Below are 139114 nucleotides of genomic sequence, written 5' to 3'. Positions count from 1 at the left end.
TAATGTTAGAGTCGCAAGTGCAGGAACTCGCCGTCGAGTTTTCGCAGGCGAGTGGCGTGAAGATTGGCGAAGCATTGAGGACACATCCGATTGGCGGTTGCAGTTGCATATGAATGGTGCACCTGCCGGCTCAACGAGGAGACACTTTTTCCGCCGCTCTCTGAGAGGAGCACTCGCCGTTAATTTTTAAAACCGCAAGTACCTTCCCACGGCTTTCCGCTCTTTCAAGTATCCTCCAAAGCGTTTCCCTAACGCAGGCTCATTTAAACATTCTCAGCATCCCTACCAATGTGCACCGATGCACCGTATGCAGTCCTGGGCGTATTTCCAGCCCGTCCAGCTGAGGCGCTTCCAATTCCGACACAATGGCCGTCATTTTTCCCAATCAGGCGGTATAGAGGAGAAACGATGAGAGAAAAAAAAAATTGTCAGGCGGTTTGGACCACGCACGGAATCCGAACATTGGCGCATGACGAGTCATGGCAGAAGCCATCACCAGACGACGATGACGGTGTCGCATTTTGGAGGGACCATGAAGAGTTTACCGCGGAATCACGCGATCCCCTTGGGACTTGGAGACTATAGTTTTTGATCATGGGAGTCCCCCAGATCGACGATGATCGGCTTATCCCGAAGCGGACCCTGAAGTCGCGACTCCCTGAAGAGAGTCCCGTGGGCTCGTGCAGATGTTCCGCTGATGTCTCTAAAAACATTGTGGACTCCGCCTGAGCCGAGAGGACGTAAAAGTGGGCAGGAGAGGTAGGAGGGTGTCGGTGGCCGGGCATCTGTCGGGGAACACGCGAAAACATCAGCTGTGCGGCCCAAGGAGTCTGCGGAGGCCGTCTAAAGACTGGGTAGGACCCAATAAGGCCCAACTCGGAGGAGATCTCCTGGTGATCTTGGAAGAGTGATAAACCCTTCCGAAATGCCCTATGCAACAAATTACCGATCTTCATTTTCCAAGACACATTCTAACGATCTCAAGGAGCCTGGGCCTGATAAGACCCAGTTAAAAGAAAATCCCCGAATAACGTCTGGAAAAAATTACCATGGTCCTCGAGTCCTCAATAATCGAGTCGAAATTTGTCAATCTACCGAGGAAGGATATCTGTCTTGGTCTTGATCTTCCATCCTAGGTCTTTGACTCTTTTCACTTTTTCAAGACCAAGACGAAGACCGATTTTGCTCGTTGGGTTAGAGAGTTCCCAAGGAGAATAGAGCGGAATTAAGTGGAGGAGAAGAGTGGGCCTGAAAACGAGCTCTAAGGCCCTGGACCGGTCGTTCACGGTCTTAGAGGATGCTGGATGTTAATTGTCGACTGGAAACTCGATGCCGTCGTCCCCGTTGCCAGACTTCGGGCCTTATGCCTTCATCGGAGAGCCGATAGTATTCGGGCACGTTTAGATATTGTCGGAAAAGTCCATTGAGCGAACGCGCGAATGCCCCAAAAGTCCGACTTTTGCCTTGAAGAAGAATGCGCGGGACTGGAGGAGCACCTGACACTTTTTTTTCTTTCTCTCTCTTCCCGACCGCGGCCCACCGTGGAAACTCGCGTTTTTGTCCCGATCCGATTTCACGGGCCGATCGTGGGCCCCTTGTTCGCGTCGGGCATTGTTGTTTCCTTATTCTAAGACCGGGCGACGCCTCTCGCCCTGGAAACTGGGCCCGACATTCGAGAGTCGTCGCTTTATGTTCTCCAAAATGGACGCGCTCTTCGCCGCTCGAGTAGTCCGATTTAATGGGACCGACGACGCCTACGCGAGAAAAGGGCGCCTCTCGAAACTCCCCTCTCTCTTTTGAAAAATTCCTCCGACAACTATTTTGCAATCACTTCTTAAGATAAATCTGGATGCAGGTGAAGAAGTTGGATGGTGAGAAGTGCTTAATTCGAGGGGGGGAGAATCATCGCCTTCCTTGGTAGAGGATTCATAGAGAAGGGAAGACCTTGTGAAATTATTTGTAAAATAAGGATTCCATCCGGATAAGTGCGCTTTCAGCAACCGATCCTCTTCCAGGTAGACCGTGCCCATTCAGGATGTGTTTTCCCTGGCCAGCCCCGAGTTTTCCGACATTTTTCCCTGGATATCCCGTAGAACGAATTCGATGGATCTGTTTGTTCAGCACTCCGGAATTATTATCCTTGGGGTAACGAGCGTGGTCAAAGGAAGCAGCTTGTGACAGTTCGATACACGAGTACTTTATGCACCTTTGTGTACTTTATGCACCGTGGCTTGTCTCAGTTTTATTGTCGATACCCGCCATTGTCAGGCTCCATCGTTAGGCCGGAAATTTTGAGCGGAGTTATTCACGAAATCCGGGGGGGCCGCGATTTTCGCATCAGGACCTTCTTTCTCTTTTTTTCAAGCTCAAGAAGCCCTTCGCTTAAGAATAAATCATCCGTGACTCCATTACCTCGATTCGCTTCCCGATTCTCTGACGGTCCAGGTGTCACAATAATGGAAAAGCTACAAGACGGATGATTATTTCCATACGCAGCTTTTCCAGGACGAAGTGGACCGATGCATCGCCCTCCGGTGAAAGAGAGGTCTTAATTTAAGACTTTGCGAGCCGGGCCCGAAGAATGCCGGAAGTTGTTTATTGCGCCCTACAATGGACTAACATGGTGCAACAAGGGACGCCGAGTGACAGTTTTTCACGCCCCGAAGAGGACTCACTCGATGGCCCCGAGTGAAAAATTAATGTCGACCTCGACAGATGTCGATTTCATGCCAGGCCAATGATGCGAGTTGTATTTTTTTTTTACGCCATTTTCTTAACGGTCGACTCGGCCTCTGGACGTTCTAATAGAAATTTCCGTTTATCACAGTGTCCCTTTTATAATATTCTTCCGAGCACCTTCTGAACCATTAAATAAATGGTTTTGGGATGTTCATCGATCTACAGTCGATCCATCTTCTTGTCTCTTTTATTTATCCATCAGTTGTGACATCTTCCAACCGATCTTTTTCCTTGGTTTTCGCCTTCGGTGAATAATCCCATTATTCAGTACCTTTCATCTCCTAGGATGTCCTACGTATTATTTGTTCCCTTTCTTGATAATAAAAAAAGAATCTTATTAACTGTTCATACTAACGAGGACTTGGAAGCGTGAATAAAAATTATTCCTCTAAGATTATCATTCGTTGTACAGTTGAATGGTGGAATTAAAACTTTTTAACGCCTTAAAGAGGGAAGAGGGAGAACCAAGTTCCCAGCTTCTCGCAGCCGAAAACCGCTACAGTTATTTCCTGCCATTTCGGGCATCTCGTAACTCTTCATGCCCGAAAGAGCAGGAAGGAGGGAGGGAAGGTGGAAGGTGGCACGCACGTTTCTTACGCAGATCACGCACCGGGAATACCTACCGTAGGTACGACCTGACGTGCGAAAGAGGTGTACGGCACCTGACGTGCAATTTGGTCAGAACGACGAGGACTGCACGAAAACGGAAACCGTCGTTTCTTTCCCCGCTTCGCTTCTTTCTCCTGGCAAAATGTCTCCTGAAGTTCACGCAGAGCTATTTAAAAGTCACTAGAGGTTTCCTTTCCTATCCAGGCCTCTATCCGTCGAAATTCAGTCTGACCGCTGTTCCACTTTTCGATCTCGCATCCGAATTCCCGATCAGCTGTTCGCTTCTTCCTCCCGTTTTCTTTCTCCTGGGAAAACGTCTCCCGAATTCCCGATCAGCTCTGAAAATTTAACATTTGCCATGGTAAAATCTAGTCCTGGCGTAGTAAAATCCCTGCAATTTAGCTGGACAGGTCCAGGCGACTCCGAGAGCCGATCGAACAGCTGGGAGCTGGGCATCTCGAATCGCCTCCGAGAATTCGATATATATTGTCTCTAGGTACCGTCCCCCGGCCATTCGTTGGGATCTTGGTCTTCGTTATCGAATTGAAAACATTCCTTTATCGGGGAGCGGGCTGCTGCATCGACGAATGCAGCTGCGCTCCGAGCAGCGATGATGCTCTCGCCCGATAAATAAACACGAGTGATCGACAGCTCGTATCGCGATCCAATTTTACGTTAACGACCCTAGCTAGCTTTTACGACCCTAGGAATTCCTAGTACGCTTGCGAAGTGGATCGCTCGAATTCTAGCTTATCGGGTACTCCTGGTAAATATTATATACCGCGCGTAGACTTCTAGGGTTACCGCGCAGTGAGCTGCGCAGCCATATTGCCAAACCAAAGCGGATCCCCACGAGAGTACAATTACATGAAAAATACCTGTAAAACTCGAAATATTTTCCCCATTTTTCTGGCATACAAAGTCGCCGAAAAATTGCCGATTTTATGTCACCATTCGAATTGCAATGCAATGCGCAATGAACGATTTTACGTGTCATCGAATATTATTAAAATCAACCACGTGCGTTAAGTAAGTCCACGAGTGAATAATACATCTGGCTCGTCCGAATAAAACGGTCAATGTCAATGTTTTATAAATCTGGTGAAATTTATTTATAACCGTGGACGCGTTAAAAATGTACAGGTTGGCTTCTCCACCACGGAATTTCGGTATGGTGGAATGTACTTAACCGGGATGGTCATTTTCGACTATTCTCCGGAAATTCAATTAACATTTGAGATACGGGGATAATATTGCAGTGCTCGAGGGAAGAAAGGGGGAATTCCTACGGGCTATCGGAGTATACCAGGATCAGAGACGTGGCAACAGTGCGCCAAGTACACCGGCTACAAGAGAGCCGGGAACAGCAGCCCACTTCCTTTGAAGCGCGAAATCCGAGACGGACCGGTTCATGTGTTTTAAAGAACCCTCGGCCAGGAAACTGTCGAGGTATTCCCGGAATTTATCGAATATCGAGTTCCGCTGGCTCGATCGTTTCGATCCGCACTTCGCGGAGGATCCGCGGCGTCGGGGTCGACGGAAACGGAAGCGCGTCCAAGATGGCGGCCGCGCTCGACTCGGCGACGGACGTATCGGCGGAAATCAAGATGGACGCGATCGCTGTTTTCTGATTGCGGTTCCTGGGCAGATGTGGTGGTCACAGCAGTCGCAGCTGGGCTGCCCTGGGATTTGCGGGGTAGGAATTAACGAGATTCGGACGCACCTGAAATTCCACTGAATGGAAGGAAATCAAGATGGCGGCTGCCGCCCCCTTCGAGTGGAGATGGAAAGCGTGGACGTGGAGCTTGGAAGATAGGAATAAGGACATCGAACAAGAGAAATGCTGTGAAGGTTAGGCACGGTGGTAGATTAAACTATGGCGAATGAGTTTGGTCGAAATACAGGCGGAGGTACGATAAAAACGTCGAAATGTAGCAGGAGTCAAAATGGCGGCGATCGACCCGGCATGGAGGCGTGGGCAAAGGGTGGAAGCTGAACTGCATTGAATAGTACAAAGGTTAGGTACGGTGGTAAGTTAAACTCTGGTGAATGAGCCGAGGCAAAATACAGACGGAGGTCGATAGAAACGCCGAATGGCCGAAAAGCGGAAGTCAAGATGGCGGCATCTGCGGATCGCGCGCTTCCGCGATCGGCAGATGTTTCCTACCCGAAGCTCGCCTCCGGTGCAATTGCAGCTGAGACTGCTCGAGGATTTGCGACCATGGGATTAACGAGGATCGAGCGCACCTGAAATCGGCCTCCGAAGAGGAAGAATGGACGAGTCTGGCACGGTCGGTCGAGGCGGAGAACAAGAATCCAAGCGCGATGGCTTAGCTCGACTAGGAAACGGAAAGAGACGCCGAGAGACTAACAAAAGGAGGGAACTAAGTAGGAAGACGATTTATAAAAATTCGTCAAATCAAAATCTGCAAAATGTGCACCCCGTAACGTCCAACACGGCCTTTGAACACACGCGGAGTCTTAGGAAAAGGTTAAAACGCGCGAAAGGAGGTCTCGGTCCACATCTTGATTGCGGAATCTCCTCTTCCACGGGGCATCTTTCGGTGTCAGCATCTCTCTTTGGACGTCACTCGACATATGAGCAACCCGACATGTGTCAAATCTGACGTTTATCAAATCTAGCAGATGCTGACCAAGAGACTCGTGCCGACGACACCGCAGAAGAGGCCTCTTCATTAGCCGAGGGAAATCTGCATCGAGAAGGTACCCACCCTGTAAATCAGTGTTTTTCTTGCACCTTTCTTGATAAATATATAAAGATCATTTCCACGGAGAGAGGGAGAAGAGAAATCTCCGCAGAACCGAGAGAACCTCCTCAAATCGAGTCTCAAAGTGAATCGATTCAATCACGTGTCACGCTTGGACGCAACCACGTGCCGTTCTCTGGAATTGATAAGGCGCGCGCCTTCTCCTTAGTGCGTCTTAAATATGCTTATCGGTGTTTAATTAATACACGCGCGTCCCGCGGACACTCGCCAGATATTAATATTATTATTCCTCTATCTGTCAGGCAGCATTGCACGATTATGCGCCGATGTGACGCGCAAAGTGGACAAGCTCGAGGTGGACGGGAATTGTCGGGAAAATCTTCGATGATATCCCGATAAACGGAAATCCGTAATCGAGGATATCGTTCGATCGTAAACTCCGAATTTTTATGCGCCCTGTATATGCTTACAAGACCAAGACTTGATCTTGTAAAAAATGCACCGTTCATTTTTACAAGACGAAGACCGCTTTTGCTCGTCACTAATTGTTAGACTATTTTTTTTTAACAACTTCAACGTGATTTAATCTATCGCTAAACGGTGGTTCCTTGCGGGCGCGCTTAATCGGCCGTAAATATCGAGGTTTTATTTCGATCCCGCAATTAAGAAAAGGAGGATTCCTGACATCGATCCCTGGATCGATCAACCTATGACGAAATATTGTTTAAGGCGGCAATTTAAGCGGTACTTCTTGAAATACTGGATACACTCTCAGCAGCAATTTGGCGCATCCGTGGAGGCCTGGCAGGCTAGGCTCTTTCGAGTCTACCGACACGGGGAGATTCCGCCGAATCTCCGTAATATCAGTCACTGGAACCTGTTATTATATAAGATGAAAGGATATTAAACTGATTTTGTGGTATAAGCATATTCGTCTGTCCGCGCGTCTTCCCGGGGCCCTTCTGCTCGTTTCGAAACCGTATCTAGAGGATGCGATCTCCCCAGAAAAAGTTACTCTCAAAACGCGCGTGCCCTCGCGTTAATAAAAGCACAAAAAGGGAGCTGAAATAATCGCCTACGGTGATTTTTTACCCGGCCTAAAAATCGAGCCCAGCTGTGCCAGAAGACCGAAAAATATTCTGTGGCGAACCATCGGAGTCGAAAATGTTTATTTCACCCCGGCCTCGCAAACGCATATAAACATTTGCAGTATAATGCGAGATTCTAGTAGATTTCATAAATCAGAATTTTTAAATACCCAATAGAGCTTTTCTGATCCTAGTGACCCTTTAAGGGTGCGTCTCGACGGGAAGACAGATGAGGACGATGAGTCGAGGGCGTTTAAGCCTAAAATACGAACAATTACGTCAAGGCGAAATGCCCTCTAATTTTCTGCATTTCAAGACTACCCTGGATTATGTTCTCCAAAAGCAAACCGGATCGTCGACCTGGCCAGGACCTTCCCCACGTGGGCTCCTCCATTTTGGGTCCGCACTTAAACCACTCAAGACTTCGAAATAAGCTTTTCCGCAACGAAAGGTAGTGGTAAGTAAATTTGTTCGCCCATGAACCATCCACCTAATGGAATAAGCCTGCGCCCTTCCGCTTCGACCACCTACTACAAGGTGGTCCCGAAAATTATCCCGGTTTCTCTTACTTCAAATTTCACGCCAGATTTTCATATAAAATATATTCTCCTTAATGTCCATATTACTAATGTACCAAATTACTACCTTTCAATCCTGGGAATAGATTGAGAAGATTAGATGAAAATGGATTGGCGAAGAAAAAAATGGTGCATCGTTGCTAAGTCGCGTCACTGGTCGACATTTGAAAGTCGTAGAGGAAATTGTTCATTTCTTACGCGAAAGTTGATCGAATGAAATCCAGAATAGGGTTTCAGGGGATCGTCCCGGGTATTTCGGAGAGCGGATTAAAGGTAGGCAAAAAGGTGGATGTCCACGATCCTTTGGAGCGAGACCAGCGCGAAAGGCCTGTCGGGAGCGTCCATGTCCAGATCGGCTTTTTAAAGGGCCCACAAGGTCATCACCCCTGAGCAAGGGGTCCTGTGAGAACCGTATGAAAGGTGATCCAAGATTGGAGGCTCGGGCCCTGCGCAGGGCCGAGTAATACGCAAGGTACGGTGCGCAGTACCGCATTGTGAGCGCGCGCGCATTCACACGCCCTGTGCGCAGCATTCACTCACGCGCACGCACACAGAGCGCTCAGTATGGCCCCGTACTCGGTCGGAGACGGACGCGCGGAGGAAGGATGTGGTCAAGAAGAAGGCCCGGCGGAGCAGGTGACGCTATCGGCCCGATATTACGTAACCCACGGTGGGAAATTAGTTTAAGTACCCTTGCACCTTTACTTCGTCGCCGGAAGGACCGGCGATATATCGTCCGATATATCGGACGTCCGCAATGCTTCCATCCACGAAGTAGCGTGTCTCAGACTGAGAAAAAAAAATAAAAAATAAAAATTCCTCCTCTCGAAGACAAAGATTTATTTAAGCAAAGCTCAATTCAATTAAATGTCTTCGTACACCGAGAGGAAAATAAACGCGAAGAAAAAGGTCTCCGAATGACGCTTACTTCTACATAACTACAGGGCTTGGCAATTATGCGTTGTGACGTTATTTTACTACATAACTAATGCTAATATTAATTACTAACGAATACCTGGGTCGTTTCGTCTCGATAAATAAATGACGAACGGAAGGGAACGACAAAATGGCGACTGCCCCCCAATTAGAAGAAAGCTCGTCGAGGATCTATGTCATGAGGACTAAGTACCCGCGGAATAATCCCCTCGGAGTCCGGCAGTTGTCGGTATAATTACCGGGGGCGATAACGTTAGGAAATACCGCATGCGGTGAAATATTTACGGGTCACTTTTTCCTAGGGCGATCGCCCCGCAGAGAGGTCTCCTTTAAGCGGACTCGATCGCGGGTGCCGGTGCATTACATACGTAAGCAGGCGCGTATTACATACGTTATCACAGGCGTACTTCGGAATGTAGCTGTGAGCAGATATCGGTCCAGCTGTCCAGCAGCTGTGAGCTTCACCTGCTGGAAGTGGGCTGTGTGCGGACGGACGTATTTGGATGCGGCCAGTCTCGGGCTCGAAAGCCACGACGGAGAGAGGTCGAGGAAGGGTTCCGATGGAGAACGCTACACGCGAATAGCGCCTTTTCGGGAGCGGAATAAATGTTAATATGCAAATGTAAGGCCCGGCATCTGTTGCGAGCGAGCCCGTTTCCGCGGGGACGAGAGTCGATCGCGATATATACGCGGCCGGAATTCCGCCGCGGGGAAAGTCGACGACTTTTCCTCCGCCGATCTCTTTCGCGGGACTATGGAAAACGGGAGACATTCTTATGGGATTAAGAAAAAGAGCGATCTCTCGTACGAGTTGACGGGGAAATTTAATCGCAATGATTTTTAATCTCTCTTGCTGGTGCGAGTAGTTCGACATTGGAAATTTAAAGGGACGAGAGGGAAGGACGCCGCCATGGGAATTGACTTTTCTCTGCCGATCTCTTTTGGGGAACTCCGTGAATGGCCATTGGAAACGGGAAGACGTTCTTCTTACGGGATCAGAATCTCCGGATAATTATTTTCGCGCGGTGAAACGCGATTTTCGACGTGGCGATCTTTCCCGCGAAACGGAAGCGATTCCGGAAACGCGACGAGGCGACGGAAGGGGACATCTGTTGCTCTTTAATCGCGTTTCTTGGCCGAGAAAGTTTCTCGGTTTTGAGGTTACGTCGTCCCGGTGGCGTCGCGCCGGAAAGGGGACAATCGCTCGGCCGTATTTTCGGGGGAAAAAAAAGGAAAAAAATTGCCCGTCTCGAGGCACGCCATTCGTGGATGCACCTCCACCCTATGCAGTCTTGCACCGAGAATGGATCATCCACCTGCTCTCCCCCTCGTCGAAAAACGAGCGGGCGTTTTATTTACGATCCGAGATTTCATAACGGACGCGCCAGTTGTAAATCGCCGTTGCGAAGGAAAATATACAGAGTGGATCAAAGGGGATTAGGTTTTAGGGCAGAGAGCAAAAAGTTGGATCGTTCAGCTCGCGTTACGTCCCCTGGGCATAATAAAACCATTCCCGCACCTTCCTCGCCGAAGGAAAAGGTATATCTGGGGGATGGAGATGATAAGAGGGAGACTGAGAAAATGTATCTGCACCTCGAGGTGACGAGCTCGAAACGGCCACCTCGTTGAATAAAGTGCACATCACGGAGGAGGGACGTCAGTGGGATGCACCGAGACGTGGTGACTTTTAAGAACCAAGAAATTGGAGAAAAAGCCCCCCTTTTTAGGGACCCAAGAAATTAAAGAGGGGGATCGATTCGGGTGTATAATCAGAGCCTCGAAGACACGGTGCAGACCCTGAGACGCGAATTCGATGCAAATTGCATCCCCAGACGGCGTGGAAGTTCTACAATCGACTTAATCCCCGGGACATCGGGCAGAGCGTTCAACGCCTCCGCCGTGGAAATCCAGAAACCGTAGAAGGTACCATTTGACAGAATAACCGGCGTGTTCCTTACCCCATCAGGGGACCGGGGCTTCGTTTCCTCGGATGTTTGCCCACCTTCGGGATAGAATATTACGATTCGGGACGGAGCCTCGCGGATTAAATCGGCCGGCTTGGCGAACGCCGGTCTATTCGTGGATTCGCCTTTAACTCGATTATACGAGCAAGTCGGAGCGAAGCGATCGGATCGCGGCGTGCAGCTATGGAACACGTATAAAGCCCTGTCGGAGGATCGCCGATGCTATTTTCAAACCCGAAATTAGGCTAGCCGGGCCTACTCGAGGGGCAAGGTGGCCGTCGAATTTTTTCGGGGGGAATTATTCCTCCCTGGATTTCCTGCCGGGCCGAAATCATCGGCCGGAATGCCCAATAATAGGCAAGGGCCTCGCTCGAACCTAGATCGGCTCTATTTCGGTTTCTCGTAATGATCGCTCCAGTTAGATTTATTGCGACGCGCCGATTAACCGCCGGAGAGAGAGAGAGAGTGGACGTTTCGGGGGAGGGAACCGGAAGTACGGAAAAATTGAGCCCCTTCCTTGGGCCTCGGGAAAGGAACCGTAATGCCCGGTGACATGTGCTACACGAGGGACCGATGCCTTTCTCTTCGGCTGCGGGAGTTCGATAATTTGTCTTATTATCTTTTTTTTTTGGGGAATTCTTCGACGGTCCAATTTATCGGGAGGTTAAGAAATGTCTCTTGTCCGTTTCCTGTAAACGGCTGAGAGACGTCTATTATCCCCCAAATAGGTACAAATGAGGCCTTCGGTTATTTAGGAAGGAAAGAAAAAATCGAAAAATTTCAATCGCCGAATGGAAAAGCGCGGCAGGAATTGAATTATTCCAGGAAGGGAATAAAACTGGGCAAAGTCGAGGGAGGGAGGTTAACGGCGGTCGAGTTGGTCACGCGAGCTTTCAACTTTCGTACGCGATTCCGAAACAATGAGGATCCTCTGCTCGCAGAAGTGGCGATTTCCGTTCCATTAAAGTCGAACGACTTCCACCTGAGCCGCGCGGCATCGCGTGGAGTCGAGGAAACGAGAGGCAATTAGGCAATTAAATCGGAAATTGCACTTAATCGCGGGCGTCTACCGAAAGTCAGGATGTCCACTGTCACGCCGAAATCGGCCGGCAATTTGCATCCTGCAATTCGGACTGCCGAGACCTCGCCGAATGTCCGGCCGCTTTTCGACTCGTAACGTGCCTCTGGGTACCGAATTGATTTAACGTAACAACAGGTCGCGCATTTTTCCAGGGTACAGCGGATTACCCGGTTAATTAGGAAAGGCCGGGAAGGGCTCGTTAGCGCGATTCGCAACTTTCTAGCCGAAAGTTCGGAGCCCTCGGTGGAATCCCAACGAGGGTCTCCTTTAACAAGTGGCCGTGTTAATTAAGTAAATTAATGATAAAGTAGAGATACACGGGCAGGGATAGTCGCTTTTTTGATTTCCCGGCGAGCGATATAAGTGCCCCCCACCCTCCGAAGCTCTTCAGGATCCTTTTAAGGATTTATTCCTCGCGGCGAAATCTCGGGATAGCCCAATCAAGGATCCCTCTTATTAGCATCTCAAGTCTCTCGCCTCGTGTAACGAGAGAGCCTGTCGGAGGGCTTCGAGGAGGACCCGAATTCCCGGATGCGTCCCGAGGTGCATTCCCGATGCACCTCGAGTGCACGAGTGAGGCTAAGCAGGTCTCTCCAGAGTCCCTCTCCTTCGGCGGGGAAAACGCAAACAAATCTCTTGGCCAGAAACGCAGGCTACGTTCCGCGTCCCGCATTACGCTCTGCCCATTCCGATGCGTTATGGCCCACTTAAACTCACCACTTGATATCCTCGAGGAAAGCTCCGGTTACCCCGGGGCTTTCGAGATTTCAAATTCGTTTCTGGCCCCCCTGGAAATGCGCCTCACGCCCTGGACGCCGTGATTCGAGTTTACCTTTCTGCTTTTTACCTCCTCCGTCGCCGTTTTACTCCCTTCGCCGATTCTCTGCCGGGAAGAAGGCAGAAAGATCCGCGGAAATCCCTCCGGATCCGGAAAATGGAACGACCGGTAGAACTCGAGGTGCTAACGACGTCGTTTGTTTTGTTTTATCCGCTTCACGGTTTTTATTCCGCACCATCGGGCGGAAAGTCTGCATCAGTGCCCTCGACGTCGAAACGGAGAATCCATAAGCATCTACGTACTCGTTCTCGACTGTGAGATAAGCCTTAATTTCAATTTTATAATCTCTCGCCCAATTATGGCAAATATACTTATTTGACCCATTGATCTTATTTCAAGCCGGTGTACCCTGATTTTATATTTTATCCCAGTGCCTCTTTCCTGCTTAAGATGGCGGTAAAGGATTTTTAATGATTCATTGGCTCATTTATTTAGTTACCCACTTATCAGCTTATTTACTGGTTTACCAAGCCTCCGTGACTGGTACGACAATAATCTCCTTCATCGATCCGTTTAAGACGGCGATAACGCGTTTCATTGCTTCTTCATTTCGACTCATCGGTTAATTTATCTAGCGGTTTATATTTAACTTATTAACCGCTAGATACCCAGCAATAATTTCATTCAACGGTCTGTCCTTTACGAAATTTTGGAAATTCACCAAGCGTCGCGATGGACTGAATTTCGTGGAAAAAATCCGAGCGCAACGGAACAAAGGAACCGTTCATTAGAGACAGGGACATTTCATTCATTATGGGATATTAAATGATATGACGAGATAGTAAATTCTTGTAAATTTCACGTTAGTAAGTGGGATGAAAAAATTGGGTTAAGCTGGGTTAACGATACTTTTACGTTTCCTCGGTAGATTACGAGCTTCTACTATTAGTCGCACCCTCGTCCGGAACGCACCCCTCCACCTTTCTGGGAGCCCCTACGCACTCCCACGCACCTCCTTCTGTCGGGCCTCTCGCGTGACGGGCCGCGTTAAGCAATTCCGGAGGGCCGAGCGCTGCCAAACTGCGATATTAGCCGCTTATTACGGCAGGTTTAGATGATAGATAAATTTAGACGATTACGATCGCTGTCCGAGAAGCTGGCCCGCTCGTTAGCCGGCCTTCTGTGCCAGATCGACACGAGACCGTCGAATCGCTCCCGATCGAACTTTTCCATGACGCTGTTTCCTCTCTCCCTTCTTTTCGAAAGAAATGCAACGATAAATAATTTCCTAGCGATTTAGAAATAAAATTCTATCACAACCTTTTGCACTAAAGGTGTATGAATTTTATCCCTTTTTATTTTAACAGTGCACGACCACTCGGACAGCAGGCAAATATTTTTCAGCCCGTAATTTCTAACCTAGAAATCTATCCAATCCCCTTGGAAAGGTTTCATCAAATATCGTTCCTCAATTTGCGAGGTGCGCAAAAGTCTGCGTTAATTTCCGTCGATTTCTTTTGCCAGGGTGAACGGAAATTGAGGACTCCTTTTCATCGATTTTCTCTCCAGTAATTTATGTTGAAAAAAAGGAACGAGGAAAAAAAAATTGGGAAAAGAGAAAACTGGGAGACAGAGTTCCTGCAGGACACGGGAGGGGTGTTTGGCCGAGATTGTTCCCCTTTTTGGACGGGGTTGTCTTTTTCGACTCGGCGCGCCGTATACGACGTTGCGTATAATTAATTTTCTTTTGCAACCTTTTTTGCCCTCCCCCTCCCCCCTGAGCGGGGGAAAAAAGAAACTGATTTCCAATGAAATCGTTGTCGGCGAGATCAGTGCTTGCAATTGGATCGTGTCGTGCATAAGGGAACTCAGCGATATGAAGTCCTGTCACGCTTAGATACGCTTTATGCATAACGCGACCTAATTAGCATACCGGTAGGCCTGCGAGTGACGCCATTATTCCCCTCTGGTTAGATATCTTAACAGGTCCGAAAGCTCATTGAATTCCCGGTGACTCAGTTATAGACACGAACACCGATATCGATGTTAATTTTGTATAAATATTCTCTTTAATTAGTACTCCAGGCGCCGTTTCTCTTCTCGTATTTTATGTTCGGCTCTTTTCCTCGTTTTCCATTTTTTCTTCTTTTTTGTTTCGGAAAATGTGCTTCTTATCTGAAACGCGCTTCAGATCTTCGGGTCACGTGTTTCCTCGATTCCACCGATGACGATATAAAGATGAGTGAAGGTACTGAAAGTTTAAAACGATTTGTTCATCGGGGGTCGTTACAGTGTCGTACAGTGTCCGATGTACTTTCATCAGAAATGTTATCGCTCAAATTTCAATTATTCTTATATATGACAGTTCAATAGTGTTTTTTTATTTTTTTTTTATGTCGTTTAATAATATCTTGATAGTAGAGTATAGGCACCTCAACTCTGGCACGTCATCGGGGTCCCCCGAAATGGCTTATTAACGCATAATTAGCAAGTGATTGAAAATTCGGGGGGCTCTCTAGAGACCCTCGGGGTGGTCCACCCTTTTGTCGAAATTCCCAAACAACTCCTGAGGTTTTAATCTCGACCCTGGGATCGATCCAAGGAGCACCCTCGACATCGGCGAGTCCAGCCCTCGCGTGACCGATTCCAGGAGGAATTCGCATTTGTCCCGATTAGTGTTAGGCACGCCGTGCGTGAGCCTTATTACGCATAAGGGGACGTCCTGATTTATACAGTCGAGGCGTAGGGATGCGCACTGATACGCGCCGGTATTTATGCGTACATACGCCGGTATATGGATGGGAGGTCGCCCTCTTCGTTATCAATTAAAGGTATTAAAGGCCCATCCCTCTCAAGTCCTGGTGATCGAGGAAAAGTTATTAACCGAAGGTTCTGGTTATAAAATAACCATATTAAATGGTTACTGGTGCGATGTCGGTACAATTTTCGTTACGATTCAACTGAATATCTTTCCGCGGGTGTAGCGGTAGGAGGTCGTCCTCTTCGTTATCAATTAAAGATATTAAAGGCCCGTCCCCTCGGAAGTCCTGGACGCTTTTCATGCTCGAAAGGTTCTTCCACGTTAAGCCGTCAGGAACGATCGGAGGGTCCTATTTCACGAATACAATAAACACTTTCAGTCCCTGGGGCCCGGGCTTGGGTTTCTCCCCAGTGACGGGGACGAGAAACTGTCCCAGATAGGAACACGATCTTCCTTCAAACGCGAGATCCGAGCCGTCTCTTTCGGCCTAACAAACGCTCGACTCTATCTTAATTGATCTTCGGACGTTTACGTTTTGCGGGAGAATGTTTCTCGTTACGCGGAGAGCTTTGTGGCCGGTTTACGACACCGGTGATTCCATGAGGCCTTCTGCTTCCAGGAGAGAACAGAGAGAGGGACGATTTAGGTTAGGTTTGCTTAGAGTAGGAGGTGCAGCAGCTGGACTCGTCATTGAGGAAGAAATACGATCGGAATTACCTAAATTATTGAAAACCAACCCAGGTATCCCTGCAACAGTTGCAGGGACGCCTAGGAAATGGTTTATCCTGGTTTATAACATCATTTGTTATTTATTTATTACCCTATTCACGGGTTTATTAAACCTTGACTATCCTGTTAGACAAGAAAATATTGTACCTATACTGCACTTCCGTTGGAAGTCTTATTCGGACATGTACTAATTTTATAACATTTATTAATTTATTTATTATTAATAATAATTATTTGAGTGAAATAAGATGAAGTAAATTGTCATGGGTGCGAAGAGACGTTGCATCCAATTGATTCGAGTTAAACGATTATCCTTGAAATTAATAGAATGTCTCTTGGGTACTGTAAATAATGTTTCTCCGGTTAAATGGCATTACTTTTTCTCGGTGTGTAAGAACTCGATAGACGTATGCGGTTTTGACAAGAGACTCTCGATTCACTTCGGAGCTTCTTTAGGAGGGTGGGTTTTCTGTCATGGGACAGTTTTAGAGGCGCATTATGACATTAATGACGCTATTGAGAACAGTAGCATCAGGCTGCAGTCACGGGGAATAGTAAAACATCAAAAATTAAGGACTGCTGGCCATCGGGCCCGAGGAGCTCCGAGGATACGAAGGAGGAACAGTTGGCCAACGAGGCCGAGAGTGTTAACGACGGATTCTGGACTGCCGGGAGAGGGTTGTGGGGAAGTCATCAATTCCCGGGGAAATTTGACGGAAACATAATTTCCTCGGGTAACGTTATTATTCCGGCGGTCCGTCTTACAGAAATATCCCCGCGGAGCGGATCCGCTTTCAGCGGCTCGTGCCGAGTAAAAAAGCGACGGTAAACGTGAAAAATCCCCCCGACGCATTTCGTACCTACTCGATGCAGCTCGTCGGCATTATTTAGAACCTCGTAACTCGTTTCCACGGCCAGGACATGATTCCTCATACATGAGGGACGTTATTTATTTATCGCCCGGTGAACGATGCTCGCCAGATGCGAGGGGTATTTATTGTATTTAATAACTGGAACGGACTCTTTCCAGGGATTTTTAGACTTCCCCGAGGAAGGGATCATTTCTGGGCTTAGGGTGGGATCAAAGTGCCGGGTCCTCATTTTAATAATTACTGTTTTTGAAGACCTGGGGGACCGAATAGTTTGATTGTTTATCATGGGAATGTGGAGGCCCTAGGGGAAGTCTTGGCAACTATGAAATTTCAACCTTTCTCGAATTTGTTTATGAATAGTTTTTAAGCTTCTTGGGAAGAATGAAATTTTATGGGTATCCATACAGTATCCGTATTCACGTTGTAATGTTTCACTAACTCTTTGTAAAAAAGAAATACGTATATCTTATTTTTTCATCTATTGTAATACATGCCAGAGTAAAAAAGGAATCGGCGAGATGCACCTGAGATACTTTCTTTGTTAAGATAGCTTTGTCTCGTTTATCTTTACGGAGGGTGCATTTTTGGGCCGTGTACTTTTCGGGAAAGTGAATTTTTCGCACGCCAGAGGCCTCGTAACTTCCGGCTGGGATTTATATGCGCGTGCATGACTGAAATAAGGAAATATTTTCACTCCAATCCGATCCCAGCTTGGGAAGAAAAGGGTTAAGGAAAGAGCAAGGAACTCTCTTAGCCTCACGCTAGTTCCGCGTGTCTATTCTGAACGATTCCTGAGGTTAAGCACCGACGACCTCGGTCAGTACTCGGACACTCGATTGGGAAAACGGACATTGTTTTTTTTTTTATCGGTCGATTATTTGAATCCAGGAGTCCCACGTAGTGTCTCGAAATATATGTTAACTGCTTTTAATAAGCGTAATTATCCCTCATTTTCTAATGTCCCTTTTAAATACCCCGCATTATCTTTGAAGGCTTCGCCCATTTCACAGGTGATCTAATTCCTGTGAAATTATAATGGCACTTCGTTATGTCAATCCTCGACCCCCGAAGGACCCCTCTACACTCTCGGATCCTCCATATCCAGGATCCCACATTTCGCCAGGACTCGGCACTCCATTTCTCTCCGCTAAATGCAACTATTAAGCCGACCCGTCGACACATCCATTTCGATAATAGACCCGAAAACGGTTTCCCTGGGCTACATTAATCCTCGACCTCCCTGGGAAATTTCCCGGAGCCATTTTTAGGGCGTTAACATTTCTTTCCCTATTTTTGCCCCGCTTTTCAGCCGAGTAGGAATAAAAAGTACCGTGGCAAAAGTTTCGTTCGATACGCTTCTTCTTCGGCCAATTCACCGGAATTATCAGTTTTCCCCCGATTTTTCGGCCCCTCCAGTTAGGTAGGAATAAAAAGTACCGTGGAAAACGCCAAGCCTCGTTCGCGCCATTCTTTCCTGAATTTTTCAGACTCTCCGGTCAAGTGCGACTGAAATGTACCTACCCAGTCAAATGTAAAGGAAACACCGGTGCCACGTGCACAGGTGTAAAGTGGAAACCCCTTGTTTTCCCACCGACGTTAAATTACGCCCGAAGGAGCCATTAACGACACGAATGAACCATCGTCGGTGGTTCCTGTTGGTTCCTGGCTCATCCGGAGCACATTTTGACCCGATCTCCTCTATGCTTGCATTTCGTGGCCTCCTAGCCCAAATAATTCATTCGAGGGGGCGCGAGAGCCTTTGTTCGGGCCATCGACACTCGTTTCTTAGATACGATCCTATTTACGTGCACGTGCCAAGTTAGATCGTCTAGATTGGAGAGACTTCCAGGATGTGTAACGGTGTACGTGGAAGTGGGCATTATGGAGCGGGATATCACTTATCAGTCATTTACGGGGAAAGCCCTTGTTTCGCCTTTCACGAGGCTGCTTTCGAATGGACTTTACGTTAAGCGGAGGTATAGCACCTCTCATACATTTTGGAACGGTGAATACTTCCTGTGTCATATGACAATGATATATTTTACTATTTTATACATTTATTGATTAATTGTTCCAGTGTTTTTTTTTTTTTTTTTTTTTTTTTTTTTTTTTTTTTTTCTCGTAACTTTACTTAGTTTCTGTGAGCCTTACTCGAAAGTGGAATTCCTTTCATCGGAGTTACAATTCCGCTCATACATTTTGGAACGGTTACCGTTTACTGTATAATGCAACGATGGCCGTGAAAGACGTGGAATTAATTTACGCGAACATCAGTTTGCCGATATACAGGAAATCGGTTGCCATTAAAGATGGAGGAAAAGTTAGGATAAGGAGGAGCGGTAAAATTCTTGCTTTTCTTCTTCGGGCCGACTGTCGATCGGCTGGGCTCGCGAAATTGTGGCATTATAACAGATTACAGGAAATTACGGGCGGAGAGTGGTTACTCCCCCGACGACTTTGGAGATTACAGAGATCGAATCCTCACGAATGCGTATAAATTTATACGGGTGCATAAACATATGCATCCATCCGGTGCATCGAGGAACGAGTCAATCCGTCCGCCCATAAACGAGATGCAGGGTGAAATGCAACTGCAATGAAAGTCCCAAGACTTAGAATGCATCCAGGGCGAATTTCCAAGACCTTCATAAACCAGATATTCTCCTGGCCTGGTGGCCCAGAAATTAATTCGGAAGTTCTATAAAAATTCTCTCTCCTGCCATCTCCTAAAGAATTAACATTTGACCTCTCCTATGCACTGAGGGGAAAAAATCATTTTTGAGGAAGAAATAAATTCCCATTACGAATATGGAATATGGAGTTCAACGCAACGTCATATCCGAAGTGCGATAAGTAACGTAACTATACATTCAACCAGTAATCAGAATTTTCTAGTCATATCAGGTGCATCCAGTAACGTTAAAAATTTTCTTTCTCATTACGGGAATATTTTTAACGACGCTTTGGGGGGAAAAAAAAGGAGAAAAAAAATTGATAAGGATTAGCGATTGCGCCCCGTATGGCGGAAAGTCGAAGTTTTAAGACCCATATTCGTCTTTCCGGGATCCTGGAATCCCGGAACGAGAGACGAGAATCCTTACGTGGTCCATCCGAGAGATGAGTAATCCAATGACAGATCGTCCGAGATGAATCTCGAGAAGGGCTCCGGCATTTCGGCGTGCCGTCCCCTTAAGGCACCTGATAATTACACTTAATCCTCGGCGACGTATATCGAGGAAATTTGTCAAATTCGGACACATAGCCGGGAGTTACCCTCTCGTGCACCCAGCATCCGTTAATCGCGATTAGCGGCCAGTGGCTCGTATGTGCCCGGGTGTACTTACGCGTGTCCGTGTACCAGGGTACGTAGAGTACACGACACGTACACATTCGCGAACGAACGCGTGTACCAAATTATCTGAAACTATGACACGAGACTCCAAGGAAGAAGAGAAATCTCATGAACAGTGCGTTATTCCTTAGTCCTCCCTAATCACGTGTTAAAGTTTCAGATAATTCGGTGCACCTAGTTTGGAGAAAAGTTTTCTAAATACCTTGACTCTTTTTTTTTATACATGTATCGCACTTTCATATCACCTTAGAGGTGTCAGGAATTTTATGAATATTCGTAATAGGGTAAGTCATATGTGTAGGGTATACGTATACGTGCACCTCGCCGTTACCGTACACGTACATAGGGTACGTAGTTGAAGCGCACTTACGGTGACGAGGAGTGACTACGACGCCACGAATCCCGCTATCAATCTCCTACCATAAACAGAGATACCGCCATTTATCATGCGCTGCTCCGTACATCGTATAAACATAGATACGGGGTAAATACCTAGAGTACGTGTCCGGGAGGATATAATGTGTTTGTACAACTGTCCCCTGCAATAACTCGCGGCGATCGAGCCCGGTTTCAATGGTTCTCTCTGTGCGCCAACCTCCGCGACAGATGACACTCTTCGATCCGAGATAAAGTCGATCCAAATCCGATCTACGGGTCCCCATGATCGGCTCAACTATCCGGCAACTCTCCCCGTGATAAGAACTTTTCGTTAGGCGATTCGATCGCCGATTAGAGTCGATTAATATGGACTTTTTGAGGGTTACCTGTTTGTCCCTCGGCACCCTATTCTGGGTCAGGTGTGCGGAGAAAATGGCCATTAGGGGAGCAGCCCTGTCCCAGTGACCTTAAACAGAAATACCGGCGAGCAAATAAATTACACGTATGCCCATATTTCTCGTAACTATTTTTATTGCCCCTAAACCTAATTACCTGATTGCAACTGCAGGGGAGGACTGACAAACCCCGGGCGTTTTTCCGTGTAACTGGTCTAACGACCTGACGCCACGTAATGCACCGACCAATGCAGAAATGCACTCCGGGCAAAGGATTTTTCAATGGTTCTTGCTAAAAAATCATCTGCAGTTAAATCGATTTAGGGAATATCGCCGGTATCGTCAAAGGATGGCGATGGATAATTGTCGAGTACTTGCACGCCGAAGTTCGGCATTTTGTGAAGTCGTTGATAAAAAACGAGAAAAATAGTACTTGAATTTTTAAGTAGTAGTCGCAAGAGGTGTTAAACATTTTATGAATCAGCAGGAGGGATGTTAATTAAATGCGATTTATTGAGGTGTATAGGGTGAACTATGAGGTTGCGTCGATTTATTTGGGGAATACTGTAAATACAATTACTTTGCTTGGGGTACTCTGGTACACCGGGTGAGTAACGATGGCTAATTGAAAGAGGGCTCGAAAAACCGGGGACTAACGGCTGGTTAAGAGCGAAAAGGTGTCCGATCGTCGTAGCTCACCGGTAATCACGGGAATATATTCACATAAGGTGTGTGTAACCGGCGTACATGGAATCGGAGGGGGCCTCTGTACGTCGAGGGCGCGTACATTACCATTACACGCGTACCATTACACGAGTACACGCGGAAGAGTAATGGCGAGCGGGGTGGTTTCATTTCGAGCGGGTCTCGGTTTTCATTACATACGGGAAGGGAATACATATTTACGCCTCTGTAGGTAGGCATATACCTAAGAACCTACAACCTCTTTCTCCTACGTGCGCCCTGCCCTCCTCGGGCGCTGTCGGTAACGGTTTAAATCCCGTGTGTATATAAAATGCAGGGATAATCCTGGCTTTGTGTGCCCAACGGGAGGTAATAAAATCGTGTTTGCTTTCATCCGATGGATCCTGATGCGAGCACGAGTGTCCGAGGATCTATCGAAAAATTAGGCATCCTTCGGGATCCTAAAAGGGACTTGGAGGCACACGCTGCTCCAAAAGGAGAACCGTAACGTATACATCCTCTAAAAGTGTTTTATGAATTTACCGCATTAACTTTCTTACGGAAATTATGTCATACAAGAATATTCCATTTTTCGTCTAATTTAATAATTTGAATCTCGGCCTGTGTATCGTCCAACGCGACACAGAGGGTTCCTTGAAAAAGGTCCGAAAGTGCACTCCGAAGACGGCCTGCAAGAATTCTATGGCCAAAGGAACCGGAGGTCCTTGCTCGGGAAGGTACGGCGAAGAAGTCTTCTCTGGTTCGTAGTAGGTGTTCGTAGGAGGACAGGTCCTGGCTCCCCTGTCCTTCCCTACAAATCCGAAGGACCAAGGACACCTCGACCGACCCAGAGGCTGCCGATTTTTCCAAAATCAAGCCAACCTTTTCCTCCACGTGACGAGGGAAATCACCGTCCTGGACACGACCATTATATCCGGCAGAAAGGCCCACTAAAGACCCGGGGAAAATGGAAATCCTCGACAGACGTGTCTGACTTGGACGCTCGCCTCGAAATTGATTTTCCGTGTCGGGTCTGCCTAATACCTTTTCGTCTTAAAAAAATGGCCCTTTAATGCGAAGCCTGGCTTCGCATTGTTATCCACCAGCTGCTATTTTAATGCCCAGAGAATAGGTTTCAGCTATCGCTGATATTTTCCCCATTGGAGCTTCTCAACTGTCCAAAATTTCGATAACACGTTTCACTAAATTCTCACGAATTTATCAGTAAATTCATTCGGTAATTTATCTACTGGCCGATTTTATAGTTTAACCTTCTGTTCATTTTTCACGTAATTTGTACATTTTTTTTTTGTTCCAAGTGTCCTGAAATATTCGAGCGGTTGTATGGGTAGTATTTCTTCGGGGCTGATTTCTTCTTTTAGTGTGCCATATCGTCCGTTTTGGTAGTCATATTTAATGTCATAATGTGTCTGGAAGGTCTCCGGAGGTCCTGTCTGTAATTTAAAACGAATGGAGGTAACAGGGAATAAGGCAAAAAACTTTTTTTCGGGTATTCTTGACGCGAACAAATGCGGCCCCGCTAACGACACGTATTGAGACGTCATACGAAGGGAAGGCTCGGATTCTCGTGCGATTAATTTTCGCTACGCCCCGGAGGGCGACCGGAAACTCTTTCGATTTTTCATGCGGTCTCCATCGCAAACATCGACCCCATGAGATTTTTTCAAAGCCCTGCCTACCTGTCCTGGAATACCTGCGGAATACGCTTAGGAGAAAGATCGGAACCAGTTCCCGAAAGGGGGACTTATCCTCGTTCGGCCACGCTGCAGCGTGAATGGACGAAAAACTAGGTAAAAGTTTACAGACAACCTGTATAATAATTTTGAGATATACTTTCTATGCTTTCCATCATTTCCTAGAGACAAGAAAAATCCTTGTTCTCTGTGCACGATCGTAATCGTACATGGGCAAGGACGCGAGATAATTTGGAAATATTTCTGGAGATCGTTTCCACTTATCCCGGATCCTATCCCTATCAATAAGTGTCAATCAAAAGTCCGGCTCGTCGTTTCCACGCAGTCCGATATCCGGAAGTTAACGTGAAAGGGCGACACCTCGACAAAGTGACCGACATCTGCTCTTCCGGGCAAATCCCGATGAAGACGGAGCTCTCGAGAATGACGGTAATCAGCCGTGAAGGATGCCCGCGGACAATTTCTCAATCACTTTAATTATAATCCGGATGACGGGCATTGTCGAGAGGGAAAAAAAAAAGAAAGAGAGGAGGGAAGGAAAAAGAGGAAAGAGAAGAAATGTCTCTATAGAGGGCTGGGGAGAGCGGCGAGTTTTCGATTCACCGGATTGATCCCCTTTGTGCTCCCACAGGACACTCGGGGGGAGGAAAATCGCAGAGGGGCTGTTCTCGTAACGGTGTTTAGCGGTAGGTCAGGTAGAGATTTTATTTTTCCGGGCCTCTCCAGTCCCGAATTTTCTCCGCTCCCCGGCATTGAGGGCTGACAGGTACGCCGGGAAAAGCGGGGGGAAAAATCGGGGAGATTTCCCTGGGCGCCTCAATGGCTCCCCGGAGATCCGGATGATAGATACGCCGTCCTGGAATTTTCCAAATCTCGACCGTATAATTCCGGATTAAGGACCTCCGCCTCCTGGAGGAGCAGGGTCCTGGAACGGAGTCGCGAATTTCTCCGAGTCTAGGACCTCCGCGTACCTTGAACTCAGGAAAAAAAATAAATAAAAAAGAATAATTTGCCTCGTTTAACGAAATCCTCTGACTGCAATTCGCGTACTCCGAAAAACGTATTGTATGAAACATAAAAGGAAGATTTAGATTTTTTCGGTCCACCCAGTTTGGAGAAAAGTTTTAGAGATATATTTTCCGACTCGATGTAGGAAAATGGTACGATCTATGATGGATGACATCTGACGTATGTAGAATGACATTTTTGTAACACCTTAACTCGCCGAATATATGCGACCGTGAGTCATTGATTCGAATTGAAATTCGATTTGATAATGAATTCAACTCGTCGTGTCGCCATGTCTCCGCGACTCGGAGAGAAGTCCGCTCTTGCACCCTGGGCCGGGCTCAGGAAACTCCGGTTCCTTTTTTCCCTCTTCTCCTTTTTTTTTTCTTTTTTCTCCTCCAGAGCGACCGTAAGGGAGTGACGGGAAAAAAGGCCCCTCGAGTCGGGGAACGAGTTGAGTCAGAGTCGACTTCTATTTCGAGGATAGTCCTTCACGCTCGGCTTCGTCGTGAAACAGCCTGTAGCGTGCCGTGGGTGCGACGACTCGGTGCACGGGTGCATCCTCGATAACGAGGGCATTGATACAAAATGGGAAAAAAATCGAAAATTCGACTTCGCAGTCGACTCGAAATTGCCGACCTCGGTTAAACCTCCAAATGCTCTACTTTTAAAATCATTCATATTTATAATATATAAGGGAAACATTTTGAAAAACCTGTTGCGTGTATCGTTAATGCGACGACTCGGTGCATGGATGCATCCTCGATAACGAGTGCATTGACAGGAATGATAAAAAAAAAAAAAGAATACATTTTAGATTCTCACTTCGAATGAATTCAATTGAAGTAACTCGGTTAAAATTAGGCCGGCGTAATAAGTAAAAATAATCGGGGAGGAGGAAGGGAAGGAAAAGAGAAATGTAGAAGCAATAAACATCGAGCGTCTTAAAAGGATTATTAATTTGCCCGTCGCCCGTGAAGTGTGAACCTATCGGAGAGGGCCCGTTTGTGAGTGATTTGCTTTCGCGTTCTCAATGTCGACGGTGCAGTTCGCCTCTTAAAGGGAGAAAGAGAGGGAAAGAGAGAGAGAGAGAGAGGGACCCTCGAGAGGCGCGTTAACGAAGACAGGCCAGCAATTACGAGATACACAAATCGATCGCCATAGGTTTGCGCCCTCTATTCTTCATCGCGGAACGTTTTCCATGGTGATTAAAATCCCAGCTTTTAATGCCCCGTCCACGCCTCCGCCATAAAAAACTCCGAACTTTCATTATCTCAGTCTGCGATTCCGGAGCGGATTTTCTCTCGAATAAGGAAGACCTTAAACCCGACTCGTAAAGTCTCCATTTAATTCGTACGATCGGAGCTTCTCTGAATTACGAATGACGTGGGTATTTATTAACTTATCCTCGTATTTATGTGCACATTCTCGAAAAGTAGGTGCATTTCCCTTCCCTTGGCAGGACCGCTCCGAAAGGACTCCCGAGAAAGTGCACTCCAGGACATTTCTCCGGGATAGACATTCAACAGGAAGCTTCCTGATAATTCCAAAGCTAAATAATAATTCCGGATTATGAAAATTTTCCCCCGCCATCGTCGAATCTAGGACGATTTCGGGCGTCCTTTGGCAGGACCGCTTCGAAAGGACTCCCTGGGAAAGTGCACTCGGTGAAAATTTTCCCGGTGGATCGGGTCCCGAAGGATCGTTAGGATCGACCTAAAGGTAGAAACGGGACCCCCGATGTGCCCGATTTTTTGCTCAGGGCGGGTCTCGCCGGATGTGGAGTGCGTTATTTGGGACGGGCCATTATTTCCCAACAATGGCGGCCGCGGTTATCTCGCATCGACTGCGATCCGGCCGATGGCAGATAATCGAATCTACATGTCAAAGATTTAATTCCGTCGGATGCTGCGAGTAGGTGGGCCCGACTGAATGAGCCGAAAAGATTAAGATGCGCCTGCAGTGGGGCCACACATCAAATGCATAAGTATAAGTCTACGACGACCTAACGTGACTACGCATAGGACTAGTTAAATAAGTAAAAGGGGTCATACGCGATATGTATCCAAAGATAGCGCCTCGAATGTCTCGAACAGAAATGGGATGACAGCTCGAAAAAAAAAAAAATTCTCGTCATAGCAGATACATGCCATTTCCGTGGAAGTTCCGTAACAAAAAGCCCCCGCGCGCGACTGCTTTTGCTTTTAATCGGACTGGATTTATCCCCCTTTGCTTGGACAGGATTTTTATTCCTTTCTTTTCGTTGCTGCGAAACCGGCTTCGCTGCACTCTCGCTCGGACGGGCCTGGATTTATGCATTTCCGATCGAGACGTTACCGATGCACTTCGAGATGACCGCTGAAATGGAAAGGGTTCCCCCAGAGATGTTTCTAAACTTCTGTATACAAAGTTAATGTAGCAAAATTCCCAATATCGCAATAGAATGAGTACTACACTGCCAAATTTAACCCGACCATTCTAATTAATATCCAACCCGTGTGATTAACGTATAAATGAATTTGGAAATTAGACCGCCAACATATTGAATACACTTCTATGTACATTATACGTTGTATTACATTTTTTTTTTTTAATTCAATACTGGTGGCTCCTAACTTTCCTGGTAGTGATTAAATCTAAAAAATGTACAAATCAACAGCCTAAGCATCGCCGCGTGTAAAGTGCATTCGCCCGCGTTGACGCAACTCCTGAATCACCTTAAAGTCATTGACAGTAATAACATAAATCGTGCAACAAATAATACGGTAAAATCGCGTAAACGTCCCGTGCAAAAGCCCCCGGTTAATGCCGGTCTTAGTCATCGTCGTAAAGGAGTAAACGCGATGACTAAAACCCGTTCTAAATGCGGAATATGAATACGGTCGCGAGCAAAAGGAGAAGAAAGCGGATGCGCTGGAGGTAAAAAAGCTCTCGGGGGTTCCCAGAGGTTGGCAGAAAATACACCATGGCCAGGACTCCGGAGGGTCCCGAAGGTCCTGAGGGTTCGAAGGGTCCTAAAGGCCTCGAAGGTCCTGGCCCTGGTCCTAGGGACGCTTTCCCTGGCCCAAGGATCTACCTTGACCGTTGGTCAAGGGAATAAAGCCGACTTTCGGCCAAACCTTAATAAACGAAGAGATCGGGCACCAGCAAATACACCTGTCCGGCGTTTGTTCATTCCTAAAGACGGTTTACGACGTTATTGTAAGCGCTATCCATCGACCGGTGACTTTGTTGAACCGTCATCCTCAACCTGTCGGTGCGGTTAGAGTTGGGACGCCCATTTCGACCATAAAATCGGGGACCGATGAGTTTCGCCATCTCTGGGCCTGGACTACTCTCTTCAAGAGTATATTTAAATGTGAGGAAAATTTTCTATCGCGCCGTTCCTCATTTTTACGAATTATTTCGATTATTTCCGAGCCCCTGCTGGCAACTGTGAGAGTATATTTAAATGTGAAGAAAATTTTCTATCGTGCCGTTCCTCATTTTTACGAATTATTTCGATTATTTCCGAGCCCCCGCTGGTAACTCTAGGAGTATATTTAAATCCCTACGAAATTGTATATTTCGCCATTTCTTAGTTTTACGAATGATATCAACATCGTCGAGCTCGGACGACTCCTTGCCGGAGTAGAATCAAATCTCAAGAAACGTATAATCGGGAGGATTTATTAACTCGTTTTGGAAAATTGCAATATAGCCTTCTCCTCACCCTGCACGATGTTGAGATGAAACGTCCGAAAGAGGTGTTTTAAAATTAAAAACCTCCTTTCGGTGGCGGTTCAGGGCCACGTCTATGGCGATTAGTTTCGCACAAGCGACCGGTCAACGTGGCGCGATCTTTTCTGGGGGAGGAGAGGAAGGAAAGAAAGAGAGAAAAAAAAAAAGAAAAATTGGGAAGGCATTTCTCGAGGCGGCCGGCCGGCTTTACTCGTCCATTCCGAAGTACGGACAGGTGCGAACCGCAGGTGCACCTGCCGGCACTATCGCGTGCCGCCACCGGCACCGAGAGGCCACGTATTTCACTAATTTTCCGGCACCCTCTCCCGAAAACGAACCTAGGGAGCCAATAAAATCGCACCCCATTACACCCTTCTTCTCGCCTCCCGAAATTCCGACGAACCCGTAAATTAACCCAGGACATCCGAGTTGCACCTTGTCCCTACACCCCCTTGCCATTGCTCAAGATAAAAATTGCGGTGATTCCCCTCCCTAAAAAAAGGGTTATTTTTACCCATCCATCTCGGTCACCTAATTTCTGCCCCGAAGGTTACTAGTGCACGGGGTAAAGGATATCCCTAGCGAAGGACATTGCTAAACAGTAAGAAAAAAAAAAAGAAGAAAATTCCTTGAACCAGAGAAATATCTTTGTTCATTCAAAGAATAATCATTTGATTGAGGTGAATTTAAATAAATCGTCTCTCTAATCGCGTTGCAAGATTCGATACGACTCGATGCACCCAATACTCAGGAAAGTTTAAAGAACGATTGACCCCTCGGATACCACTTTCGCGTCCCCTTAATGTTTTTATTCGGTAACACGAAATAGATCACTTGGCGGCCTTCGCGTGCGGCGCAAAAATGATTCGGCCGGATCGGATCGAAGCCGATCGAAGCCGATCGGGTCGATAAGCGGTCAGTAAGTGACTCCATTACAGGAAGGATCGCATCGACATCGGCCCACGGTATGGTAGGTATTAATTATGTAATCGGAGATTCGAGTTTGACCTCCCCTCCGCGTTGCTGGACAATAATTAAGTCGTCGGTTAGGGAAGATACGGCCTTAGAACCGATCTCGTAATGGAGGGCCCGAGATCGGCGAACTCATCCGCCGATCGGCTCGCCGGTATCGATAAAGTATCGACCGATCGATGCCTTTCGCAAACAGTAATTAATCCGTCGAGGCTCCCCGATTCCTTGGGAAATGCATCCACTGCAATCGACGCTGCATCCAGAGGACGTGACACCTGCGGTTAGCCGCTAATTAATATCGAGGATCGATTAGCTCGCCGGAAGTTAGGTTTGCCGATAACATTAACTGTTAATTTGACTACCAGTTGTTTAGGAGCATATCGACGAAGTGTACCGTGAGAAATCCCGAGGACTCGTTTAAGTCCTGGAATTAAGAATTCTGGTAATTTATTATCATTTATGTTACCTTTCATTCTTTGGTAAAAGTTAATAAAACATGTACCAGAAAGGACGCGCATTAGCGTTAACTGCATGACTTCATTTTTTTTTTTTTTTATAGTTTTCATGCTCCCGGATCGCGTTTTGAAATATTCTTTGAAGGCCTCGACGAAGATCGAGACGCAAACCTTTGTTTAATCGGATACAACTCAATCCTGGATCGAGGATTTACTTCTCTTAAAGCATCCTCGTTCGTCCGACATAACGGTATATAATTATAAACGATAAACCATCGGCTGATAGATGCTTTCCGCAAACGGCAATTAATTCAGCCCATGGCTTGTGAAATTATAATGATACCTGTACTAGGAAACTGCATCTATAAATGTAATATCCATACGGCGTTCGTTTTGCCCTCACGACATCTTCAGTTAGCTCTTAACAAGTACCGCGCCGCAAGAAACATGAAATTAGCGGTCTCGGTACCGTGGTATAGTACTTACAGTCCATTATGGGGAACAAGGCAGCTCGGGCGCCATCGATGTTTCTAAATTAAGGCAAAAACCTCTGTCATTTTGGAATACAAATTTCACCGATCGCCGGGGAAAGAGGAAAATAAGCGGAAAAAAAATATCGGCGCGGCGTAAATCCTGCCCGCGGAAATTGTTGCGTGTATCCTTTGGAGCAACGCGGAATACTCGGTAACGAAAGAACTCGACGGCCATTTTAAAACCGGACTGCCTTGACGCCGGTGGCCATTTCGTGGGACTTTTATTCTTCCTTTACCGGTCGGGGATAAAATCAAGAATCTCGCCTGCACGTCCGCCGGGAGCATTGAATTCGACGGTAAAACGAGGGTAATCATCGCTTAATCGAAAGTAATTGTCTCCTTAAGAATAACTTACAATGTATCTACAGGACGAAGGAATGCCCCGAGTACCGCGATTTCGCGTGCAGATTAACGTGAGCGTTCTTTCTGGGTTATCTTGTACTTTCCGCATTAATTATTTTAACTTTGAACTTAAAACAATTACCTCTAGGTACGTACCAAGAGAACGTACGTCTCCTAACTGATTGGATTTATTTTCGTGAGGAATAAAATTTGGCAAATTCGAGGGCGAGGGGTTTGGCGTCCAATTGAGATGACTGTTAACTGTGTGAACTTATTTTATGACGGTCAGTAAACACTTTAACGTATCCTTGCCGGAAGTTCGATCGATTTGTTCACGATTCGCCCCATAGGACCCGAACTGGACGGAAGTGCGGATATCGGTTCCCAGATTTCTTCCTGGGAAGAAATCTCTGACCTCGGGGCAAGGATTTCGCGGTGTGAAATTTCGGCAAGCTAACCTACACTTGAGAAAGTAAAAAAAAAAAATCTGCCATTAACCATGAACGTACTAATGAAGTCTAAAATCTGTTTGCCACGTGGTGACCATTTCAAAAATTGCAGACCCTAAACTGGACACCTAAAAAGCCTTTCACCTAGGCCATGACTCGAAGTCATGTATTTGTTTATGTACGTTTCATGTTTCCAACTTCTATGGGACAGCATCTGCTAAACGTTTCCCTTAAGAAGGTAAAACCCTTCCCATTAGTTGGCCATGATCGCACATTTTCGAAAAGAAGTCTCTGGTCTCTTTCTTCTGAAAAAAAAATCTGTCAAGCACGTGGTGTCTTTTTCGGAAACGAGGACCATAAAATGGACGCTCGAGGAACCCTTAGCCCTCTCGACTTCAAGCCATGAATCTCTTTCTACGCGTTGCAGTTTTCCAAATTTTACGATCCTCCCCAGCACCTGTGGAGCGTTATCCCTGAGAAGGTAAAAAAATCCGCCATAAACCATGACCGCACGTTTCCGAAAAGGATTACTTATTTTCCCCTCGATCCCGAAATCTGCTGACCACGTGGCATCCCTTTCAGAAATTCAGAATGGCTCTGCACGTGAATTTTTTCGAATTTTATGGGACTTGCCAGCACCTGGGGAGCATCTCCCTTCAGAATGTGAAATTTACCCCATTAACCACGATCACCCATTTTCAAAAAAGAAAATCCGCGAACCACGTGGTGTCTCGTTACGAGATGTCCCTACGTTGGACACTTGAAAAAATCCTTCCCCTTCAGACACCAATCCATGGAGTCCTTCTACACATTGCAGTCCCCAAAATGTACAATCCCCATCACCTGGGGAACTGTCAGGACTTTCCTTACAGCCTCCAAATTCACGTTCTAAAGTTTGATACGATTCGGTACACCCAGTTCGGAGGAAAGTTTCATAAGGGAGACCTCTTTGGTATCGCGACTTTGGTATCACCTTAAGGCCCAGCTTCCTCGGAACAGGCCCCGGGTTCCCTGCTGACCCCGTGACAGGCCCTTAACGATTCGTGGGAAAGACCTCGCCGATGCCAGACACGCGGTAGCAGAGGCGAGGCGCCTTGTTCTTGGCCGCAGAAAAACAAACGCCTCGTATCGCTCGCATCTCCGGGGACCACACGCACCCTGACGTCACATCCTGCGCGTGCGCGCCTACCGCGTGTGCGTGAACATCCTAAACACGAGCTGATAATTAAAATACCGCCTATGCTAATAAAGGTCCCGGGTCTTCCACCTGATGAGTGCAGCAAGGTGCTCCATACGCGGCCATTTTCCCCTTTAACGACGGCCACAGGTGAAACGTTTCACCTACGCCACGTGGAACGTCCCGTCGCCCTAAATTGGGCCTGATTCGCCGATAGCTTCCTTCTTACTTCCTTCTTATCAAAAGACCACGCACGTGCGGCGTATCAAGGCCCTTCTTCCCTAAGTTCCCGCCTGATGGACTTAACACAGTGTGGGACGATTGTTCTAGCCATGTTGGTAAAGCTTCATTTGGGACTATTCCGCCGTTCGACTTGCAGGGAATTACCGAAAATCTAGGCCCCTGAGATCTAGTGACTTAATAAATTAATGCATAAATGCGTGGGATTTTTTTTCCCCGATCAATCCGCACCCGACACTTTACTTCTTGTGGCGGAGAGGCGCGCATTGTGGCACTATCTCCGTTTCGTCAGGACGCGCGTCAGAGATCGATCCAGGTGACTAATAGGACTATTGCATTTGCCGAGTATATTGTTTAAGTGGATTTAATAATACCAGCCGCGTATCTACCTTTAGTTAAAAATATACCCAACGCGCCTTGGCGGTGCCCTATCTCCATTTCGTCAGGACGCACGTCAGAGGTCGGTGGAAACGTGCCTCGGAGGAGGCCTGACACTTCACGTGGATTCACCTGGACACTGAAGGTGCCCGTATCTGGTTTTGCGTTACGACGTGGTCGAGATACTCCGAAGAATTCTGAAGGAGCGAATCGCAAGCCGATACAGGAGTGCGGGTACTCCGAGGGAGAGGTCCCTCCTGCGGGCCGATCCGCTCCCGGAGGACGTGCATCTTAGTTTTTACACCTGCATCCCAGTATCCCAGGAGGGTGAACAAAAAATATCCCCTCGAAATGTCGAAACGCATTTTTAACGGCGAGCGAACCATCGCGACCGAAGTGCGGGGCGAGCCTCGAGACGACGAGGAAGAACGAATAAACGTCCAAGGATCGGATAATAGAATCGAGGATTAGGCTCGTTTCGAGCACGCGATACCCGACCACTCGAATAACTCAGGATCCGATTGAAATAGAAGCCGCGGAATCCTATCTCACGGACCGGTTATCCTTGTTTTCGTCTTTCATGGGCCTGCGGTCCCAGATTTCTCAGCGCATCGCTCGAGCGAATTGATCTACAGGAGTGTGTCAAATCCCGCGACGTCTCTTCTACATGTATGCTCCGCACCCAAACAAGGAATTTTCAGATCGGTTGTCATCACTTACTAATTTTTTATAAGGCGAGTTTTAACTCAAATAACTAAAACTCATAAAAATAATTCATTCACTTAATGGAAATTTTGATCGGAGTCAAATAGCCGAGATGCATTTTGAATTTCCGTTCATCTCGCGGGAAATCAGGATTCGTGATCCGGTGCCTTGGGCGCAGTTACATGAGTGTGTCAAATTCCGCGGGCATGGGGCCCAGGGGGGCCTAGGGGGGCCTAGGGGCCCGAAAAGAACCGACCACAGGTATGCAGGGGCCCAGGTGACCTGGGTTCGAGTCCGCACTGAGTCACTCACGTGACTCACGTCGCGCGGCCCGCCTCGAGACGTGCATTCGAGGTGCACACGAGTGCATCGCCACTGGGGATGTGCATCCGAGGTGCACACGAGTGCATCCCGACTGGGGATGTGCATTCGAGGCGCACACTGGTGCATCGCGATGTGCATTCGACGTACATTCAACGTGCACCCTGGTGCATCCCGATGTGCATTCGACGTACATTCAACGTGCACCCTGGTGCATCGGGACTCGGGATGTACATTCAACGTGCACACGAGTGCATCGCGACTCGGGATGTACATTCAACGTGCACACGAGTGCATCGGGACTCGGGATGTGCATTCAACGTGCACACGAGTGCATCGCGATGGCCCGACTCCTCTTAGGTAATTATACTGCACGGCTGCACCGACTCCACTCTGTATGCAACTGTATGAGTGCGATGACTAATTCGACGCGATATCGCCGCTCGACGCGATATCGGAAGAGGAACTCCGCACTCCCGGGGCCCGGTGCATCTCGAAAACTGCTAAGTGCACTTGGCGCATGTCGCGTGTATGGCGATCCGGCACGGAACTTGGAAATAAACCGCACTGCTCGATTGCCACCGGAGAAGAGTACCCTGGGAACGAATTTCCGCGGATCGAGAAAATAATTGTGCGACTAATGAAATTCTAAAATATAAATTAAGGAAGTATATATTGCACCGCAGGTGCATAATATCTTGGGGCACTTGGAAGTGTCCTACATTTTTTTAAGAGGGAGAGTTGTTCGGGATTTTATTTACGGCTTCTATCTAAGCAGCCTTAAGGTGTGCTTGGAATTATATGCCGGTTCCTACGTTACACTTTATATTATATCTTGTATATTTTATATTTTATTTCTGCTTTCCATCGACGCAGCCTTTTCCAGGGTCGTAAAATTCGGACTGTCCGCCTCGGTTTACCAGTCGGATAGCATCACCAATAAACCCCATCTGTTCCGATTGTACCGAGCGGGTCTAACGGCGAAGAGAGACGGAGGAAGGGCCGAAAGAGAGAGAGAGAGAGGGAGAGGGTCGCGTGGGCCTCGCACCCTCACGTATTTTTACGCCGAGAGCGTACGTGGTGTCTAAACGAATCCTCGATGGACGTCGTCGCGTCCGGCACGACTCCGGAACTCCCGCGAGTCGGCTCCCGAATGCGCGAGGTGTAGCCCGCGCGTGGCTCGCTGGGACTCCCAGGGAGTTCTCGGAGCCCTGGGGACTTCTTGGGACTTTCGGGGACTTCTCGGGACCCTTGGGGACACGAGTTAGGATCTTACGAGGCCCCGCGATTTCCTAGGAAGTCTACGTGAGCTTGTAGGTTCATCAGGCCCGGGAATTTTGGGACTTGTGGAAATCCCACAAGGTCTTCCTAGTTTTTGCAAGATCGATGGGAGCTTTTTAATGCGTGGAATTTTCGCGAGTGTCCAGGAGATCGAACGATCGCCTCTACAGCGAGGCCCCGTGAATCGACCCATAGGGCCCCATAGGGCCCTCGGCACGCACCGAGTGCGTGCGCTCTCGCGTATCTCGGACGGGCACGTACTTTTGCCGACAGTCGAGCGGGGGCTCGTGCACGCGCCGGGGAATTCTAACGACGGGGATCGTTAAACCTTCCTCGCGGACACCCGCCCTCCGCAGTTCCTCCTTTACGTGGCGATAAGGCCGACTCCACCAGGAGGAACGCCAGGAACTCCGTGACTCGGACCCCGAGGAACGTCGTCGCCAACCTCCGTGGGTATGACGAGCGGCCGGAAATGAAAATAAACCCGGCATTAATGTGACGTTACCGTTACGATAAATCGTAGCGATCTTGCGGTCCACGTGGTCAAATCGAGCTCCTCCGTAGCGCGCACTCGATCAAATCTGTACAGATAGGTTTGCACCGATTTATCGTCGCGCGTGCAGGGACATTTTCTCAGTGACCTGGTCGATTCCAGGCAGACTTATTCGAGGTTATTATTATACCTACCTAGTTTTAAATCACCGCCCGAGATTTCGGACCCAACCGCCGCGGAAAGGGTCACGCGAGACCGGGGCCTTAGGGCCCGGGAAAGGTGCGCGATGGGTCCTACCTCCCGGCAACTCCTCTGCCGTCAGGCCGTCATTTTTCACGCGCTCCTACGATTTCGGCCGTCATTTCTCACCCGCTGCGAAGTCACCCTCCGGGGCAAAAAGGCCCCGAGAATCGGGGCCCGCTCGCGCCTGCGCGTGCAGGGCGTGACCGTGGCACGAATCGCAGGTCCGGGGGGAGGAACCCTTAACGAGGAGCTCCGCTTCTCGCAGTTTCGCTAACTCGACCCTGGACCTACACCGAGTCGCGGAAATCCCTATGAAATTCATGCGGGGAGAATTCCTGGGCCTTTTTGGGCCCGGCGAAAAATGACGGCTACGAATTTACGAGGGCGCGCCCGGGTGACGAATCCGCCGTCGTTTGTTACGCTGTTTGTCAACGAGACCTGCGGATTCGTCACCCGGGATCGTTTGTTACGTTGTTTGTCCTCGCCGTACTGCTTTTTATTCATATTTAAATCGCTTTTCGGGCCTCCGGTCTCGATGCGATGATCGAGCGACGCGACGTGACGGGACGTCTTTTAAACTCGGATAAATGGCGTAGAAATGCTGATCCTTTTATTTTCGATCTCTTTTTAATCTCTTTATTAGTCTGCCCGGTCTCGTTTCTCGGTGGGAATTTCGTCCACGCGTTCCGACCTCTTGGGAAACCGAAATTGATTTTCGTCATCGTGCTTACCGGTTTAATTATAGGTTTCCTTTTTTCTTTCTAATATTTTAACACATTATTAACGTCTCAACGCCGCGAGGCGCCGCGTGGCGGCTGGAGGATTAGCATATTTTAATATTCTTAACATCCGGTCGGGATATTCTTTAAATTGGAGAAATTCAATTACGGCCGCGATACCTTTCGCGGATAATTACTAACGAGATAAAAGTATGCTCGAGATTCGACGAAGGCATGCAATTCTCGTTTCAACGCGCAAAACTCGTGCAATTCGCCTTTAGGCATCCGATGTGATTGAGAGAGGCGGCGGTGCAGGGAATTGCAGCTTACGTTGTGCCGATACTAAATATGTCATCGACAAACCGTGTCGAGTACTCAATTAGAGTCGCAATGTGGTCCAACTGGTTCCCCGGAAGATTACGGTTGTATTTAATTAATCCTGCAAATTGATAAGAGGAGACAAGATTTCTAATGCTCGAAGACATTATTTCATATCCTAGTAATATCGCGTTCGAGGAGAGGGAAATATATTAAATAATACGTAGGTCACTGTACATGTGCTTCTAAAAAAAATTGTCAAGACATTATTAAGACCCATCCTTGCGAGCTTCGGTGGAAATAATGACATCGCCGAGATATCATTAGACCTCATTATTATAAATAGCTCTACTCCGGAATCCAAACATTAATCAAACACACGAGGTCCGACCTCGGGAATGCACTGTACAAATTTGCCGTCCGCATTCCTTTATGAATTCCTGTCGGATGAGCAAAGATTCCCCTCTTTCCCCCTGTACTGCGATCATAAGTGAAGGTTATTTCACGCGCGAATACCTCAGGGATTCGGAGATTCATTTCCAGGATTCGGCGTGACATTTCATCCGAGACATTTCCAGAAAAAATAAGAAACCACGAAAAACGAAAGATAATACCTGCATGAAAATAATTGAATTTAATCACCGCGTCATTTTCGTTCTTGCCTAAAGTGCGCATTTTTCATACATTTTTGAGAAGGATCCACAACTTCAAAACACGGTATAGTTTAACGAAATCACTAATCGCATCATACCACCATTGAACAAATTATTTATATCATCTCCTGCGGAGCAGAATTGGACAATTCTTCGGATAAAATGTTTTTTATTACTTTTTGTCACCGTTATAAGTATTTTTTATCCGCGCCCCTGAAACCCGATTACCCGTCGCTCGTCGGTGTCCGAAGTGTTGCGGGGCATCAGGGGCTCACTTTTCTCTAGATTTTCGGCGATAAAGAGGAGAAATTAAAGAAGATTTATATTTCTAGGCGGAATTCCTAATAGTCGAGACCCGTTTCCGTCATTTCGCGGCCACGTAGACACGCGCTTTCTCTCTCGGCATCGCCGATTGCGATTAATCGAACGCCACCAATGCCGGTGATTAAGTCGAGCTGAATGCAGCGTTAACTTTCTGCTCAATCAGTTTGAATCCTGAGTTACGGTGACATAAACGCCAGAGCGAGCTTTCAGGACGAAAGTAGCGTTGCATTCTCCGGCTGGAGCTCCAGGTTGCTGAATTACGTTTGGTTGACTCAGGTTCTTGGTTTACGGCTTCTTTCGAGTGGTCAGCCATCGGATGCCAATGACTCACCCCGGCCTAAACGATGCACGGAAATGGGTCAATCGACGTGTCATATATTTTTCTACACGAGGGTTTAATTACCGTGATTAGTACCCCGAGTTATCGCCGGATAATAGGGATCTTTACGCCGGCCATGAGACTTTCCAGAATTACTAATTACTCTTGGCAAGTGGGATAAATGCATAAGATTAATGCGAGGAGCGAACTAAAAGTTGGATTGTCGACGACGATAAATATCCCAATGGTATAACATTTTTTTTTAAGGCCTCACATATTAAAAAAAAAAAAAGGGCACGTGGTACTTGTAAACGCATGGGCATTTCATTTCTGAAATGATCACGTCCAGTAATTGTCCATCCGCTGATTCATAATGTACCGGCGATATCAAATTCTCTTTTCTTAGCAGATAGTAAACTATTAAAAGTCAAGATTTCACATAACGAGGCCGGTATCGGACGTCGGCGAGAGGCGTGGCGTCTCGAGCAAGTTCTAACTCTGAGACGGGCCATAATGACGATGAAAAATCGCAATTAGCAGGCACACGAGGACGGCCAGTATCGCAATAAATCTAATCCGTTGAAAGGCAGTGACGCGGATGCGTGAAAAACATAATGGAGGAGTAAAACTCGCGGCTGTATCACCGACGATCTCGATGCTCATTACGGAGCGGCTACAACAAGGCATTTAGGAGGAAGGGCGATTGTAATTACACGTAAACGCGGCCTGCGTGCATTATGGTGTTTTGAAGAGGCGGAAGTGCCTCCGAACTGGATGGCATGCTCCGTGGGGCTCGACATGCATCTTGACTTATGCTCCACTGCGCGATTTGCATTTCTAAGTGTGCCTCGGTGAAGACCGAGCACGCCTCGAAATAAAATATTAAACCCGATCCCCTTTCCGCGTTAAATTCCGATCCCTTGGCCGGCTCGGTCAAGGATTCCCCCGATGGTATCTCCAGAGGTTGAATTTAAACCGAGCATGGGAAATGGCGAAGACGTGAATTACTCCCTTCCCCGACATTAGGTGACAGGAGAATTCCTACTAGCTTTGAAAAAGCATTCCTCGATGTGGCAATTTTTTCCAACCCCTACCGCGAATGTTCGCACCTAACGACGTTAAAATTTCCTCCTCGAAGGACGAGCCTTGATTTCAGGGTCTTCGTGCCTGACAATTGTCCTTTTATTTTTATTCTATTATTTAATTAAGAAGGTATGTCTCCTTGGGACTACTCGAGGAACGCTTTTCCTCGGTTAGTATACTTCGGTATGATTGTAAGTATGGACACATCGGATAGGACCGTGACCCTTGTCAAATTGATAAGGTGGAAGCGAACGAACGGTTGCCGTTCCTTTCCTCATTGTTTCCTTTGGGAAGGTGGCCAGAAGGGCCCGGCATGCCTTGGTACCGGGTCTTGCCCTCTTCCCGGGGTCCCTGGACGGATCGGCACTAAAATTTACCGTTTCGGCTTGAGAGTGCACTTCCGCCGAGAGTGCACCGGCCACGTCGAGGGGGCGTTCTGCGTTCCACCGGTTGGGATTTAAAAAAGACATCGCCGAAAACCCCAGGCAGGAAGTACGAATATTATTCACTGGCGCAGCCTCGTTTCTCGGTTAATTCGCATCTCATTAAGCTCCCTTGGTTCCCGTAACTCAGCAATTTGCTCGGAAACGGGCGGCAGCCTAAATGCAGGGCTACGCTCAGCTTTTACTTCCTCGTCTTTCGGGGACCGTGATTCCGGTGGTTCCTCGTCACTTCTCCCGATGACTCCCCTCGGGACCGTGACCGAGGGACTTTCGGGAACGTCGCGCCAGGCCGCGTCCCGAACCTCCTTCTGGGAGAAAAAGTGCACCGTGAGACGCGGCGATCTCTTTTCGCTTCTCTCTCCTTTATTTTTTTCTTCTCTTTCTTTTCCCCCCCTTTCCTCGGGATCCCTCGAAAAGGAAGTGCCGCGCTAATTTCTGATCTCCGGAATTTTTACCCCGATGGACGGACGAGATATTCAACGGTGCGTGGCCCTGCATTAAATGCTACAATCAATTTCGTTCATTGCTCGAGGTGATACGTAAGAGTCAGCCTATACATATGTCTGAGAAGTCAAATCGTCGGAAATTAATCTTAACACCCGAATTGGTGTACCGATTAATTTCAAATTTTACCACGCGAATGCGGAGGCCCTGAAGTAGGCCCTGAAAGTCTCGAAATTTCGTTGTTTCTCTTTTTCATCGAAAATTTATTTATTTATCTTGGACTGGAACCAACGTGGCGTGGTCCGCACCCCCGACCAGTTCTTACCCCGAGAGAAGAAAAAATTCCCTCGACCGAAGAAATATTAATCTCAGCTCGGTATAATTGATATTCTTTGAATTAACACGATATATATCTCTTCGGTTTGATTGACACTATTTTTTTTTAAGTGCTTCTCTTCTCTCGGTTCATCCGGTTATGTTCGCGGCCGGACGTGCAAGAGGAGCATGCAGAGGCCCGGCGATTTCCTGAGAAACTCAACACCCATAGACGTCATGGTTAGTCACCAGGTCGTCAGAATATCGCGGATGCGAGGCGAAGATTCACGAAATACGAGGGTGTCACGGTGGGTGACCGTGTTCTCTTTTTCGCCTCTCGTTCGGTGCACTCTTGCACTTTTTCTTTCCCGGCCGGCTCCTGTTTCGCCCGTTGTTTCGTTCGCAGCATTAACAGCCGGTTGTGCCGTTGCCTCTTTAAAATTTCAGAAGGAATTCTGCCCCCCCGTACCCCTCAGAGAAGCGACTGCAATTGAAACGAAACTTCGAGGAACCGCAATTAAGAGAAAAGGATAAGAGCAAAGGGAAAGGAGCGAGGCGCTCTTAAGGTGTTGCGAAAGCCTCATATATATATATATATATATATATATGAGGCTATACATATGTACCAAAAAGTCAACATACGTATGAAACTTTTCTCCAAAACAGGTGCAACGAATAATTTGAAACTAACGCGTGATTATGGAGGTCCTGAACTTATGACATTTTTTGTTTATCCTGGACAAGCAAAAAAAAGAAATGATTCTTTTTTCTTTATTACATTATTTAAACATTAAATTCTATATGCTTCAAGACCTTCGTAATCATGTGTTGAAAATTATATATCACATGTAGGGGATTAAAATTTGGGCCCGGAAGTCGAAATGAAGAGTTAATGACTGGCTCTTCTCTAAAATGTACATGTTCCCCCTTCCGAGTATGTACTTCGAAACTCCGGCTAAATGTCCCGTCGCTGCAATTAGACCGTAATTGGCACTGCCTCTCTTGCTCCCGGCGGACATTCATTATATTTCGTGTAACATTGCCCCCGGATGTCGGAACGAGCTTTTGCTCGGCCCACCGTGAAACGTTTTGCTGTAAAATGCACATCCAAAACCGAGAAGTACACCTTACTCTCACAGTCAGGAAATAACTCCCTGTTTAATGTTCCCCTGACATCCGCACTCATTTTCAGTAATTCTTTCATCAATTAAAGATGTAGTCAATAAACGACGCGTTATTGACTGCATCTTTAATTGATGAAAGGAACTATCTGATAGACCACCCTAGTTAGGGACTCAGATTATCAGTATTTTCCATGTAGGGAATAGAACTAGTGTACATGATCGCTAATGAAAATTAAAGAATAACGTGCGATCGAGTTTTACACGCACGTAGTTCGTGATAGTCTCCGCCTAATGAATGACTCGAGTCATTCCATACAGATAAGGGGATTTAACTATGATAATTCGGTGTCATAGAAATTGTTCATTGAGCCTTAGAAATATTTCTCGCAACAATCATTTAGTGTTAAGAAATTCTGTTAGCGTTTCCTCTTAATCGCTTTTCTTCGTTCCAAGTACTCCGATTGTTCCTTCTGTAAGGTGTCCTTCAGCATCTCCAAGTGCTTCTCGTAATCGATGGATTCTGCTAGAGCTTCCAACTCCAGTTTCTCAAATTTAGGTGTAGTTTTGCGCGCACTTTTTAACATTTTATTGAATGCCCCTACTTGATTAGGAGTAAGCACAGAAATTGCTGTTCCGGGTGTTCCCGCTCGTCCAGTTCTCCCTGCTCTGTGAATATACCCCTCGATGTACTTTGGAAGATCGTAGGAAACTACCAGCTTAATTCCTGGAATATCCACACCCCTAGCCAGGGCATCGGAGCTGACTAACCTGTAAAAATGTGGAAATAATTTGAAACATTAAACAAGAGTGTAAGGAAAGGAGACTCTGAAAATGCTGCCCGTTGAATGTATTTTAAACCCCCTCCGTTGGATGTATTTAAAGTCCTCTCAAATAAGTATCTTGCTCAGAATGAAATGTAATTGTTCACTATGCATACGTACACTTGAATGTTCCCATCGGCAAAACTCTTCAGAACTGCTTCCCTCTGCTTCGGAGAGAAATTAGCTGATAGTTCTCCCACTGAGATGTTCTCTTCTTTCAGGAATGACCGAAGCAGAATTGTCAAACGATGGGCCATTTTTCCAGAATTAGTGAATACTAATGATCTTTCCGAAGGGTCACTTTTACTCAGTAGATGGAGAAGAACAAGCGGTTTGTGTGTGGCAGAACATTCAATGACACGTTCTGTTAACTCGTCTGGAACAGTGTATCGTCCAATGAAGTTTCCAACTTCCTTGTCTAAGTTTACGTCTTCATCCTTATCGGATATGACCGATGTGAACAGTATAGGCTGGAATAGACCTAGACGACTGATCTTCTCAGGGTCTTGAGATAAGGTTGCACTGAAGAGTAATTTCTGCGTTGGGATCGACGAACTGTATAACATAATGCACTCTATTAATTATTTTATTAATAATTTTCATTGCAATTACTCGATTTACGGCAGTTTGAAAAGAAAAAAAAATAGCTACCTGGAGAAGACATTTGATGTAGTAAGAGGCGGAGCATGCAAACAATGAGGCGGCAGATGTTGCAGCCAATCCGTTGCACGATCTGCTTCATCGATAACAAGAAATCTTAAAGCATCCAATGAGAAACCAACAGTCTTTTCGATATGATCTATTAAGTGTCCAGGAGTTGCAACAACTATGTCAACCCGGCTGATATACTCCCCATTCTCAGCTGAAAATGAAAGCAAGTAATTAGACTTTTTACTGTCTCAAAACAATAGGTAAAATCATTAGTACGACAATAAATACAAACTTTTTCTGACAAGGTTACTCTGCTCCTGTTTGAAGGTTAATACACCTGATAATAAGGTGACATTTAAATTAGTATGCGCTAAGTATTTACTTATCACCTTGTAAACTTGCGTTGCTAACTCTTTCACAGGTAATACTACTAAACAGCGCACCTTTTGCACCAATCTCGTTTGCAAGGCTTGAACAATTGGCAGAACGTAAGCCAAAGTCTTACCTAAAACAGGAGAAATATTAGCCTTGCTAATTATTTTATAAAGACATAAGAAGCATTTACCAGAAAAGATATATTTCATTTTTTCATACCACTGCCTGTTGGTGCAGAGACACATACATCGCGTGGCCACCACCCCATCGTTCGTTCCTTATTACTCTTATTAAGCCATGTTATCACCTTATGTTGGACTGGAAATAATTTTTTTATTCCATTCTTTTTGAGAACTTTAATTAAATTATCATCCAAAATCGTTGTTAGTTCGGTCAAATCAGGCCCACTATTTAAATCGGTAGATATAACTTCAGGATGGGCTAACCAATCTGGAAGGATCCTTTTAACTGCTCGCTGTTTTTTATGAGATTCAGAACCCAAAACTACAAATTTATGTGAATCTTTAGGCCTAACATCCTTCTCGTTACTCGGTGCTATCAATTGATCGGAAGTGGGCACAATTTTTTTATTTGTAATATTGGAATTCTTTTTTCTTAAAGCATTTTTTATCCTCCTTTTTTTTGCAGGTGTCGGAATATCGACTTGCCCATTGCTTTTAACATCCAATGTATTTTCCTTAGCACCAGATCTACGTTTTTTACGCTCTTCAATTTTTTGTAATAATGTAGAAAGATGATTCGACGTTTCTGATTGTACCTGTTCTTCCCCTTGATACCTATTTCAAACAGTTATATGCCCATTAAATAATAACATTTAACATTTATCACACATGCAAGAATAAATACTGTCGTGCATTTTAATTATTTACATACAACGACCTAATTTACCATTGACAAATAATTATCATGAGGACTGATAACAAATATTTTTATTGTAAAATTGGCTAAATAACATAATTATTACTGCAACTTACGTATTTACAACAAAAAGGCTCATGTTGTTAGGTTATACCGGAGGTTCACAGAGGTTATACCGGAAAGACTCATTTTTATCAAAATTTCATCCTCTCCACGGCGTCGTAGACGTAAAAATGAAATATTCTGATTGGCTGCTGAAAGCTAGTCAACTTCTGTACAACAGGAAATAAGTTTGGTCGGGTTAACTCAACTTCTGCACTTAGTGCACATTTCCATCGTATTTGGAGCTCATGTTCTCAGATTTAACGATGGGCGGCTCTTAAGATTAAGCTGAGTTAAGAGTTCAACAGAGATGAGCTGGGAGATTTCTCACGGGCAGACTTTGATTTTACCCTTCACGTACCTTATTTATTTTATCCGTAAATTGGGAGCAAAAAACGGAGAAAGCTAATGTACGATACCAGAGGGCAGCACAGATATGAACTTCATCTGGAAACATTATTCGAGTTTTACAATTTCCAATAAAAACGGCGTCGAAAGTTACAGTCCTCAATGAGGTTGCACTTCTTGATGAGTACCAATTCAGTGGTTTTATTCATTCATGCCGCATGTAATACGTGCATATTATTTCAATGCCGATGTCGTTCAGCCGGTGAAGTTAGAAATGGAGTTTATTGACTTCGATATGTAGATAAATTGGAGAAAAACTGTATTATAAATTGTTAATTGTTGATTTATGTATCTGACAATAGTGTTCCTTCAAGCTGTTCCACCGAGAAGAAGAAGACGTGAGAAGTGCACTTTGAAAATACACTAATTAGATACAAGGCATATATGTATAGAGTTCAATGCTAGATAAAAATATGATTTTACGTACAGATTGTAACGGAAGTGTACGTTATGGACACATATATGGGAATATACCTATAAATCACCTGACGACATGGTTTGCATGACGGATATAAATTAAAATGGACGTAATTAAACTCAACACAATTTTAATGCCACGAAGGGCATTAAATTATGTATTAAATTGTCAGTGAGTGCAATACGTGAATATGACAGAAGTTGTCGTAAAAGTGTAAATAATATCAAGGTAATAAGTAACGGTAAGTCTTCGAAGCATATCTCGTTTTAATTCTTGATTTATACTTGGAAGTGCGCATTTTAGCGGCTTAGAAATTTAAATCCAATTTAAAAAGATACCTTTCGCTTATAAGAGCGCAATGCTAAAGTGCAATGAAGGAGGAAAAACTATGCAAGTTTTTACTTAGGATCTTATATAGATATGTTGCTTCAATTGCAGAAGTAAATAAGTATGAGTTACTCACTATTAATACAATTCAGACATTTTCAAATTGTGAACAAACGTCTGCTGCAAAGATGTCTGAGTCTGATAAGACTAAGGCCTTACTCCATTGGAGATGGAGATCATTTCCAGAGGAAAAAAATCGATATGCAAGATCGTGCTGCCCGGGGGAAAGCTTTTAAGGCAAAATTAATTCGCGATTTCAAGCAAACCAAAGAAAAAGTAGAAGAGATTATCGAAAGAGAAAACATTTGGACAGTGCCGAATTTTCTTTGCATAGGACGCATAATAAGTACACCTTGCCTAAGTTATTTCATCCTCTCCCAAGATTATCAGGTGATTTGCCTACATAGTACTTATACATATTTTTTGTAATGAAAGTCCCATCGTTTTCTAACATGTCTTGGATGTAATTCATTTAGCAACATTAAACATGTACGATCATTGAATTGTACCACAGGTGGCATTGTGGCTGCTTGGATTCGCAGGCCTGAGCGATTTTGCAGATGGATGGATCGCTCGCACTTGGTCTTCGCAGGCATCCAAACTTGGAAGCTTTCTGGATCCAGTTGCTGACAAGTTGCTTGTAGGAACTCTGTTTCTATCTTTGGCATGGGTAGGACTTATACCTATACCACTCACATGTCTGATTCTTGTTCGAGACGTTCTATTGATTGCTGGAGCTTCGTATATCAGATATCGTTCATTGCCTCCCCCTGTTAGTATAACCTCTATTGCATCAGATTATTTTTCTCTCCCTTTTGATTTTTTCCTACCAGGAATAATCATACTAAAACCGAACGTTTTCTTCAGATAACACTGGCAAGGTATTTTGACCCGACTCATGCAACCGTGCAATTGGCACCCACCCTTGTCAGCAAGTTAAACACAGGCGTGCAATTAGCATTAATTGCAAGTACTTTGGCTGCTCCTGTGTTTCATTTTGTAAATCATCCCATTTTAGAAGGGTTATGTTATCTAACAGCAGTAACAACTCTGGCTGGTGGTTTCAGCTATTTAGTATCAAAGGACACTTATAAGTTACTGAGGAAAAAGAAAATCTCTCCATGACCATTACCCTAAGAGATACTTGTTCATCGCCACTGTGAAGTCTGAAGAAACTACCGTCATGATTTATGTGTGTACAGATTTGTTGATCCTGCGGCGTCACACTGCTGCTAAGATATATATATTTTTAAAACCTTTATGTAATATATACAAATGATACAGAGTTTGTACTTGAATCTTCCTTTATTTACAGAGTATCCCTAAATAGCGCAATCTATGTGCTAATTTCTTCTCAATGAATTGAAACTTGGAGTCGACCCTTTAAGTTATGAACTTTTCAACTTTGTATGTTTCATATGCAAACTCTTCGTTGTGTAACGCATCGTATTCAACACCTATATAATCTATTTCTAATTTAAATGGTCCTGAAATTTGATCTGCCAATGAAAAACCTATGGACCAGACTTGGTCTAATGGTATGTTATACTGAATGTCTTGAATTCTTCCTTTACTTGCTAAGTAGAATTTTGAAAACGGTATTTTAACATACTGCCAGTAAGGGCCTCCTTGTGTATGAAGTACATAATGATGTACATCGTTCCAGAAAATATCAAACATACCAGCAGTTGCTAAGTTTATTAAGTAGTTTCGCCCATCACCTCGCACACGTAATATTAGGTGAGAGTACTGCGTCCAGTCGAGAGGAGTGTCACGTCGAAACGATATCTGTCTACGTGCTGTGGTAATGTTGCAGTAACCGGCACGGGATAACTTTCCATCTTTAGGTACTCTGGTATCCAAAATTCCAGAAAATATGCCAGTACCTCTGGGAGACAATTGCAAACTGCAAATATCATAAATCAAATGACGTTTCACTCATTTACCTTTATACCGCTTATGTCTAGGCCTAGTTTTACCTGCAAGATGAGAAACCTTCTGCATATTCACTGTCGCATGTGACAATCCAATCTTCGAGTCTTGAAGGATCTCCATCAAATCTCCACTCAACGTCGACTTCATTATGTCTATAGGCAAGTACTGGGTCCGCTCGCAATGCTTCCCTTACCTCTTTAGATAATACTTTCATTTCATAACAAAATCGTTGGCATCCTTCTATAATGTTTTTTATGATACTTTTCTTTTCCGAAACTTTGCTGGGAATATGGGGATAACCACCTTTCCTATCTGATTCATAGAATTCTAACAACGCTCGCGAGGTATGGAAATTGCATTTTGGTTTGTTTATGTTTCTCATGAGTAACCGCAGCGGACAGAATGCCTTCATCTTGCCTAAAATCGGAAGAACAATATTTAAAAAACAAGGAACAGTTAAGGTAGCAATTGGAGAAAAATGCGTGAAAAATAATATTAACGATACAAGTGTTTACATACCTTCGTTAATTTAAATCGCTTGCGAATAGCAACAAATTTTCTGGGAAACCCTTTTGACCCTCTATCGAAAAATCTGGAACACTGAAGCAAAGAATACAGAGGTGGAGACATCTGTATTCTTTGCCAGAGATGAGTTGGGAGATTGCTCACGAGCTACCACCAGGGGGCAGCACATGTTGCGTTAAATTCAACACGGCTGTTGACTCAATATGGCAGCTTAATGCGTGCACATAGTCGCGCGAAATTCAAACCATTTTATTAATCCCGCTTCCAGCAACCTCGATTAAATTAATTACCTAACCGTAGGTTAAAGTTAACGTCTAAGTTAATCTTGGGTTAATAACGTAAATGTTCCACCACATTTATTTAGACCGCAATTAACTAATCGTATATACCATTCCAAGTAAGTCGAACTGACGGTGAACGCGTTTGAAACATTACATGGAATAATACATCTTTTAACACATTTCATCTGTACCGTGAAAATGTAAAAATAAGTTTCATAGAGCTTTGGTACTCTAGGTCCGTGATTAAATAATTCTTATAAATATTTTCTAAGTTTAAAAATTGCAGTGCATTTAGCAACCAATGATTAAGCAATGAAAAGTAAATTGGTGCCGAGGAGGGTAAGTGAATAAGGTTACAAGAAATTATGAATGTAGTTGGCTGTATCCATTCTTGGCGATTATTTTCTACGTCGAATTCCCACGATCGCGCAGCTTCCTGTGCTTATTTTTAGCATAACAATATAAAGGTGTCAATTGTCCAGGTTGTATAAACCAACGGTCGATGGCCGTAAGTGGCACACATTGCCCTGTATCTTGAAAATTTGCATACGGCCTACAACGTCGTTGCAAGAGTCACGATCCACTTTGATCGCGAGTTCGGCAACTCCATTTGCAATTTGCGATAGTCGCAACTATAATTGATTGTGATTCGATTATTGATTAAATTTATTTATGATTAAATTAAGCCTTAACCTCCCTAAATTTAAATTTCGTTCGGAATCGAGCGATACGCAAACGCAAACTTCCAGCATGCGGAAATCAGCCAACGGAGATCCGATAAAGGGATATTTGCAAGGGTCGATCAAACAAAGGAATCTGGAGCGGAAGCAGGAAGTACACTTCCATGGGCACGAAACCGAGCCGGTGCAGCCGGCCAGCGAGGATTCGGTTGGACTGGTTGGATTCGGTTATCGGCTTGCTCTCACGTAACAAAGTTACAGACGAACGGCGCCGGCTGGTCCAGAGGATCCACGCCTTTAGAATTCCCGGTTCTAGGAGTTGGAGATGATCCGGACGGTCCGGACGATCCGGCACGCGCGACCGCTCGCGCCGAAGTGAGGACCGAGCGGCGGGCGTGTGCGTGCTCTTCCGTGTGCCGGGTCGCACTTTCTACACGGTCGCCGTGTCCGGGGGCATCCACCTCCGGATGACGTCGGCCGTGTCCTACCGGCCTACACCCGGCCGAAAAGAAAAGGAGGAAACGAGCCGAATGATGCATCTTCGGCGTCCCGGCATGCTCCGAGACGGATCTACATCGCCACTCTACATGTTCCTTAAAGCCTGGTTTTGATATAATTCCGCTAGATATTCCCACGAGCAGAATGCTTAGTCTAACTTAAATATATTAACGGAAGGTAGTTTCTTCCGAAGGCAGTCCTTTGCGTCGTGGCACGGAATTCTCCGGCATCCGGTTAAACGTCTGGATAACCGGCAAATCGGGAACGCGGTCTACTGATGGTTCTAATAAAAAGTGGAACTCCGCCCCAGGGTGGTGGCGTCTCGAAAATTTCTCCACTGCTTGGGCGAAGAATTCGGGGATATCCGCCGCTACGCCTGCGTCATCTGCGTAGGGACACCCCACGTCCTTTTCTTCATAGATTCGTGATAGCTCCAGATCGTTCCCATCCACGCCGTGCCCTTTGGTAACCTCTGGCGTCCTTTAGCTTCGGTCGAGCTTCCGTAGTAACCGCGTTCGTAGCGCAGGGCGCCGTGAAATTTTCAATATGCCACCCAGTGAATGGAGCGCAACCGTAATTGCAATTAACGGTAATTACGTTTCCCGCGCGGCGTTCTAACTAAATCACGGGAAAATTGTTTATCGATCCGGACTGCACCCGCGCACCTCGGGACGGCGACTCGTGATTAAAGCCGACGATCGTCACGGGGAATCGGCAACTCCTGGGTCGAGCAGGGCTCCCGAGTTGTTCCGCGAATCGGCGGTTTGGATCCGATGGGGAGGAATTTATATGAATAACGAGATGCATGAGCATGGTTAGACGCAAATGGCGCCGGTCCAGGATGAATGAAGTTTAAGATGAGTCGGAATGGGGACGGTCACTGGAACCGGATCGGGACCAACGGGATCGGTTTGGAATGCATTTTAACCATTTCAAACGTGGAGGAGGAACTTTCAACGCCCAGGTTGCAAAAGTCTCCGAATCGTTAATAAAAAGTTCCCTATTATATCCTATACGCTACACCTTCGCGTGGGTCCAGCGATCGGAGTCGCGAAAATTTTAATAACCTCCTGACGTTCCGCTTAATTTTTTAAGTTATACAGACGTTCATTTCTTTTTCTATAGCAATGGAGTAATTATACTTCGATTCCTCTGCGGGTCGCTGACACTTCGGATGAGAATACGGATCCAGTGTTCGATCGGAGGTTGACGCAAGTCCCGGATGATTCGTCCCGTTGAGGATCAGGAAGAACGGAAAGGAGAATGTCGGTCACTGGGCCTCGCGCGGCTCGGCTCGACTCGCCACTCCGCCCGGAGACGCCCGAAGCCTTCCGGAAAGATCCGAAGACTCTCGGAGACGCCCCGAGGGCGACCGGACACGCCGAGCTCGACCGCTCCTCTTCTACGTCACTGCGTCCTACGATCCGGGAAACGAGCTAGATGCAATCCCGACCCGGAGTCCCGGTACGGCTCGACGCGCTCCAGTGCCCTTCCCCGGGGGTCGATGGAATCCTGGAATCCTTTTTCTCGAAACTTCGGAACGACGTTCGCGTCCAGATAAATCGTATTAAAATTTAGCGCTTCCCAGCAGTTGCGGACTATCGCGCATGCGCAAAAGCGTGCGCTTGGGCCCTCGAAACTAAACTGCTACGGTTTCATGCTCTAAGAAGGCAGGCGGTACATTTTGCTGTTTTTTTCCTTACCTTTTTCAATCGAGATTGAGGGCCCATTAACCATCACCGGAATCAGGATATCACATGCGCTGTTCGCATACCCCGCAGGGATTACATAATTTACGAAGCCTAAGTCCATAGCCATGGTTTCTCCACCTCTCGTGAATAATTTCGTCGTGAATCTTAAGGTTTTCCCCGAGATTCAAAGGTCTTCCCGGCTTCGCTGAGGAACTGCGACGCCAGCGCCCCTGGCGGGATTACCGCGAATGATCCGGAACTGTGAACCCAGAACGCGATGCTAGAAATTTCAATTTTAACAAAAAGAAACGTGATCTTGGGTCTAGTCTAGGCTAAATAAAAAAAGAAAAACGATCCTTGAAAAATTAGATGATTTCACGCGCATCGCGTTCTTACTTAGGGTGTTCATAATCATCTGCCGAAGTTTCAAGTGATTCGGTGCAGCAGAAGTCCAGTAGAAATGCTTGAAAAATATTTTAACGCTTTATGTATATATATATATATTTAATGATCCTTTCATATCGCCTTAGGGTTCTTATTGGTAACACGCTTCGTGTATTTTTAATGAAATATTTGTGCAGGTTAGAAGTGCTTCGGGCACGAGTCCGGGAGTCAGGAGAATTATAGAAGGGGGTCAACATATGAGACCGCTCTGCCGAAGCATCGAGCCGGGACAGTACACGGCCGGCATTCGACGCGAACTGAGCATCCGAGAACCCTCTGCTCTCCTCGAGGACTTTAACATTCGATCCCGTGCGTCGATCCTATCAATTGGCGATCCACGGAAATTTCTGTACCGCGCGGAAGGCTCGGAGGGAAATCGACTTTGCGAAGGAATCCCAGAGAGACGTGAAAAGTTTCGCGCTCTCTGGCCACCTCTGCGGCGATTATTTTAATTCGGGTGAGTAGTCTGAATCTCTGATGTGTAATACTCGCACTCGAGAGAAGCAAGACGAATTTGGGTCAGCCGGATACATTCCAGACTTATTGAAATTCAGGCCACCCGGATTTCCCTGGGAGAAAAATTCATATCTTCGGGCGCACTTTCTGGGGGATTTCCCCCCCAGTAGCATGGAATATTTTCTAGATACTTTCCCTTTGTAGTCCTCTCTGAATATCTCAAGCGACTGATTTTTTTTCTAGATGTCTTGTAGTTTTCATTTGGAGGTGTTCCTGTAATATTTCGTGAAAATCTCAATGAGACGTTTTTTTTTATCATTTATAAACGTGCGGCGAGATTACAGTTTTTAAGTTACTCTTTCTTTTATTGTAATTTTAAATTAGTTGCGCGTCCGTTGCTGGAATAAATTCGTGACTTGGTTGGAAGTGCGACAGAGGGAAAGTTTAGGTAAAATGGAGAGAAGCAATTGCGAAGCAGGAATGTGGAAGTGATTTCAAATTTGGCTGACTTTTGACGGGAATCCGACCCGTCTGGGGACGAGAGAGGCTTAATTGGCTCCCGCAAGGTATATGTCGGTGATTTTCTGCGTGAATCCGATTATTCCGCTCTTATTCAAATTAGTCTCCGAAATTCGAGGGGGATTTAATTGAAAATTTAACAAGGATGGGACGCGGGACTCGTGATCGGTCAATTGAATTTCTACCGGAGTGATACGAGCCGCACCAGAGCACGGGTCGTAATTGAACGTCAAATTGTTCCCCTCTAGGAATGATTTTATTTTTGTTAACACGTATTTCAACGTGATATACATCGCGATGAAATATCGCGTTTCGATTCCACAGAGGCGCGCATCAAATAAATTAAATCACCGGGGCCGGGATCATTCGCTTTCGGTCTCCATTTCGATAAATGTGAATTATTAAGGGAAATATTCGGAAATAATGCAGGAAACTCGCATACGCCGATTCGATGCCGGTCAATTGATCCATAGGAATGAAACACGAGATAAAAGCTAATGATTCTCGGATATTTAATTGCGAGTGAACCCACTCTGAAAACCGATTTCCCGAAAATTAATCTCGAACTCCCTTTCTCGCCTTTCTATCCATTTTCTAATTACTCCACTCAATGTGATAACATGGCCGCGATGTGACTACCTTATCTATAGGCGGCAATTTAATTTCCCCCGCTTCGTTTACCTTTTAGATTCGTTGATCCGCGGGAACTCGATCGCCGGATGCGTTGCTTCGGATTTATTATTTCATTTCGCTCGACCGCAGAGAATTCGATATTGTCTCTAGATTCCCGGGAGATCCCCGTGATATACTTCATTGATACGATCGGATCGAACTCGGGGATGTATGACTTCGGATCATGCATCCCTGATGACGCCCTCGTGTGTTATACCGACTCTGTTTCGCTCACTCCTTCTCTCTCCGCATCTATTCCTCCGCAATCGAGGACCAAAGAGCGATTTTATTTTTGTTGAGCGGTTTTAGTTTTGTATTCAAGCGGAATGCGGCGTGTCGCCGAGGTTCAAATCCCGCGTGAACGTTTCACACAGTGGAGAAAGGACGGGAAGTACTCTCGAAGTTCCTCTCTAGGTGGGTCAGGGCTGGCGAGCGTGTCGTTCCTCTCTGCTTGTTCGGTTTTATATTCGCTGCCTTTTCAGTGGCTTGTATCCTCTACGGAACGCTCGTCGAAGCATTCGTTATGGAAACTTAAGGTGATACGAAAGTAGCGTCAAAGACGTTTCGTTCGTGAGACTTTTCTCCGGATGTACCGATGCGTTTCAAACATTACAATGCGAGTATAAAGGCTACAAAGGAGTCCCGACGTGAAATTTCAATTTTATGAAAATTTCTTTCTAGATATTTTCAACATTTTTTTTATAAAATACTTTTTTCGGAACTTCGGTATTGTCGGTGTTATCTCGACTAATGATAGCGAGTACAAGTCGAGTGATACGAAAGTGGCGTCAATGACGTTTCGTTCGTGAGACTTTTCTCCGGATGTACCGATGCGTTTCAAACATTACAATGCGAGTATAAAGGCTACAAAGGAGTCCCGACGTGAAATTTCAATTTTATGAAAATTTCTTTCTAGATATTTTCAACATTTTTTTTATAAAATACTTTTTTCGGAACTTCGGTATTGTCGGTGTTATCTCGACTAATGATAGCGAGTACAAGTCAACGAGCCGACCGAGCTGTAGGTTCCTCTTCAACAATCGGGGATTAGCATCTTAACGGTGGCAGTCGGGCAGCCTCCGGCCTGGGAAATTGAGATGTTATATCAGTGAGTTAATCAGATCGGAACCAGTCGGTGCCTCCGGTGGTGGCTGACACCGATTTCGCGTTCCCGTGGTCTAGGATAAAGGAGCCCCGTAGACGCGGCACAATGCGTCGATACGTTCCAACGCAAACGAGAACCCATCTCGCGGTTGCAACTACGTCGAGCACTGAAAGTCCCATCACCGTGTATCCGCTATTATCTCTTTTTATTCTCCTGCATGAAAGCATCCAGCTGGGAAATGTAGGGCCTCTCATAGGGTTGAAAATATCGAAGAAAGACGTAAAGAGCTCCTTGCTCCGCTATGGAAGAGGTTTCCCTTCCAGCGAAGCGGAGATATGCATTCGTACGACTGTCAACAGTTGGTGCATTTTGCCTCCCCTGTTATTTATTAAAATTGATTTGAGCAATGGGGTTTGCCCTCGGCAAGGTAACCAAGAGACAAAAAATACCACCCTCAATGTTCCTGGACTTATTTCCTCGGGTTTATCAGAAATGTGTTAGGTCAGTGTTTTTTAACCCGTTCCCCATTTTAATGTCAATGGGAGGAAGTTTGGTTTGGACTTTTGGTGGGAAGGATATAATAGGTACGTTTTGGTTGGGAGAGTTACTCCGTACTTTTGCTGCGACTCGAAGAAGAGGGTATGACGCGAGAGAGGACATTCTCAGTTGTCGGATTACGTTTAACTCCTCTAATTGATTTATACTTGTCCGTGGAATCTAGTCATTGCGAGGAGATCCGAACAAAGGCACGTCTTACCCTACTTAAGTGCAGGGGACTTCAATAAATGAAACCGACACGGAAGATACCGGGTCCACTTAAGGGAGAGCTTCCAACGCTAACAACATTTTCCACTTTCCTCCTCTGGCTTGAGAGAGGTCCTTACTTAGCGAACGTAGAAAAACATTAAAACAAACGAGAAAAGGAGACGTCAAGCGTGCAGAAATTCCTAATTCACGAGCTTCGAAAGTCTCGCCGCGGAACTGAAAATAGTCTCCGGTTGAAAGTTCTTTAACAGATAAACAAATTAATAAGATTGGCAGGAAGGGAATTTAAGGATCTCGGAAATTTAGAGCGACTTTTACCTACTTAAAAGTTATTAAATCAATACATAGGTTAATCAATTTTACGGGAAACGAATTTAACCTCAGAGATATCGATGGCTCGGCGGTTGAAATTACTTTTTCACGCTCATCGAAAAGCCCTCGATATAGGGAGCTTTATTCGAGCCGAATGGCCGATCCGTTGACCGGTCCACTTTGAAACTTTCTTACCCGATATTTAAATGAATAAACTTTTGGAGATTCGAACCTCGTGATTTGGGAGATATCCTAGGGATTTAGAATTTCTTCTCCACGCGATGTTCATCGACACAGGGAGCTTTGTTCTTGTCGAAAGTTCGAGCTGTGGCCGGTCAAGAGCCCCTCGAGCTTTTGTAGTCGCCCTTAAAGGGCGATCTAAAAGTTGCGGTTACGCCGTAAAACCCGGGCTTACTCGGCCGTTTTAAGGCTTATGAAACGTACCGCAAGACATAACGGCGACTTTAACAGTGGAATGGACAATAGAGAGGGAGTCCCTCCGCGTTGCGAGGAAAGAATGTACGGTGAGTGTGTCGCGATTCGATCGCAGGTGCGCATACACGTCGAGAGAAAATACCAGGAGAAAGAGCCGCAACGGCGGGAGGGACAGGGGAAGAGAGAAAATAAATACGTGTCGAGTGACAAAGCGTCGATGCACTTGAACCGTCGTTAACGCACTCGGTGGGCTCGTGAGTATAGACTTTAAAAAGTGACTTGAACCGCCAGGACTAAAAAATAAAAATGCATATTAACTCCGTACGTCTTCCTCCCCGCAGTGAAACTTTTAACGCCGTTAATCTGGGGAAGAAATCCGAAATTTCGTTCCGGGCGAAATGTGTTAATATCTTGAAATCCACTTTTTAAACCGCTTGCAGAATATCCACAGCGTTCTTCTGCAATCGTCTTATAGAATTGGCTTAACTAGGATATTCGTCTTCAATTGACGGACATAATCGTTTTAGAAGGTAGAAATCCCGCGCGGAACTTCTCCGGGAATTGTTAAGCCGATTTCGAATCGAGCGGATCGAGCCGCGTCGCCCGGAGAAGTGACTTAATTAATAATCGCGGGGGGTAATCCGCGCGAGAAGTTGCGGCTTTTCATCTCGCGGAAGTTCACGGTCGAGGTATAAAGTGGCTTTAGAGTCGGCGGTCCGCCCGGCGGAAAGAAATGTCCCGGCTGAATCGCCGGCGATTACTCGTAACTCGTAACGCGTCGTTAAACCCGCAACGAGGAAATACGATTCGCCGGATGTTCGCCGATTCGAACCGATCGGTGGATTCGTGCCGTTGAACCGACGAATTCCGCAGGGGAAACCAGCTTTACGAGCCAAGAGAATTCCGCCCGATCCTCGCCTCGCTCCTGACCTTTCCCAGAGAAAATTCTTCGCCGCGAGAGAGAGAGATCGCGACCGTACATAAAATGTTCATATTCCGATCAGGGATGCTGCGCGTCTCCCCTGGACCTTTCAAATCGCGGGAGATACTGCTACCCTGGGCAATGAAATTTTCATTTTACGTCGAATCTCTACGGGTCCCTGTTTTTATTTTCTTATTGTTTCATTTCCCCTTTTACGGTTTCCCTATATCGAATGTAGGGTCCCATTTTCGCCGCGAGGATTTTATGAAGGGTCACCGGGCTCGTAAGGACACCCGTAATGGATGTACTTGGAAATAGAATACCTGTATCGATCCTTCCTTTTTACAAGAAAGAATTAAACTATGTAGGATTTCTAAATTTCGCTAAGGAGACCTCTTTGACGCCACTTTCACATACCCTTAAGAGATACTTCCCCGGCGTTACATTTTCCTGAAGATCCACCGAGACCATTTCCAGGGTACCCTGAAGCATCGCGATAGGTTTAAAGTCGCTGCACCACTTTTCGCAGCTGCAGACTTTCCAACCGTGGATGTACCTTTAATTCTTAATTAAATTAATTAGCATCCTGTCCCGACCATTGCTTCAGGGAGCATTAACTGAATTACCGGATCCGTGATATGATATTCAGAAAAAGGCGCACCTAGGGGTGGGATTGAAAAAGGGGGAAACGACGCTCTTCGGCGTCGCGGCAGTTCGTTTGAGATTGAACTCTCTGGGTGGACGCGTTTGCTTTGAGCTTAAAAACTTGGAGGCGAGAGGGAACCTAAAGGCAACAAATTCTCGTGTATTCTTTTTTATACCAAATGAAGTGTCCGACAACTTTTTCTTCTCTCAGGGTATATACAATTTAGTCCTAATAAATTCCCAAGATATTCCGCGGAATCGAGGAAGAGTTCGCCGTTTCTGGGCCTGCGGAGGTGGAAGAGTCGCTTTCGGGTCGAGTTTTGTCCGCGTCCAAAATCGGCATCTTTTCGAAGAAAGCTGCGACGATGACGTCGGTAGAGGATCCGTGCGTGCACGATAGAAAGTCCCCAGCTCGGTGACAAGAGAGGGCCCACTTCGCCGACCCGGAAGGAACTCGGCCGACGAAGTGGCCCACTTCCGGCGGCGTCTCGAAACTCCCGAGATCGCGACCGTCGGTTTCGGCATGGGCACATGTTTCGCCGAAGCGAAGGAGAAAATTTCCCCCTCGAGCCGAGAAATCGGCGTTGCTTTCCACCTGCTTTCTTGTATAAAAACCTCTCCCTCCGAGCGCTCGATCGACTCCGGATTTTCCATGAAATTTGGAAACGATCGATTAGTCGATTATCGAGAAACATGGTATAAAGTGATGTTAAGGTAAAATGTAACCCCCGCTCAAATCAGTCGATTGGAATAAGACACGAGATATCCACTTCCATAAGCTCGAAGTGGATATTTCCTTTTTTATTCTTGGGTGCCTCATTTAGAAATTTGTATAAATACCGGGATGGGTTTTCTCGAGGTCTCACGATCCATCTGAAAATCATCCCTCGTTATTTCCTCCCGGAGCTCTGCCCGGGATCCGCACGTAAGGATGCCTGCGAGGCGCATTAATCAGGTCCAACTTCCACTTCTAAATTGCGGAGTAAAAAATCCAGGGAAGGTCGGTGCACTTCTCGGGGAAGGGCGGACACGAGAGAAATGATTTCGGCGGGGTTAATACTACGGGAGCGTAATATAAGGGACGGGAGGCGGTCTCGCCATCTTGGGGAGCGATACGAGTGGGATACTCTGCGCGAAGGATGCTCCGGTATCCCGGCTCGTTAAGAATTATCTTGGAGCCATTTCGCCAGCCGAGGGGACTGGCTACGCACTTTTAGAGGTGGCCTTTTACGGCTCGGCCAAGTGTCGGGGACCGAAGCCGATTCGACGAAACGACGTCCGAAAGGTTCGTATTAACGACGCGAGATGGACTCGCGAGGGGCGGTTTTTTACCGCCGCTTAAAAAAGGACATCTCCTAAACGGGCGATAACGAGCGCGGGGTAGGAACGCCGATTCCTCCAGGGCCTTAATAGATTACAAATTGAAAGGCCGGCTCTGCAATTTATCGGAGACTTTTTACTTTTCCAATATGGCGGAGATTCATTGGACGAGATGAGCTCCTCGTCCCCTAAGAGGATAGGGCGACCGAAGGTGCACGCCGGAGAGGGATTCATGAATAATATGAATAATCTGATAGAGAACGTTGTAGGTAAAAATTCTGGAAGGTGCTACGTGATAATACTGCCGTGATTTATGGCACCTGGAATAGACCGCTTGTAACCGGGCTTTTTGGAGCTTACGTCTCTGAGTCGCTCGGAGGACTGAACAATGTCCACGTGGATCGTCCCAGTTTTTTCGGGGGAAAATCCGAGTGGACCCTTTGAAAAATAATGTATTCCGGAAGATCGACGAAGGAAGGAAAGCGGGAAAAATGGAAGGACTGGAGGTAGGGGAGGAAGTTCCCTAAGTGGTCGATAACGAGTCCGGCATAAAGGTGACTCCTTGGAGACGACTCGGGAACCTCGGAAAGAGCGGAGCCGAAGCCTCGGGTCCATGAATAATGTTCCAAAGGTGCATTAGAATATTCCTACGCCATAACCGGCGGCGATAGAGGTAGGTGGCATTGTTAGCCTGACTTCCGGCCGAATTAAATTTCCACCTTCGGCCTGCGCAACCGGAGTTGGAAAATTCGACAAACGGGGGCTGAGAGATTCCCCCTCGGAAATTTTCGACCCGGCCAGCATCGAATTGTCACCCTGTCCAATGTATTTCCTGAAGCTGCCTTTTAACCGTGCAAATGCGTGCACGAACGATTTTTATACACGGAACTTAAAGGGATGCCGAAGTGGCATCCGACGAAGTCAACCGCTCGTTAAACTTTCCACCGAACTGGGTCTGCCGAATCGTTTGAAATTTTACAACGTGAATTTGGTTTGCGCCAAGTTTAAAATGCGAAATACCGCGCTGTATCTCGAAAAGATATCCGGAGCTGAGTCCTATCCCAAGCCGAGTGATAAAGTATCGTCGGACGCGGCGAGTAGACGCTTGGAATATTTTCCCACCGGTGGAAATGTCCCACCTCGCGTTTAATGCAAACCCGAAAGGGACACGGCGGTAAAGGGGAATTAATGTTTTCAGACGTAAAGGACGATTCAACATCGCTGGATGTACTGAGGATGCGCCGTGATTGCTGCAACGGGGGGCTTGCCTGCGCCGTTGTGTGGGTGACATCGAGCTGTCTCCTCCTCCTCTCCTGGACGTCGACGAGCAACGCCGGTAAGTTTCGTTTTCCATTCCGTGTCCCCTAATCAGGCTGGAATTATTAATGCCCGAGCGATGCCCTGGCCCTCCTATTACCAAACAATGGGACATCCCGACGATTCGGTCGGGGTATAAAACCCGGGAGGAAAAACGAAAAACCGACGCCCGATGCGGACGTGGCGCGCCTCCAAAGTGGCCCAGCGACCGCTTTTGCGATGCACCCTGCGGACTCATTCGACAACCTCTCCTACCGAAATTCCTCCTGGCCTTTGTAGCATAGCTTTTTCTCAACGGTGTTACAATATTTCCGGAGGCGAGCTCGCCGATAATGGATGCCAGTGACCCTCTCAATGAACGTTTAGACGTGACAAAAGGTACCTAGCCGTTGCCGAAATTTCTCATTCCGCGTGCCGCTTCCGTCCGATGTGACACTCGTGGAGGAAGGAAAGTAAACAGGGAAAAGCGAGAGGACAATCGCGGTGGATCGGCAGGCGCCAAACTCGTACCCCTGGAACTTAGTTCATATGCATTATGAGCGGATGGTAATTTCATACCCGGGGATAGTTAGTTTGTATGCATTATGTACACGCAACGATGTCGTGCCGGAGCGAGTGAACGCGTACGTATCACGGCTGCGCGTGATTTACGGCGTTTTGGAGTTAGCACGTATTTAGTGCTTACCGTAATCCCGGTCTACGTCCGGGAAAAGCGGACGAGTAGGATGATTTACGGTAATGAGAGTTACCGCGAACTCATTCCGCGGGATGATGACTTCTTTTCCGACACTTTTCCCGAGGAGGTGCAAGTGGAATCGTTCGTACTCCCTGGAGTACTTACCCCACCGCGATGGACGCACTCTCCTCTAACCCTTTGGCATTACGCATCGTTACTGATGGTTCCATACGCCGATGACCATTTATTTCCCGGGATCCGTCATTGTCCAGGAGAGAAAAGTCATTGGCAATGCCACTTTCGTTAGAAAGCAGCCTCGACGCGGCATATTCCTCCTCAGGGTGTGAGGTGTACAAGACTGTAACGACGGTTGATAAAAGCTGGGAAAAACTCGGGGAAGGATACTCTCCCAAGGACGGAGGCGATCATCCTCGTAGGAGGGACGAAACGTCGCGTGCTCGCTCGCCCGGAAGAGAATCCTCGTTTCACGGTCTTGCGCCCGATTTTGCTCCTTTTCCAGGCGATCCTTCCGAGGGAAGCCTGTCTCCTTCGCTCTCTCTGAGAGCTGCCGAGCCACACTTCTCGGGTGCGTTAGACAAGTGCCGTAAGTGTGGCAGTAGGATGCGAGGGACCGTTAGGTGGACTCTGGCCATTTTTATTATTTCCTTGCGCTACACTTACTCCGCCTCTTTGAGACCGCCGAACCTTCCACCGAATGATTGTCCTCTCCGGAGGAGTCGCGATCAGGTCGCCGATCTATACACCAACAGTGCTTACGAACGTTTCTTTCAATTTCATATCAAGGTGGGATGAGATATCCTTGAAATTCTTGCGTGCGTTCGTAAGGCTTACGCGAGGTGAAGATCTTCTACTAGGGTTCCTTGCAGAGCCATCCTTGACCGCCCTCGGCCGATGTCCGTCGTACCAGGAGCAAAATGTCTGCCCCGCCAGATCGCCGGATTGTAAATCGGACTTCGAGTGTCAGACCCCGAACGAGAGGTGCTGCAGAACGGCCTGCGGACTGAGATGCGTGGTCGGGGAGTTGACGGGATGCGAGCAGCTCGCCTTGGCGGCCACCAGGAGGTCCCGGGCCCTGGGCCCGAAGGGGCCCCCGCAGTTCGTCCCGACGTGCAACAACGAGACCGGGGAGTTCGAAAGGATCCAGTGCGACGTCTGGGGCAAGTCCTGCTGGTGCGTGGATTCCTTTGGAGGAGAGCTTCCCGGCACCAGGGCGATGGCTAAGGAGCTGGTGGACTGCGACAACCCGAGACCTTGCCCGGCCCATAGCTGCAGGATGCTGTGTCCTCTGGGATTCGAGGTAACGTTCGGAAGACCCCTGGGAATCTCAATCGCAATAATTAATACCCAACGAAAGAGATCACTTTCCAAGGAACGCGTGAACGTCTAGCCTAGAGAGGACAATTTTTCACCCGGTGTACTCATACGTGGATTTGCAGATCGATCCCGACTCCGGGTGTCTTCGCTGCGAGTGCAAGGATCCTTGTCGAGGAATAACCTGCCCCGGGACGACACAGTCCTGCGAACTGGCCGACGTCCCCTGCGCTCGTCCACCCTGTCCGCCGATCCCGAGCTGTCGAAAGGCGAAGTCCCTGGCCACGATCTGTCCAGCAGGGGAGCCCCTGCAGATCACGGACTCGCCCAGGCCCTTCCTCTGCGGCAACACCCCCGGGAAACCGACGTGCCCACCCTTGTACAGGTGCCTCGTTGAGCCGGGTCAAGAGTACGGGGTCTGTTGTCCATCCAGCGTGGCCCTGAAGAGGCCGGGAACTTGTCCGGCCGAGGAACCTCTCCTATGCGGCTCGTCCTGCAGACACGACTTGGAGTGCCCGGCTCCGCAAAAGTGCTGCCACAGTGAGAGATGCGGAGGTGGAGTCTGTGCAATTCCTCAGGGCTTGAGCGCCTGCAACAGGAACAGGATGATGGCGGAGCTGCTGAGCATCTCGGAGAGGCAAGGTCGCGGCTACGTTCCCCAGTGCGGAGAAGGTGAGAACCATCGGAAGAGAAGTGCCCCATAGTTTAGTAAGAATCATCCGAGAGAAGTGGGAAGATGGGAATTCACTCGTTCCCGGTATCTTCAGATGGGTCCTACGATCCGAGGCAATGCTCGAGGAACGGTCTGGTCTGCTGGTGCGTGGACCCGGAAGGGCGGAAAATCTCCGGATCGATGGGGCCGTCCAAAGACGTGGAGTGCGGACCTGTGGTAAAGGCCCGGTCTCTTCCCGCCTCCTGTACTCCGCAACAGTGCGCGCAGGTTTGCCAGTACGGTTTCAAGACGGATCCTTCGGGCTGCCCCACCTGCGAGTGCGACAGCCCGTGCGATGGGTAGGTAACCGAGAACCTTACGATCGACCATTAACCCTTTCGTTACGACAGTCCGCAATAGCGCTACGACCGAACGCCGTGCCCAAGGTGTACACATCTAGAGCTAGCACATCACCGTCACTGTAATTATGGTGATTAATTGCCCACAGTATCCGAATGTAGATTCGCGGCAAGCGACTGTTAGACGACCCGTTGTAGTGAAAGGGTTAATCGGTAATAATTACCGATCCCTTTATTAATTACTGTCGTTCCTAGGTACCCCTGTTCCATCGGGGAGGAGTGCGTTTTGGTACGCGAAGAGGGCTGCCCGGACTTCCTGTGTCCGACGAGGCCAGATTGCAGGCCGAAGAGGACCTACGAGAGCCCTTGCGTAACCGGAGCGCCTTTGAGCGACGAGGACGGAAGTGCCGTCACCTGTTCAGCGAACAAAACCTGTCCCCAAGGCCACAGGTGCACGGCGGTGCCCGAGGCCAACCAGTCGGTCTGTTGCGCGATCACAGTCTACCCTGTAAAACCACCCACCAGTAAGTCGAAGATGGTTTGCCCCAAATTTCGGGAAAACATTTCTTGGCAAATATAAACCCTTGAAACTGAGCGAGCATCACCACGTTGATAACAAAAGAAGGGTTTATACTTGCCTTGGCTTTTTCTTATTTTCTCAACATGGCGTGGAGAATCGTTAAACTGCTTCGTAATCGGGACTCGCGACTCAAGGAAGGCGTTATCATAGGAACCTTTCGATCCCACAGTGTGCCAGTATCTCAGAGACTTCAACGAGCGGATGGAAGGTACCCGAGAAGGGATGGCATTGGCGATTCCAGCCCCCGAGTGCGAGGAAGACGGCTCGTACAAGCCTCTCCAGTGTGACAGAGGTAACTGCACCTGCGTGAACACCCAAGGAGTCCCCCTGAAGTCCAAGGTGTCTCGGGGGGGCAGCGACTGCAAGCGAATAGCCGAGCTCCTGAACGCCTGCGAGCCGTTCAGATGCGACCTGCCCTGTCCGTACGGTTACGAGCTGAACGCAGCGGGTTGCCCGCGGTGCAAGTGCAGGGACCCCTGCAAGGAAGTGACCTGCAAGGTGCACGAGGCCTGCACCATGGTGGACGTCAACTGTGGACCCGGACAGTACTGTCCTCCCGTGCCGGCGTGTTTGATCTCGAAGCCGGGACAGTGTCCCTACTTGGTGCCCAGTTCGTCCAGCTGCGAGTTGCAGTGCGGCAGCGACCAGGAGTGTCCCTCCAAGGAGAAGTGCTGCTCAACAGGGTGCGGCACGCAGTGCGTGTCCCCCGTGGTGGCGACCGCGTGTCAGCACGCAAGAGCCCTGGCCGAGCACGTAGCTAGGGAGTCCGGGGAACCAGCAAGGCGTCTTTACATCCCACGCTGTGACTCCAGCGGAGCCTTCGAGTCCGTCCAGTGCCACGCAGGGATGTGCTGGTGCGTCGACCGGGAGGGCCGCGAGCTGGCCGGCACCAGGGTGGTCGAAGGCATCGTCCCCAAGTGCAGCACCCCCTTACACTGCCCCGAGATCGCGTGCGACCTCAACTGCCCTGAGGGGTACGAGCCGAACCCGGCGACGGGGTGTCCAACCTGCTCCTGCAGGGACCCCTGTAAGACCGTCACCTGCAGGGGCGAGAACGAGGCTTGCAGGATGGTGGAGGTCGCGTGCAGCGTCCCTCCTTGTCCTCCCGTGCCCGTCTGCTTGCCCAAGAAGGACAACCCTTGCCCCAACGGATCTCCCCTGCTGGGTCAGGATGGGTCGCCGGCCACGTGCGGACCCCACGGTACCCAGTGTCCCTCCACCCACAAGTGCGAGCTCTCGCCGTTGGACGAATACGCCGTGTGTTGTCCGAAACCCCGGGATGTTTGCTTCGAGGTACCCCGGAGGACGTCCTGTGGATTCGGCCAGAATTTCAACCAGACGGAGAGGTGGTTCTTCGACCCCGAGCGCAACGAGTGCAGGAGGAAAAAGGAGTGCACCCTGGGGCACAATGACTTCTCCAGCAGGCTCGTCTGCGACACGATTTGCCCGGTTCTGTCGCAGTGCGAGAGATTAAGGGAGAGGAACCTGAAGACCTCGCAGAGGTTGAAGCAGCCCACTTTCCTACCCAGGTGTAACCCCGAGACGGGCACCTGGGAGCCTGTACAGTGCCTGGAACACGTCGGGGTGTGCTGGTGCGTCGACAGGAAAGGGGAACCCGTCAAGGGATCTCTAACCCGTGGTCCTGAGCCCAAGTGTAACTTCAGACAAGCGAGGCGAGGCAGGGGACCCGTCGACGTTGATCCGCAGATCAAGGCTTATATGGAGTCTGCTTTCTTGGGCATGGATTCACAGGAGGCGGATGTTACCAAGGTTCTGGCCACCAGGTGCCAAGCCATGAAGGAACGAGGACACGGTCCCGCTATTTGCGATGCTCAGGGCAGATTTGAGCCCACCCAGTGTGCCGGGGATGCTTGCTGGTGCGTCGACGAGGCTGGGAACCAGCTGCTAGGATCGGAACTCTTCTTCAAGGGCTCCAGGACGTGTCGTAAGTGTCCTTAAAGATGATAAACTACGAGTACAAATTTGAGATCTTCGGGGGTTTTCAAGTAATTTTTACATTTGCGGGATTGCAACCCCCTAGTCTTGAGAAAAATGTTCTTTCAATGAGGTAAGAATTACCGAATACCTTCTGTTATTTTTCAGCCGTGACACCGATAGAGGCGGTCGAGGTTACTCTTCGTCTTCCTGGTCACTTTTTGGCCAGGGACGAGAAGCGTTTCTCCGAGCAAATGAAGGGTCTGCTGAAAAATATCGGTGCTAGCATCAGGGGTGACATCTCCGTGGACATCGTCCAAGATTCCGCAACTCTTAGCTTCGACGTTGTTGGCCCCAACAAAGTCGACGTGGCTTTCCATCTAGAGGAACTAACGATGTTACAGAAGCTGACTCTTCTTGGCTCCGTGGCAGATGCCACCACTTCTACGTTCAGACATGCCTCTTCGGGTCCTACGCAAAGTAGAATGGTGGCTCTCGAGCATAGGGAGATCCTGACGGAATTGGAATCCCCTCTCTATCAAACCACGACAATGGTCCTCGCCTCGGCCAGTGCGTTTCTCATCTGCAGTCTTATGATTCTGCTGCTGATTTATCGGAAGAAAGTGAGTACACCTAACTAGGTATGAATTTTCATTTAATCCTCTGTAACCGAATTTTTTGACAAGCCGAGAAAAAGTTGCAACGTGAAATTAGCAAGTATTAAGGCGATATGAAAGGGTCATTCTATCGAATTTCCGCAGATCAAAACGAAGGACTCGGACAAGACGTTGCCGATGGACCAGCGGTTTCTGGCATTTAATCAACAGCCCGTCTATGTGATATCCGGCCTGGAAAAGGACGACAAGGAGAAGGACATCATTGTGAAAGGACGGGAAGACACCTTTGACGCACCAATTAAAACATAATTTCATCGACTATCCCTACACCCGACACGTTAATGTCGTCGATATCAATTCTCGATCGATCGCCCGGACTTGCTCGTCCTCGGTACAGTCCACTCTTCGGAATGACAATTGCGTTCCACTAAACACTGCCTGAAGCATTACCTGGGGGAAAAAAAACCATCGTCTAGGAGACGATTCCAGTCATATCGATGTCTCCGAGAATTAAGCACTTACGTGGAGGTGTATGTATGTACATACGTGTACATATTGGATCGCTCGTCAGGTTTCTTCGGTGCTCGCGATTGGCCTTTATGGATACAAAATCGAGGGGTATTCACTCAGGAAATCATGGATTTGGACTAGTCGGTCCCTTCCACCTCACGTAGTTCTTGGACGTGCTTCAATCTCATGTAGTCGGGAAATCGGATCGCAAGTGCGATCAGTCGTCGTGTGTTAATCGAAACTTGAGACCATGTGGTAGAAGCGGAACTTGTCCGTACGTTCTTCAAGTATGTACTCGTTACGTGCTCTATTTTACATTCCGAACATTGTAACGATCTTCCTGGGGAACCACGATCGTTAGAACCAATGGCACGAATGCAGGACAGAGCAAGAATTGTAGTAACGGACGAATGAAAACGTACAGGTCGAACGCGCGTAGTGTAAACTAGCGATGTAATTTATTTATTTCACTAACCTTTTACTATCGCTCCAATAATAATAATACATGTTTAAGTGATACGTCTTTCCTTTGTCAATCGCTGTTCCTGAAATTGTCCCATATTTTACAGCACGGTATAGCGACGAGGCACATTTGAAGGTTTCGCAAAGTATGCTAATGCAAATTTTATTTATTGAAGTTTCAAATTAATTTTGGTAGGGTGGAATTATTTGCATTTATTAGGAGGCCAACTTTAATCGTTAACAATTCAATAGTTTCCACCATTTTTAAGGATTCTTGTGCGATCTGGGGCACCCTGTGTATATGCAGTAGCCCGACCACGTGTCTCGTTGCTAGGCAACGGGACGCCAAACGAAAGGCCAGGTATTTGCTCGATATGACTGGGCCTCGGGTAGAAACGAGTCTAATTACGATTCATCTATACCCAGTCATTTAAAAATTACTAATAAATCAATTGACGATACATCCAACCACCAAATACTTCACTGAAATTGGGACTCATCGGTTAATATTACACAGGGCAAGCAGGACATATAGCGATGACAAAATGCGTCAATAAACCTTCCAACCTCAAAAGTTCAGGTGAGTACAAATGTGTGTCGAGATCAAGATTACCTGTGATGCATTATCACTAGCTCAGGTGATATGGCAGTATTTCAATATATTCATAAATGTAATAAAAACGTAAAATAACAGAGAGACAATTTCGGTTAAGCAGTGTACAACTTGACTGGGCAAAACTACTTCGAGCAATTAACGGCGTATAATTCCATGTGTGCTCATTTACGCCGAGTTTTGTTGGCGAAACGAGTGGTCGATACGAGACGACCTCGTAGCGAACGTCAACGAAGTCGAAGCCAACAGAGGGTCAGTTGTAAGTCTAGATCCTCTGAGTTTGAACTGTCAAACGACATCATCGATAGACTTGCGTATGACACCGAGCATCACCCGATTGTAAGTGACTCGGCCAGTGCACTGTAATTCCTTTCATATTCTCTAAATCCCACCGATTGACCTACAATCTAAAGGTCCCCGAAATGATTTCTCACGGTGGTTCTTAGAAAAATGAAAAACATTATTTTCTTCAAAGAGATAAGTTATGCATACTTTTCGCTAAATTAGGATATTCTAAAAATGAGTTGGGACTACAAGCACCCGCACGCAGGGAACAGAAATAACGAATGCTGTCGATCAGTCTGCAATTTAAGAAGCATGGATCGGTCAAGATCGAGAATTCAATCCGATAGAAGTTGCACGGGAAGAAAGACTCCCAAGGACTGTTCCACGCAAAAGAAATCCACCTCGCCCTCACCTCAGCGAGGGAAATTCAATGACGAAAATGGGAAAGGGATAAAATTCTCGAGACCGAATACGAATCCCCCGAGATGCTGCAAAGCTTCACCGAGGTGACTGAATTCTGTTATCATTTTTATACGCCACCACCTCGCTTAATTGTCTTAGATGAACATTCAGACATTAACGACGAGATATAAATAATTCACCTAGTGCTAGGATATAACGCGTGCAGATTGGATTTAGGAAATGGAAGTACGAACAGGAAGGTGCATCCTGCGAATACGCGTCCAGTTTCGAATCATCGCCTGGAGCATCTTGTGGAGGATTCTCCAGCGTGGGAAATACGAGTCCAGCTAGGAGTGCCGATGGTTACGGTTTCAAAGAGCCCAAAAGCTCGATTTTACGTAAAAGTGCATCCGAAAGCGAAGAGGAGGCGAGATACACCAAATTCGTTTACGACATCACCCAGGAGATCATGCACAATGCTCTCTACACCGACAAGGAGTTGCAAAACGTGTTCAGGAAGCACCTCAACAAGAACACAGGGATCTTGAACAAGGTTTAACTTAGAAGTTTCACTTCCAACGCACAGATTGTTACTTCGCAATGGTTTCGCTTAATTGGAACGGTCAGGACTTATAACAAATTGGTTTCTCTGCGTTAGGGTAGGATGATGTACGAGATACACCGTTTGAAGATTGCCCTTAATATTCCGGACGAGTCCGATGACGAAGAGGAGTACGAATCGATGTACAGTTTTTCCAATTTACCAGCCAAGCCACCGACCCCTCCAAAAGTCTTAGACGACAACAAGGTGATGGAGAAATTGCAGAGCTACTTGAGGCTCGACGAATATGCCAGCCGCAGATCTACCGGCAGCAAGAATGTTATCCTGGTTGATGCCAATCCCGAATTGTTGGTCACGGAACGCGACGTTCTGATGACGTTGGTGGAGATGGATGTGGAGCCGAAACAGGCAGAATCCATTTGTAAAAGCTTGCTCAGTAAAAGCAGGGACACCTCCACGAGTCACATGGTGAGAGCTACCTAATCGATATTAAACAAAATTCCGCCTCGTAGCTGTGTTTATCAGAGCTACATAACTTTGCATTATCAAAAACACGTTTACCTTCCTTTGAGAGGAAAAACATGCACCATACAATATGCGGTTAAATGGCCTTTTTTTTTTTTAACTAATTTTCTCTGACATTGAAAATTGCAACTTATCGAAACTTTGTCTTCTACGGGGGTAATATATTTTTTTTTTATATGGTGTACATAGCCAATGTGACAATTGTATCTCCTAGGTGCAAGTTGAGGCGGAATCCTGTTATTCCAAATATTCTCGAGCAGTGGATAGAGGGAGTTCAGCAACAAGATTAAAAGAGAGCCCATCCCAAGAAAGCATCATCGATAAAGATCAGGAGAATACTAAGCTCATCGGAGATCGTAAGAAATGTTCTAAATGGAATCATGTTCGATGCCATTGCAAAGACGAGTAAGTGTAACGGACATGTCCCAAAAAATCCTAGACCCGTGATATTAGAAATCGAAAGCCTTCCATTGATCTCTGCTGCCTTAATCCGAGTATAAGACTAATTTTCTTAAAATTTCAGAAGACAGTCGGAGCGATCACGTAAAGGCCACATCCTGGCCCCGAATATGCAGGAGACCTCAGTTTCCCAGAAAACCTTTCAAGGAATATTATCAACGGTGTCTTCTCAAGGCCAGGAAATTGCCAGCGATGAATCCGGAATTAAAAAGGTTATTATCATCGACGCCTCCTCTTCGGGGCCCACAACAATTGCCGAAGACGACAGAGAAGGCGACGACAAAGAAAATGGTACATGACATTCAAGAAGATTGCATAAATAAGGATCATACGCTCTTTCCAAGCACGAACTAGAGCATTTGCTAGGAAATAAAATGGTTGAAAAAAAAAAATGAAATCTTATGATTACGGCATTTATTCGATGTTAAGGTGATATGAAATTGTCATTCCATATATAACGTAAAAGTACTTATAAATCTTTACCCCAAACTGGGTGCACCGAATCATGTCGAAACTTCAGCACGTGATCGTGAAGGCTGACAGTTCATAACAAATGATATATAATCTAATTAAATTCTATAAGATAATAACCGTTCGAACATTTTGTCTAGTCGCGTCGCCGGAAGTCACGAAGGAGGAAGGGGAAGTTGTCGAAGAGGATCCTGAGGTCTACAGCGAAAAGGATTGGTCCTCGAGTGAGGGAGATTCGATTTCGGGGAGCAAATCTAAAGCCTCGGAATCTCCAAAGGATAGCACGGGTATTCCGGAAGTGGATGCACTCCGTTCGGTGCAAAAGTCGTCCGAGAGTGCAGCCGGAAGCGAATCCGCGGAAATGGAGATTCTTGAAATGCTTCAGGGCCTCGAAGAGAACCCCGAGGTAGCGGAGACGATACGGACTAGAACTTCGAATTCCAATTTAGAATCCGACCAGCCTGACTCGGCAAGAACAATCGAGACGGACGAGAAAGAGCCGCAGGACCCGCCACTACTTTCCGGAAATTTCTTTAAGGATTCTTCGGATTCGGAACTCGACGATCCTGTGCCTTCGAGCGAGCTCGACCCGGACACAGGCAGGGAGAATCATGACAACGATATGCATCTCTCGCCGCGTGATGCATAAATTAACATTTCAATTCTTCACTCGGTGAATGTCGAATGGTTACGTCTCTACACAGTGACGATTTTTTATTCCTTCAATCGGTATCATTCACATCGATCTTACGGTGAAGTGAAATACGCCGAGGAACTTAATCGACGTCGGTAAAAGAGATTTTTCTAAATGCCTACGTTGCCGACGTCGCTATTTACGTGGACAGCCGTATCGAATAATATTAGGTATTGTACTAAGTGGCATACTCCAAGGAATTAAACTTTCCCTAAATCAGATCCTCAGGCACGTTCTTATAATATCGATATTCTTTTTATTGATAGGATCAAAAGTTTACAGGTAGGTATATGTATCGTTTCCGAGGATAGGCTCGTGAAGAGTGTTTGTCGCATAGAGCGAACTATCTCAACAACGATAAAATATATAGTGAAAAAATATGTCAACACATTTATATATGTATAGCCAGTACACATACGGAACTGTACATTATCCAAATATATATATGAATGTATATATACATATATACCTATATATATCCGTATAGTACAGTCATTAGCGGTGTCTCTTTGCTCTATACAGAGAAAATACATCGCTTGGAATAATTATACGTGACCCTATGGATATATTTAGACTACTCAGAGGAGAGGAAAAATAAAATGCATTATACCTTTACATTTCCCCGTTCAGTAACTTGAATTTCCTTTTCATTAGCGATATATGTATATGTATATATATATATAATTTGACGTTGCTTCCTTTGTGCACTTTGCTTTGTACATACGTTACGTCTCTTTAAAAAGTGAGGTCAGGAGGATTATTCCTGCGACAAATCCGACCACGCGTTTCCTCAAAGGGAAAGAAACATTCCTCGTAAAGGAAGTTTTCCTTGGAACAGCTGATTCGCCTAACGCGCACGTTTTTCCGTTCGCCAGACGTAGAATATTCAGATAGCTGTCGTCATAGCTGCGTACAGTCGTTTCCCTTTACGTATCTTATGCTAAGATAATTACACGACCCCCAAGAAAGCCGGGTCGGTAGTTGGGGGGAAGATAAAAAAAATATGATCTTTGTATCTACATACTTCCCTAACAAACAGCTAATTCCTTTGATTATTGGTTTACTCTCGCTGAGAGGTTTGGTATTTAATAATCGGTAAAGGTGAGTCAGGGCACATATTCTCAGACTTTCGAGATGCAGACAAGGCGATGATATTCTTGCCAAGGCTGCCCGAGAATATTTGCAAGCTTTGAGTACACGAATTCGTTATGATCCGAATTTAATAAAAAAATATACATCCGTATGAAACTCACAGTTTCCTTTTCTTGTCAATCTAGGTATCGTACGAGCCACATGCGTGTAAAAATAATGATGCGCTCGATATTCTCTCTAAATCGGGTTACATCAACGTAACCGGATTTTGATTTTGTCATCGTAGGCATAAAAATAGGAGCTCTCGACAGAAAGGGTGAGGTAAGTGTTCGAATTACTGACCGTAGACCTGTCACCGACCTACCCCAATTAGCCAATGCTTTGGGCAATTGAAGTAGCAAAAACAATCCCGTAACAGATTCCTGGCCAATAACTCTGTAATCATCTATTTAAAGATGAACGAAAAAAGAAAAGAAATGGCCACTAGCTGAAAATTCCTTCGACAGTACTAGATCACAAATATTTCCTAGGCAAGCTCGACAAGAATACTGTCGCGCAAAGTACACCTATCTAAATCTACTCTTCAACTTTCGAATTAATCGTAATCACATGCAACCGCATATCCAGCGATTTTATAACATTAAACCTATATATAATCGAGACGCTATAATTATGGGTGCAACCGTTAACATTAAGACTCTTGGCGAACCTCCTCCGAGGGAAACGCCCAAGAATTTAAAAAAAGAATCCGACGTCTCCGTCATTTCTTAAGAACGCAACTCAGCACCATATCTCGGTCCCATCGTCGAAATTCAATCGAATCAGCCTTACAAAAGGAAGATATCTCGTCGGTTTTGCACGAACAATCGCAAAATTACAAGGTACGACCCAGAAGGTCGTGAATAGTTGACAGTATCTTCACTCCGGATTGAGATCTGAGAGATTTTGTTAATTTACTATCACCCCAGAAATCCCGGATCGACGCCGGCTATCATAACCTCGCGACGATCGGCACAGAGACCGGCATCTCCTACTTTACGATATACTTTAATCCCATCAGCTGCCATCGGATGCATTCGACGAGGAATCCTCAAGTTCCGGTGCCCCTGGGCTACGATTTAAGATTGTTAGAAGTTCTGTTACGTGCTTTACGGTGAAATCTGGTTTCGGATCATCGCTGGATAGCCTGGTCTTGTCCGACGTTGGGATCCAAACAGTACCTGCGAGTCCAACTTCGATTCCTCCTAAGACATAAAAAGGGATTCTTTACAAAAGAGAACAACATCCATCCGGGAAAAGTTCAAGTTACATATTCCATGAAAAACTGCTGCAGACATCGGAGCATGAATTTCAGTTCAACAAGTTTACCTAAAATATCGGTCTCCAACTTGTCTCCGATCATGATGCAACTCTCCGGTCTAACTCCGAGGCATCGACAAGCTTCCTCGAAGATTCTTGGATCAGGTTTCTCCCAGGGTAGATCGCTGGACACGAGAATGACATCGAAGTATTGCTGCAACGAGAGCTTGTGGATCTTTTCCCACTGGGCGTTGGACGGGCCATTGGTGATTAATCCTAGCAGGTACGTCTTCCTCAACTGGCGGATCATGGAGATCGTCTCTGGCGCTGGTGCCAGGTAATAGTATCTTAAATAAAGCCATCTCTCGTAAACTTTTTTGGCCAGGTACCCGTACTTCTCCCCGAGAGCCTTGCTCCACAGCGAAGTCCTCCACGCGTCGAGGGGAAAGGCTGAATTGTCTGGACACTTCCGGAAGTACTTCAAGTAACTCGCTGTAATCTTACAGGAGGCCTCCTGCGGTATCCCATACTGCTGGGTCAACTCGTCGGCAAGCTGTCGTTGAGCAAGTAAAAGAAAAAAAAAACGTAAGCATTAAATTTCCGAAGCACAATGCCAAGCTCGAAGGAGCTTAAAAGTTGCTTGAAAAATCAGAGGCATGGTATCACGACTAAAGAGAGGTTATGGAACAAGGATGAGCGCAGTTTTAACCCATGAGGTATTCCACAACGAATGACAACTTCAACATGCAGTGATAAATTGATCGACGTGTACAATCCTAACTTCCAAACAGAACGTCGTGAGTACAATAATTAATCAAGTAATGATAACCAAACAACACTATTACACTCGTGTCCTGTAGTGGTTGTAAAATTACTCATTGAATTAAAATGTGCCCATCTCTGTTGTAAAAGCAGCTTGCCACAATCAACGTCGTGCACCGCGAGAATTGTTGGAGTTACTTTCCGAGATGCTTTACACCGGAGACCAATACTCCTTACAAGCGTCTTACAAGTCATGTCAAGTTTAGAAGACATGCATTAAGTCAATGAGGCAATGTCAACGATTTTATGAAATAGGTAAGATATAATTTGCACCCAATAATTATCTGCATTCATATTGATATTAAAATGACATCGCCATATGAATAAATTAAGGTTACACGAAAAGAAAAAAAAAAAAAAAAACTGGTCTTGTACATCTTGAAAAATAACTCTATGATTCTCCTAGCGCTGGGACCAGGAAAGAATTCCATTTAGAAATATATTCTTTGCAGCTCCCAAGTATATAATCGGTACACAATGTAATTTAATAGAATGTATGTACACGAAGGAAAATCTATTTTCGCGGCCCGATTACATTGACAGTGGCTGTTGGCAACTTAAACAAGTCTTAGGATAATAAAGGTCAGTTACATGAGCGATATCAGTTAGGGCACTAAGTCATATTAATGATTACCTATAAAATGCATTGATTCATTCAATTACTCGAGCCGATTATTGGACTCTCGAAGTGGCACCCAAGGTCGCTGCTGTAATCACAACAAAATCAGCTGTGCCAACGACAGACTTATACAGTACTCCGAACCTTTAAAGCTTTCTCTGGAAAGATACCTGGATGGGCACCGCGATAGGATTCACTACCGTAACAGTTGTTACTTCTAACTCTAGGGAGTTTTTTAAATATTAGTAACGGAGAAATTAGGCTAAGTCTTAATTTACTCTCTGTGCAAGATGTAATGCATCAAAGCGATACCTTAGTTCAAACATAATTTTTTCACAACTTTCTAGATGGCAACGATGCATTTTTCAGCAACGCTTTCCACCATCCAGAAATCTTCCTAGAGCCTTTCGCATACATGAAACTTATGAGATAAATTTGTTAATGGCTTTATGATCAGCGGTGAATCAGGATTTAAGGGTAATGAGACATCTGTAATCGAGTAAGTACTAGTACAAAATTACTTTCCATTTAATTTGAAAAAATCTCTCATCCATGTTACAAATTCTTAGCTGTCAACAAATATGTGCCTACGTTGTAAGTTTTGTTAAAATACCGCAATGCCATCGATAACAATCCCTCCTTTCCACGTGCATATGTTGACTCGAAATTAACCCTTATGATATTGTTATTAGCTGTATAAAAGTAATTTCACAGCATTGTAACAACTATATAATAGTCATGAATCTAGGATACGTCAATACAAAGATTTTACAAAAAGACTAATAGACACACAACAGTAAAAGCGTGAGTTTCCTGCACCAGGAAATACACCTTTTGTTTGCGATATCGTTCGGAATACCGATCAGAAAATAAAATACATGTGGGAGGGCATGACAATCTCTTTTGTTTGCGATATCATTAGGAATACCGATCAGAAAATAAAACACATGTGGGAGGACATGACAATCCCATGTCTCTAAATAAGATCGAGGAAACGCGCCCGTGTAGTTTACACCAGAAAATAATATCCTAGCTGCGTCGTAGCCAGATAGAAGACTATTTTGAGATGTCAGCTAATTATAAATCGTGGCGACGCGTTACTCAGGGCCCACGAGTGGTACTCTTGAAACTCTAACAAATTCTTTTATTGCGCCGTCAACATAAAGATATATAATCTCCTCTTTTAAGAAAAATATCTTGGATTATTTTAGTAATAAATAACGAGGACTAATTGTAATTAGTTTTCAAAATACGACTATGTTTTTTCCATCCGTCTCGAGATCAAATCGTTGCACGGTTCCTCTTCTTTTAATAGGCATAAAATAAGGGCGGGCTTTTTTTTTATACAAAACACGAAGAGTCTCAAATTTGAAGTTATCCTTTAGTCTCCGAAAAGGTGTTTGCCCAGTTCCATCATTCGGTGATTTCTGCATACAGTCAGAGCTCCGGCTTTCTTCAGGACAGTGGCAACACTCTGGTCAGCCTTAACCAAATGACAAAGTAGATCCTCGAAGGCTGATTTCACATTGGGTTGCAGACCACCGATTTTAACTTTCTTCAAGGTGTCGATGATGCCTTCCGCCCAGCCTGACTCGATGGTGAACTCCGATAGCCATGGTACCATTTGCAAAATTCCAGCCATGGTTTGCATGCCCAGAAACCAAAGTTCCATGATCTCGTTCCAGTGCTCCTTGTAAGCCATCGCTACAACCAGCTCCGTGGGATCGTTGCTTTCATCAACTATGTATGCATCCCAGAGGAACCGTATAGTTGCTTGAATGTAACGACAGATAGAGAAATCGTTTTTCTTGACTCGTTTAGCTTGCTGCTTAAACAGGAGAAGACCCAAAACGGCCATGTGTCCGTGAAGAACCAGATTCTCCGGAATTTGCTTCAACTCCGGAAGGTTGTTGAAAATGAACTTTAACAACGACACAAAAGTAGGTGACTCTTCGACAAGCTTCGCCTCCAATACTGTAATATTCATTAGCACGTTACAGATAGACACCATAGCAGCTCTCGAGTCTTTCATGTCATCCAACACCTGTGGGTCCAATTGTTTCTCCGGTTCCTTAAGAGCCTTAAGGCGTTCGGCTCTAGGTACCGGTGGTTTCTTATAGTGAACGATGGTCCAGTGATACGAGAGGCACTCAAAAAGTACTGCATCTTGGCCGTGTTTTAGCATAATTTTTCTCGCTTGCTCCTCGACAGCTAAGTAGCACAATGCAGGCAGTAACAATCTCAGGATATCGATGTGGCTCAAAGGATCATCAGCAATGGGCGTATCGGAAGATGATCCCCCGTCAGCTTTTGCTTCTGCTTTTGCCTTTTCAGCAAGTCTTCTATTACGATATGCATAAAAGGTGTTATTAGCAACAGATAGTACGTAAGGTAACACCGCATATACTTGAGTTCGCATTGCAGAGGTTTCCTGTGCTAACCATGCCGCCAAAACTCTCACAACGGCACAAACGAAAATGCGATCTTTGATATCTGTTAAAGGCTTCATTTTCGACAAATTGTTGAGTAGCTCAATGACGGCAGCAAAAGCTCCTTTGAGAGCAGTATATAAAAATTGCTTCTCTTTTTGTTCCAGATCCAACTGGTCAGAAGTGATGAATGTCAATGAAATTTCTAATATTGTGAAGCACGATGTAATTAAATCCGAATTAGCTGTTACTGCCTTAAACAACTTTCCTTCCAGCTGCATCCTAACTTCAATGGAAGCCAGTTGGATTAGCAATATGAAAAAAGTTTTTGGATTTTCTTCATTGGAAAGAGCCCACTCGACTCCAAGTATGTCCAACATTAAAGCAGCAAGCTTCAATGCAGGATCCCGTTGATTCTTTACGATCTTTGATCCCAAAATATTACTTAAGGTTTTGTGAATACTATTTGGCCATAATTCATCTTTGGCAGATAAAGCGATCGTATCTCTTCTACAGGAGAAGAGTAAAGCCTGCAGAATATTACATAGCTCAAATTTCCTCTCGGTATCATCGGTCTCAAAATCAAAACCGATTTTATTCATGATCGCATGGAAAGGTTTGGCATCAGTTGGGTCCCATGCTTCTGGTCCCAGTTTACTAACCAGTGTTACCAAAATGTTTAAAGCTTCATCTGTTTGGAAACTCTTTTCCGAATAAATCTCACACATTTTTGGAATTGCTTTCTCTTCGAGCAATACCTTCTGTCCTGGTGGATACTGAGCTATATTTTGCAGACAAGCATACGCTTCGCTGACGATAATCAACATATCATCCGATGCATCGTCATCAGCATGATATACAATTTCTAAAAGGGCTGGAACATGACCAATCATGTCTGGATGCACCGCTAATTCGGGTTCCCCACAAAATGCAGATAAAACAGACAAAGCCACTGATTTGTATACTTGTGGAGGACAATCCATAGGTACGTTATCGCTGCACAATAATTTTCTCAGAAACTTAGCACCTATGGCCTCGAAAAGCATCTTCTTAGTTTCAGGGGTACATTCTTTGCCACTCACTAGTTTCGTGATCATGAACAGTGCAGCAAATTTCTCTGAATCGCTGCTAGCCATCTTTAAAATGGCCACACACTTCTCCACCGGTCCACTCATTTTCACAGAATAGTTGTAACCGTTGTCAATTCGATCGATCTCGGCGTCTTCTTATCACTTCGCCTCTGAGTTCCTGCTCCTAATGATGCTCGACGTTTAATACTGCAGAAGGTTCATCAAACGCGCGCGGTAACTGATATTCCATTGACCGGCATGCGTCGTAGTGCAGCTCGAAGCCAACTGGCAATGCTCCCGGAGTAAGCTTTCCCGACTAGCCTTGCCCTTTGACACACTCTCCTGGGAGGACAAAAATAACCTCTCGCCTCTCTAATGCTAGGCAACCCGAAGACACGAAAGCCTCCCACTTAAACCAACATTTGAGCTACATGCCAGAAACTTGGGTATTAATCGACTAATTATTATCCCACACTCATTACATAAGGCTGCCCAATAACAAATCAAGTACTCTTAAACGACAATATAAGAAATTCCAAGCCTAGAATTATAATTGTTTAAATACGAATAAAATCTAATAGAATCCATTACAACGCTTTCCCTAGGAGTTATCTACCATAAAATGCAAATCTCTTTGCCCAAGAGGTCTCGACGATAATCTGCCAAAATTGCACTTATTACCGGGAACAACAAACCGTACGAGCTAATACATCTAACCAATGAAAACCACGACTACTAATTATATTCTTAAATAATGATATAAATTACGTTATATAAGTTCGTCCTTGGAAGGAGCGCATTAAATTTTCTTTGAAGGTCTTTCTACACAACTCGACATAACCTCCAACTAAAACGCTCGAGTCACTCCTCGATGTTGGTTCTCTCTTCGAAACTTGGAACGTTTGCACGTTCCCTCTTGTTAAAGCAAACAAATCCTTCGTACCAGGAGCACGGGAAAGGACGTTTGTGTGTGCGTGGACGTTTTGGTGGACTGCAATGCGTGGTGTGTTGAAAATAGTCTCGGCCGGAGAAAGGCCTATATCGGGAATCGACTCATGTTACACGAGGATCTATTCCCAGCGTGGCGTCGGATAAAGGGATCGAGCGGAACAGCCGAATAATCACTCGAGAACCTTCGGTCGCTCCTACGAATACTCAAGCCTTGAGTAGAGCTCCGGTCGAAATAAGTGGAATTACAACGTGGACAGCGACCATGCGCGGAGAGCGTCACATCTGCTGATGCGCATAACCTCACTTTCCTCACTTTCTCGTATCATCGTTCCTTGACGAATTCGAGTACGTTCCAATTTTGCCTAACCAGTGATATGAAAGTTACTACTGGGAAAATAAAAGAAAGTAGAACCGTTGTATCAGGCAGCACATTACGCTCATGTTTCAAAATTTGATGAAATATGGAACGCGCGATAGTAGAGGTATCGGGTCAACCCCAGAGCTATGTGGTATGAATCACATAGGAATTTTTTATGAATCAGATATGAGCTCATTGGTGAATAAACGTTGGGTATTTTCCATTTGAAATAGTACAATGAAAAGAATTGGTATGGACAACTGAATATTTTAATCAAGATGCAAAATGAAAATTTAAATGTATATATGGGCCTTTATTGAGAAAGTTATCAATACCAGCTTTAATTCAGAAGACGACTTTTTTTAGTTTACTATACATGTTACTTTTTAGCTTATTTATTTAATTCCTAATAAACATTGTAATCAGAACTATTAAAGTATTATGATCATTTTGACATTCTTGACTTCATAAGATTCGTTAATGTTTGAGTAACATTGAATAACGTAAATACCTCGGTTGCGTAATGTTCTTCTCATTGGTTAAAGATATATTCACATGAATAATAATCAAACCTTGTTAGAATAGATAAGTAAAAAAAAGAGATGGGAAATATTCTTTTTGTAATTAATATAGATAATACGATAGTACGTTAACAGCTGACTACAGCTGACTCGACGGAATGTAAGGGTCAAAGCTCAAATGAGATAACATATCGATTTATACTCATAAGATAAATATTTCATGAGTACTGAAGTTCAAGGCCTATAATCATATAGCCATCGAAGCCACGTGACATGACAGCACACGAGGAGAGTTGCATCATCTGGCAAAGCTCCTTCTTTACGTCCATGCTCTTTACAATCCTAATGACATCTTTCCTCGATGCGATGACAAATGATATTTTACTCCAAGTTCAAACTTGTATTCCTGTCAAAAATTAGTGCTGAAATACAAAACCTTAGAGATAAAAATACTCAATACATACGGCTTCTCAGGTGGTTAAAAGATAGTATTCAATTATCGAGTATCTCGTAAGCGTGGAACGATAACCCTGCAAGTAGAAGTGTACCTACTGCTTTAAAACAACGAAACCCTGAATAACACTCGATATCTCAAGAGAGTGCTGAAATCTGATTTTCCGAGTTTGCGACTCTACGAAGTGTCAACGAATTGGCGCGAAAGAGCACGTCGTCTGCTAAAACGCGTGACCTTTCGCACCCACCTTTTTTACGGTTCCGACGACGCGGAGGTGCGGGGCGGCGGGCCCTAACCTACTTTGCGCGTCACGCAAGGAGTGAAATCCATCCTGAAAGAGAACCAATGAGGCGATTCATTCGCATGTGTTTTGTACCTTTCGACATGTCAGATTGTCTCCCTTCCTGGTCTCGATGAGAGTGTTGTCCAAGTCGAAGAGAATCGTCGTGATGGCGATGCTCAAGTTGTTCCTTGCACGGAAAGCCGCCATTGTCCTATACGGCCAGCGGGAGTCTCTCGGTCGATGTCGATTCTTGGTCTGCTGTTCGGCCCGTTAAGAGACGGCATGGACTCCTTTCATGAAATAACGGCGCTCTGCGTCGGCGGCAAGGAGGGAGGGGCATCGAGCGGTTATCGGTACCGTGCGACGTCACCACACATCGCGGCCATCTTGTCCGCTCGTGGCTCTCCGCCAATCAGAGTGTCGCTCTCACTGTCGCTCTAGGTGGATATTTCCACTGATGCTGTGCGCATTTATGCGCGCAGTTTAAACTCGGTAATGGAAATGTTAATACTGATAAATTCAGACATAAGGACCTCTTCTTGCTTATAATTTTTGTATACAGTACCAAGACCTCATTTATGTTAGTAAAAGATCCCTTGTATATACAAGATATACAACATTTGATTGAAAAATCGTTTAGACACGTTTTATGCATTGTCACTTTGTTACAAAGAGCTAAGACAACAAAGCAGCCATTTGTAAGGTAAAATGGCTGAATTTCCTGTTCCTGGAAATTTCCAATTACTTATTCGAATTGAGTAGTTATTTGGCGGAAAACTGTTTGCGGTTATGAATGGTTCTGAACCGTTTTTAGTTCTTTGGTACTAGCCTCAAAAGAGGAACAAAACAGCTCAAAGTGCTGAGCCGAAATAAGTAGCAGGTACAGAATCGTTTTTAGTATTATGAAGGCACATTTGGTTAGGTGACAGAATAGGTAAAAATGTCACTTGCCGTTACGGAAACCGTCTCTGCCCAGGAGGACGAGGATATCGACGAATTTAACCCTCAGGCGAAACTGATTAAGTCTTTAGAAGTAAGTTTTGTGTTTACTCACATTTTAGTCATATCGATTTATCAGTGATTGTACCGTTATAAGTAATCATTAATTACGTGTATTTTTAGGGCAATGGAATCACAGCGGGTGATATCAAGAAATTGGAGGAGGCTGGTTACCACACTGTCGAAGCTATCGCTTATACTCCAAAAAAATTTTTCCTTAATATTAAAGGCATCAGTGAAGCGAAAGCGGATAAAATAATTCAAGAGGCTTCAAAATTGGTTGCTATGGGCTTTAGAAGTGCCACTGAGATTCATCAAAAGCGTGCTAATACAGTTTTTCTGACAACTGGATCTGCCGAGTTAGATCGGCTTTTAGGTGGTGGTATTGAGACAGGTTCGATCACCGAAATTTTTGGAGAGTTTAGGACAGGCAAGTCTCAATTATGTCACACCCTTGCAGTTAATTGTCAGTTACCTGTAGATTTGGGTGGAGCAGAAGGTAAGTGCCTTTATATCGATACCGAAGGTACTTTCCGCCCAGAGAGACTAATCGCTGTTGCCGAAAGGTACAAAATTCCTGGGGCAGCAGCTCTTGATAACGTTGCGTGTGCTAGAGCTTACAATACCGATCATCAAACTAAGCTATTAATTGAGGCAAGTGCTATGATGACAGAATCGAGATATGCACTTTTAGTTGTCGATAGCGCAACTGCTTTATATCGTACAGATTATTCTGGAAGAGGAGAATTAGCTGCAAGACAAACCCATTTAGCAAGATTCTTAAGAATGTTGCTACGAATAGCTGATGAACATGGAGTAGCCGTTGTCATAACGAATCAGGTTGTTGCCCAAGTAGATGGTGCTGCAAGTATGTTTGGTGGTGACCAAAAGAAACCTATCGGTGGTAATATCATTGCGCATGCAAGTACAACCAGATTATACTTACGTAAAGGGAGAGGTGAAAGTAGAATCTGTAAGATTTATGACTCTCCTTGTTTGCCAGAGAGTGAGGCAATGTTTGCCATCAATGCTGATGGTATAGGTGACGTTAAGGAATAAGAAGATTTAATGTAAAAAGTTGTATATTTAAAAAAAAAGTGTCTTATTCGAATCGACTGATTTGAGGAGGGTTTAACTTCGTCTTAAGTAACTGCATTGACAAAATCATATAATGTATGATTTAAAAAAAAATTATCTGAAATAAGTATAAAAAAAGCAGGAAATATTAGTGCAACAATTATGGAATAGCCATTATCACATTTTTCACTCATATAACTTGGCCCACTTGACGTAGAAGGCACAGAAAAGTGTTAAAATCTGAAAAATCATTAACAATAGGATGTGAAATTTGATGTAAAGATATGGTGTACAAGAAGTGTAATATTCTATCAAATTAGCTGGGCTGTTTGATATATATCGTTTTAAATATTCATTAATACATATAAGTAAACTGTAATCTGTAAATACTGAAATTTTCTTATATTAATACAAGCTATTTTTCATGAATCAAGAGGAAAAGAATATTTTTATTCATTTTCCCACATCTAATTTCTTAACCAGTTTCACTGGGAATGTTTTCTTTCTTACACTGCATTAAAACTTTGCAGTCAAAAACTAAATTATTAAGACTTGCACATATTATCTCAAGCGTGTTAAATATCCGCCGATATTTTATCGGGTATGTTAGTAAAGTTATCGTTGACAATAAACGTGCACCGAGAATCGTGCTTGAATCTGAGAGATGTGTCATGGAGACGGTAAAAGAAATGGAAGGGTATGCAATCCGGTCTTTTCGCGCGCCGGATGTTTACCAACGCGCATCCCACTTTCCTTTGATCCGATTATTTCTTGACTTAGAATATTCTTCAAGTCTCGTTTGAAGGTTTCTTGAGCAGCACAGGGTGCGTAATTTGACACATCACGAGAAAGTAGAGTTTTTTTGTGGTAAGTATGTATATCTGCAAATTCTAGGGGTATAGGTTAAGTTCAGAGTACGCCGGTAACGAAGCACATTTTGTTGTCTCCTTTTTTTATTATACGATGCTCAAATTATGCAAATCGTTATTTTTTCGAGGACCCGCCTGTCGGGCGGTGTTTACTCCACGGTCGTATTCTATGAGAAATTTAAAAAAAATGAAAAAAACTCCGTCGATCACCGATGTCAAGTGGAAGGTTAAGAATCTAAGAAGACATTCATGCCTGTGGTGGGTCAAACAATGCGATAATGTTTCATTTTTATGTGATATCAATTGATTTTAACGGTTGTAAAGCTTTCGTAATTTTTTTTATGACTACGTGACCCTGGTATATTGAAAAGCCTGTGAACCAAGTACATGCTTAAGTAATTGCTTTGTATGTACTTTTAGGTTATCACTGGAAGAAATATAGTGAATACTGAGCACATTATTTTTAAGGGTATTTTATTAAGTAAGGAATAGTTATGTACTTTCAAGAAATAATTTGTATGGGTTTTAAAATTTCTTCTAATCCATATGTTTATTATTTGATAAAAAAAGATTGCAATTTTACTTGTACAACATATGGCGTTGGAATTCAATATATGATCTTATTAATTTATTTTAGTCTGACCAGAGCAATTAAAACATTGGCAAAAATGAGTGATGATATTACATTTTATACGTTACCTAACGAACAACCAATAGCTGCTCTGAACTGTGAAAAGGCTTTCGCCCTATTAACGGAGAGAGAAAGGTTGTATGCTCATTATTTATGTCGTGCTGCTTGGAATGGTGGCCTTGTCGTACTGATACAAACTTCCCCTGTGTCCCCATGGATATTTGCTCTTTTACATAAGATCGTTATCGCTGAGTCAATGGATATTTTAAAACAATCAGCTCTTGATGCTGGTGTTACAGAAAATGAATTTACGGTAAATAGCATATCTTATTTTTATGGCGATTATAAGTTAGTGTTTAAAAAATAGATTTTTACTTGTAGGCATTTTTGGTTTATATTTGTGGGATACTAGCAAATTCTGGAAACTATAAATCATTGGGTGATAGCAAAATAATTCCAAACCTTCCGAAAGAAAAGTTTGAAGCCATTATAAAAGCTTCCAAAGCATACAAAGAGAATTCTGATTCTATTGAAAATATTTGGAATAAAATACAGAAGAGCATGTATTCCCTAGAAGGAAAAGTGAAATCTTTGGGACTTGGTGATAAAGGGATAACAACTTATTTCTCAGCAAACTGTACAACGGATGATGCCGAGTTAGTGAAGGAATTTTTGCAGAAGAAGGATATAGGAGCTTATAATACAAGATGTTTTAAAACAACTGAGACTTGGGATGATGCAGGTACTAAAAAGGAACGAAATGTTTATGAGATTAGATTAGCATCTATTGAAAAGGGTGAAGATAACAAGATTACATTACCTGAGGAGATATTTCAAGGTGCAAAGTTCAAAGTAACTAGAGGAGATTATAGTGAGTTACTGGAAGGAGTTGTAAGTAACTTAAAGAAGGCTAAAGAATATGCAGGCAACGAGACCGAGATATTAATGTTGGAGAAATATATTGATCATTTTAGTAGTGGCTCGCTCAATGACCACAAAGATGGGTCTCGATATTGGATTAAAAACAAGGCACCTGCTGTAGAGACATATATAGGTTTTATTGAAACTTACAGAGACCCAGTTGGGCAGAGAGCAGAGTTTGAAGGATTTGTTGCGATGGTAAATAGAGAAATGTCAAAAAAGTTTCAAAGGCTCGTCGAAGGAGCTGAAAAGATATTGACAAAGTTACCTTGGGGTAAAGACTTTGAAAAAGATCAGTTTTTGAAACCTGATTTTACGTCTCTTGATATACTAGCTTTTGCTGGATCAGGTATTCCATCTGGTATAAATATACCTAATTACGATGAAATTCGTCAATCAGAGGGTTTTAAAAATGTTTCCTTGGGCAATGTACTACCTGCATATTTGAAGCAGGATGAATTGCCATTTTTAACCAAGGAAGATCAAGAATTAATGGATAAATATAAAACAGATTCATTTGAATTGCAAATTGGACTACATGAACTCCTTGGACATGGTAGCGGTAAATTGTTCCGCAAAGAATTGGAAAAGTTTAACTTTGATCGTGAGCATTTAAAAAATCCTTTAACTGGAAAATTAGTGGATAAATATTACATAGATGGGGAGACATATGACTTTAAGTTTGGTGCTTTGGGATCATCTTATGAGGAATGTCGAGCTGAAGCTGTAGGTCTCTATTTGTGTTTAGAAAAGGATATTTTAGAGATATTTGGCCACACTGGACAGAAAGCTAAAGATATAATTTACGTAAACTGGTTGTGGCTGTTGTGGACTGGTTGCGGTAGATCTCTTGAACAGTATCAACCCGAGACAAAGACATGGTTGCAAGCTCATGCTCAGGCTCGTTACGTTCTACTAAAAGTATGTTTGGAAGCAGGAAAAGAACTCATAGTTGTTGACGAGACAGAGCCGGGAAAGAATCTTCTTCTTACATTACACAGAGAGAAGATACCCACTGTGGGTAAAAAAGCCATTGAAGAATTTTTGATGAAACTACAAGTTTACAAGAGTACAGGTGATGTTGTCGCTGCTAAAAAACTGTATGATCATTACAGTGAAGTTCCAGAGTCTGGACATTGGAGGGATATAGTTTTGGCTCACAAACAACCACGGAAGCTTTTTGCTCAGCCAAATACATTCGGTAAATATTGTAACTTAGTAATTATATTTAACAGATTAGCAAAAATTAATTCTTTTTATCTCTTTAGTTGGCAATAAGAAAGATAACGAAGAAGTGAAAGTGAAACATTATGAACCAACATTTAATGGCTTGATACAATCCTGGGTGGAACGATTTCCATCAGTGGAAACGTCGGATAATTTGATTGAAATTGCGCAAAGGGATGAACAGCATTTTGCGGTTTAAAACATTAAGCAGCAATATTACTCATAAAAGAGATTTTAATTTTGTGAAAGACAAAGGATTTTTATATAATATACACAACGCTTAATACGTACATCAATACAATATAAGAATGATTGTATACTACAAGTCGATTATAAAGGAATATTACTTTTGGGCGATTATGTAATTAGGTCCATGGACCTGAACATTTAAAACCTTTAAACAGAAACGGGGACCCACTTTTGCATGGATATTGGGAGCTACGGTGCTAGAGAAATGTACAGAGGAGCAATGATGCAAAGTATGGAATGATACGATCTCATATGTAGGTGTAATTCATTTCTGGCAGAGATGAGTTGCGTCGCCACTGAAGGGTAACAGGTGGCAAGTACATTAGCCGCCCGCACGAACCATCAGAGGGCAGCATAGGAGCGATCGCGCGATCCTGCTCGTGAGCAAACTCCCAACTCATCTCTGCTCCCAACTCATCTCTGGCGAGCGTTCCAGCAGAGATGCTGGTTCCAGTTTACTATGTATATCAGTGTGCATTTCTGAACGCGCCTCCAGGAACAATGGCGTATATGCGCGTTCGAAGTGCGCGTCGCCTCCGTCCATCAGTTTTGGCGGGAACGCCTCGCGGGTCGTGTTCGATTGTGCCATAATGGTGTCGGACGAGGCTCTCCGAGAGCATTTCGATGCAATGGGCTGTGCAGTCAAAGAAACTGCGGTTCTGCAGAAATGTAAGTCAGCTAAAGTTTATCCTTTTGCGTTCGGACCGAATGGTACCATCGGTGGGAACGGGTGTATTTCCTACTTTTTAAGGAACTCGCGCATCGCATTCCTTAACGTTGCTTCCCACAAACCCGCTTGCCTTAATTGAGCGTAATGTGTCAGGAATTCGTCTCATTACCGTTAATTGGAAGTCGAATAGCGGATGCTTCGGTGTTGAGGATTATTATTGTTTACATGATCACGCGAATAAAGGCTCGATTGCACCCTCGGTGCAACCGACTTAAAAAACGGTTATAAGAACGTGCGTACATTATTTTATTCGGTTAATGTAGTGGTGATTATTTTTTAATATTTGGGCAATCATGTACGTAGGTAGTGATTCTCTGTTCAAAGAATTTATCGATTCTGCTTCAGGCATGGATTTGTGCGATCTGTACAATTTAGACGAGGAGACATTCGTGGACAAATGGATAGCATTTGCCCTTCTTCGTTTCAAAACCATCGATTTGACATTAGATGGTCTCGGGATGATGGAACGAGTGGAATTGAAGAGGGTGGATAGAAAAGTACCGGAGGCTCGATTGGAACAGGACCTGTCTAAACTTGCCGTGTATAGTCCACATGCGACGAAGGAGTATCCTTACCAATATAACATTTGTGAAGCTAAAAGTTTGAATAATTTACTAAGATTTGCGAGATAATAATAATTTATTTGTTTTATTAATATACTTGTCCTTAGCGTTATATCAGTGAAGGCGAAAACATTCTTGAGATGTACGGTGGGAAGCATCTCAATACTCCAAAAGTAAGTTTTTACTTTACATAATGGTATTATACTTGTAGATTATAGATGATATGTTTACATCACCGTTAACGATTAATCCGGAATTAATTTATCGATGTTACGAATTGGTATTTTTTTTTATTTGTTAACTGCATTGCCGAAACTTGTACTTTGCTGCGAGCACAGTCGATGTTCATGCGAATCTTTATGAGATTTGATGATTCAATGTGCCATGCGCCCCTTATACTGCCCCTATGTTTTGGACTTTCTTCTGCCTCCATTGAAAGAGCATCCTTTGTGGGTATTGTTACCAGACTCGTGGAACCCCTGGGAAAGGTATATTCGAGATCTTACCAAGCTTTTGATTAGAGTCTTTTCAATTTCTACACAATTCGTACATTTCTCCTATGATAGAACATACCCATGCAATGTAAAAACAAAACCTGCGATGTAGTCTCAATTTGACACAAACGTTTGATAAGATTGATCCAGGAAAATCAGTTTCCCTTTAGTCATAAAAAAATTCCTCATATGCAGGACAGAACCACCGCTAAGTCTTTAACATTACGAGGTAGTCGACATGAGCATTGCAGAAATTTGCAAATTAACTTCGTACTCTTATCGAGCAACGGCGTTTCATTCACGCCTACAGTAAACAGAACGGTGGGAAATGGTTGTTTGGGTGGGAGTTTTCTGGTATCTCGCAATTTGTAAAAATATTTCCAACTCGAAGAAGGAGTAAAAGGAAAAAGGATCCCGACCGCACGCGGTCATCGAGAGATCGAGGGACTCGGAGAGGAAGTGGGAGAGGTCGAAGAACGAGTTCCGTGTACACGTACAGTAATGGACAATAGCATGTGTACTACCACGGCGGTTCGAGGTTGGTGAAATTCGGCCTCGAATAAGGGCTCCCCGAGGGTCCTTCAGGGTGCACGCGTCTCCCTTGATACCCACGAAGAGGTATCGCCTTTCAACGAGAGCACACCAGAGAATGCTCTGTCGTCGACTTAACCCTGAACCTCATAAGGATTTTCATTCAAATTATACATTCGGTTGAAATTATAATTTAAGAAGACGCGAAAGTAACATCCGAGGGATCAATCGTTCATGAAACGTTTCAGGAATTTTCTTCCGCCTGTTTATAGTAGTTACTATACTTGGATTTTCGGCACGATTCGTATGCCCTGTACGTGGTTAGAATGATTTGTCGTTAAAAATGTAAAATCATAACTTAGAGAAAAAAAAAATCCCTTGTACACGTTGGCTGCCGCTGAACACCGCTTCACGAATACAAGTTTCCGTACGTGTGCATGGCCGGGTAAAATGGCCGCCGCACCTCCCCTCTTCTCGAGCTTCGGTCTCCTCGTCTAAAATCTCACTTCACGCTCTATCCGTCTCTTCACAGATCCGTACCGGTCCCTCCAGCGTGCCTCTTCCTTCCCAATGGCAGGGTCTCTCGTTCTTCATCGGAGGAGGATCCGGAAGGGGGTAAAATCCCGACAAGAGAGCGGTGAAAAATCAGTCTCTCATCCAAGGGGTATACTCAAGTTCATACGGATCCTTTCGCATACGACCAGATTCGTATAAGAACTGTTGCATCGTTGCGAAATGGAGTCATTGGTCAACATTTGAAAGTCCTACATGAAATCGTTAATTTCCCTCGTTTGATCTCGAGAAACGGGGAGTTATACCCATTCTCGAGTCCTGCGATGAATTTTTTATGTGCGAAATTGACCGTCCTCGAATGTTTACCTGTGGACGCGGCTTCGCAACAATGCAACATTTCTTTTTATTTCTATGCGAGAATGATCCGTACGAACTTGGGAGTAGGGTACCTGGGTTCCTCTGGTGGGCTTTGCGATGATTTACGCCAGGTCGCGCGTGGCAACGCTGTCGCGCATTCTTCGCCCGGTCGGTACGTAGCGGCAATGACGTAACGAGTCTACCTGTGAACCCGATTCTTTCGGGGCCCCCTGCTAGTCCCACGAGCAAGGCCATGAAAGAGAGGGATATAACGGCAGACGACAGAGGCCGTCTCCGGGCGACCCGTGGCCCGCCCCTCTTGGGCCCCTCTTAGACCCCTCGGACCCCTCAGGCACCCGGAGGACCGCAAAAAGATCCCAAGGACCCCTCCGCGCGAAACCCACCGCCATCGCGCCGGCAAGGATAATTTGCGGATTCTTAACCCGAGACGCGGAGCCACACCGCAAATTACCGAACCGATACGATTGGACGGCGCAAAATGAATGCCCCCAACAATGCTGCGCGATCCGGGTGAACGCTCCCTCGCGAATGTCGAACCTCGACGGCCGGCAAGGGTGGCCCGCTGGTTTTGCATCGTCACCCGTGAGAATAAATCTCGAAGGGCGGATCGGTTACTTTCTATATACATGAAACGTGAAAATATAAAACTTTAGCATGTGATCGTGGAGGCCTCAAGGAAGAAGGCTATGCTCGTGAAATATTTCACGAATAAATGCGATCTTGGCTCTAGTCTAGGTTGAATGAACAATTTATTTTTTTTTTCTTTGTAATGAAATTTCACGGGGCCTTCCTAATCACGTGCTAATGTTTCGAATGATTTGGTGCACTCGGTATTAATGTTTTCATGTTTTAGGTGTATAGAATGACCCTTTCATATCACCTTAAATGTCCGGCTTGACAAGAGAGGACAAGTGGCGCCCGTGGGTACGGCCCTGACTCGTAGTGGTACCGGTTGTATGCTCGAGCCGGCAGTCAAGTTGACGGTCGCCTGGCGTGCCACGGCCCCTTGGCGAGAGGAGTAGTGTTGCCACATCCTTTGCGACCCAACTAGTCCGTGTTTCGCGAGATTCACGAGATTCACGAGATTCACGGGATTCACGAGATTCACGGGAGACTCACGAGATCCGCGAAATTCCCAGGATTCCTTCCACTGCGGGAAGGCCGATTTTCACGGATGTGCCCTCTCTGCGGAATATAAGACATGACAAGATATATATATTTAAGCATAAAATATGATACTAGGGCTCGGGGAGAAAATTTAGTTGGCACTGAAGTCATAGATGACGTTCTACGCGGGTTCAAAGGAGGACCAAGGTTTCGACTCGGGGAGCTTCTTGACACGCCCGGGTTCACCGGAAGCGCTTTGGTGAGTCCGCGACCTTGGTCTCTCGACGTCCGGGTTCATCACCGGGATGAGTCAAGGCCGAAGGTTCGTAGGACCTCTGTCGCTTCTTCCGGTGCCCCTCTCGCCCTCGTTCGTTCGTTCGACCTCTTCGAGGGATATTTTCGCTCGTGCGGCATGAACTTTCCATATTGTTACCTAAGGTTCGGTATAAACGAAATGGGCCGTACTCGTTATCGGCCAAAATTCGTCGCTATCATTGGGCCATTTTTGCTCCGTATAGCGGTGGAAGGATCTTCCTCTGGAAAGATCTGGACACTGGTCGAAGGAACCTCGGCCGAGGGTAGTTCGCTCTCGACCGACCTCCCGCGAGGCCGAGAGCAAGCCGAGCGTCCCGACGCCGAGTTTCCTGCGCCGTGGTTACATCCTCGCATTCCCTTGTCCGGTTTCTCGTGCCACAGGTGGTTGCCAGTGGTCGGGTTCTCTCTCCCCCTGGGGAGAGAGAGGGAGAGAGAGACCGTCTCGGTGCTTCGGTACTCCTGAACCCCCGTAATTCCCGCCAGAAAAATCATCCAGATAGATTGCCGCCATTATCCCCGCTCGAGTCCTCTCCCACAAAGGGCCTGCCTCTCGGCGTCGGGGAGAGAGCTCGCCCAGGAGAGACGGCGAGGCAAGGGAGAGCGAGAGAGAGAGAGAGCCGCGCTCGCCGGAGAAGGGAGCGGTTAGGTTAGGTTAAGTTAGGCGCGCGGTCGCGATAGGCGGCGCCACCGGCGCGCGCAGCCGGAGCGGGAGAGGGCCCCCTCTCCCGGCATTCCCCTCGAGCCCGGCCAGATTTCTTTCAAAGGGAATAATTTCAGTTTTCAAGGACGCGGCCGGCCGCCGCCATCGCCGCGCTCTGCGAACAAAGCGCGCTCGGTCCGGCTTTCCTTCGCGGCGCATGCGCGCGAGATCCAGCCGAAACCAGCCACGCCGACCGATTTCCGGGAGTTCGGAAAGTCGGAGCGACGAGTTCCTCCGCGGTGCCGGGTAATCGCCGGTCGTCGACGTAGCGCGATGCCCGATGACCGGAGTTTCGCGGACCGCTCGCGACCGGTCCCACGACTGGCCGGTTCCCCTGGATCTTTTCCGCCTGGAGAGCCGGTGGTCGCGCATGCGCCCCGCGAACAAAGCGCCCGCGCCCCGGCGCGGCCTATCCGAGTTCCGAGAGAGTCACGGGTTTGAGCGGCGCCTCTCCTCGGTCGGCGTTTTTCGTCGTCCCCCCTCCCGCCGCTCGTCCAGTCTCCTCCCCGCCCTCGAGGACGCGACGTCTTCCCAGATCCATCGAGGGAGTCCACCTCCGGAAGGAGTCGCGGGAAAGTCATCGCGGTCGTTCGTCTCGCTCTCACGATCTCTCCGTCGATAAGGTCGCGACGCTTGCTCGCGTCCCGAGTACGCCGAGGGAGCTGGGAAGGAAAGTGCGGGAGTCGAGGGCCGTTTCCTCGCGTTCGAGCCCTACCGCGTTATCCGGGGCGCCGAGGGATCTCGACCGTGGAAAGGGGACGCGGGAAGGCGCCGCGTCGACCCATCTAGGTGGCTCCGTAGTCCCGGGTCCGTGCGGCGCCTCTCCCCGGTCCGCGCTTTCCGTGGCCTCGCCTCCGGCCCGTCGGCGCTCTCAGTCTCCCCGTCGACCCCCGCGCGACGAGTGGCGCGCTCCTCGGACTCCTAGGGAATTCCCGAGCGTCGCGACGCCGAGGCGTCCACTCGCCCGGATACCGATGTGCGCGACCGTTAGTGCCAGTGCGCGCGCCGAGTGCCGTCGGCCGGACGTCCCGGAGGGACGCCGCGGCGTGGCGTCCATTCCGGCCGGCTCCTCGAAGCTTCCACCCGAGCCGCGTCGTCGCTCCTCTTCCCTTGAGATATATTCCCCGTAGAATTTCCGACGCTTATTATCGTCGTACCGACGCCCGGCGTCGTTCGTCGAAGGCGACGGCTTCTTTCCGTTCCGCGAATCGACGCGCGCCGACTACCTGTTGCTTCCAACATGGCGGCCGGCGCGCGGCGCGCGCGCGCAGCTCCTCCTCGCCTCTCTCTCTCTTTCCCGCGGTACGCGCCTTCGCTCCCTCTCCCTCGCTCTCGCGGCCGCGCTTGGCCCGCCGGTTACTCCGGATCGGCGATCGATGGCTCTACGAGGGGAGGATTTTATTCGGACGGTCGCCGGTGGAGAAACTGGAGCGTCGTTGCGTCACGAGCTCTCCCGGGTGAGACCTGTTGCTCGCGGGGCCCGCACCTACGCCGGGCGTCCTCTCTTTGTCTCGCTCCAGCTTGCCCGGCGTTGGGCGTCTCGCTCGCTCCCGCCGAGTTTGCCTACCTTTCTCTTTCTCCTCCGGCTCCGAGTCGAATTCTCTCCCTCCCGGCTTCCCGCGAGATATCCCGCGGCCTAGATCGATTGATTTTTCTTTCTTTCTTTTTTTTCTCTTTTTTTCCATCTCCGACTGGTTTTCACCAAATTTCTTCTGTACATTTTACCTCGCGCAATCTCGCCAGCGGTTACGCAACGAGACCTGTTTGGATAGGTGCCGGGAATTGCATTTGCTGGAATTTCGACGGTTCTGGGGGTTTTATGCTCGGTAGGACGCTCGCCGGGTCTGCGTAACGCGGTATCTTCCTCGTGACGTATGAAATTCGCCGCGATAAGCCTTTAATATTATCGCTTAGGCCGGGATCGAGTTACCGACCTCTGCGGAATGAACGTTCGGTCGATTTTAATGCCCACTGCTACACGCGGACGCGCGGTTTCCGCAAACGCGAGTTTTTGCGGCTCCACCTGCGGTGTTTCACTCCGCCGAGCGAGAAATTGATAACGAAGTTCTATTGGTACGTTTCATCGACGAGGAAACGTTATCTGCATCTCGAGAACAAGTTACGGTGTTTTTTCTTTTTTTTTTTAATTTTATATAATTATAGACAATACGGAAGACGCGGAAAGAAATGCGATGTGACGTTAAAAGGAAAAAAATGAACGAGAGTCGTCCCACACGGTTGCATAAGCACCCCGAGGATTGGCTTTCGGTCATATCTCGTCGCCGCATCTTGCCCGTAATTATTATGGTTGGTTAATTGCACGGCTGACTTTCCTACGTTAATTTTTCGTTTCCGCGCAAACGGGCGCTCGTCGCGCCGCCGAGTCGGGGTCTTAACGTCTTTCATCTGGGGATATCTAGGGGATCTAGGGATTTCTCTAGTGCCAAAGAACGTACCCGAGGCGACTTCCGCAGAGTCTAGATCGGAGGCTGCGCTCCTTAGATTTATCTCGATTTGCGGCCTGGTAAATGCTCCCGAGAGCGAGACGGCCGTACGGGGAAAGGACGCGAGAGCGAGCGAGAGGGAGACTTCGCATTCCCTTCTCGGGTTCCCCGAATCGATTGCGTCCCACGATTGCGAGGGCTCCTTTGTGTCCCGGCCGTCCCTGTTCCCGTAAATCCTGAACGGGGACTCGCGGGTTCGGATTTACAAAGATGGGCTAGACGAGTCCGAGAGGGATAGGTGAACTCTTTGGCTCCTAAGAGCGCCTAAAGGCGCTCGACGTTTGGTCCAATATTGCCTGCCCGGTCATACGAATTTCGCCCGTATGTCGAAATGGCTCCGCGATCAAAGGGTTAATACATCGGGGGAAAACCATCCCCGAGACATGCCGAGCGCGATACGAGTCTCGAGATAAAAAAAGCTCGGCAGAGTTTCGCGCCAAATGCATGCTAGATATTGCGTACGCATTTGTGAGCGATCGCCGATCCACCGTATGGTGGATGTGAAATTTCAAATTTTTCAAATCTATCTATGCCATCTGGGCGATATATAATTGCGTTAAAGAATTAATCTGGGGCGTTGAAGTTTTCGAGGTAACCTATATACCAGGGTAATTGATGGAGAATAACGAGAAACCGCGGGAGAGCATATCCACCTTTCTTCGGTACTCCCAGTTCCCATCGCTGCCGGCATTTCGTGATTCCGGCGAGACTTTCTCTCGAGGCTCGGAGCCGTGACTTCCGTCCATCTCTCTCGGCGTCCCTCGGGGTTGCCACCGTCGCGATTCCGAGGGTTAGGAAAAATCACCAGAGGTATATATTCACCGTAGGCCGAGTAGAAATGACCGTAACCGCCGTAGATGAAAATCCCCGAACTGAAATCCAACATGGCGGACACGGCGGGATATTTGAAACGTTCTTTTTCCTTCTTGAATTTCTGCCATCGGGTGGGTCTGACCGACTAGTGTAATCGCAACTAAATCTGTATTTCTATACAGGGAGAATAATGGGAATTCATTGTCTCGCGGTCAGTTCTATAGGTGTAAGACCTGGGGAATTAAACGTAGATGTAGGAGTTGGAGGAGAGTGGTAAAATCGTTAAATAGATCTCCGACCGGAGCGCCGTGGCCGACCTGGTCTCTCTCTCCTTCCTCCGTCGTCGCAGCATCCTGGGGGAGGGTCAGGTGGAGCGGGCCCGGCGCTCGACCAATCGGAACCGGGGATGGTACCTGCTTGCCCCGGACGACCAATCGGCGCGCGCAGACTGCATTTCCCCTCGCATTTTTTTTTTCTCTCCCAGTCCCCCGTGAGCGGGGCCGATCGTGGAAACCGCTCGATCCGGTTCGCCCCTCGTCGCTTGTCGGGAACTGGTTCGAGCTCTGCGCCTTTTCCTCGGGAAAAGTTCCCATTGCAACCTAACCGAGGGCCCGCGGGAAACGGTTCATACCCGGACAAAGAGACTACGATTCTTCCTCTCCCACTTTGGGAGAGGGACGATCCGCTTCTACGGCGATGCATCCCGACGTCGGATTTTCCAATTTAGTTTCCTTAAGATGATATGAACGGGTCATTATATATATAAAATTTAAATAAAAAAAAAGTATATATAGAAAATAATATAAAGCAACCTCAATATTTACAAAAACTTTTCGTAAAATTGGGTGCTCCGAATCGTTGGCCCTAAGGAAGAACGCGATGCTCATGGAAAATTGAAATTTCGCAAGAAAATGCGACTTTGCTTCTAGTCTAGGCTAAATACAGAAAAGAATTTTTTTTTTTTTTAAACGTGAAATTTCACGAGTAGCGCGCTCTTCCATAGGGCTTCTGTAGAAACGGGTTAATGTTCCTAATCACTCGGTGCATCCAGTTTGGAGATAAGTTTTACAGACGTTTGATTAGTTGGAGTAACGGATGCTCGGTATTAATATACGGAAAAATGTCTGGGAGTTGTTCGAGGAGGTTCCTCTCGACTTGGGCTCGCCTTGGCCAATTAAGCGTCAATTGAGCGAGCAGCGCCGATGGCAGCAACGGCTGCCCAATCTTTTGTATTCCCCTTCGCGCCCGCTTCTCTCGGTTTATTTATTTTCTCCCCCTTTCTCAGGACCGAGGGGACCCGATCCGATCGAAAGGGATCGATACCCTGAATTATAGTCCTCCCGCATCGGGGCGAGTTGACTGCAATTCCTCCTAATTGTTGGAAAAGCAAACCGTGGTTTCCCACGGCTCTCCTGCGCTCTTCGATCTTGGATTTCCGAGGCGCGCGCTTCGAAGTCCTCTTCCAAGGGATCCATGGGGTTATGCCTCGGGGATTGATCGAAACGATGCGTAATAGATCGAGTGTCGAGAGTGTTGGGTTAACTCTCGTTAACCTTCCAGTTGAGGTGGCCTCGTAACGGCCGATTCCTCCGGAGGACTCTTCGCCAAGACATAGCCACCGAGTCGCGCGGTGTAAAATAAATTCCCGTGGCTCCATTCTCTACCTCCTGTATTTTATTAATCTAATGGGAAGTACCTAGGGTTATTTCCCGAGGATTTTACCCTGGAACGAGCCCGGGTTCGACGACCGTCTCCCTCGTTTTCGATTCACGTCCTCGAGTTTGCGCGGGTATATTTGAATTGCCAAGTAGGCTCGGCATTCGCTTTCTCTCCTTCGCGTGAGATGAATCGTCTCGAGGACTCGGGGCCGAGGGAGTTTATCCTGAAGTAAATCCCACTATCTCTGGCTCCTTTTTTACTACGGATTTAAGTAGCGCATATGTCGCGAGCACGTGGTGGAAGTTAGTCTGACAGCGGTCGAAGACTAGATACGTCGTTGAAAGGGTGCTTTCCAAATCGAACAAACAAAAATTAAATACCCTCTAATGTGTTACACGAGTTATTTAAAATAATTCCAATTGTATGATCGAGTTTCGGTGATCGGTTGATTTCCAATTTCAATTTCTAGTATTACGTGGTAGGGCGAATTTGGGCGTCACAGAGCACGTGCGCCGCGAGCACGTGGCACGTTTGACAGCTGTCAGCGTCGATGCTCGGGCGCATCCGTAACGCCGTTAACGCATCGCCAAGCCAAGGAGGGAAGATCGGAGGCAGTTGGAGGAAACCGCGTCCCGGATGTGCCGAGTGAGTGCTGGTCTAGTGCGCAGTCGTTAAACTTGTGACTAGATCCACACTCATTAAGCACGTTCGGGCGGTAATCGCCGCACCGTCGTTCGCGTTACCTTCGAAGAAGTCTTTGTGCTCGGCTGGGGAATGTCCTCGCAGAGGCGAGCAATCTCTGCGAACGCGTGCTTTATACCCGGTTAACGTTTCCCAGGCCGGTGAGTCAGGTGGGAGGAATTCCTCCCACCTGGGGGGAGGGAGGAAAGGACAAACAGGATACCTGGGACCTGGGAGCGATCTCCAGACCGAGACCACGCAATGAGGCAATTCCATAGACGAGTATGAATTTGGTGCACGTTTCATGGGAAAGGTCGTGACTAGATACACACTCGTCTACGGCACTCGGTTTTGGATGCTTCGGCGGAGAGGTGTGCTGGGACGCGGAAATTGTTTCGCTTCGTGGTCGGTGCTCGTACTTGCAGATTTAAGAGGATAGGAAATCTCGGATTTGGCGTTTAGAACGGGAGAGGACTGATTTGTTATGTCGTTTTTGGTTTCACGCAGGCCAAGAGGCTGAGGAGTCCGGAGTCGGAGCAAGGAGAACAGGACAGCAAAGTGCGAGCCATCGGGGAGACCCTCTCGCCGTCGACCTATACTTTGAAGACGTGAGTGAAATGCTGGTTTAATAGCTGGTTCGTTGAATTCTCGATAGTCCCCTGGGGATATATCAGTTTTGGAGTATGATCGGTCCTTATGAGGACGATTCCTTGCATCTTATTAAGGGACCTTTTTATCATTACGCATTTGTCCGTTGCAGAGGCACACCTAGTCGAAGACCGGTCAGGGTTGGGACCAGGATTCTGGTGTCCATCGGGCAGGAAGTAACGTCCTGGAAATGTGGGAGTGCACAGAAGGTCGAGGTCCAGAAAACCGAGGATCCTCACGTCCCGAGCAACTCTATGTACATGTTCGAGTTGATAACGAGGAAGGGAGAGATACTGACTCGCGTGTGCTGGGACGTAGGGCAACGATTGTGCGGACATTGGCAGAAATTGAAGGGGGATGATATGCAGAGCACTTGGAACGTGACCCTCAAGTCGCAGATGGCGTTTAGAACCTGGGGCCGAATCTGCTGCGAGCGGGAGGGGAAATTGAACGTCGCCTCGATCTTACTCGAAGGGGCGAAATCACCGAATACGGTTAAAGGCATTCCCATCATAAAGCTGGACCTTTCCAGCATTCCGCAGTACTCCGTTTTTCGGGGTCAGGTCGTCGCGGTGGAGGGCTGCAATCCGACCGGAAATGTCTTGGTCGCGAAGGAGATGTTCGTGGAAAGTTTTGCACCCTTTCCGAAGAGTCCGTACTTGAAGGAGAACGTCACAATATTTGTCGCGGCTGGACCGTTTACTATGTCGGGCGATTTGGACTATCAACCCTTGACCGATCTACTACAGTCCGTTATGGAAAACGAGCCGAATGTCCTGATTCTCGTTGGTCCTTTCGTGGACTTCAGTCATCCAGAGATTCGGTCTCCGTCTATAACGCTCACGTTCCAGGAGTTCTTCGAAAAGATTGTCGGAAGAATCATGGACGCCGTTAAAGGGTACTTCGTCTCTTTTAGTTTTCTCCTTAAAGAAATATATATCCTTGGTATAATTTTTTTTTTGTGCCGTTAGTTTGTGCACGCAAGTTGTCCTGATCCCTTCGCATCGGGATGCTCACCACCATCCAGTCTATCCAACGCCGGAGTTCGCACTTTTCGGCCCACGGTATCCGAATTTGCATTTAATGCCGGATCCTTCCATGTTGAATATCGAAGGTCTGATCATGGGAGTTACGGCCGTCGACGTTTTCATGCATCTAGGCCGAGAAGAATTCAGCGCGTAAGTGGATTAATTATCGGTATGGTGTACCAAGTTCTTCCTATAGGGATCGAATTAACCATTTAAACGAATCTATTCCAGGAATGCATCGGGGATTAATAAACTAAATCGGCTGGCCACCCACATACTGGATCAAAAATGCTTTTATCCATTAAACCCTCCCGCCTTGGAAGTAAATCTAGACACGCATCTGTGGGAAAAATACGCCTTCATGTATCAGCAGCCGCATATTTTGATATTGCCGTCTGATATGCGATACTTTTGCAAATGTTTGAACAATTCCGTTGTTATCAATCCGGAACGTTTGTGCAAACATACCTACGCAAGGCTGAATGTTAGACCAGTCTCTGGGGGCGCTTGGACCACCGATAATGTTTCCTGCGAGATAATCAAAATTTAAAACTCCGGAAGGCTTGCCTGCACCACCTGATGTTCTGCATCCCCAAAGACTGCCTTCTTCGGCCAAAAGGTGTGACCACCGAAATCTTACACTTGTATATTTTTGTACGATAGTAATATTTAACAATAAAATGAAATATCGTCTCGTAAGGCACTAGGGAGTTCATCGATTCAGTTCACGGTATTGGTATCATTTATGACTAGTAACTTTGGAGGATTGAAGGGAAGGTTCTGAATTTAATTTTGAGGAAGAATAAAGAAACTTTATACCAATATCATCAATTTTACTGATACTGCAATCTGGTTAGCAGGAGTTAATTCGGGAGAAGCGGTAAGAGTTGCGGGAGTATCAACACAGGCGGCAGCACCGTCAAGAAAGTACCGACCCGCACTCGCCGGTGCGTAGTTCGCACGAGGGCCGCGAGATGGCGTTACTAGCGCAACATTCAACCCCGTGGAGTTTTCTGCTTCCAGTGGGTCGTGGTGGTCGGCCATTGCTCGAAATTGTGAAGTTTCCTCGTCAAGAAGTCGGTCCCAACGTGCCTTCGCGTCTCCGGGGTCCCGAGAATGCTAAGGTAAGTCCCTTGTCAATGCGTACGACTACCGAATCCCGTAATTAGAACACGAGGAAGCGTTGACACGCTCGAACATCGAGGCAGTGCCAGGTGGTCCGCCATCTTTGTTACCAATTCCGTGTATACATCGAGATCTCAGGTCGGACTTTGCGACGCTTTCCTCGGTAATTAAACGCGATACCGACGATTTATAGGCGAAGGCACAGTGCAGGCACGCGGATAGGCCAGATTCCTCGGATATTATCCCTCAATCGGTGACCAAGAATCTCCAAAGTCGGTGCGCCATGGCCGTCACGCAGATTTCACAACGTCGCTCTCGCGGCCTTGGATCATTCGGCCAGAAAGAGACGAGACCAAGTTACGAAACCGCGCGTGCGTCCGCTTTTCTTCGAGCGGCACGAAAAACAGCCCAGCACGCCCTGACATCGTGCAAAAATCGGACTCGTGCGTGTAAATTAACGGATCGACGGAGGAGCATCCGAACGTACACTCGTCTCGACTCCGTCGAGCTAGAATCGGCTTTGCGAAACCTTAGGTAGCTTCGGAGGGTTTTCTCCAATTTTCAATCCAATCCCGAATCTTGCACGCCTTCCGACTCACGGACAATCGTCCGAGAGATTTTCCTAGCGAAGGAAAAAAAAGAAAAAAAAAAATTGCACGTCGTTATATAACTCACGAGGCTCTTTACTCGCGAAATGTGTACCCGAAGACGATCGGATTTCGTAAGGAAGCGGATTGAGTGTACATACCGTACACCATTCACATCATTTTTAGCCTGCACTTAAAGTCTACCTGTAAAAATCCAATCAAATCGATTTAAATGTTAAATTCACTAGATGCAGTGGTATGATTTTATTAGAGTTTCACGCCCTAACCTGTAACCGCTGAAAATGAATTTCAATGGAAAGCGGGGTTATGTTTGAGGTTAGGGGGAAATATTTTAACAACCCGTCCGGTCGTAATCGGGAATTACAATCGAATTTATTTAAATGTTAAATACCCAAGATTCAGGGGGAGGATTTGATTAGAGTTCGGGGCAGAGAAAATATTCGGTGCGATTTTCGAGTTTCGTGGGTCTTTTCAGTATTTTTAAGAATGTTCTATACGGAGCACTTTGGCAGGAGCGAGGTTATGTCACTGCGGATCATGCGAGCCTTCTTGCCTCCACCGCAGTGGTTGATCATGTAATCGGGGTAACATTTAATGAAGAACGAAGTGGGACATTGTCGCCGTCATCTCTGGCCCGATTGGTGGAGGGAACTGGCGAAAGGTTGCGTCACGTGTGAGGCCGCCTTAAGGTGGAGTGAAACCCCCCCGCAAATCACTCGACTCGAATAAGACACTTTATTTTAAGGATATCGGACCTAGCCGGTCCGAAACTTCGACACACGACTCGTGATCACCTAAGAGTCGTCCTTACACTTCAATTCAACTTAATTGTACACCCTAATACAATTCCTCACAGCTGTTAATAGTAATACGAAGGTCGGTAACGTAGGCATTTATACGAATCCCTTTTACCGAGGTCGATAAAATTTCGCCTCACCTTAAAAGTGACTGGCTTCGCCGAATCGCTTTCTACCGCATGCTAATTAGGTCCCCGTCGGGGTGGGCATAAAAATCCAGATTCTCTTCTCATATTTCATCCCGCTAGGGCGTATTCATTTTTTTCTTTTTTTTTTATTTTTCTTCTCCAGCCTCGATCACATTATTTTACACGTTACGCTCGCGTTCGTTTGATCGATGAAGGCTCGCCTCCGAGGGTTCCAAATTATGATCCATCCATGTTTGGAAAGCTTGAAAGGTTTTTTCGCGCGATAAGGCGGTATCGGTTCACGTCATGCGAACGGTCTCGCTCTATTATGGGGAAATTTGTGCTCGCGCTCGTCCTGTCATGTGTCATTCTGTCGGCCACCCGCGCGCATGCGCACACCTGCGGCTCGCACGCCGGCATATCGAGAGCGCGAGAAAGCGAGAGTGGCATATCGATCCGGTTCGTTGTAGTCTGCCTACCTCAACCCTGACTGCTCACGGCCACGGCCACCAGGATTCTACTCTTTTGAGGAAGGTGCCGAAGGTTGCCGAAAAAAAAAGTGGAATCTAGTAAGAATCACGGATATCACGAAGTAGGATAAGGAGATACAACGCCACGTGTCGGAATCCCCACTTTAGAGAAAAAAAAAGAAAAAAAATCTTTGACGAGAATCATTTAGATTGCCGCGTGTAATCAATCTCTGGGAAGTAAATTTTCTCGCTTGTAAATGGAGGCATTATCGGTCGCTAATCAATCCTGGAAGTGCGGCACACGGGTATCTTGCGAGGCTTGGTACGCGATATTTAAGCAACAGGGTGGGAAAAAAAAAAAAAAAAAAATGTTAGGAAGAAATTATTGTTTATTCACTTTATGGTATTTCTATCGGAATAAAATGCTAGAATGGATTTCACAGTTGCGTAGGAGGTGAGAGTGCGGAATTGTATGGGGACTGAAAATATCGCCGATTGTCTCCTTCGGGTACGTCGCCTCCTCCATTTCTCTAATAATACTATATAAAAAAAAAAAAAGAAAAAAAAAATGTATCTCTCGATGCGGGATTTAACGTCGAACTCTCGGCCCCTTTTAGCACATCTTAGGTATATTTAGCCGAGAGGTCGTAACGTTTTCCTCGCGTCTGAAAAACCGGGGGGACCTCGAGGTCCGCACCACTGGGTGACGTAAAGATGCTTTTTATCCCTTCTGTTTGTCCGCCGAGGAGGCCGAAGAAAATCCGCATATCGCTCCCGATCCACGCTAGGTATCGCTTTTAACTGCCATCCCCGCGAGTGAGTTTTCAGTCACGTTGCGGCGGTTTACCATTACGGACGTCACTCCGACCGACTCGTGGCCGGTTCTGCAGGGATCTGCCCGCGCGGGGTAATGGATGCGAGTTAGCTGATACGGTCGCACGGTCAGGTCGGGAAACTATGGTGGAGGGCGTATTTTCCGTACACGATTTTCATGAAACTTCGGCTTATCGGAGCCGCGGCTTTCGGGTGAGGTCTGATAATCGGAGGAAGTTCATCCTCGCTCTCTGTCCCTCTCGCGCTCGCGTACGGAACGTTTTTCAAGGTTACGCTTGCCAGAGACACCCAGCGCTCGCGGCGGCAGCTTTAGGAACTAATAGTGCCGGCAGGAAGTAATCCACTCTATAATGAAAAATCGCAACGGAACGGCGCGTAACGGCGATTTAATTGATTTCAACCTAGCCGTTAATGAAATTAGTCGTTTTCAACGTTTCACACCGTACTCCCATAGTATATTTAGCGCGGGGAGAGATTCGCGACGGTCAAGGTCGGCGACCTTGAATTTCAAAGAAATCGAAAGGAAATTCGGAAACGGCGTTCGCACCACCTGGTGGCGCGTAGAACGGCTCCGATTACCCTGGGGGATGCTTTGTCGCGGCGTTCCTACCGAGTTCCTCGATTCGGGGAAAGGATGCGCGTGGGTGGCCGGTCTATTTTCGAAATCGAAAAATCTCCCGGGTCCTGGTCCCCCTCGGTCTCGTGACTGGGTGGGTCCCCCCGGTGCCGGCGCCACCCTCGGGAGTGACTCACGCGGCCCGGGTCGGCGGTCGCGTGGCTTTGTCGCGGGTGGCGGTGGGTGGCGGTGGGTGGCGCGGTCGTGGCGCGACCGCCAGGCGCTAGACGGTTTCGTTCCCGGCTTGAAATTTAATCCCGATGTTAGGTCCATTTCCCTTGACAAATAATTCACTAGTTTTCGACTTTAGTGGCGGGATTTTCAAAATTACGAAAAGGCAAGGCCGCACCTTATTTTCCATTAAAATTATTAAACTCGGATAAGCAACGGTACGATGGACACAATTGTACTTTCAGAATTGGACAACAACTGATGAAAGGAAATACTTAATATTAATATATACTATACAATATACTATATTATATACAGTAATAAATATCATCATTCCCTACGGCTGCAGGGGACACTTTCGGAGGGTGCGGGAACGTCCTGAGGGGATGCTTAGAGTGTCGGACCTAGTTCCAAAGTGCCAAATCTGCCACGCTTGCGCCAGCAGGAACCGTCCCGTGCCGTATCGTACCGTGCCGTACCGCACCGCACCGCGTCGAATCGCGGCTCACCGCGACGAGCCGATCCGCGTGCGTAACGATCCGCGGGAGGGAGCCTCGACGCGTCTACGCCGGTGGGCTGTTTTGGGCGGCCGTCGGCTGTGCGCAAAAACGGCGGCGGCAGTCAAGTTCAAGGCCACCGCCACCCCCTCCGCCCGTCTCCATCCTCCCCTCCCCTTCCCGCCCTGCCCCTCGTTCCACCGTTCCGCGCGACGACCAGCCAATGTACATCCACCGCGAGATATAGACGTACACATAACGCCAGGGGCGTACCTAAGGCCACCCCGTAAAGGTGTCTATGTATACGTATGTATGATTAGATGTAGATTATCAACTTATGTATTTATACATATGTATACATACGTGATTCGCGGTTAAATTTTTCTTCGGTAATTTTTTATGCATCTCGCACCATGCGCCATGCACCTCGAATCCCTCATTCACCTGATAAGCGTAACTGCTTTAGAGTGATAAGGGTCTCTTTGAATGCGTAGAGATGTCCCTTGAAAAATAAAAAAATGATGTATGACGTGGAAGAATATTGATGATTTATTTCATATTTATGAATGTAGAATTTGGAAGGGAATTAGTTAGGAGTGGCGCGATGATTGGGTGCTGTATTAAGTTTTGCGGCTCTGGGTGGAGGGGGACGGGACGTGCTTAACCTCGCCCTGATTCGATCTCGAGTGCAGATCTGATTACCCGAAATTGCGTCTCTTTTAGTCTCGCCGCTATCTCGAGCTCGAAAGAACGCGCCATTTTCGCGCTGTTCAATGGCGCGGAGTATTTATTCATTATTTATGACCTCTTCTGGTCGGGTTAGTGCACGGGGTTCCGTGTGAGGTATCTTACTCTGAGAAGAAACATGGCGAAGAAATTTTCTATCAGTTCGAAGGATGATTAGTTAACTCGAGCTCGCATAAATTGGACGCAACGTTTACACGGAATAATTGTTATAGAATTAATATAATATTTCTTTGCCATAATTTACCCTCGTTAGGTTTGAAAGATTTCCTCGTTTTTTGGATCAGTGCAAAGAGTCCGTGGAAAGGTTCCATTTAATCTATCGGCTAGTGGATATCGATTCATGCCCGATAATCGGTGATAACCGATCGATCGGTGATCGATCTGAAATTCGCAAATCTTTCGGGAGTTTTGACCCAGGGCAACGCGAGATCGTTTCAAGGTAATTCGGAGAAAGGTCGACGACCGATTCGTCGTGGCCGGTGGTGCAAAATAACAATTGCGTCATTTGCATTATCAGTGGCAGTGTTTGTCGTAAAGATTAGAGAGGGAGAGAGAGAGACGCCAGGCCCGAAAACGAGCGCCCGCCGATGCGGCGATAAGCGATAAGGATGCGAAAATGTCGTATCTGCATCGTACCTTCTGCGATAAAATTCGAGGTATGATCGATCGATCGGGAGAAATAAAAAAAGAATTCGCGTAGAAAAAAAAAAAAAAAAAGGCGATTGACTCACGCAGCCGATTAGCTTGCGGAAGAATGCGCATGTAAGTACGCGTAACGACATTTCCATTATTCCACTCATATGTACACACGACGTGACCTCGATTTTTTTTTACATCCGATCATTATGCAGATGGTTATCAATGCGAGTGTCGTGAATTATCGCGGCGACTTTTTGCGCGATGATTTTCAGACCGCGTCAATTTTAATTTTTTTTTTTCTCCGTTTCTTCTCCCTGGTAATCTCGGTGGTTCGTTACGAATTACCAGTGCCTGTTTTGCCGTAGTTGTAATCGTTAGTTGAAACTTTAAGGCCGGGAGTCGATTATTGTTCGCAAGACTCTCGGCGGGAATAACAATCTCCTTTTCGAGGAAGACTTAGCGTTCGTTGAACGTTTCCTCCTTCAGTTTTGACGCAACTTTGACAACAATTGACACCGGCGTTGCGTAAAAGATAACAATAACAACGACACTCTGTCGCTTCCTCATCTCGTGGATTTTTGCGAACGCTGATTAAGTATGCATATCCGAGGGAGTCGTAAGCCATGTTTGCATCGGTGGGAGCTTAAGCACGTCCAGGAGAGGACGAGTAGCAATATTGATTGGCAAATCGAAAGTTTATTACGTTACGGTGCGAGAATTTCCCTCATTTACCGTCCTGCTAGCAATATTGATCGGCACATTCAAGGCTCGTTACGTTCTATTGCCAGAATATTGCCATTTCTCTCGTTTAACGTACTAAAGGTAATATCGATTGGCTAATACAAAGCGCGTTAAGTTGCACGATAAGAACGGTTCGTTTTTTTTTTTTTATTTAGCGTATTAGTATATTTGCGCATATCAATGCGTGCATTATTTTCACACGCACCCGGGCTCGTTTTGGTGCAAGTGTAAATATACCAACAAATTCAAGACTCGTTAAGTTGCACGATAAGAACGGTTCGTTTTTTTTTTTTTTATTTAGCGTATTAGTATATTTGCGCATATCAATGCGTGCATTATTTTCGCACGCACCCGGTCTCGTTTATTGTGGAATCTTCGAATCAAACGACCGTCCGACAAACTGCAGCGGAAATACGACCTCGTGTATTTGCTTCGAGCGATCGCGGAACTCATCAACGGGGGCCTAAATATTTATGGAAGTTAACGCGACGCGGGACGAGGAAAAAAGAAAAAAAAGAAAAAATACGCAACGTCGGTCATCTTCTACGCGTTTAAGGGTTAACTTCGGCCGACACAAAGAGGCCTGGGTTTGTCGAAGGAGTCCGCGGCTCTCGAATTTTAAGAACGAATCCTGCCTTTTTCTCCCGGACATGAATGGGACGAGAAAGGACAGGGATGTCCTTGGGGACTGATTAAGATGCGAGACTGCTGAAATCGTATGCTCGGTACCGAGACGGGAAAAGGTCCTCGACATGCCGTTGAATGTTTTTTCCCCCCTTTCGCCTCCTCTCGAATTGAACTCCAAGTGTTGCATACGATTACTCGGGCCGGTCCCCGAATGTCTCGAGAAAAATCGAGATCTATCCAAGACCGTGGTGAAAATTGAACCGGTACTCCCGTGGGATAATCATCCCTCGTGGATCATACTTCGATTTTATTCTCACTCGTTACTCGCCGCGACTCAATTACCACTCGTGGATTTTTTTTTTATTTTAATGATTTATTTTTATAAATTAACATACGACATCGTGGATCATCATTCGGTTTTATTCTCACTCGTTACTCGCCGCGACTCAATTACCACTCGTGGATTTTTTTTTTATTTTAATGATTTATTTTTATAAATTAACATACGACTAATTAGACAAAGGGGAACACCCTAACGGAGCTTGTAATCGATGATTCCATGGTGTAAGTGTTACTTTTCAGGTTTTGGGCCATTTTCGCCACTTTAGCGAATGTCCTTCCTAGGCCGCTGTTTCTTTCCGCCGCGCCGGCAAAACCGTGAATCATCTTCGTCGGATGCTTTAGCAGCACTCCCGACTCGCAGACGACGAGGATGGATATTTATTAATTCCTCCATCGCGTCATCCGAGTCATAAATCAACATTAACGAGATTTGCATACCCAAGAGAAATAATAGACGTCGAGGCGTGCGGTGAATGCCGGCTTCGGGAGGCGGGGAAATTATTTTTCGCGAGGTCGTACCTATTTCTGCAATCAGGTGGAAAAATGGTATTCGATCTAACCGAGGTACGGCACGATGCGTGAAGTTGGGGTATTTTTTTTTACATATACTATGTACTCTATTTTATCGGCTGCCATATTTAATACTCTACTCTCATTATCCCGAATACATTGTTCTAGTAACGGGATATTACGCACTCTCCCTCTGTACTCCCTCCTACTGCTCATGTAAACGACTTTAAGCCCCGTGGGAACAGTCCACTCCACCATAATCCTTACTCCACCGACCCCGTACCCGTGTAAACGAGTTTATTGCAACAGTGTAGGGTAGTCGAGAAAAATCGCGTCAATCTTTAAACCAAACTCTCTTATATCAAATTACCGTTGTGTACGAATGTGCGAAAATGAAACTTCACGAGCATCGGGTTCTTCATTAGGGCCTCAATAATCATGTACCGAGGTTTCAAATGATTTTTGATGCACCTTGTTTGGAGGCAAGTTTGATGGATATCTTCACGTTTGGTATGTAGAGAATGATCCTTTCGTATCACCTTAAGGACCCTCTGGGAGGTAGTTAGGGCGATATAGGATAATCGGGGGCTGGGGGACAGCGAGTTCGACGGCAAATTCGGGGTAACCATCTCCGGTTACCGTTAGGTCCGGCGGCTCCTCTCGCGGCGGCCTCCGGTAGTCGGCGGCGGGTCGCGGCCGGCGCGCGCACAGTCTGCCACGGGCCGCGGAGCTGCGCGGAGGTGCGCGGAGTCGTCGCCGCTGCGCCGAGATCGCGCCTTCTGGTGGCGCGACCGCCCGCGCGGCAAACGAGTGCGGTGCGTCGCAGCCCGCGCGTCGCCCCATGTATCCCTCCGCCACGGGGATGTACGACACGGCCATGGACGCCTGGATGTACGACGTGGTAAGGTTTCCAACTAAGATGGGACCTAACCTATATCGCGAGGAGACTCGCCACCGGGGAGCCGAAGGTGCGCCGGATTGGAAGCGTGGCTTTGTTTACGCGCGCGGGACTTTCGCTTTCGCCCTCGACGGGCTCACGGGGAGGGTTTGGAAACTCCGGTGCCGCGCGTCCTTTCGATCCGTTTCCGCCAGGTCACTCGTACTCTGGAAAATCCCTCCTATCCGCGATCTTTCGGCGGTTTCGTTCTTTCTTTGCCCCTCCTGGTTTCTCCTTTCGCAATTATTCCCGGAAAAACGGCCGACTGTCTGCACGAGTCGAAACGTTACCCTCCGCTTGCGTCGCGTCGCTCCCGTCGTTTTACATAACCTCTCTCGCCGAGTTCTTCCTCGGAATTATTTCCACTTCGTTTTGCCCGTTTAACCGGCGTTAACGACGGGGGCCTCTTTCGCGATTAACGCTTGGAAATATCTGGGAATGTTCCGAGCGGTTACGCGGGTCGGCCCTTAAGGGACTTCTCCACGTGTCTCGGGGTCTGGGTCCGATCAGCTGATTTTGACGTTTGCGTTAATGTCGACGCTTTTCCCGCCTGGCCGGGTATCTTCTCGCGCGCTCCCTTGCGTTACCTCGGACGCGATTGACCGTGTTATTTTTTCTTTTAGATTCATAATCCTAATGATTTTATCCGCTTATATTGTTTACGCCTCTGTGAGTCATCTAACCTCAGGGTAGAGCGAATTGAAGAGTAAGTCGATTGAACGGTGGAATCGATAAACCGGAGATCCCAGATACCTTGAAGCTAGTCCGTCCGCTCGCGGAGGACTTCGTGGATGGAAGTCTCGCGATTCGTCGTTATCGACTCATTGAGGTGATATCAAAGGGTCATTCTATATGTATATATCGAGATGTAAAAATCTTTATATCACTTTACTCCAAAAAAAAAAAATTCGGAGCGAGGTGCTCCGAATTTTTTTTATTTCGTTCAGGCGGTCGTTTCTCGATATCGGGCCGCGGTGTCGACAGAGGCGCGTCGGCTTTCTTTCCCGTCAAAATTGCGACGTACGGTTAGGCACATCGGGATCAAAAAAACTGTTTGTTTTCGTGAAGCCGCCTCGCGGACTCGACTCTCCTCTTCGGCGGGAATTGTTTGCGTCCGATTCGCGAGACCGCGGAGCCCGACTTCTGGACGCTCGTAGGAAATCTTTCCTCGTTCGGGAATTCGCGATCGCGCGTCGATCGGTGATTTCGCAAATTCGAACGCGAGAGGAAATCGAGTTGAAGGTGGACTTCGGCCGTTTCGGCACGGAACGTCTCCTGGTGGTCCCATCATGAACAGGTGCTCCGATAAATCGCGAAATGTCTCGCCTTTAGGAACGCGAATATACAATACGTTGCGGAGGGTTAATGTGATATGAAAGGGTCATTCTATATACACATATATATATATATCAAACCGTGAGAAAATTTATAAAAATTTTCTCCGAACTGGATGGACCAAATTATCTGAAACCTTTAACACGTGATTATGGAGGCCCTAGGGAAGAACGCGATGTTAGTTAAATATCATGTTTATTAGTCACCTATTAAAATGTTGCATCGATACGCGACTTTAATAGAATTTTTGACTTTGCTCTTTTTTTTGCAATTTTTTTACCTTCCGACTATGCGAACGTTCCTTGTGATCGGTTCGTCCGCGTATTCGCGATTGCGGAGGGTCCGTACAGAGGAAGCATATCCCGGCAAAAGTCATGGGCGTTTCAAAGGATATGCTCCTCGGGGTGGAGGGACTTTTTCACCGAAATATATCGCGGGGGTGCAACGAGAAATAGGCGCGACCTCTCGCAGTTCGAATTTGGGAAAAGTGGGTTTTAGGAAGGTCGCGGATAAAGTGTACGCTTTTCCATCGGGCGGGCGTTAATATAGGAAACGGCCGCACGCGGTGGAACAAATATACGGTTCGTTGAACCGCATAATCCTCGGGAGTAACGATTGCGCGGCCAATCTAAACGAGTCTCAGCAAACGCAGATACGCGCCCCGCGGGACCGATTAAGCCGCTCGCCCCCGATGACCCATATATTTTCTTCGAGGACCTAATCACCCGATTTTAGAATCCCCGCGCGGCCTTGAACCATCCGGCCGCGACTCTCCTCGCGGTTTCTATTTTTACCCCGCTATCCCCATTCCGAGATCGACCCCTGAGGAGACCTCGAATTCGGTTAACGATTCCAGAATCGAGAGAAGGAGGCGACTCTCTAAGAGCTCGGTTGCCTCGGGGGGACCCGAGACGTCTGGACAAAAGTCGGGGAACTTGTCCGAGGTCTTTCGGCGTCCGGTTCACCGTCGGCTTCTTTTTCGGTCGAACCATGACCAGACTCATCTTAAAAATAGGTAGCGCCCGGAGAGACGGAGAGAGGCCCGCCCGACCGGTCGCCACGTATCAGGCGGCGCGCGCATCCCTGCCGCGCACGCGCACCTGCCCGACGCGCCGCGCGGCTCTTATGCAATTGCGCGACAAGCGAAGGCGTATCTCCGCGCGCTCGGTGCGCGCAATCGATACCGCGGAGCGCCCGGGCGGCGCGTCGCGTCTCGCCGGCCGGCGGTCTTGAACTACGCCGGGCGCTCTGGCCCCGCTCACACGTGCCGACGTTCCCTCCGCGTAAGTCCTCGCCCTCGGATCGACGCGTGGGAGTCTTGGGGGGTTCGGAACTGCGACTTTGATAAGGTACTCCGGAGCGGTACTTTCCCCGAACCTTCGCACCTCCTTGACACATTTGGATTATAAATGACTCTCATTTTTTTCTTTTTTTTTTTTGTACTTCCATATAACGTCTCACAACGGGAATTCCTGTGACGCGCCGAAGATATCCCGGGTACTGTTTTTTTTTTTATGTAATGACATTTTTTTGCATATCCCGCCGAGTAACGAAACACGTGCGCGGTGTGTATGGATAATTCCTGTAGGGTATGATTTTTTATTTGGCGAAGTATATATGTATGTGTGGCAGTTTGGATCTCGCGGGTCAATCGGAAGCGTGCCTTCCGGAGGCGATCTTGAACTCGGGTGACAGCTCGGTGCCACGTGCACGCGCCTCGCGCTCTCAACGGTTGATAAGCACTTGTCCTTGGCTCGCACCAGGGGAACTGTGTCATTTACGGCTCGAGGGAGGGGACGTTGGCCAAACGTTTCGGTGTGACATCTTCGTTCGGATTTTCGCATTTAACTATTTCTATCGGGTTTACATGGGTTCGGAGGAATCCTGCCCACGTGCATTCTAAGAGTCGCCTTGGAACTCGATACTTAGCGTCAGGTGGGGTTAACGTGAACGTTCCTCGTGTACTTGCATTTTGATGACCTCGGAATTGCAAGAGTGCTCGCGTACTTTGAACCGCAAAACTTCACGCGGTCTCGATTAGATACGAGTTAATTTACATATGTGCATCGGATCGGCGCACCGGTTGCAACGTAAGGTGCCATAACGACGCTCGCCGTCCCTGGGCGCGTCGAGGTGGCTCGTCTCTCTCGGGCGGGCGGATGATGTCTCGGTTTCCCTTTCAAAATGGCTGCGGAAACCGAACCAGGGGGAAGAGCACGCTCGGTGACGTAACTCGTGCCCAGTGGCGTGGGACCCGGCGGACGGTCTCGAGCGGAGGAACCCCGTGAAAAGGAGTAGCCCCGACCCCCGTTTGACGTTTCCAGTCGCGCCGCGAGAACGTTCATTTCCCTTATTTTCTCGAAGGGTCCTCAAGGAAGGGGGTGGACGACGATCCCCCTTATTAAGCATCCTTCCACCGGGACGAATCACGGGAAGGTCCCAACGAGGCCGGCTGTCATATGGCGCGTTTCCTTTCGCGTCGGCCTAAAGCATAATTAAAAGAGAAAGAAAAAACCCCTTCCTCTCTCGGTTCCGTTCTCCAGGTACAGGACTCCGCGGGGTCCTTTGTCTCCTGAAAAAGGGAGAGAGAGGAAATTCGTCCCCATTGGGGCGGATATCTCGGTAGAGTCACGAGCGTCATATTCGCGGTTGCCCCCGGAGCGAAGGCCTCGCTCCTCTTTAGCCCCTCCCCTCGACGTCTCCTCCGCTCGCGACCGCCCGAGCGACTGCCGCGCTCCACGTGCGCGCGCCCCGTATATATACCGTCCTCCCCTCCCTCGCCCCTCCCTGCCCCGCTTCTTCCTTCCCCGCCGCGCCATCGGACTTCCCTCGCCGGGCGAATTATTAATTTTGGCCGCGTTTCTTTTCGGCCGTCCGACCGCCGTGGAGTGGATCTCGCCTCGTCCTTCGGAGGCCTCGAAAAGATTAATAATTAATCGTTCCGCGCCGCGACGCCGCACGGATCCCTGCGAGACGCCCGCTGAAATATACGCACTCGCGGCGGTGATATTTCACCCGCGCACAGCTGCCGAGGGAGGGAGGGAGAGGGAGAGTCCTGCGCAATGAGCTTATAGCCATTGAGATGACATAGGTAGGAAGAGGTTAGACGGATATCCCCTCTCTTTCTAAGTGTTACCGGAGGTTTTTACCGCGCAAGTGTGACGTACATTGTAGCACGTGTCGTGACTGTCCTATTTTACACGAGTACGAAAAAACCACAATGGTCTGAAAAAAAAAATGCATCAAGGTAATGTTCATTCAATGTGAAGAACTTTATTAAGGAGACACGAGGATCTGGGAATTATTTTGAAAAATTGGGTCTCCTGGTTAAGGATGAACGTTGAAAATTCGAGGCCCGTCGGAGAGGAGGGATGCCCGGAAAGTGCATTCTTTATCGCACGTATTGTTCGATAACGCCGATACGGAACGTTACCGAAGAGGCGAGATGTTATTTCCGGTGCAAGGTCTCAGCGAAAAAGAATCGTCCCGATGACGTTGCCGAGGTTTGCAACATTCTCCGATACTTAAACCCTGGATTTCGAGCCGACGGGCGGGGGCGAAGGTCGAGGGTTTTCAACGAATCGACGGGCTTCCGAGAAAGTGCATAATCGGCGTGCACCTCCTTATCGACGGCCTTATCCGGAAACGCATCGGATGTTATCGGGGAATTAAGGAGCTATTTACGGGGATCCCCTCAGAACTCCTCCCTGAGGAGGTTTCGCGAGGAGGTACGCTTGTCCCGATTCGGCGATTCGCACATCCCGTCATGCCCTTTCCTCGCCGAGGTGCCCCACCGGGTCGCACAAAGACGAGGGGGAATAATTAATTACCGTGGATTCTTCGCGGCCGTTCGAGCACTCGCCATGGTCGGCGAATCCTTCGGGTTGCGGTTCCTCTTGTTCGTTTTTTTTTATATTTTTTTTTTCCCTCCTCATTTCTCCCCGCCGAGGAGGACTCGGCGGCCGCTTAAAGAGCCAACCCTCGGAAACATTTATTTTTGCGATACCAATTCGCGCTGCCAGGACATTTTGCGATACCATTTCGCAAAATGTCCTGGCAAGAGGTGTCGGCACTTTTGTTTCGTCGGCTACGCAGCAAGCTGTCCGACAAATGGTAGGCAAATAACCCCCGCCGACGAAATGCATCGCCGTCTGCCGAGTAGCTCGCAGTCGAACGCATCCGTCGCATTGTCACGCGTTTTGTGTATTAAAATATACCGTAGCGAAGGAGTCAAGGTGGAGAGATAACCCGTCGAGGAACTCGATCTACGTCGGTGCAAAAAGGATCCATCTAAATGCCCACGTTGGTTTTCACGTCGACAGCCGTGTCGAATTATATCACCCATTGTACCAAATGGGCACCTCCATATGCCCTTTCCTGGTCCCATTTGATTACCCCAATTTGAAACTTCGTTGAAAAATTCTCAAATTTCTAAAATCTCAGGACAATTCTTAGGTGACCAGTCGTATAAGTTTCGGACAGTTCGATCCAGTATCCATAGAGAAAAAAAAAAAAAAATTGTCTCATTAGATTAGGCCCATATGAGAGGGGGTTTCACTCCACCTTAATAAAAGTGGGAGAGAAATGGACCCTTCTTCGCGTGGTCGCGCCTCGAGTTCAAGTTCGATCTCGATTCGAGCTAAACTCGAAATTCCTCGGTTTGCCGATATCGCGTTGGATAGCGGCCCCGTGAGGGGGAGGGCGGGAGGCGCGCGGTGGGGGACGGCGGCGTCGGCCGCCGGTGGGAGGCGGTCGGCGGGGGGAGTCAAGTTTAAGGCCACGAGACGTCGGTGACGTCACTCGAGGCGGTCGCCCCTAACCTTGGCCAATACGTAACCGCCGGCCCCGAAAATTCTCATCTCCCGAAGGCGCCTCTCCTGATATCGAGCGCGCATTCGCCTCCGCCGAAATTCCCCTCCGAGACGGGAGGGGCGGGACCGCCGCGACGCTTATCGTCCCCGGGAATCGCCTTATCGTCCTCCGCGCCCGATTACGCGGTTACGAAAGACGCGCCAAACCGAGGCGGTTATTTCTTACGCGATAGGAGGGTATCTATCAAGTTCGAGGACGACCGGGTTCGCCTTCATTGAAGTCGTTCTATCTCTCTCTATCTCGACTTACTCTTTACAACGTACAGGTGTCGGTAACCGTACACGTGGTTTTGGGTAATCGCGGAGGGATAAGTGTCCGGACTGGGGACGTTTACCTTTTTTGAGGGAAATTCAATACGGCGTGGAAATAAATCTTGCACAATGTTGTGTATATAACTACTATGCATGTATATACATATGTATGTGAGAAGTTAGTATCACCCCTTTCTGTTATACCGCATTTACGTAAGATGTACTTATTGTCCTGAAAACGCGAAATGCAGCCTCGGGCGACCTGGTCTTTCTGAGATGCGAGTTGAGAAATTAATCGTACGAAAAGCCGAAAAAAAAATTCATAATCCGCGGTTGAGCCTCCATTTTCCTATAACTCGTCCGCTGGAGGACAAGGAGGCACCTACGGCTCTCTCTTTATCCGGAATTCCGTCGAGCGGGAGAAGAGCCTCTCTCTTCTCATCAAGGTCGGAGATCTGCATCTCGAGTTCCCGGCCGAAATAATTCCCAGCACGTCGGCACCATTCCGGGGGGGGATGCAAAACTGCGGGAAGGGTTGCCTAAAAATTCATCGGCTCGGCCCCTTTCATCTCCCTTATATCATTGTCCGCATTTCGTTCGCAGAATCCCCCGAAAGAGAAGAAAGAGAAAAAATGGGCAACTCCCGGAGGGTTATCTCCGCGTACTCTTACCGGGGTAATCGACGATCCCTATTATCGCTACGTGTTTTCACCTCGGCTATCGGGTGAGGTTGTTGCTCGATAAATGCACGGATTTAACCGGATAAATATAAGCCGGATGCTGCGGACCGGACTTGCGTAGGAGTGCATCGGACTGTCTTCTGACTTTGCGACCCCCTTAACCCCCTGCAACGTGCCTTGCAGTTCAATGCAACGTGTATTCATTTTTTTTTTCATTTTTCCCTCGATGTCCTTCGTAGTCTTATATACTTTAAAGAAGCAAATCATTTGATAACATCAAACATAGTCAATCGAGGAATATGTTCGAATGAAATATATACTTCCCCGACTGTATAAGAAATAAGAAGGAACGAGTTTCCTTGAAAGATATTTTCGCTTTCGTGCAAATCGTTTTCTCGGGGGGGCCTTGAACGAGGTGGAGCTGAAAGACATTTCCGCCGAGGATTTGTTTAGGTGACGCCTCGTAGATATCCCGAGATATAGGGCCTTTTGTCTCGGAGATCCGCGATAAAGTTTCCCTCCTCGATCGGCCCCCGGATTCGGATTGGCCGCCCCGGGAGGAGAGATGATAAGGGGTGGAACGCGTGCTTACACCTTGTTTCATCTACGCAGAATCCTCGCATCGATTCGGGCCGGCTCTCCGGCGAGATTGCTCGCGGTCTAGACGGTCGAAAAGAAATAAACCGATGGGAATTCCTGTTAAAAGTAAAACCCCGGGACGACGTAACGATCGGCTCGCCGATTAGGGCGGGCGGCGGGACAGGGGGCAAGAAGTCCCAAAGCCATCGCTAGATATAGAAGCGAAAAAGTGCGCCACGACGTAATATATNTATATATATATAAACTGTTTTCGGCTTACGTGGGCCGAGGCTCGTATTGGGGGCTGGCTTTGATAGGCGGCTCGCGGAGATTTCCGCGACGCGGCCGTGAAAACGCCGCCGAAGGCCGACCGGAATGAAATCCTCGGACGGTATCGCGCCTGGCAACAGATAACGGACCAGTTGTTGGGCGAGGTTAGGTACCGCCGCAAATTTCGTGCCTTGGCGCGTCGCTTTATTTCCCGAGACACCTCTCACACCCGTGGCGGAATTTTATTTTTTTTTTTAATTTTCTCTTCGCTTTTTCCCCCTTCGCCCTCCTGAGATCCGTCATTAGACAATGCCCGATTGGGAGGAAAGTCATTGCCGCTCTCGAGGACTCTGGATTTCCTCCAGGTCCTGCGACCACGTTAAGGGGGTGTTAAAGCGGCGCCAAGGAGTTCTCCTTCGCGAAGCTTATCTCCGATAAGAGAGATATCGCGAATCATTCGAACGTTCATCTCGAAGCGATGTATTGTTTGGGGGGAGGGGGGCAGATTATCGCTAAATTTCATATAAACGGGAGGCGATGCATCTCTCGGAGGGGAGGTGTAAAAAGGAGGTGCATTTTACGGATTCGAAGCCGCCTCGACGCGGGGCTTGGAGCCAAGGTCGGCGTGGACGCTCGTCGTCGGGCGTCGGTATCTCGGTCGTTTCCGTGGACGCTCGGCGTCTAAAATTGCGACGGCGCGTCGCGGCGCGGCCTTCGCGGTCGCGGCTGTTCGGCCCCTAGAAAAGTCAAGTTCAAGGCCACGCGCCTCCCCCTGGGAGGGGGAGGTGGGATTACGCAACCCTTTCGCTCTTACTTGCCCCCGGGTGGTACCTTCGGGGGTGCGAGGCCAGGGTCGAGGGTCCTCGATTATCCCCCGTGCGGAACAATGGAAATTTATCGGCGCATCGTCCCCGCGGAAATTCCGAAATTCGTAGATCCGATCTAGAGCGACTCTCGTTAGCTTTCTCGATAGGGCCTAATCGAGATGGTGATTTCTTTTGAAAATTTCATATAAAAGATTGTATTTGGATTTTAATTATCCGCCCAGCGGAACAATGGAAATTTATCGGCGCATCGTCCCCGCGGAAATTCCGAAATTCGGAGATCCTATCTAGAGCGACTCTCGTTAGCTTCCTCGATAGGGCCTAATCGAAATGATGATTTCTTTTGATAATTTCATATAAAAAGATTGTATTTGCACGTAACGTATTTGGCGTAACTACGAGGTTGCTCGCGTACGGGCCATTAATGCGCCTCGGTGTTCGTACACGCGGCGCGGTCCTTGGAGGCGAATCCATAGCTATGAATTATGTAACAATCGAAGCATTCCTTATCCCCATTCATGCGACGTCGTGGATTCGCGTGGCGTCCGCGCACGCGCACGCGCGCGGGCCCACTGGTCCCCCGCCGCGTCCCGCGCGACTCCTCGCCGTACGGCGCACGCGCACGAGTCCCGACCGCACGCGCCGGTCGCGCTTACGGAAGACACCGCCGGAAACCGGAAGCGACGCTTCCCTCCGATTCCCCTCTACGAGACCACCTCCTGGGAATTTGCTTAAAATTGGGAATATCCCGGAAAGAAATAAGGAAGCGCTTTTTCAAGATTTCTCGTTGTAAAACAGTTTAAATCACTTAATTTCCCTTTTTTTTTTTATAGCACGGTGCCCATTCTTTAGTATTTTATTTTGGAATCGTATTAATATTAATGTCGCGTTATTTGCGCAACCCCATAGGTGGGATTGTTTAAATTCTTGGGGGAAGAGTTTGAAGTCTTGATTAAGGACGTCTCGATAAGGATATAGGGTCATTAATTACCCAAAGATTAATGTATGAAAGATATATTGAATGTCATATGGTGGTGGTGTATGAATTAAAAATGGCCCTTAGATGTTTTAGAAGGCGGACGCGAGCGAGATATCATCAGACGGGGGCCGTATTTCGAGTCTCGCTTTAAAAAGCTCCCGCGTTTCCGGAGGAGAAGGCGTTAAAAACTAGAAATATATGTCTTCCGTTTAGTGGCCCGACCGCTTACAGAATTCGCGGGTTTATTAATAAGTCCGTCTCGGCTCGGCGAAGTTCAAGTTCCTATATAACTTAACACCTACGGATTTAGGGGCGGACTTTTATTTTCCTCCCAGAGCCATCGGATCGAGTTAAAGGACCAAGAGGGAAGAGAGAGAGAAAGAGAGACGGAGAGAGGACCGAGAGGCGCGAGAACGTCGTGCGTTTCTCGCTTTCCCTTTTTTACCTTTTTCCCCCCTCTCTCTCTCGATCTTTCTCTCTTCTCGTTTTTTCCGCGACGCGGAACGCCTCGCGGGACGCGGCGTATATCCTCGGGATTCCTTGAAGGCAATTCTAAAAATGTTAGCGCTAGTCGGGCGTTAAAAATAGTCCCCGCAAAAAAGTGCAGTCGTGCCTCCGTCGGGGCGCTGCTTCCTCCGGCTCTCTTCCTCTCGTATCTTTTTGTCGTTTTCCTCCTTCCGCGACCTTTTTCTTCGTTTTCTTCTTTTCTTTTTCTTTTCCCCCGTCGACTTTCTCGTCTGGCCAGACGGACTGGTCTGCCGCGGGAGTCTAATCGAGCTTTTGGTTTCCAGGTTTGCACGATGTCCGGCACCGCAGTTGAGAGTATGATCGGGAACAACAGAGCGATGCCGAACATCAAGCAGGAAATCGAGAACCCCACTACGCCCACGCAGAATTATCACCAGGTTTGCTCGCCCACCACGACGCTGCATCATCAAGAAGTAAGGACGGACAGCGTGCAGGAGGAGAGTCCGAAAAGAATGAAAGACTTGGGACACCTCGAGCAGGTTGTTTCCGAGGGCGGTCGAATCTAGGAGACACATCGAGACTGTTAACCCTCTCGAGGCTATCGTTGACTATAGACATCCGGCGTAATCTAAGCCATTAAATGTAACCTAACGTTTCAGGTGATTTGCGGAGAAATGGACATGCAGGACTACGGGGGCGGGGGCGGCAGCCCCGGGAGCCCGGAGATGCATCACTGTTCCTCCACCACGCAGCCTCTCGGGAAGTCCGAAGTACAGAATAGACTGATAAGAGCCCGACGATGCGGCGAGATTTATCAAGGGAGCGCTCTCTCCGATGGTCGACCGAGATCTAAAGCGTTGCTCCGTTTTCAGGAAAACATCAAGGAGGAGGACATGATGCCGAGGAGATTGTGCCTGGTGTGCGGAGACGTAGCGAGCGGTTTCCACTACGGGGTGGCGTCTTGCGAGGCCTGCAAAGCCTTCTTCAAGAGGACGATACAAGGTAGGTCCTCGTTCCTCCTTCTCCTGGAATACCGTGTCTTCGTTAGGAGTCAAGGATAGCACCGTGCACGTAGCGGTAGATCCCGAGTCCAGGTTAGAATGCGAGTAACGCGTCGTCGGGTGCCGGTGGTATCTGCGGAAGGACTGGGAATATTATGATAAAATAGCGAGCAATTTCACAGGTAACATCGAGTACACCTGCCCGGCCAACGGGGAGTGCGAGATCAACAAGAGGCGGAGGAAAGCCTGCCAGGCGTGCAGGTTTCAAAAGTGCCTGAGACAAGGGATGCTGAAGGAAGGAGTCAGGCTGGACCGCGTCCGAGGTGGTAGGCAAAAGTACCGGAGATCGACGGATCCCTACATGCCCGGGAAGACCGTCACCCTGGAAGGTAATTTCAGCCAGGACCTTTGCGGGGCGAGGAGGATTCCTTCGTCCTTGATTTCGCCGTCAGCTGCCTCCGGAGCTCGGGGTTTATAAGTACTCGTTACATACTCCAGCACGTATCTCTAGCTCTGTACATTAGTTGTCAATGTTTCTCACTTAACTGCGATAAAAACCGGACACGGCGGCGAAAGTAAGTGTGGTCGATAGCGTGAATAACTTCGACTTTTCTTGTTTTGATGTTTCAAGCTAACGTAGGATCGGCAGGGTCCGCGGAAGCAATAAGTAAGTTGATCAGCATTCGTAAAAGCAGTCTTTTCGTGCCGAGGAGTGTTCATTGCGAGAGGGCTAATTTAGGCTGTACGTCTCAATTGTCCATTTGTTTGTCCATTGTTTGTGCGCATCCTTCGTTCGTTATCCCTCTTGCCCCTTAAAGACCCAACCTCTCGCAGGTGTTTGGCTATAGCGTCGATTAGTATCTCGTGTGCACGTTGGCGGCGCTCCGGGATGGAAAGTTATCGCGTTGGGATTTTCTCATTTTAGACAACAAGATGGTGGAGGCTCTCATAGCTTGCGAGCCCGACGCTCTGCAAGTCTCCAACCTGTCTCACACCCTGGACACCGACCAGCGAGTGCTGGGACAGTTGTCCGACCTCTACGATCGCGAGCTCGTCGGAATAATTGGTAATTACTAGTAACCGGCACCCGCGCAAAAGGAAAATCATCGGCGCTCGTTAATGCAGTAGCGACGATAATTCACTCCTGCTTTGCATGCAGCAGCGTGCGATCATTCGCGAGCGACTGCATCCGAAAACAGAGACATATGCCTCTTCTGTCGCTTGTAATTACCTTCCAATTAGCTTCTAATCCCACGTTCCGTTCCCTCTGGAAAGGTTGGGCAAAGCAGATCCCAGGGTTCATCAGTTTAGCCTTGAACGACCAGATGCGCCTTCTTCAGAGCACGTGGGCGGAAATTCTCACCTTCAGTCTGGCCTGGAGAAGCATGCCCAACTGCGGAAGGCTCAGGTTCGCCCAGGACTTCACCCTGGACGAGAGGCTTGCGAGAGAGTGTCACTGCTCCGAGCTCTATTCCCACGTGAGAACATCCGCCAGTTTCCGCCTGTGCAGACCCGGGCTATATTTCATTCATGCGCTGCCGGGCGATGAGGTTCAACGTGTTACTGGGCTATTAAAAGTCACGCTAGCTGGTGAACATCCGTTGCGGCTACACGATTCCTTGGGACGTAGCCCTGTTCTCGGATCATTCATGTTATTACGACTATATAAATGCGCGCGCCTTAAAAATAGCCCCGGGGCTCGATTCTCTTGATATTCTCTAACGCTAGCTGCGCAAACTACGTCCTCGTGTAGGAGTACGGCGAGTACCTGACTTTAAATTGTTTTAAGCAGAAGATTCATTGCCCGCAGCGCGTAAAGGTCAGTTCACCCGAGGTGAATGCTATCGTATTAATTCCGTGCTAATGTTCTTGATATTCGTTCTCAAAATTGGAACCCTATGCCCTCATTGTATAGGGTGAACTGTCCACAGAGAATGATTAATTAGTTAAGACGATATCGTTGGAGGGATCCGTGCATGTACGTATTCTCTTTGTCAACAGTGCATACAAATCGTGGAGAGGGTCCAGCGACTGGGCCTCTCCAGAGAGGAGTTCTTTGTGCTGAAGGCGTTGATCCTGACGAACAGCGACGTCAGGCTGGACGAGCCGCAAGCTCTGTACCGCTTTAGAGACTCGATATTGAACTCTTTGTCGGACTGCGTTGCCGCGATTCGACCTGGCCAGGCTTTAAGAGCCACTCAAAATATGTTCCTAGTGCTGCCGAGCCTGAGGCAGGCCGACGGAGTTGTCAGAAGATTCTGGTCTAGCGTCTACCGAACCGGCAAGGTGCCTATGAACAAGCTCTTCGTCGAGATGCTGGAGGCTGCCATCTACCGATGAGGGCTCTCAGGAATCGGTGGAGTCGAGACCGAGGCTCCTAAAACAATCCGCTAGGTGATTCCTAAACCGAGGATGGACCTAATTCACGCTGCTCCAGAGTCCGCGTACAGCTTACAAGCTCGACCAACGAAAAGAACGATCGAGCTTGCCAAGCTGGCCCTCTGGGTGCGAGAAGAAACTGATCCGAACACCTGCGTGAGCCAGTGAAACGATGTTACTTTCCCATTGGAAACCGAATGTCTAGGAATTTCTTTTGTCATTTAAATTAACCAGTATGAAGCTCGAAATGGCCCGATGAAGTCGCTAGCCAAACCTCTTTGGTAACAATTTTCCTTTGCCGTTTTCCGATAGGGAACTGTCCTGTTTGTTCGGAACATCGGCGCTTTTCTACCGATTCGGATGCACATAGTTTTCAGTTCGTCATGTATACGATTTATATATATAAATTTAATTTTTATGAAGGTTGTACGGGATAGGTACCTCCGAGCAATCGTCACCCTTAAGAATTTGTTGCGCTGCGTGTTTTTAAGTTGGAGGAGTGTGTGCATCCGTAGGGGCAGAAAAGTTGGCCGCGTTTATGATTAGGATTGGCAGGATGCGTCCGGAAAAGGACATCTTCGCACTTGGCCTGAATCGATAACCGAGATGTCTTTCGTTGAAAAAGTCAAAAGTTTATATTTTTAAGTACCCTTTTTACAGGTACGAGACGATACGTTGTTTTAGAGGCGAGGCATGTTTGGGGAGAAAAGTCGAGTGCGCGACTCCATTGTCCTTGTACGAATTCGTACGGGCTTTTTGTGTGTCTCGCTCGACACGGAATCAGGGCTCCACCGAATCGCGTTCAATTATTTTTTTCAAAGACGATCGGTTAAGTTGTCGCTAGGGTCGGTTTATCAAAATTGATGGAAGAGAACTAGACCACTTGGCGAAGAGTCCTGAAGTCCCGTAGTGATTCTGTACAAAGAGGAAACCAGTGAGATACCTTGTGAGCGATGAGCCGAGTAGTTCCTTAGTTGCCGAGACGGTAAAAAGAAGTGGAACGCGAAACCGAGACTTAATCTGTGGAACCTTGGAACCGTGGATCGTTAGAACCTCCTCATTTTTCTTCAAACAAACCGTACTTTGGAGGAATGCTGTACATCACAACATTTGGCATCACATTTTAATTGAACTCACGCCACCGGAATAGTTTAACATTGATTTAACGTCGGTACCTTAGGATGGTTTTTCATTTTTTTTTCCCCCGTTTAACGCGTTCGGCAATCTTGGATTTATGTTTTTCTTTTATTTACGTCGCGGATGCAAATGGAAATGTTTAGTTAAATTAGGACTCGCGTATGCACGTAGCGATCGATAAATCGGAAAGATGTCTTATTTGATTTTATTTAATTTCTTTTTCTTTTTATTCGACGAATAGTATCCGATTACGAGACAGCATTCTTCCACTGTGCGTTTTTTATTGTTACCAGGTGGGGTTCCTCGGTAGATCGGCCCAGTCCTTAGATCGCGATCGGAGGAATATTCTGGTGGAGTCGGCGAGGAGGGAACAGGCGATATTTTCTATTCTCCACTTTGTACACACAAAAGGCAACGAAATGGAAAATGCGAGGGGGGAAGCGTTTCGCGAAAGAATCGGCGATATTTTTTAGTTTCGATCAATCCTTTCCATCATGCCAGGCGATTCCTCGTGCGATCGGGCTCGATCGCCAGAAAAGAGGAGACGCACTTTATATAGTTTACCGGATTCCCATGTGATCGTGGAACGTCATTCGCACGTGCCACAAAGGAACGTAGGAGAAAATATATTCAGGGATCTTTATTATCTAGATATTATACTGTTAACGACGACCGGTGCGCGAGTCGTCCGCATAATATCGTCTCTTACGTGGCCGAAAAAGCCGGTCGCATCTATCGAACCATACGATTATTAATAATTAACGGAGCGTGGAATGAGACGACAGCAGGAAATTCTAAAAGAGGGCGTACACGGAGCTGGGCGAAGTACCGCTTGGGAAGGGTATTTCTTTTTCTTAACGCCTAGCTAGGGAGGGTATCGATATCGCATTGTTATCCCCATCTCTGAGTTCATCGGCGCGTCCGCCTCCTCGAGCTCGGTGGTTTATTAATAATTATTAAACATTAATCCCCATAGGGGGGACCGCGGCATTTTAGTGCAATACGCCAGGGGCTTGTCGATGGTACCCGCTCGACTATCGCAAACGCAATATTTTGATACACGCAAGATGAATTTGTTTTAAAATTAAGTAGACTACTCGTCGGCTAGTTGCGCCCTTTAGTTCTTATTGGAAGAAGGAAAGAAAAAAATGTGATTTCGCCGCGGAAGGTAGTTGCCCCCAGCCCAGGGTAACTCAATGTACCAGTTGTTCACCTCGCCCCGGTAATCGGAAAAGCTTGGCGCTGTCGGCAGAAAGCAGAGTTTGTGATAATGGTATCTTCGATTCGTGATCACTCGCCATGTTGATAGGCGTATCGCGTTCAAGCGCGCGGCCCGATGAGCGAATTAAATTAATTTCAACTGAATTGATATTCAGCACCGCGCAGCTCCCGAGGCATCTTTTTGTAACCCCATCAACGGAACGTTCATTTTCTTTGACATTACATTTAATCGCGCTTGAAGTCTGGATTTATGTCAATGGTAACCTCAGATTCCCTTTGCACCCCTGTTATCGCGTACCTGGTGAAAGCGTTTCTTTTCATCCCCGGAAATCTCGTTTCGTCCTTTCCCTGCATTTAGCCTCGCGCGCGCGAACAGCTGATCGCCACAACCCGCCGAGTTCGTTTTCGGCCGAGACAAGGTCGCGCCATTACCTCGTTAGGCAATCTCATTAACGGCGGTCCGTTTCTGAGCGTGTAGTAGCTAGAATAATAAAACTAATTGATATAACGAAGTGGAGAGCATGGCTGTTGAGCCGCGGCGAATTCCGCGGTACCCCGGGCGGCCCGAAATACCTCTGGGACGGTTCTCCTCTCCTTCTTTTTCCGCCGCCGTGTCCCCTCTTCGACTCGTCTCGCCAGAAAACGACCGAGAGGAAAGGAAGGCCCGAAAAATCATAGGAAATAGGAAGCAATCCGAAATTTCTTTCCTTAAGCCGATGCGAAAGTGCCGACTCGGCGGGTCTCGTTTATGAAACTTCTCCGAACTGGGTGTAACCGAGTCGTTTGAAAATTTCCAACGGGAATATGGAGGCTATAAGAAATGAAATTCTAATTGTTTACGAATTTGTTTTTGGGTATTTTTTAATATTTTGTATTACGAGTGAAATTTTAAGGGTGTCAAGACCTTTATCGCTTCCATACTCACGTTGTGCATACTGCAGAAACGTTACAGGGTGCCCTAAATTTTTACCTGGCAGGTAATTTCAGGCTCTCACCTCCGTTTTTTCTTTTTTTCCCCTCGAGGATTTCTTTCGCGTTTCTTCTCCCCTTAAACCGTCGTCCGGAACTGGCGAGACGAGATTCTGTATCGAACTGTGATATCTTGCGTTACGAGGCGCATTAATCGTGTATATTGTACATTATGAACCGTGTTCGCGCCTGCGCGGCAGCTCGTTCAGCCTTTCCCGCGCCGCCCGGAAGTGCCGCGGCAACCAAAAGTATTTCGGATTATCGATCGTATTCCGTCCACGATCCGAAGCTTCGCCCTTAAGGGGGTGCGAAAGTGGCATCCGAAGAGTCAATCGATCATGAAACTTTACCCCTAAGTACACCGAATCGTTTCAAACTTGACAACCTGAACACGGGGGCTATAAGGAAGGTCTTGACCCTAATGGAATTAAATTTCTTTACACAAAATTGTTTAAACGTCTACGAAGAAATTTGTAAAAAGTGGTAATTTCGAGTCTGAGGACCTTATGATTATATTGTAAAATTCGAATTTATTCGGTACACCCTGTTTGGAGATAAGTCTCGTTAAGGGGAACTCTTCGACGTCACTTTCGCATCGCCTTAACGAAATCCTTGGGAGGTCGTAGATAAGAGGAACGCGACTCGAAAGACCCTTAAAATTGCGATATGGTGTTGGAGGCCCTTAAGGGGGTCCACGAGCAGGTTCGCCGTGGCCGGTAGGATCGTAGTCTCAGGGTTTCAACAAACAAACAAACAAACGATACAATACAAAAACCTACAAACCTATAAGCAAATGAATATATATATATATATATATAAAAAAATGAATAATTATATTGATAGATAAGCATATACGAGAGCGCGCAGAGGGAGGCGTTTTAATATTATAGCTCGTACGTTACGTAAGTGATGCTTGCATGTTACAAGACGATGGTGGAACATTAACCACGCTTCGTGCTCGGTAAATACCACACACTTGCAGTAATGCGTCGATCAAGTGCAAGGACGCGCAATGGCGTCGCAGCGTATTTCGCGGGAGAGGCGTTCTTCCTCGGATAGACAATGCGACGAAAGATTTGCATGAAACATTGCCTCGTAAAAGATCACGAAACGAGTCACGAGGGTGTTGCTTACGAGTCCTCGTTTGGGACTCGTGTCTTGGAACATCGGAGGCGCGGCGGACTTTGTTTCGATTTTGGTCTCGAGAGAACGCCGCTCGGGCTCAGCTGCATGTACATACAATATACATATATATAATATACATACGTATGTATAAGTTGACGATGAGGATTGCGAGATTGTCGAACGATGTCCTTCATTTGCCTCGATGCGACTTTCAGCGCGGAAAGAAGATGGCCGACCGAGGGAGGCGCTCGCGGGGCGAACCGCGAATCGCAAGTTTTTTGTTCGGGGCATTAGCAAGTTACGGTTCGTTTAGTTTACGGAGTAGTATGAGGAGATACGATGTACAGAAATCGGCAACACTTTTGGGGCCCAAGATCGCAAAATTACCAGCATTTTAGGTCATTTACATCGGTAGGAATTTCCTTCCTTTCAGTTCCCTTATTTCCCGCGCGTGGCGCTCGCAACGTTAGATCGGTGGTCTTGAGTCTCGATTTTGGGATCACTTTTTGGAACCGACTATTGGCGTTGTGTCTCCTTATACTATTTCATGGTTTAGTTTATGTCAAGGTACTTTCGGGGAAGGGAATCGAGGTCTTGAGAATTTGGAGCCTCGCCCGTCGACGGGCGCGGAGACCTCGGCCCCGTTCCCCCCTAGTCGTCGCTGGGTCTGGGGAAATGGCCAAAATGTATTTTTTCCTGAGTGCGGGCCACTCTCGAATCGACGTCCCGAGGTTTCCCGGTGGCAGGAGGTAATCGATACCGAACTCCCCGGCCTCGGAAATGCGATCCTTCCTCGGGACCAGGGACGACTTCCGCTTCCGGCCCCGCGGGCTCGCGACTCGCTCGCTCGGCGCGACGGAAAGCTCGTTTCTGTCGCCATTATAAATATGTACGTAGCTACTTTGTAATTAATGTAGTAGACCTATGTATAATTTTTATATATATACACCCCCTCACACCCCGGTAGGGAGAGACATCACCGATCGCGACGTTAAGGGGATGCGAAAGTGGCTTCCGAGGGCTCGATCGTTCGTGGAACCTTTTCCCGAATTGAGGCTACCTAATCGTTTCTAACTTTACAACGTGAACAGGGAAGCCGTAAGGGAGGTCCTGACGCCCATGGAATTTCATTTTTAATACCACATTTTTAAAATACCTGTAAAGAAATTTTGAAACGGCTCAAATTTCCTGGGTGTCAGGACCTTCCCTAGAGCCTCCTTATTCACATTGTCAATTTTGATACGATTCGATGCACCCGGTTCAGAAAAAAGTTTCATCTAAGAGATTTCTGGGATTGCCAGTTTCACGTCGCCTTAACGATCGGCGCGAGCAGCGCCTCCACCCGGCTGGGATTTAAGCGCACTCGCCCAACGCGAAATTTGTCAGGACACTCGAGAGAATAAAAGGACGTTGCATCGAAAGTGTGTTGCGAACCTTTGGTTGCCTTGCTCGCTTTCTTCTTTTATCATGTGATAGGTGACAACGAAATTCTTTGGCCGGACTTTTTAGGGCAAATTTTGTCCATGTCACTATTCGACGCGTATGAAGAAATGTCCTCGATTTCCTTGGTCAACATTTTTTTTTGCTATCTTATGCTCTTGCGTTTCTTCCCGTACGTTTTAATTCGGAACCGGAAAATGGGAAGACGCGTTATTTAATCCACGCAAACGCGTTATGACGACCGCTTATCACCGGAGATGACACTTGATACCTGGCTCGCCATTGTGCGCGACACCTCACAGCTGAGCGAGCAAATTTTTCTCAACTAGATCTCAATTCGTACAATTTATGCATTAAGTAAGACCAAGTGACGATTGACAAGCTAATAATATAATTTTTTGGAATATCTATAATGCCCTTGGCGTTGGGAAGAAATTATTTGGAAATTTCTCGGAGAAAAGATCAAAATTTGGGGACGGGTGTTCTCTGTCTCATGCTCTAAAGGTTAACCGTTGACAAAAAAGAATCTGAATGTGGTTTCACGTCAGCCGGTTAAATCTTATATCTTTTTGTTACTTTGTAGAATTTTCTTTTTGGGGCCTTAGGGATTTTCGGTTCGCGAGGATTTCTTCTAATGTCTGGATTTTCAGCGGGGACTTTGAAAGGCGAAATTCGGCAGATTTTGGGCGAATTGACCGAGGGGCAAATGGCTCGCTCGAGGTTCGGCAAACAGTGGGAGAATTTTGCAAACACTGCTGGCCATCCACTCGAGCACGCCGGCGAAAGAATCCGATCTCGCCAGTCGCCTCGGCAGCCATGTTCCGTAAAGTCCTTCTCTACGTTTCCCTAAATTTCGCCGCGGCCATTGTGTCCGCCAGAAAGGGTGAGGGGACGATTTTTCCTTTTCGCTCGTGCGATTAATCACGCCCCGGGGCGAGATGAAAAATTTCGCGCATAAGACTCGTGAAACGTATTCTTAAATTGGATCTTCCGATTAGAATTTTCCCCTGTCAAATGTCTCTCGGAGGGCTCGGGTAGGATTAACGAGGGGAGGTGTCAAAAAGAGAGATCGCCCGAGACAGGGAAATGCGAAATGAAACTGAGACCTTTCAAGGCTTTACTGCCTGCACTTTTCTCCCGGCGGGAAAAATCGAGTGACCCTCTCTAAGAGTTATATCAAGGATTTTAGAAGAGAAACGCCGCTAGGAAGTTAAGCCGAATAATTCCCGATTTCGAGAAAAGTATAACCTACGTCGCGAGGTTCTTATTCCTGTATAAGTAGAAATGGAATTTCTCGGTCGGGCGAAGATTCGCTCGTGGTCGCGTCTGGCTATTTGCGGTTTTTTCCCCTCCGGGAATTATTGTCCAGCTCGTTTATTTAATCTTTTATTTCTAACGATTTTCACCTGGAATTACGGTTAATAAATGTTACTCCGGTTAATACGGAGGTAAGTGTAGGAAATGTTTAATGTGCAATTGCAGTCCAGGACTTGAAAGACGGGCCGACACTGCCGGCTTGTCTTCCCGTTGACCTGGTGGACCTCGAAGAGTATATTTCGACGTTGAACTTGACGAACGAGCCGACTTTGGAGACACTTGGGAGAGATCCACACGACAGGAGAAATGTCTCGATTTTTGGCGACCGCCAGACGGACTGGTCTCGACTTTTTTCACTCTACGAGGCCCAACCGGAGGATTCGATTCTTCGGGAGCAGCTTCGTCGCCTCTTCCGAGTTTTACTCGTCGGCTATGAACAGGCGAAGGGACTCACTCCCGTGATCGACCAACAGAAAGATCAGAAAATGAGGTGAGTGGCTTCAAGGCGATGTGAAACACCTAGAGAAGTTTCATATGTCGATGAGAAAAATTCTAAATACCTACGCTACCGACGCTCATATTTATATTAACAGCTGTAACGACGTCTTTCGTTTTTTAAAGCTCGATCGCTAGTCAGGAAGAAATTTCACCGGGGACGATGAACAGTATTTCGGAGACCAGGGGACCGACCTTATCGACCACGGGTTGGAGTACTGGGGAAATGAAGACGGTAAGTCCTGGTGATAACAACCAACCGAGTAAATGCATGGAAATGTAAGTTGCGGTTTTTCTCGACAGACTGTTGGGTATGAAACTCCAAATGAGGCGAAGACGTCTTCTACGAGGTTGAAGAATGACGCGACGTCATTTCCCGAGGATGGTACTGCAAGTTTCACGGATGATTACAAGATATCGCAATCTAGTTCGAATGAAATTTTAGGCACAAATAATGTTTCGGTGAACTCTGAAACGTCAAACGACGGAGCTAAATTATTTCATACTAAAACAAAGTCTGATCAGCTGATTATACCAGAAGTGAAGAAAATTAGTCATGATTCGTCTGAATCGATGGAGGCAGAAAAAGTCTCCTATTATTTATCAACGGAAAAAGTCACGATTGGAACGTCAAATAAGGAACACGATGATAAATACATATTAGAGAACTTCGATCCATCGCGAAGAAATCAATGGGAGGGAATTAACGACAAACCAACGTCTATCCAATTTGCATACACTCCACCAATCTCTTCTGGCAGTACAATGTTGACAGATAATATATTTATTGACGATGAAGAATCTGTAAATGGAAATCGCGTAACAGAGTGTGAATTTACCGAGGAAGATTTATCCGAGTACCCGCAAGAGACCGAAAAGTTAATCACATCAACAATGGCGGCGGTTGAATCAACCCGGAATAAAGAAGCTGCAGTTTCCAGATTAAACGATCTCAAGAAAATCCGGTTGACATTGTTTCCCAGATCTGACATCAACAGGGAAGGCATATTTGATACATCGGATGAAGAGGTTCCTATAAAGGATTTACTTGACAGCAACAAAGTCGATTTTTCTAACCCCAAGTCACCAACAGGCGTCACGGAGCGATCGAAGGGGATATTATTAAAAAATTCGGATGTCAAGAATTATGGAGAAAATTCATATTATTCAGGGTCATCGGGAAGGGAAAAGACACCCGATGGGCCACCTTCGGAGACTAGTACAGTTCTTGGGAGCAGTTTTGGCCAAGTTCTCTTCCAAGCCAACGTCCCGAAATTGTCCAAAATGGCGGAGGCGTCCTCGGAGGGCGAAAAGGATGCGGAGGTCGAAGAAACGTCAAAAACGGTCGGTCGGACACCTCGGACCACCTTTTCCCCGAGGAAAGTGGACGAAAGGGGGAAAATGCTAACCGACCCAGGGTCTGACGAACTTTTACCGCCTGTCGATGGTAACGGCAGTTTCTCGGCCAATTTCTCGGGAATTTCAAGCGGAGTTCCCGAAGTGACCTCCACCGAGAAGAACTCCCGGGCCCGGTTTTCCGTTTCGAAGTTTGAGATAAGTTCCACGAGGGATCGGAATTTCGAGAGCTTCACCTCGGAGCCGACTTTGACGAGTAAAACAAACGATCCCGGAAAGACGAATCCAACTGGGATTTACGGAGATCCCGAGGGAAGTTCCGGGATGACCTTCAACCCTTCGGGTCAGCCAGGTCGGGCAATTCCGAATCGTCTCGGAGTCACGCTTAATCTTCGCCTTCCTGACGGCTCCTTTGACAATGCGGAGATGAAGGAGTCGGGATTGCCGGGGAGACAATCTAATACCGAAGAGGCGTCCCCCCCAAATATCTGGGAGAATAGCCAACCTGATCGCTCTGAAATGCAGATCGATGCAGCGCCGAGCACGTCTGCATCCACGAGGCACCCCGACCTGGGGGATGATCTCGAAGTGGATTCCCCTGGTCCCCTTGAAACGAGCACGACTTTAATAAATACTGATTCGGGTCAGGATAAAATCAACACCGACGTAACAAACGTGGGCTTTGAGGAGTTGACAAATTCTGGGAATGAAAAATTAGGGAAAAACGCTTCTTTACAAAATGTCGACCTGGAATTAACAAGTAGGAAGGAAAACGCGTCGTTAAGTGCTCAGGATGAGGAAGGTAGGACAGGATCTTTGGCACCCGATAAGTCGACAGTGGTTTCTATCGATCACGAGGAGTCTGAAAATTTAGAAGATGATAATACAGGTGGGATACATGAATTTGTAGGGAAGAAGAAAGCGGATGTCGTTTCCAGTCTAGGTCGTACCGTCGCAACCGTGTCTACTGACTTGAGACTAAGTACCTTGAAAGGTACCAACGTTCCGGACGATTTGAGGGAACCACCTGCAAAGACGGTAATCAAAGTAAACTATCCGACGATTTCCAGTATCTGGCCAGTTTCATTCAAGCTAAAAGAAACGGTGCCAATGGTGGATGGTCCTCCAGAAAGTGAGGTTTCCGGAGATTCTCGAAGCAACAGTATTCCCGGGAAATATAGGAACGACGTGGATAATTATATTCATTCGAAGGACCCATCTTATATTTCCGACGATAGAAATAAAATGAGTCCACCGATAGTATTTAAAAAATCCCCAAGTAGACCAAAGACATGGGATAGATTTACGCCGGCCAAGAGCAATCGACATGAACAACGATATCGCCTTTTGCAAGAGGGTGCTTTGGTGCCAAAAGAAACTTTAGGTACCAGGAAAAATATGGTACGACCTGGAAAACGAGATAGTCCGGGAAAGAACATGGAACAAAGGTACAGGTGGTTTTACAACCAAGGACAACCTCAAGTCGTCGCGAACGAGATTGGAATAAAGTGTAAAAATGCAACGTGATCTACCATTCCCTCATCTGGTAGAGTTATTGTAAATTTCTTCGATTCTTCATATCGCTACCGGAAGTTAATAAATTCGTAACTGGTCCTCATTCGGCTCATTATTTACGAGGGGAGCACCTGGTAACGTCACCGTGGCTTTACGAGGCCCCGTAAACGGATTTCCGGATTATCCCGTAAACGGTATGGGCGCGATCCGACGCGTTGGTCGCGCGTAAGTATCTCCTTCCTTGTCGCTCTCGCGCGGCGGCGCCTCGCTCCCTCTCGCTCCCACTCGTTGGTTCGGACCTCGCGCCAAGTCGGTCGACTCCGGGCAGAGGCCACTCTTCCATTAGTCCGTTTCCGCGGTTTTTCCGCAATCGCGGATTCGCGGTAATAAAGGCAATCCTCATGCGGCGCATTTTCATGCGTGCCCCGGCATTCCGGTATGCGTCGCAGTTGAAAGGAGCGAATATATATATATATATATTTTACGATATCGCTAAAGTTTATGGTACCATTTGCGGTCGGACTTTTATCGTTGCGCGGTTAGAAGCGGTTGCCGCCGAAAGAGGTTAGGGAAGACCGACCTCCTGCGGGGAGACCACGTGGCCGCCGCTATGACAATTACCGGTTCGCAATTATTATAAGTAAAACTCCAGAAATTCGTGTTTTCTGAGTCGTACAATAATTTCGTGCTAATGGGTATACATTTGGTGTAAGAATAAGGAAACTCAAATTAAAGACACGATGCCGCGTGAATTTTCCTCCACTCTTCCCGATGATGCATTCGCCCTCAGGAAACGTTCTGGATGGTCGGTAGGCATCCTTCAATCGAAATCAGGATAAATGAAAGAACGCTATCCAGGTTTGAATCGGTGCACAAAATGGCTTTCAATAAATATCCGTTCTTCGGAGGAAATCCGCTCTAGGGAGGAATCGAGAGCGGCCCGGTCAATGGGCAGGGAGGATCGGCTCGGGTGCAGAGAAGAGACGTCGGGTCAATAAGGCTAAGAGGTACTTAGTGTCTTATTACTGAAAACTGTATACGCGATTTGGCACACGCGATGCGAGGGAGGAGGAAGCACGAGGTCCTCGTCGTTGCGGGAAGCGGACCGAGGCGAGTAATTGGCCTCGTCGAATTCAATCGATGTCTAGCCCAAGTTCGATCGGCGATTGCGCCCTGGAATCCGCTTTGGGACTTCGGATATTAATTCCAATCTGCATAAATGCATAATAATAAAGCCAAAGTCTGGCTAAGGGTGACCCATCGAGCGTCCTCCCTTCCTTTCCACCCCGCCGCCGGTATATTTATTTCTTCAAGGCATATTCTAGGTCCTCTCCCGAAATTCCCGAATCCGGATCAGACGAAGGTGGCCTTGCGAGATCCAGCAATTGTTCCCGAGGTTCAATTAGACACCGACAGCCGGGAACTCCCTTCGTCTCGGACCCGTCCCGTCCGCGATCTCTTCCGGATGTCGACCGCCGTCGTTAGATATCCCTAATAATAGATATTAATTAGAGGGAGTTTCTGCCGGGCAATTTCAATCCCCGTAGACGATTGCTCGTGCCAGGCTGCTCTTCGCGGAGGGTTTGCCAGTTAAACTCGAGTAAAACGTAGGAGAAATATTTAATAAGGCACCACGCGGCTTCGAAGAGATACCTTTTCGATCGGATGACTTACTTCGGGCGAGGGGTTCCTACAGGACACCGATGTTCCCCTTGGATAATAGTTTATCGCCCCGCGTAAATTTCTTCGGCTACATTAAAGGTTTCCATACGGTGGCACGGATCGTCGCGCTGCAAATCAGATCGTTATCACGCATTTTATGAGTCGTCCCCATCGTTATCGTATACCGTTGATGGGCCAGATTTTAGGTCACATCAGGGCTCACCCTGTACCGCGATGGCGATATCCTGCGATCCGTCCTGATCTGCGTTAACCATAAAAGTCATATTTGGGGAGACGTTCAAGGCGACGTAAAAATCGCCAAACGGCCCCGACATCTCTATGATCACGATGAAATGTAAAATTCTAATCTCAATTATAATTAAAAATAAATGAAATGTAAAAGATATTAAAATTTTAAGAAAAATGGATCGCGGAATTTGGTCCTTACAGATCGGTAAAAATCACCTTCCACGCCACCTCGGCGCGTAGAAGTGAGTCTTAACCACCCGATACGTCTCAATTACGTTAAATAAACAACGTCAATTTGAATATCTTCAGAAGGGAAGGGAAATGTAGGCAGTCGTGTTTACGCCGGAGAGGAAGACTCGGTGTAACCATTCCCGGGAGTGGAAGTTAAGAAGTCTTTGCCGAGGATCGGGACAATTATTTTTCCGAGTACCGTAAGACCGGCGCCCGTTGACCCGGCAATGCTAATTCTTACTAATTGGTCGCATTACTCTCGTTTCATTGACCTGCCGCAGTTTCGCCGGAGAGACGCGAATCTCGCCCTTTTGTCTCCGGCCGACACCTCTTCCCCTCGAGGACTTTGTTCTTTGCTCCCCTTAATTAATTACAATTTCTTTCGACTAAATTTACGTCCCTTCGGGCTGCGGATTCTCCTCCGAGGTTTCCCCTTCGCCCTCGAACGTCAATCCGAGTTTATGCCCCGATCCATGGCGTACGGACAAATGAACGATATCAACGCCTGCGATCGAGATCGCCTTCCTTCGCTACTTCGATCTGGGTTTAATGGAATCTTTTACGCGTCGCTTCCCGTGGACCCAATCATGGTTTTCCTCCCTCACGGAACTATATATACACCTTATTACAGTACCTTCGACGTTAATATCGCCATTTCCGCAAGTCCGCAGGAAGCTACAGGACGAAAATCGGGCCGGAAATCTCTATCCCCGGTTCCACTAACCTCGGTCAAAGAGCTAATCCTCGGTTACAATAAATTCCCCCTTCCGCCACATTTCAACGGCAGGTTAACTTCCTCTAACCGCCGTTTAGAGTAACCAGCCAAATTCGATCGTTTAGCTTCAATTAATCTAACTTCAACCTAAAAAGTACACAAATGTAAGGAAACAATGGATTATATTGAGGATGTATTAACAACTGACAGCTGATCACGCGATTCGTTATGTGATATTCCCGAGTTACTAATCAGGGGTACTTTGAGAATTTTGAGAACGGTCCATTCAATTACATTTGGTGCAGCCTTTGTCGCGTTGTTTGACCGTAATTGCGATTTTTTCCCCCCTTTAAGGGGATGAAGCTTTCCGAGGTTTCTCGCCTGGGCTTTCAGCCGAGTGTCGGGGTGAAAAGCCCTAGGCTCTCCCTCTTTAAATCCCCAGGACCCAAACAGCGGAGGTGCAGACGGTATACGTTATACGCGGCACCACTTTTCGGCTTCGGTACCAGGATTTGATTGTTCCGAGGCTCGTTCCCGGGACAAAGGGAAGTGGGGCTCATAATGCCCCTCTACCAGCTGGCCATTTTTTATTTCCCCATGATTCAGGCTGACCACCCAGGTTCTCTTCTGTGCTTTCTTTCCCCGGATATCTCCTTGCTCCTTCGTGGAGTCCCCTTTTTGGAGGTGCCTCGACATAAGCACTGGGTCAACTGATCATTTTTTTACCGACCTCACGATTCCTCGCTGGTGGAGTGAAGAATTCGAAATTCGGGGCCCAGGGTGGAGGGGTGATAACGAGTGGTTTGTTTATTTATAAATTCTAGCCTCATTTACGAGCCGAGCTCGTCTCGGGTTTAATTGAACCGATGGAGGAACTCGGTCGAGTGAGAGACGATCTTCGCGGGGGGGCTCGATAAACTCGGGGAAGTCGGAGGGTTGAATATTCCGAGGTAGGATTTTCCGCGGTGGGAAATAAAGCCCGTCGATGATGTCGGCCGAAGTGGAAATTGCAACGGCGGAGAGTGAACGAAGTGATCCCCCGCAGAATAGATGGATCATAAACACCCCGTGGAGAGATGGGCGAGAGAAAGCGCCGTAGAGATGCCGCGAGAGAGGTAATCATCTTTATACCTCATTTCTCAAAAACCGCTCCTGTCGCTTTGAGTTAAACGAGGGAGCCTCCACCCTGGCCCCCCTTTCCATCTCGCCCGCCCTTTGTGCCGCGATACAAAGAATTAGAAGAGCGAGCATCGATAAATTCGCACCTGTCGACGGGCGTATCCGTGCCTTTTCTCTCAAATCGACATACCGATCCGCTCGGTAGAAATTTCTTAGACGTTGCGCCGTACCTTTAACGAGAATGGACCCGGCGAGTACTCTTTGTAAATAGTCAATGAGATGGCACTTCCACCCCCGCCCCGAGCGCTCGCCAAGTCTCTTTGTCCCGTTCCAGGGGAGGCAGCGATACGAAGGAAATGATTTCCACCCAGGGGGATCCGATCGTTGCAATTTTCCAGGGTCCCCTGTCCTCGCAAAGGGCTCCCCCAGGTGGGTCGAGGGTGCGAAAGAAAAATCCCCCCGGATCGAGGCTCCCGAGCTCAAAGGGGGTGCGCCCCCGAAAACTGCACCCAGTCCTCGGACCCGGGGAGATCACTAAAAAGTCATGCCATATTTCATAATGCATAAGCGGGTGAAATATACCCTAGGTGGATTTTATGCCGCGCGTCGCGGGAAGCCCGGGCCTCCGGTAAAAAAGCTCAACCCTTTCCGGCATCACTTTCTTCCGCGTACCTCCGCCTCTGTTTTCTGGCCTCTGTCCTTCCTTCCCTCCCCCTCTCTCGCTCTTTACCCCCCTCGCGCCTCCTCTCCTTTGTTTAACCTTATGAAACGGGGATTTTATCGTTCCTATCCTGCAAAGCTTTCCCTCCCTGCGGTTATAAATTACGTTCGCTCGTTTTTCCCCAGGACGTCTCCTCTCTCTCTCTCTCCGGCGCATTTAGCGCCTCCGGGACGATCTTTTTCCCTCATTAATAAGGAACGTTTTATCGCCGCCTCTCGCCGTGTGTGATCCGCAAATTATGAGCCTGTAAATCGGTCTAGGAATTTTCTCCCCGGCGGCCTCCCCCTCCGGTGCCTCAAAACTAATGAATTCCTCGTTATACCAATGCGTTATTACGTCGCAGTACGTAAAAGCTCTCCACCCCCCCTTCCACCCCCTTTATTACCGGCACGATAATATTAATTCATCCGGGTGGAATTCTATCGCTGCCTCCGGTTTGCGATTCGCGGCTCTCGAGCTGCGAAAAACCCGCTAATATTTTCCTTCACCCGGTCTGAGTTGATTTGCCCGTAGTTCATGTACTGTATCCCCTCGGTTAGCACCCTCTTCACTTATGAAACGCGATGTACAATAAAACCGATCGGGCGAAGCTAGAGGAGGGATTGAAAGAGATTCCATTAGCACGTCACTTTATTTAAACGAGTTACGTTACGAGGTCTCGGCCGCATTCACGGCGGGCGGTGGTCCTCGCGGCTCTTCTAATATTTATGGAAACCCATTCCGAATGGAGTTGTCA

At 47.1% G+C, this 139114-nt stretch overlaps 12 protein-coding genes across 24 annotated transcripts; 8 read left to right on the top strand and 4 right to left on the bottom strand.

Moving 5' to 3' along the window:
- Positions 1-41788: 41788 nt before the first annotated feature.
- On the bottom strand, positions 41789-44402 carry LOC105702448 (probable ATP-dependent RNA helicase Dbp73D). The gene is made up of 6 exons (XM_023433964.1): positions 44290-44402; positions 43514-44091; positions 43212-43424; positions 42920-43130; positions 42389-42823; positions 41789-42215 (listed from the first exon to the last, which is right to left on the bottom strand). Exons 1-6 carry the CDS (start codon positions 44310-44312, stop codon positions 41864-41866), a joined length of 1812 nt encoding a protein of 603 aa, XP_023289732.1. The 5' UTR covers positions 44313-44402; the 3' UTR covers positions 41789-41863.
- Positions 44403-44862: 460 nt separating this feature from the next.
- LOC105702451 (probable cardiolipin synthase (CMP-forming)) lies at positions 44863-46780 on the top strand. 3 transcript variants are annotated; one of them, XM_012430033.2, is made up of 5 exons: positions 44873-45021; positions 45113-45342; positions 45540-45878; positions 46003-46260; positions 46356-46780. In XM_012430033.2, exons 3-5 carry the CDS (start codon positions 45552-45554, stop codon positions 46611-46613), a joined length of 843 nt encoding a protein of 280 aa, XP_012285456.1. In that variant the 5' UTR covers positions 44873-45021; positions 45113-45342; positions 45540-45551; the 3' UTR covers positions 46614-46780. The 3 variants fall into 3 exon arrangements, with proteins under 3 accessions (XP_012285459.1, XP_012285456.1, XP_012285457.1); XM_012430036.2 differs by having other exon boundaries at positions 44863-45342; positions 46003-46158; XM_012430034.2 differs by having other exon boundaries at positions 44884-45329.
- On the bottom strand, positions 46775-48054 carry LOC105702450 (complex I intermediate-associated protein 30, mitochondrial). The gene is made up of 3 exons (XM_012430031.2): positions 47943-48054; positions 47468-47840; positions 46775-47394 (listed from the first exon to the last, which is right to left on the bottom strand). Exons 2-3 carry the CDS (start codon positions 47833-47835, stop codon positions 46872-46874), a joined length of 891 nt encoding a protein of 296 aa, XP_012285454.1. The 5' UTR covers positions 47836-47840; positions 47943-48054; the 3' UTR covers positions 46775-46871.
- An 11875-nt stretch (positions 48055-59929) lies between these two features.
- LOC105702372 lies at positions 59930-66513 on the top strand. The gene is made up of 8 exons (XM_012429884.2): positions 59930-60029; positions 61574-62004; positions 62144-62690; positions 62786-63029; positions 63285-63553; positions 63779-65554; positions 65713-66167; positions 66306-66513. The coding sequence occupies exons 1-8, from the start codon at positions 59930-59932 to the stop codon at positions 66468-66470; spliced, it is 3987 nt and encodes a 1328-aa protein (XP_012285307.1). The 3' UTR covers positions 66471-66513.
- A 1157-nt stretch (positions 66514-67670) lies between these two features.
- Positions 67671-71743, top strand: LOC105702348. Its single transcript, XM_023433984.1, has 5 exons — positions 67671-67713; positions 67850-68085; positions 68254-68526; positions 68660-68986; positions 69092-71743. The coding sequence occupies exons 1-5, from the start codon at positions 67671-67673 to the stop codon at positions 69476-69478; spliced, it is 1266 nt and encodes a 421-aa protein (XP_023289752.1). The 3' UTR covers positions 69479-71743.
- LOC105702432 (N-acylneuraminate-9-phosphatase) lies at positions 71378-81361 on the bottom strand. Its single transcript, XM_012429998.2, has 3 exons — positions 81136-81361; positions 73605-74088; positions 71378-73480 (listed from the first exon to the last, which is right to left on the bottom strand). Exons 1-3 carry the CDS (start codon positions 81247-81249, stop codon positions 73293-73295), a joined length of 786 nt encoding a protein of 261 aa, XP_012285421.1. The 5' UTR covers positions 81250-81361; the 3' UTR covers positions 71378-73292.
- Positions 75477-81115, bottom strand: LOC105702430 (neurochondrin homolog). 2 transcript variants are annotated; one of them, XM_012429996.2, is made up of 2 exons: positions 80770-81115; positions 75477-80711 (listed from the first exon to the last, which is right to left on the bottom strand). In XM_012429996.2, exon 2 carries the CDS (start codon positions 78578-78580, stop codon positions 76358-76360), a length of 2223 nt encoding a protein of 740 aa, XP_012285419.1. In that variant the 5' UTR covers positions 78581-80711; positions 80770-81115; the 3' UTR covers positions 75477-76357. The 2 variants fall into 2 exon arrangements, with proteins under 2 accessions (XP_012285419.1, XP_012285417.1); XM_012429994.2 differs by having other exon boundaries at positions 75477-80727; positions 80858-81115.
- Positions 81362-81537: 176 nt separating the features above from the next.
- On the top strand, positions 81538-83551 carry LOC105702431 (DNA repair protein RAD51 homolog A). The gene is made up of 2 exons (XM_012429997.2): positions 81538-82075; positions 82165-83551. Exons 1-2 carry the CDS (start codon positions 81983-81985, stop codon positions 83098-83100), a joined length of 1029 nt encoding a protein of 342 aa, XP_012285420.1. The 5' UTR covers positions 81538-81982; the 3' UTR covers positions 83101-83551.
- A 251-nt stretch (positions 83552-83802) lies between these two features.
- On the top strand, positions 83803-87126 carry LOC105702429 (dipeptidyl peptidase 3). 3 transcript variants are annotated; one of them, XM_012429992.2, is made up of 4 exons: positions 83803-83985; positions 84625-84931; positions 85000-86740; positions 86808-87126. In XM_012429992.2, the coding sequence occupies exons 2-4, from the start codon at positions 84656-84658 to the stop codon at positions 86963-86965; spliced, it is 2175 nt and encodes a 724-aa protein (XP_012285415.1). In that variant the 5' UTR covers positions 83803-83985; positions 84625-84655; the 3' UTR covers positions 86966-87126. The 3 variants fall into 3 exon arrangements, with proteins under 3 accessions (XP_012285415.1, XP_012285414.1, XP_012285416.1); XM_012429991.2 differs by lacking the exon at positions 83803-83985 and adding an exon at positions 83994-84245; XM_012429993.2 differs by lacking the exon at positions 83803-83985 and adding an exon at positions 84257-84468.
- Positions 87127-87556: 430 nt separating this feature from the next.
- LOC105702371 (DNA polymerase alpha subunit B) lies at positions 87557-100376 on the top strand. Its single transcript, XM_012429883.2, has 7 exons — positions 87557-87684; positions 88091-88310; positions 88427-88481; positions 98511-98611; positions 98764-99549; positions 99623-99829; positions 99911-100376. Exons 1-7 carry the CDS (start codon positions 87606-87608, stop codon positions 100227-100229), a joined length of 1767 nt encoding a protein of 588 aa, XP_012285306.1. The 5' UTR covers positions 87557-87605; the 3' UTR covers positions 100230-100376.
- Positions 100377-100688: 312 nt separating this feature from the next.
- On the top strand, positions 100689-128979 carry LOC105702440 (steroid hormone receptor ERR1). Of its 8 annotated transcripts, XM_012430012.2 has the most exons (10): positions 100689-100803; positions 100998-103714; positions 120050-120265; positions 120386-120496; positions 120599-120728; positions 120895-121116; positions 121359-121394; positions 121653-121793; positions 122003-122205; positions 122729-128979. In XM_012430012.2, exons 3-10 carry the CDS (start codon positions 120059-120061, stop codon positions 123065-123067), a joined length of 1389 nt encoding a protein of 462 aa, XP_012285435.1. In that variant the 5' UTR covers positions 100689-100803; positions 100998-103714; positions 120050-120058; the 3' UTR covers positions 123068-128979. The 8 variants fall into 8 exon arrangements, with proteins under 8 accessions (XP_012285435.1, XP_012285434.1, XP_012285430.1 ...); XM_012430011.2 differs by lacking the exons at positions 100689-100803; positions 100998-103714 and adding an exon at positions 109237-109432 and having other exon boundaries at positions 120050-120199; XM_012430007.2 differs by lacking the exons at positions 100689-100803; positions 100998-103714 and adding an exon at positions 109237-109432 and having other exon boundaries at positions 120910-121116.
- An 835-nt stretch (positions 128980-129814) lies between these two features.
- LOC105702347 lies at positions 129815-134070 on the top strand. The gene is made up of 4 exons (XM_012429846.2): positions 129815-129881; positions 130481-130805; positions 130937-131045; positions 131114-134070. Exons 1-4 carry the CDS (start codon positions 129815-129817, stop codon positions 133691-133693), a joined length of 3081 nt encoding a protein of 1026 aa, XP_012285269.1. The 3' UTR covers positions 133694-134070.
- Positions 134071-139114: the final 5044 nt, after the last annotated feature.

This window comes from Orussus abietinus, unplaced genomic scaffold (genome assembly GCF_000612105.2).
Source record: "Orussus abietinus isolate OABI.00-Male unplaced genomic scaffold, Oabi_2.0 scaffold17, whole genome shotgun sequence".
NCBI classification, from domain to species: domain Eukaryota; kingdom Metazoa; phylum Arthropoda; class Insecta; order Hymenoptera; family Orussidae; genus Orussus; species Orussus abietinus.
Note: the sequence above shows the minus strand (reverse complement) of the source record. Positions and strands in the feature narration are given on the sequence as shown.

What these genes read in the sequence shown, in the direction of transcription:
- LOC105702429 (XM_012429991.2), top strand. Translation starts at nt 84,082, where the DNA reads ATGCTCAAATTATGCAAATCGTTATTTTTTCGAGGACCCGCCTGTCGG. An exon ending in AGAAGACATTCATGCCTGTG is followed by an intron (nt 84,246 to 84,624) that starts GTGGGTCAAACA and finishes AATTTATTTTAG; the next exon opens with TCTGACCAGAGCAATTAAAA. An exon ending in TTACAGAAAATGAATTTACG is followed by an intron (nt 84,932 to 84,999) that starts GTAAATAGCATA and finishes TTTTACTTGTAG; the next exon opens with GCATTTTTGGTTTATATTTG.
- LOC105702372 (XM_012429884.2), top strand. Translation starts at nt 59,930, where the DNA reads ATGCGCCGTGATTGCTGCAACGGGGGGCTTGCCTGCGCCGTTGTGTGG. An exon ending in CCCTGTAAAACCACCCACCA is followed by an intron (nt 63,554 to 63,778) that starts GTAAGTCGAAGA and finishes TCGATCCCACAG; the next exon opens with TGTGCCAGTATCTCAGAGAC. An exon ending in CAAGGGCTCCAGGACGTGTC is followed by an intron (nt 65,555 to 65,712) that starts GTAAGTGTCCTT and finishes GTTATTTTTCAG; the next exon opens with CCGTGACACCGATAGAGGCG.
- LOC105702440 (XM_012430006.2), top strand. Translation starts at nt 109,373, where the DNA reads ATGTATCCCTCCGCCACGGGGATGTACGACACGGCCATGGACGCCTGG. An exon ending in AGCCTCTCGGGAAGTCCGAA is followed by an intron (nt 120,497 to 120,598) that starts GTACAGAATAGA and finishes CTCCGTTTTCAG; the next exon opens with GAAAACATCAAGGAGGAGGA. An exon ending in AGGGTCCGCGGAAGCAATAA is followed by an intron (nt 121,395 to 121,652) that starts GTAAGTTGATCA and finishes TTCTCATTTTAG; the next exon opens with ACAACAAGATGGTGGAGGCT.
- LOC105702348 (XM_023433984.1), top strand. Translation starts at nt 67,671, where the DNA reads ATGACAAAATGCGTCAATAAACCTTCCAACCTCAAAAGTTCAG. An exon ending in TTCCAACCTCAAAAGTTCAG is followed by an intron (nt 67,714 to 67,849) that starts GTGAGTACAAAT and finishes TCGGTTAAGCAG; the next exon opens with TGTACAACTTGACTGGGCAA. An exon ending in ACACCGAGCATCACCCGATT is followed by an intron (nt 68,086 to 68,253) that starts GTAAGTGACTCG and finishes TCGCTAAATTAG; the next exon opens with GATATTCTAAAAATGAGTTG.
- LOC105702431 (XM_012429997.2), top strand. Translation starts at nt 81,983, where the DNA reads ATGTCACTTGCCGTTACGGAAACCGTCTCTGCCCAGGAGGACGAGGAT. An exon ending in AACTGATTAAGTCTTTAGAA is followed by an intron (nt 82,076 to 82,164) that starts GTAAGTTTTGTG and finishes GTGTATTTTTAG; the next exon opens with GGCAATGGAATCACAGCGGG.
- LOC105702371 (XM_012429883.2), top strand. Translation starts at nt 87,606, where the DNA reads ATGGTGTCGGACGAGGCTCTCCGAGAGCATTTCGATGCAATGGGCTGT. An exon ending in AACTGCGGTTCTGCAGAAAT is followed by an intron (nt 87,685 to 88,090) that starts GTAAGTCAGCTA and finishes ATTCTGCTTCAG; the next exon opens with GCATGGATTTGTGCGATCTG. An exon ending in AGCATCTCAATACTCCAAAA is followed by an intron (nt 88,482 to 98,510) that starts GTAAGTTTTTAC and finishes GGTTTCACGCAG; the next exon opens with GCCAAGAGGCTGAGGAGTCC.
- LOC105702451 (XM_012430033.2), top strand. Translation starts at nt 45,552, where the DNA reads ATGAGTTACTCACTATTAATACAATTCAGACATTTTCAAATTGTGAAC. An exon ending in TCCTCTCCCAAGATTATCAG is followed by an intron (nt 45,879 to 46,002) that starts GTGATTTGCCTA and finishes ATTGTACCACAG; the next exon opens with GTGGCATTGTGGCTGCTTGG. An exon ending in ATCGTTCATTGCCTCCCCCT is followed by an intron (nt 46,261 to 46,355) that starts GTTAGTATAACC and finishes CGTTTTCTTCAG; the next exon opens with ATAACACTGGCAAGGTATTT.
- LOC105702432 (XM_012429998.2), bottom strand. Translation starts at nt 81,249, where the DNA reads ATGGCGGCTTTCCGTGCAAGGAACAACTTGAGCATCGCCATCACGACG. An exon ending in ACAATCTGACATGTCGAAAG is followed by an intron (nt 74,089 to 81,135) that starts GTACAAAACACA and finishes GCTCAACGACAG; the next exon opens with CTTGCCGACGAGTTGACCCA. An exon ending in GTTGGAGACCGATATTTTAG is followed by an intron (nt 73,481 to 73,604) that starts GTAAACTTGTTG and finishes TTTATGTCTTAG; the next exon opens with GAGGAATCGAAGTTGGACTC.
- LOC105702347 (XM_012429846.2), top strand. Translation starts at nt 129,815, where the DNA reads ATGTTCCGTAAAGTCCTTCTCTACGTTTCCCTAAATTTCGCCGCGGCC. An exon ending in CATTGTGTCCGCCAGAAAGG is followed by an intron (nt 129,882 to 130,480) that starts GTGAGGGGACGA and finishes GTGCAATTGCAG; the next exon opens with TCCAGGACTTGAAAGACGGG. An exon ending in GTACTGGGGAAATGAAGACG is followed by an intron (nt 131,046 to 131,113) that starts GTAAGTCCTGGT and finishes TTTTCTCGACAG; the next exon opens with ACTGTTGGGTATGAAACTCC.
- LOC105702450 (XM_012430031.2), bottom strand. Translation starts at nt 47,835, where the DNA reads ATGAAGGCATTCTGTCCGCTGCGGTTACTCATGAGAAACATAAACAAA. An exon ending in GAAGGTTTCTCATCTTGCAG is followed by an intron (nt 47,395 to 47,467) that starts GTAAAACTAGGC and finishes TGATATTTGCAG; the next exon opens with TTTGCAATTGTCTCCCAGAG.
- LOC105702448 (XM_023433964.1), bottom strand. Translation starts at nt 44,312, where the DNA reads ATGAGCCTTTTTGTTGTAAATAC. An exon ending in AGCCTTTTTGTTGTAAATAC is followed by an intron (nt 44,092 to 44,289) that starts GTAAGTTGCAGT and finishes TGTTTGAAATAG; the next exon opens with GTATCAAGGGGAAGAACAGG. An exon ending in GCCGATGGGAACATTCAAGT is followed by an intron (nt 42,216 to 42,388) that starts GTACGTATGCAT and finishes ACATTTTTACAG; the next exon opens with GTTAGTCAGCTCCGATGCCC.
- LOC105702430 (XM_012429996.2), bottom strand. Translation starts at nt 78,580, where the DNA reads ATGAGTGGACCGGTGGAGAAGTGTGTGGCCATTTTAAAGATGGCTAGC.